Below are 120,941 nucleotides of genomic sequence, written 5' to 3'. Positions count from 1 at the left end.
TCTTTGACCTATAATGGTTTACTTTTACAAATTGTGACTTGGATGGAGAGTTGTCTCATTGGCACTCGTACCACATCTTCTTATCTTTTTACACATGTTATCTGGTATGAAGATGAATTACCATAAGATTTTGTATCGCCTACCATCACCACCTGCATTTGACTTATACCTTTGACCCCAAGGTCAAAATAATAGATTTTTGGGACATATTCTTGGCCGTTCACATTTTTAGCTCACCTGGCCCAAAGGGCCAAGTGAGCTTTTCTCATCACTTGGCGTCCGTCGTCCGTCGTCGTTAACTTTTACAAAAATCTTCTCCTCTGAAACTACTTGGCCAAATTAAACCAAACTTAGCCACAATCATCATTGGGGTATCTAGTTTAAAAAATGTGTCCGGTGACCCGCCCAACCAACCAAGATGGCCGCCATGGCTAAAAATAGAACATAGGGGAAAAATGTAGATTTTGGCTTATATCTCTGAAACCAAAGCATTTAGAGCAAATCTGACAAGGGTAAAATTGTTTATCAGGTCAAGATCTATCTGCCCTGAAATTTTCAGATGAATCTGACAACCCGTTGTTGGGTTGCTGCCCCTGATTTGGTAATTTTAAGGAAATTTTGTCGTTTTTGGTTATTATCTTGAATATTATTATAGATAGAGATAAACTGTAAACAGCAATAATGTTCAGCAAAGTAAGATCTACAATTAAGTCAACTTGACCAAAATGGTCAGTTGACCCCTTAAGGAGTTATTGCCCTTTATAGTCAATTTTTAACCATTTTTCGTAAATTTTTGTAATCTTTTACAAAATTCTTCTCCTCTGAAACTACTAAGACAAATTTAACCAAACTTGTCCACAATCATCATTAGGGTATCTAGTTTAAAAAATGTGTCCGATGACCCCGCCCGCAAACCAAGATGGCCGACATGGCTAAAAAATAGTACATAGGGTAAAATGCAGTTTTTGGCTCATATCTCTGAAACCAAAGCATTTAGAGCAAATCTGACATGAGGTAAAACTGTTTATCAGGTCAAGATCTATCTGCCCTGAAATTTTCAGACCAATCAGGCAACACGTTGTTGGGTGTTGCCCCTGAATTGGTAATTTTAAGAAAATTTTGCAGCTTTTGGTTATTATCTTGAATATTATTATAGATAGAGATAAATTGTAAACAGCAATAATGTACAGCAAAGTAAGATCTACAAATAAGTCAACATGACCAAAATTGTCAATTGACCCCTTAAGGAGTTATTGCCCTTTATAGTCAATTTTTTACAATTTTCATAAATTTGTAAATTTTTGTAAATTTTTACAAAATATTTTCCACTGTAACTACTGGGCCAAGTTCATTATAGATAGAGATAATTGTAAGCAGCAAGAATGTTCAGTAAAGTAAGATCTACAAACACATCACTATCACCAAAACACAATGTTGTCATGAATCCATCTGTGTCCTTTGTTTAATATGCACATATACCAAGGTGAGCGACACAGGCTCTTTAGAGCCTCTAGTTTTTATACTTTGAGAAAGACTGTTGGTAATTGGCACATAAGTTTGTCACCTCAAGGCGATATGTCCCGTACAATTAAAGATGACATGTGACCTTGATCTTTAACCTCAAGTTCATATAGTTGATTTTTCAGTGACATTTTCATGCCCACCAACAAACCATGCATTTTTTAGTTGCCATTTATACCTTTTTTGTGCACCTTAGGTTTTAACCCTCAAACAATATATTGTAAAATATATCAAAACATCTAAAAATTTGTTCAGATCGACACCCTTATAAATATCAGATTTCTCGAAATCTTTTTTTTTTGCTGGTGGTTCTTGATGAAAATCTGCTGGTCCTCACTATTATTTCTATTGCACAGTACCAAAATTGTGTCGGTCCTTTGCAAATTTTGGTGGTCAAAACCTTCGGACCACCGCTCTTCGAGAACTCTGACAATTTGCATGATACGACCCTTCCAGTGATCCAATGATTTGTGACCGGGGTTTATGTCGTGCCCCTCTCATATTACAAATTGCTTAAATATCTCCCGCCCCCTGATAGGAATATAGATTTTGCATCTAACTATCCTGTCCAATATCTAATTTTGATATTATAATTACCATCTTGTAACTTTGCTCGGTAGTAATGAAAATATGCCCCCTAGTCTTATTTTGGAAAACTAAGTAAAATGTATCAACTTTAACTAGAAATGTATGGTAGAAGCCAGAAATCGTTAACAAAGTATAATTCATCAGAAATTAACTACAAACTGAAACTTAGACACACTTGAAATGAAAAAAAATCCAAACATTGCCACGGTCAATATTTATCCAGGCGTAAGCAATTGTCGCTGTTATGAAAGATGGATAAAAAAATGAACAAAAGAGAAGGTGTATATGTAAATGCTCTTTTGTTCCGACGTTGAAAAGTTCCGGGCGGAAAGAACTACCTAGCCGAAAAGTTCCGGAGGAACTTATTAACTAGTAACTTTGTTCTTCCTCTGGTTTAAAAGTTCCACCGGAACAAAGTGACTAGTTGAAAAGTTCCAACGGAACATATCAACTAGTTAGAAAGTTCCTTTTTGCCAAATTAGTCAAAACCGGAACTAACAAACTTGCACAAAAGTTCCAACGGAACTTATCAACCAGGCAGAAAGTTCCATTTGGAGAATTGATGCAAAGTAAAAGCGCAACATATTATATTTGAACCTTTCAAAGGGAAACCAAGATACTGATTACAAAAGTCAAAAGGAACTTATCAACTAGCCACATAGTTCCTCTTTGGCAAATAAGTCAAAACCGGAACTAACAAACTAGCCCGAAAGTTCCTACGGAACTTATCAACCAGTCACAAAGTTCCATTTGGAGAATTGATGCAAAGTAAAAGCGCAACATATTATCTTTGAACCTTTTCAAAGGGGAACAAAGATACTAGCCACAAAAGTCAAACGGAACTTATCAACTATTCACAAAGTTCCTCTTTGTTAGGGTTAGGGTTAGGTTAGGGTTAGGTTAGGGTTAGGGTTAGGGTTAACTATTCAACTAGCTACACTGATCCAGGACTTTTCAACTAGCTACTTTTTTCCGGAACTTTTAGACTGCACTCGGAATAAAACAACTAGTTGGAAAGTTCCATCGGAACGAAATAACTAGTTGAAAAGTTCCGCCGGAACAAAGTAGCTGACGGAACATAGTGGCTGTTACATATATAAGGCAACTTTTGCGGCCCATTGAATTTGAAAATCAAAAAGTATTTTAAATGTATCAAATAACATCCTCCGAATATTCGAAGACAGTTGCCTGAGATATAAGGGGTATGACACGCTTTTGGGATGTGAGATAATGGAGATAAAAAAGTGTAGTTTGGGTAAGGGCACCCCCTCAGATCTCAGTATTTACATTTTTGTGTTGTGTTTTACGTATCTGCTTTAGGACTTGAAACTTCCGATTTCATGCACAACTGTAAAATCTCTAGAAAAAAACTATAAGATTTACGAAGAATACATTGTTAAAGATTAGATATCGAATAGCCAGATAGCGTCTTCTAAATATAATTCCGCGTCTTATATACAATAGGACTTCAATCAAATTATGTCCGAACATTTTTGTACACTAAAATTATTTCATAAAGACAAATTGCGAAGAAATTTCTTCCCACACGTGAACCACATTGTGCTTTAAAGTGGAACATTTTAGAGAAGATGCTCACAGGCGAGTTTGAGGATGACTCCAAGTAGGAATGTTTGATTCAATATTTCTATGAATGAAAATGAAAACTTGGCTATGCTTCCGCTCTCTCAGATTCTTCAGATTTATGAATAAAATGTAATGCATCGGAAATGTCATAGAATACAGATTCTGACGGGAAATTCTCAAAAACTCCAGCTGAGGTCAAAGTATCGAGAAACGCTGATGAGCAGTTTGTTAAAAATATTTCAATTTCAACAGATTTATACTCCTTAATAACTTGAGAAAGCATGCTTATTCCTGAGAGATCAATGTGTGATATCATCTGGCAATCTATTATGATATAATGTATTGCACTTTGGACCAGCTTTTTTGAGTCCATACTGTTTCCAATATCTTTTGGTAATTTGCTGTTTTCTGTAGATTGACCATTTACCATTTCCAATGCAATGGTCTTTTTCTTGGATCTGTTTTTTAATTTTATTGGATCTATGATTTTTCTGTTTATTTGTGTTTTAAATTGCCCTGCATTTGCAAAATATAATGGTGCCTGAAACCGAAATATTTTAATGTTTTCATGGTCTCGTACATTTTTCCTTTTCTCGCAATCTAAAAACACATTTTCATTTCCTGCTTGACCAATCAGAATACCCGATGAAACTTGATGCTGAATGACGACGGAAGTAATAGAAAATGCTATCCCTGCGATAATACCATAGTCCAGATTTACAAGCACAGAGACAAAGCACGAAATTATCCATATAACAAAATCTAATTTGTTTATTCGCCATATCTTTGGCAGATCACCAAACTGTAAAATCAAGTTTTTCATAGCAACAGTTATCATTGCCGCTAATACTGACATTGGTAACGACTGAAATAATTGTCCCATCCATAAAATAACAAGAAACATGAATACAATTGTTGGTATAGAATTCAGAGTTGTTTCAGCACCTAAATCACTGTCTAACATTGTTCTGCTTGGTGTGGCTGACTGTGGGAAACAGGAGAAGAAAGATGATAGAATATTAGTTAATCCGTATGCAACCATTTCCTGATTGTCATTTATGCGTTGATTATGAGTTTTTGCAGTTAATTTAGCCAAGGATATAGTGAGCATCAGAGTAAGAATAGCCATGATAATACAATCGACTAGAATTCTTGGAGCTATATCTAGAGGTGGGATGGCTGGAGGTCGGAATCCGGAAGGTATATCACCGATCACAGAAACACCAAGATTTTTCTCAAACTTTGCCAAATGTGATATTAAAGTAGAAACTACAACTACGATCAGATCGATTGGAATAGGAATCTTCATCCGGTTTTTGAATCTATCATTAACACAAACTTTCACTACAAGTATCACCGTTATACATATCACAGTAATAACAACGTCGGAAATAACAGTCTTTTCTAGGTTCGAGAATAATTCTATGTACATTTTCACAAGCTTTCCAGCCCCAGTGTGTGCGGACACCTCTATACCAAACATCTTCGGTACCTGACTGGAAACAATGTGGATACCAGCAGCCGTGGTAAACCCTCCTATAAAACTTTCTGACATGTATGTCAAAAGAAAGCCGAGACGTAGTAACCCTAGGGTCGTTAGTATTAGCCCTACCAGGAAGGATGCCGCCATAGCAGTAGAAGCTTTGTTAGCAATGATATCATATTCACTTATACCATTTGTAACTAAGTTTAACGAGTTATTGTTAGTATCAGACATGTTTATAAAGACAGTTGTGTTGGTACCTGAATCCAGTAGAGATGATTTGAAAAGAACGACTTCTGACAAGACAATCTTTTGTACGATTAAAGCAATCACTGCATTTGTTGCAAATGCTACATATGGTGAGGTTCCAAATATCGTGTAAAATAATAAGGGGAAGAATGTAGTGTAAAGCCCAAACACGGCCGGTAAACCAGCCAGAACAGAGAAAGCTAATCCTTGTGGTAAATGCATGAAACTGACTGTCAAACCAGCTATTAAATCTCCCACTATGTAATCTTTCTTGTAGCATTTCACTATCTTAATAATCGGAAAGAAAGAAGTTAAACATTTCCACGTTCTTCTTTTTGAACAGTAGCACTGCTTTCTCAATGTCGTGAAAAGAGATTCTTTTCGTGTTTCCTGTACTTCAAACAAGGAGTCAAGTTTTTCTTTAGTATAGATGCGACGGCTTGTGTGTAATTCAGTCATCTTCTGACGTTTCTGGAATAGAATGAAGACAGTACAAAATGATGGCCAGTGTTTGCGTACAATACATTTAGGAAAGAATTAAATAAATCATAAACGTTTCCAGAACGTTAGAAATGAAGTGCACATAATTGCTCAAGTAAGATATCAAATGCCTCAGGTCACCAAGGTCACTTCAAAGCAAATTTAGGTAAGTCTTAAAAGGTCACAGGCCGTTTTAAATGAGATGTCAGGTCGCAAGGTCGCAAGTCGGATTTGACTATGTTGGAGTAATTACAAGATTACATCAACCAACGGTTTCTTGAACATTGTTGAAGATTTGACATGTATTGGAAACAAGGTGTTAGTTGTCGAATTGGTTTATCTATAATTTCCTCAATATTTTTATACATTTGTTATGTGCGATATTCATCATTTCATTCATCGTAAATATATATATATATATATGTGCTAGGGTCACAGTAGCGTTAAGAAACAAACAATCATTACATACATAATGTGTAACAATTAAAAATACTGTGTAATGGCAGACAGAAGGGGGACATAGTAAGAGTGAGATAGGGAGGAGACACCCATGAAATTTAATGTACATAGTTAATTTTGAGAGGTGATATTCAATATACAACCAAAACATAAATATTTATAATTATAAACAACAATAGATTTTGTTTTACAAGATTTGAAAGATATATACTTACTTATTCATGCAGTTTCTAACATGGAAACGGAAATACTCGCCGGTGTGTTTTCTTCCTTTCCTGAATGTCGAATATATAAAAATTCAGCTCGACATTGTTGGTATGTTCGTATTTTATCAAGTATACATCTATCATGGTGATTATGGAATTTTACTAATCCATTCGAAAGAAAATGACCATTTCAATAAGCCGAATGAAATATTATCTCTAAAGATATTGTGATACAAATGAACGAAACTAATTATAGTCCGTGAAGAATGTGGGTTACTATATGACATTGATAATCGATAATGTTATAATCTGCTACTGACCTCATTTATTGCAGGGCATTGACCTTGCGCCAGTATTAGAAAATTTAAATATAGATTCTATAACTGCATCAAGGGTGATACGATATTTTTTCACTCAAGACCTCAGCTCAAGACAGAAAAATTTAAAATTTTACTGTCGAGAGTGCACAAATATTGTATATCACACGATATCCTGTGATCTCTACTGATATTGACAATATGTAGGCAAACTTCATCTTTCTTTTCCAAGGATCTATAAAAAGATTTGTTCTTTCTATGTCAGGTCATCAGGCATGCATGCATGGTCGCCTCAAATAACACGTTGATTATAAAAAAAATATCATACGATCGAGGAAAGTATAAATAAGCTCCATTTAGCAAACGTCCACGTCATTTACTGGTCAATGGCGTTAGCATAGACTGAAAAGTGAGGAAGAACACCTTTTCTATATCTATAGTCTAACAATAAGTTATTCAATGTCCTCTTATTTTCAATATTTTTAGGCAAAAACGTCAAAAAAAAAGGGGGGGGGATTTTCCACCTTAATTTGCTGCTACACGGGATTTTAATATAAGTACACCTAAAAAACTGCAACCAATTACAGCAGGAGTACCACACATAAATCTCGAATATCCTTTAATGTCTTCCAGATCAGTCGGGAAAGGCTTTGCTGAATAGGACTCTCATGTGATATATATCTCAACAACCTAAGCACCATGCCTTTTTAGACACTTGCATGTTAAACATAGCAATACTATGCATAATGGACAAGTCAGCGACACTGCCTAAAGTATACCTATCTGTGAATACTTTATATAACATGTTTTACATTTTAACAAGACGACCAATACCGGTACTGGACCTGCATCGCCGCATGTAAATCATTGAGGTTGCATTGATACTGAAGTATAACTGATCATTCCCTTTCATTGAAGGCAAGAAAACTTTGACGAGTGATGTAAAATTTCTAACTAAGTGCAAACAGGAAATGACAGCACGGCAGATGTAAAAATTGTATGCTTACACGCTACAGAGTCGTCTTTATCAAACTGCAGATCTAATATAAAATCATTTTGACGAAAGTTTTCTACTCAAGGTCACTCGGACGGACGGACGGATGGACGGAGTAATGCAGTCTGAGACACAGTCATCATAGCTCTTAAAGTCGAAGTTCAATAGAAGACTTAACAAAATTCATGAAAGTGTAGATAAGAAATGTTTTAGAAATTGAAGACAAATTGCCACAGATTACATACATAAATTCAATTTACTTTTAATTTTGTGCATTTTTTATAGGTCTAGTTTCAAGGGTAAACGACCGGCTTGGTGGATTTAAATTCAAAGTCATATAAAACGAGTTTCTTGTGATTATAATGTTAAGGAAATTATTAGACCAATGCATGCATATGTAATAAACTTTGTCCTATGTATACATATTTTTATTATTACTACGAATCCGTACGTATAATCGACACAAAATATTTTAATCATTGATTGTCTATCGAAAACTTTGGCTGGTAATTAACTTCCGATTGTGACCTCACAAAACATTTGAGAACGTGATGATAAAGCAATGTTTATTTGTTTTTAATATTGCCCATGCGTTCCAATTAGTCAAGTATAATTCGTCATACAAGTTGTTAAATGCTTTGGTGCATTATTTTTTGCGTGAACCCCCTGACCCCCTGAGGGGTTCACGCTTATATGATTGGTGATTTTTGGAAGTGTCTATGGGCCAAGCGATATCCTCCAAATCAAGATTCTCGGAACGTCTCGAAATTTTTCGATCATTTATACAGGTAGTTATTTATGTCTTTGATACGGTCCCTCTATGGATAGGCTACCACGTGCACGTGACATTGTATATTTCAACAATCAAAGTTCATTTGTAGATTGGCAAGTAAAACAATAAAGACTAGGTTGCAGTCAAAAAATCATTTATACGTTAGAACCTATTTGCCTTTTGACAAAACATATGTGTTTCTAATAATGTGAATGTTTATTAAATATCAAGTAAAACGATAACGCAATTATATAATTCACGCTTTGAGACGGCCCCTGAACGCGTTGTCTGTCTAGTATTTAATACAGCGTGCTGTTGTGCACTGTGACAAACCTGGGAATAGTTTATTGATATATAATGTCCCAGAATTAACTGATTATTTCTGAACGTTTATCATTTGATATTTTGTATTTCAATCATAGCATGGGAAAATATCGGAAAGCATGAAGAAAATTAAGAAAAAAATATTTCTTTTAAAAATATTTATCTTAGGTCGGAAACACAGTGGTCGGAAAGCAGAAAGATAATCAAACAAATGAACTTTTCTGTCAAAAATATCGAATTTCATTTATAGATACTACCAGACTAAGAGAATATGCATTATAAGTTTAAGCTGAGACTGAATTTATTCTTAATAATTAAAATTGTCATATATACGTGCAGTATGTCTCACAGGTTTGAATAGTCATTACATTTATGAAAATTATATGCAACGTATGATCACCATTAAGCAGGGATGCGTACCCAAAGTTAGCTAAATGTCTAAGTTTTAAACGGTCGTGAATGAAAAAATACTTGCATGGTTTCAATTCACCATGACTTTTTAAAAATCCTTGCATGTCACAAAAAACGTAATTAATATTTCACAATAATCATAACAAAATTTAATTACTATCATAATGTTGATTATTTTATACTGTTTTAGAATGGATTTATAAGTCTCTGTTTATATTTTGTATAGCAATATATTCATATAGTGGAATGTTATACTTTATAAAGAGATTGATTTGATAAATAAAATGCCCATCCGTAAATACTTGACGTTTGTGTTTATTGATATTATAAAATAATATTCTAAATTTTTCGGAAAAAAAATCACTAACAGGTTTGTATGTTTACTATTAAATTTCGATTCTTTTTTTTGTTTGTTTGTTTTAATAGTTCAACCTTATAGCATCTAAAAATTTGTACTATGGTACAAATACGTATTCTTATCCAGAGTATCAGTGCGTATTTTTTCTATTTACTATTTCTTGCGCAAAAATACCACGTGCATGCATACATATTAATTTCACTCGTGAATGCAAATTTTCGCTTTTCTTATCTATATTCAGAACACGGCAGTAATAGATTGACATGTGACTTTCAAGCACGGTAATCATTACTTACGGTATTCTGAACTCTAGCTGTTTCTCTTTTTTTTTTGAGTCACTGTCCTACTATAAAGTTTGACATTTTCGAAATACTAAGGATTTTCTATCTAAGGAATAGATTACTTAACTTCGTATTTTATTTGGCCTTTTTAACTTTTTTTATTCGAGCGTCACTGTTGATTCTTTGTAAACTTAACTCGCGTCTGGCGTACAACATTTTAATCCTGGTATCTTTTTATACCTACATATCTTTTGAGAGTATGTTCAGGTATTCATAAAACTTCTGAAAATTAGATATTCTTCAAAACCAAGTTTTTCTGTAGAATACATGGATTGATTTAAGTAAAATCGGGAATTCCTTAAAATTTGAGATGTTTTACGAGACCAAAATAGTCTCTATATAAGAGGTCACAATGAAGCTGGTGTGTTACTCTCAGGAAAAATATACGAAACCTTCTTATATAAGTTGCATGCCACAGGGTTTCACTTCACATGGAAATTGGACTTAAAATTTATCTATACATCTACCATGAGTACAGACAGCTTCAAAATAACGAGTTGAGAATAATTGAAGGCATCCATGCAGGAAACAAAATATCAAGATATGATAGATAAAATAAATGCATCCAGATTCTTAAGCAAACTGAGTGCTTAAATTTATATTGCGATTGGTTTGTGCAATTTGAATTAGACATCCGGTTGTAGAAACTGGGATTTGCAAAAGGGTTATGAAAAAAATGTACATTCCCAAGTAATAAATAAAATAGTCGAGCTTTAAAATGTATATTCAAATAAAAGCTGTATATACATGTATACACTTTTCTATTCACAACTATCCAACATTGCTTTCAACTGACTTGTGCAAGAATCTACACACAATTGCATATTTTTAATAAAGGTGGTTTAACATCATCATTATCTTATTCTATTCACAGTCAATTATTTCATTCAAAAGCAAACAAAAATTCAGCAACAATTTTTTGGTGACCAGTCAGCGGTCTTGGGTTCACGTGTTGCTTTTCTTTTTTAAAGAAAGCAACTTGTTTTATATTTCCTCTACACGTTTTTAACCTTATCTTCCCTAATGCAATTGCGCTGTGTGGTTGTCGAATTTCTAACGAGAGATGTCAGGGTTAAGGTCACTGGACGTTAAACAGCTATCCTATATACAGCATACGGAAAAGCTGTCGTCGAATTAGAGTACGGGAAGACATTTGTTCAAAAGCAGTTCATTTTAGAGTTTTATCGTAAAACATTTTGCCATTCAAATATATAAAACATGTTCAACTTTTTTGTTATAAAATTTGAAAATATCGTATGAATTTATTGGGTGTCTTTGAATGTCCGACGTCTCTTTTTGTTGTACATTAAAAATGTGTTAAAGGGGCATTAGCTACGAGATAAAAAATTGAAATCTCAATCATTAATGGAAGTGAAATAGTGAAATAATAATTCGTTCTTAGCAGCCAGTTTGGTTCAATTTTTTCAAAATAAGCTAAGAAAAATCGCTGAATTATTCACTTGCAAGTGAATAATTCGACCTCATTGAATCCGTAATCATGTGACCTCCAATTTAACCCCTTAGTGGGTTACGCATAAACTAGGCGTGTTCAACTACTAGTATTAAAAGGAAAAGAATGACGACATTGAAAGTGAAACAAGGGTAAACCATTTGGTGTCTGATTCGATCCACAAAAACTCATCCTTATGCAAGTAAAAACGATGATCAACATATTTTTTAACCTATAATATGAAATCAAACAGACCTAGAAAAATTCAATTGCACTGTTCCCTATCTATTTATATCTAATAATTACGGAGGTCACCTCAATGGTTAATAAATGGCGCCTAAGACTAAAATACACACGACATGCTGATACATATTATCAAGTCCATGCATCGTAAATTGTTTATTTTAGACTTTTTATAATTTGGATAGACGTTTTAGTGTTATAAATCAAATATGAGAATTTTAGTCAAATTGGTGAATATGAATTTGACAGCTAATGCTCCTTAAAAGAAAAGAAATTAAGTTTACAAGCAAGAAATGAAGTTTAATTATCTAATCAACATTTAAAATTAAGAGGTAATATACCATTTGTCTTGTTTTTATTTTATTATGTTAAGAAGATAAAACTCGCCAAAGATTACAGGCTTTTCATTTGTTATGCCAGGCGCACGTTTCGGCAACCGAAGACTCACAAGTGGCACTAGAAACAACACAGTTTGAAGGCAAAATCAGATACCATTTATGATTTAGAAGTGCATTGCAAACCAGAAAGTCCGAAAAGTTTGTCAAATACGACTAAGGCCATCTATTCATGGGGTAGAAATGTAAACAGAAAAATTGCAGTAAAATGACCGTAACATTGATATTTCATGGCTACTCAGAAAGTGCCGACTACTGGGCTGGTGATACCCCTATATAACATGACCAGTAGACTCCAACTATCCTCAGTGTAAAAAAGGTGTACCCGACTTATTAGACCCGTACTGTAGTTTGCGTGTCAATAAGTATATAACAGATTTTTTTTTTAAATACGACAGCAATAAACTTTTAATGGGCATAGAACGCAGATGTAAATTATATCCAACCATGTCACTTTCATCGTTGTTTACTTTCTACAACAGAGCGTTCAATTTCTATTGTTTATTTTCAACTGGATATCCATCCACCAAAGATATATTCTTTCATCCTTTCTACAATGGTGCGATCAATTTATATTTTTTTTAATTTTCAATTGGATATCCATCCACCAAAGATAGATTCTTCCATCGTTGTCTACTTTCTACAACAGTGCGTTCTATTTGTGTTGTTTATTTTCAACAGGATATCTATCCACCAAATATAGATTCATTCATCGTTGATTTTTTAATACACTGATGCGTTCAATATCTAGTTCTTTTTTGACTGGATATCCATCCATCAACGATAGTTTCTCATTTTGATACGATTTTTAGGATACACCCCATTTTTTACTTTTATTCACTATTTCTTGTGTGAAGTCCTGCAACCATTGACTTGTTTAATATAAGTACATGTCGAGTATTGTGCATCACTCTTATAAAGCTATGTGCATATGCAATCCATTGGATTAATACAAACATGTTTTATTTGCTAAATTAAAGCAAAATGGATGAGACACAAATAAGTCATACTTATGAATATATACAATAATAATAAAAAGGATATGTGATGGGGTACAGATGTTTGTGGGGCTAAGAAACTACTCATCCTTTACAAAGAAGACGACTCTGGCAGACACACTTCCTATTTAAACAAATGAAATTACTGTGTGTCGTATAACTTACCATCCTTTAATCAAAGTGCTTGTGAGCACTGAAGGGTGAAGATTGCTTTCATTTTGCAATTTGTGAATTTTTAAATAAAACATTGAATTGTATTTTGCTACGTAAATTAAAATTGAGTCGGCGTTATCTTCCTTTGTTCATGATTATACATTTGCAGTTGAACCTATTTTTATAACAGATTCATACACCATGCATTACTTATGTAATTTTTAATAAAAAAAAAATTCTTGACAAGTTTGGTAATTCAAATACACCATATTGTAAATTAAAAATCATAGTATAACATATTATCAATAAATTGCATGACATTGACTGGATATGATCTAAATAATGAACACTTCATTGTACTATTTTGATTGAACTATCAAAGGTAGTGATAAACCATGGAAAATATAGATATCAAGTCAGTGCCATAGGGTTTTTATTGCATTTCATGCAATCTTTACCCAAAAACAAATAATATCACTGCATCAAAGACATTTATCCCCTTTCTTAACCAAGGATATGATACAGAAACTTTCTTCCAAATCTGTATAAGCAAAGGACATGTACTAATCATCCTTAGCAAGACTTTCTTTTGAACCCCTTAAACCATCTAATGTATGTTTATGCTTATTCTGTCAAAACATGTAGTCCTTCCCCATCCTTTACAAACGGGGCACAAGCATAATGCAACAACTTTTGATATAGGAATATATGATGTAGAAGTTTTAAACCATATACATACTTGTGTAATTAAGCAGCTTCAAAACTCTTAAAGCAGAGGACTTGTTATTCAGAAAGTTTCCTTCCTTTATAAAAAGATGAATTTTGTAAAAAGTTCCCATCTTTTATCAATATAGGAAATATGGGTGCACCTTTTATAATAACAGATGACATATGGGGTGCACTTTTTGTTAATAATATTAACAGAGGACACATGGGTGCCCTTAGCTCACATCCTATATCTATACTATTAAATTTGTAGAACAAAATTTTTAATTTGTTTTGTCTCCGAGCCGACGATCATCTGAAGTATTATATATGGATAAAAAGTTAGTGTATGTAACGTACTTTATAACTTCATATAGTAATTGCTTAAATTAGCACAGCTTAATTAAACAAGCATTCTGAGAGTATTGCATGGCAATACATAGTCCCCTACCGGGTAAAATTCATTATACTGGAACAAAAAGCTAACTTGTTCTATAACTTGTCAGGGTGTAAACAAAAAGAAAATATCAAGTCAATATCTTCAAACATGACTAAAAACAGTGTGGAAAACTGATTAAATGAGTGAATTTTTCAAGTCCAAGGACCATAACTCTGCACAAAATTATCAAACCGAAACAAAATTTCGAACTTGATCTGTTTTACTTGTCATGATAAAACTGTATACCAATTATCAAGCATGATGAAAAAAAGTGTGGAAAACACTTTAACATTAGATATGATTCATAGTTCTCTAAAATTAGATATGATGTAATACAGTGTATATCTATTTTCAAATTATAATCAAATATAATTAATACTTCCAAATATTTTTTTCCTTTATTTGTCACAAACTAATATAGATTTGTAACTTATCTATAAAATGTCAACAATTTTTTATCTACACAATGTAATGTAATATATACATTAATAAAAATAGATTATTATCTAATTAAAGGATTTCACTTCATAATATTTTTATATATATATAGCATTCAGAAAATTGGTTTATACAAAATAACAAACCTGCCAAAAAATTCTTCAAATAATTTACCAAAGAATGTCTATTAAAAAATAAGTTATCTCCCTTTGTACAGAAATGTGGTTTAACATAGTACTCTATAAACATTATATGGTCCAGAGTTATGGTCCATAACTCTGGACTAAATCATCAGACCAGAACAATATTCGAACTTGATCTATAACTTGTCATGGCAAAACTATGTACCAAATATCAAATCAATATCTTCAAGAACAAAGAAAAAAAGTGTGCAAAGCTGATTTGCCGGACTGACTGACGGATGGACAGACAGACGGACAGAGTGCAAACCTAAAGTCCCCTTCGACTTCGTCGGTAGGGGACTAATAAACCCCAAATAAAGTACCGTAGCTGGTTCCTTACCGTCTATGTTTTCTAAGCAGGCAGAAACGGAATTAATGACAAAACTGCCCACGGCCAACTCACACCAATCACTCTTGCACCAATTATTACAACTGTCATCAAACTCGCACCACTCGATAATCAATTTGGATTTAGACCTGGGAAGTCAACTGTTGACGCTATTTTTATTTTACTTGGAATAATTTCGCATACACTTCAAAATAAACAAAAAACTTTACTGTTCGTTTGTGTACTTCCGTAAAGTGTTCGACAAAATTAGCAGGAGGATTCTCATTTATAAACTATTATGGAGTGGTGTTAGCTCAGAGTTTGTAACTATGGTTAGATCAGTATATTCATCTGTAAAAATGCGTGTCAAAACTGCCGATTTACTGTCCGACTCATTAGAAAATTTTCTAGGTGTAAAACAAGGGGAACCCTTATCACCTCTACTTTTTTTATTTTTTATAAATGACTTGATTGAAGACATGAATATTAGTCCTTCAGCTGACATAGTTAATATTAATAAAGTTCTAATACACTTAATACTATTTGCAGACGATACCATATTATTTGGGAAATCTCCTGAAATCCTACAGGAACTACTTGATAAACTACTTATTTACTGTAATAAATGGAATATAGAAGTGAATACTAACAAAACGAAAGTTGTTGTATTAAAAAATGGCTGGAAACCGGTAACTGCTAAATTTTTCTACAACAACGAAGAACTGAAAATTGTCGATTCGTATATATATCTTGGTATGCTGATACACTGTAATGGAAATTTTTTACAAACACAGAAGCGATTAGCCTTACAAGGTTCACGATCTTTGGCAGCTCTGAATAATTCTACAAATGGTTTATACTTGACGAAGAAAAAGAAATGTGATTTGTTCGATAGTATGGTTGCGTCTGTGATAAATTATGCTTCGGAAATTTGGGGTTTCCATCGTGGAAATGATGTTGAAATTATCCTTAACCGTTTTTGTCGATCTATTTTGTAACTACTGCTTTGCAAATAAAGAATTCATTCATTCATTCACTCGAAAAAAAAATATTAAAAACTCAAAGAAATGTGTTTAATCATTAGAGAATTCTAGATTGTTTTATTCTTCTCTTAAGTTATTTCCTCCTTTCTCGGAGCACCCGTCACACACAGACAGATCGTTTACCACTAGAAAAAAAAAGAAATACTACAAACTCGCACCACTGAAGAAATGTTTTTGATCATCAGAGAGTTCTAGATCTTCTCTTAGTTATTTCTTCCGTTCTTGGAGCACCCATGTCACACAGAGACAGAACTTGATTTGTACCACTCGAAAAAAAATTACTATAAACTCACACCACTGAAGAAATGTTTTAATCATCAGTGCTCTAGGTTATCGTCTTCTTCTCTATGTTATTTCCACCTATCTCGGGGCACCTGTTTAACACAGAGACAGATGCTACCAATTGGACTTTCAAGCTCCTTGTTGAAGAGGAACTGACAAACTAATAAAAACGATCAACACCATTCATCAGTGCACAAAAAACGTTTGAGAAACATGAATCAAACTGCACGATGTAGGGCTGTGCTGTGTATCACCATTAACATTTCAAGTAGTCTTTATGCCGCGCTTGCACCAGTTTCTTCTAGTAAACAGGATAAATGTTGTGCATTATGTTCCAATCTCTTATCTAAAAGTGTGATGCAGCAACTTTACCAAATCCTGAACCTGATGGTGTGTGATACAGCAACTTCTTCTTTTAAAGTTAATTGTATCAATGCTGGATGGAAAGAATTTTTCCATAAAATTTTATTTTTATTGTATTTTTGTACATATGTATATGATATAAAGAAAATTGATACTTACTTGGTTGTTGACTAAGGAGTAGCAACAAAACACATCCTAAATATCTGGTCTTGTTAAAAAAAATACAGAACTAAAGTATTTAGAAATTTATTTGTAAATTAACATCTAAATACTGGACATAAATATATGCTAATTTCTATGTACAATAAAATCATTAAAATTGACAGATTGTAAACAACAATTCTTTATACTAAACACAACTGTAGTTGTATAGAACATAAAACACAATCACGCCCACAAAGTTTAAAAATTTTCATTCTTAAATGCATGTCTACCAAACACATATACACTTAATGGTATTCTGAATTTAATAGCATTAGACAAAAGATGGACATTTCCTTAACAACAAAAAAAGAGAAGAGCTTCAACATCTTTAGAACAAGTATTTGTTGTCTTTTTTTAAATAAAATTGTTTGAACCATTGACAGATATAAAAACATTGTATACTTGCCATATAAAATAAAACATCAGATTTACAAATGTATGACTTTGTTATTTGCAATTCATGTAAATCCATCTGATTTACGTTATTTTGAAATGTAATACATACTAGAAGTTTGTTTTCAACAGATATTGTTGTCTATAGGCAATTAGTACCCTTTATTTTATTTTTTCAAATACTATTACTTTATAAACATCTCCTTAATAGCACTGCAAGTACATGATAGTATTTACTTCATACAATTTGACAGAACTATTAATGATAAAAAAATATCACATTTACCTCCACAATAAAATTATAACATACAAAAATAAAATGCACAAATAAAACATATTAAGATCATATCTGGCCATTAGCACCCCTGTTTAGAATGCAAAACATTCACAAGAAGAGAGAAATTGTAGATTTCCCTCACAGAACACTATTTACTCTATCATGTTAATTGTCCAATAGAATTCCTGATGAAACTCTTTACATAATTAACATGATTTCTACATTGATTCAATAGATTGAAGAGTAAAGGGAGACTGAGAATCTCTACCATACTGAAAATGCACATTTACTTCATTGGCATCAGATGTATAGAGCTTGGTTCACTGAATGGTCCAGGTCGCCCATGAATATCAACTGGCCTTACAGCAAAATGGTAACGATTTCCTTCTTGGAACTGTGTCAGTGTACAAGCCATAGGTAAAGGTAAAGCTTTGACATCTCCAACCTGTAATCACATTAAATAGATCAGATCAATCAGCCATATATTTATGTATTACAATCTCTCAACTGGAACACCAATCAGAGAAAGAATGTTTTCATGTCAAAGCTTATGGCTAACACACAAACAACTTTGTGTTCATTTCATAACCCAAATTTAACTTGGTAATAGTTGTTCCGTAGTAAATAATACAAACATGTACACTAATACCTGCTGTTGATTAAAATGCAACATGACATTTATCTTTAACCAGATTTATAATTAAATTACAGTTCAATCCCTTCAGTATATTGTTAATGATGTAAATGTATTCAACACTTACCTAAAACGGGCTTGCATCAAACGAACTTACCTTTTTCCACAGACTAGGAGTAGAAGGTACTGCAGTTTCTTGATAAGCAAATAGTTGATATGACTGAATTTCTGCATGATTTTTAGCAATATAGGTCATATTCCATGATAAAACTATGCCTACAAGGAACAGAATATCAGATGAGATGTGTACTAAGTTTAAAATTGATGTGACCACAAGTTCATGGTAAACTTCATTTGTACATTAATCCTAAGCCTTAACCTGATACAGGATGAGCTTACAGATGGAATAATAGTTAAGAAAAATAGGCACCTTTCTTATAGGGACATAAAAACAAATAAAATGCAATATTACTGCAGGCAAAAAAAAAACAACCAACTATCAATGTCAAACATGTGTTTCTTTTTAAAAAGGTCTAATAAAAAGTCCTTACTGCAAGAATACAAGACAAAGGATAATATTCTGTTTGATATTGAAACCAGTACCCCTCTTTTGGAGCATGGGTAAAATAAAAACTGAAAAGATACATACCTTGACTAACCCTAGAAATTTTAAGTGTAGGTTTAGGAGCTAATGGTTTCTCTCCTGGTTTAATGGGTGGAGGATCTTGTACAGGTAATGGAGCAGGATGATTATGTTTCTGAGCTGGTGGTGGGTGGACTAACTGTGATGTTGTTGGAGGTAGCTGTTGCTTCTGAAACAGATGAAAACAAATCTTAGGTGACATAAACTCTGATCCAAGCCATTTCATATCCAAGGTATCTCTCAAAAGAGTTCATGTATAAATTAAACAATTCATGTTTTTTATTCTATAAATCTCTTAAATAGCAAAAATAATAAACATATTCAATAGAAAGGAGAGTGCTAGTTTGAGGCTAATTATGGCCTGTCAATCAGAAAATGAAAATTTGTAAGCAAGTATTTTTTATTATATTTTGAACATGTAGAATAAGAGGCTTTTGGAAAGTAGGTAAATTTCAGCTGAAGCAATTTCATCAAAGACTGGGCATAACATCATGTAATTTTGTGTATATCTTGTATATACACTTCTAAAACTAGCTTCCAAATGCATGTTTAATTTACCAATACTATTTCATGTAACTCATGTGGGTTTTGTTGAAAATCCTTCATTCAAATTCCAAGAAAGGTGAAATTATTGCAGAAAATGCTGGTTAAATAAATCAAGTATATATTTTGCTACATTTCATTTACCTGTTGGTTATTCTGGCTACTTGGTGCTGACTGTAATGGGGGTGGAGGTCTTACTGTTCTCATCATATTATATTGTTGTGCACCAGTTACCATTGTAGTGACTGGTAAACTACCTCTTGGAAGTGAAGCAAGGGGCACCAGTTGTGCTGCTCTTAATTGCGGAGGTCCAACAGTTGGTTGTTGGGATACATTTGGAGGACGAAGACCTGCTGTTGTTGGAGTTGTTACAACAGTAAGCAGACTTCCTGGTCGTATTTGCTGGGCACCAGAATTAAATACCAACTGTAAAGGTTGCTGAGTAGGGCTTAAAAATCGAGTTCCTGCTGCTGGTCCACTAAGCAAAATATTCTGTTGAGGTAACATTGCCTGTTGTGGAGTTAAGTTACGAACATTTCCCTGAGACTGAATACTTGATACAACAGTAGGAATGGATGGAGTTCTAGCAACATGTGACACAATTTGTTTTTCTTCTTCATCTGTCAAATCAATTATCTTGGCTGAAGGCCTTGTAGCATTTGAAATTGTTGTTAGCATATTTGTTTTTGTAGTTGTTGGCATGGACGGAGTAGATGTGACCATTATAAACTGTTGTGGAACCTGTCCAACTTTAGGATTATTTGATGTTGGAAACAACATAGCCTTTGTACTGTTTGACACTATTATCTGTTGTTGTTGTCTAGATGTATCTAGTAAACTTTTGACAGTTTTATTACAAGGATATTGTCCAATTGGAGGTTCTGGAGGTTTTTGTGTAGGTGACAATAAAATCTGTGTCTTCTGTGGAGGTAACTGTAATATTAATTGGAGAAATTTTTATATACATGAATATAAAAAATTAAGATGTGACATAATTGCCAATGAGACAACTCTCCACCAGAGACCAAATAACATAGAAGTTAACAACTATAGGTCACCGTACAGTCTTCAACCATAGTCTTACAGCCCATTATGTGGCTATAACATGGTAAATTCCAACCTGCAATTTGGGGGGTTTGGCGGCATACCTTAATGGGGTACCCTGATGTTTTCCTCTTAAATTTTTTGCCTGCTGATCATATGATCAATCACTAGTTTTTTTAATCAATTTTAATATCTTGTCTTTGAGTAACTTTCCTTAATATGTTCTTGATTGTCTTTATTTGAAGTAGTCTTGACCTCTCAAACACTATCCAACTATTTGCATAGGAAACGAGTGAGTTAAAAATTCTCAAAATTGACACAGAAAGTTGTATACAATTCAAAATTTAATAAGACTGCCTTCAAGATAACTTGAATTAAAGCTACATTATGTATCTGACATCATTATGTTTTATAAGATTCACATAACAACATAATGTGTCCTAGGAGGTGAATTTTAGACATAAATGGTAATTCAAATTCCTGTGCATTTTATAAGAACCTTGAAAGCCATTAGAATAAATAATTCACTACAAAACTAAATTCTCAATATCTATTTTGCAGTTGTCTTTCTTTGAACATGAAATATTACATATTAATACATTCTTGAAAGTTTTCAGTAATTCTAAGGCAGAAACTCCCACAGACAGTTAGTTGATCTTAGATAATTTTGGCTGTTCAGTTAATAGTTGATCTTAGACAATTTTGGCTGTTCAGTTCAAGATCTTATTGGTTTATTCAATAATATGCCTTTTCAAATATTTGTTTCTTTATCATACCTGATGATGACAATTTCTGAATCATGTGAACTTATTACTCCATTTTTAACTCATCATAGTAGACTCACATACTAAAAATCAGCTCAATATGTGAAGGAGTTTAGAAAAAAGAGTCTGTATAATTGCTATTTTCATAAAGACTGTAACTTTGGCAAAAATCAGCAGAGCGGAACCAAACCTAAAATTGATCTGTAACTCATCTTAGTAGACTCACATACTAAAACTCAGCTCAATATATGAAGGTGTTTTGAAAAAAAGTCAGTATAACTGTTCGCTGCAGAATAACGGAATGACGGATAAGGGTAAAACTATATGGCCCCGACTTTCTTGCAGGGCCATAAAAAAGAATTTTGCAACTGATACTGCATCATTATATTTACAGATAATCTTGCTTCTTAATTTATCTCCTATACAATAACTTTCATATTTCCCAAGTTGCAGGTATGGTGAAATTACCAGTAAATCATTTAAAGAAAGATTTTATGTGTTATTAAAAAAATTGCCACACTGTAATACACATCAGTACAGATGTTTTCCATCAGGAATTATAGGATTAAAAAGTTGTTAATAGTACACTAAATTGACTGCAAAAGACCCAGACACTATTTTCCAAGGAAGAGCGGAGTTTTCATCCAGTATAAATTAATTAATTATTTGGCCAGCCTGAGATATGACCCTTCTACAGTTTGACCATATTAATAAGGAATACTTACATTTAAAGCTTGTTTTATCTGTGACTGTGTTGTGACACTGTAAGTGGATCTTGGAAGGTTGGAGGTGATTGGTACTAACTGTCTTGTGACAGCTGGAGGTGACTGAATCATTACAGGCACTGTTGTTCCTTGTGGAGACTGGCAAACAACTGGAGCACTTGATCTTGGTGGTGTTTTGGTACCACTCTTATTTGGTGTTGTCTGACTTTGACTCTGCTGCTGGGCAATTCCTTTACTCTGTAAAGTAAACATCAATTATATTCTATGGGCTAAATATTGTTACTATATTAAAAGATAATTAACATGAGCTAAAACATGTTTTTTTCATATTCAAAATTTACAAATGAATAGCTACAGATACCTACAATGTCCTACAACAAAATGCATACATTATGAATTTACTGCTAAATATGACTGAAAGATCATATATCTATTCCTGATTTAAATTAAAAATAAATATAAGTGTTTAATCTACCTCAGGTATTTTTATCAAGATTTTCTTATAGGTTTTCTCTCTCAATTTTTTCAATTTTAAGTAACATTGGCAGCCATGTTTATAATGATCAATGAAGATGGGATTATCATTATCAGTATAAAATTTTCTAGTTTTATTAACAGTGGAGGTCATGATTGAAAGCAGTTTGGTCAACAAATTCTCCACAAAGGATCTTTACCAAGTCATTTGAGCAAAGATTGGTTGCAATATGTTATTCACATAATTTTTCAGAATGTTTTATTCATAAGTATGTGCAAAGTTTTTTTTATTTAGCGGCAAACATGTCTGAATGAGGTATGGGAAATCAACCATAAATCTGAAAGAGTTTCATGCATGTATCATTTAACCAAAGTTTGGTAGCAATTTTAAGTCTCATGATTTTTTATGATTTTTTTGTCAAAATTTCTTTCTTCAGTAACAGTGTTGGTATTTTTTTTAAAAAGTTTTTTTTAGATTAGCAACTTAAGCTTGTATTAGGGTCATTTATAAATTTCCAACAATTTATTCCCTATATGAGCATTTCAGGAATTTTAAATCTCTGTGTTACTTTTAAGTACTTCTCAAGATATTTAAATAAATTTTTTCATCCCTATGCTATATTTTCAAGCAATAAGGACCTTATTGGTTGATCAGCAGTTAAATCATATAAATTTTTGAATGGATGCCTGCATACATGGGCTACACAAGAAGAATAAAAATAGTTAGCATTTATCTTATTTTAACTTCACTAAATAAATGGTCCTGGTGAGGTACTTAGAAGAAGATAACATCTACAATACTGTTTGCAAAATCTATTTGATCTGGCAATTTGAGAAAGAAAGAGTTGAGTCAACTAATATATTAAGGTTGAATATATTTTTCAAGATGAAGTGCAACAATCTGTTAGACAATAATGTTAGTTTTGTTTGTTTCATGCAGTAACTGTATTAACTCATCAAAGATACCTCAAAATCTCTCATACTTTACAGCATGTCTTATTCTATGTGGACTTCATACAAAAGTAACTTTCTCCTGTGCACAATCACACCAAATTTTCTAGAAATGACCTTTGCCTCTAAAACTGAATGTCATCTCATTTACTTATAATATGTAATGCCAAAAATAAGATCCTGAACATATGTCACTTGATCTCTGACTATGAATTTGAATGCGACTCCTGTTTTCCTGTTAATCAAACATTTAACAAAAGGAAAAGGTAAGAAAAGGCCACATTTTTGTCCCTTGATATCAAAATGCAAGAATTATTGCAAATCTATTAATTGACATCCTTCAGATGTTCACAAGACATTGGTCTGTCAAATTAGTATGTGAAGTTTTTGAAAATTACATTATTTCCTTTAGGGTTCAAACTTCTTGCATATAATGCCAAACTGCCCTGCTGGCTTCATTGTGGGATCTTCTAAATACTTTCACATGCATATTATTAATAAAATATCCACATACATGTAAATATCAGTCAGAAATGAAAACTTTACACACAATCTTCATTTCTAAAAAAAATAATGAGGGGTGAACAAGTGAAATGCTAGATATATTAATTTTATTCGAGAGTATGGCTATAATACTAGCTGCTAAAGGTATATCTAGGTATCTGTTCAACATTTAATACAAGAGTGCACACGCTGAAATGTCTCGTCTTCTTTACTGACCATTGATTTTATGTTGATAGTCCTAACTATAAAGCTTTACTAAAAGTATCACATAAACTTAACATGATCCAAGAAAATGAGGTAAAGGTTAGATAAATCAAACCGGAAATACATGTACACCTTACAATCATTCAATACACCAAATATAGTTGACCTATTGCTTATAGTTTCTAAGAAACAGACTTAAACAGGAAAACTAAACATTGAGCAATGAACCATAAAAAATATGGTCAAGGTCAGATGAACCATGCCAGACAGACATGTACACCTTACGGGTTGCACTTTGTAAATACAGCTGTTTCTCAAACCACGCCTCTTTTGGGGAGATATATAATATTCATAGATATGTTAATTTGCTAACGTACTGGTTCCCATTTATGATCTCTGTGTTTCATCTCATAGAGACATCACTACCAGTATAGAAAAACACAGTAGCGCCTACATTTTAATTCTTAGGAGGTCCAAAAATGGAGGTAAGGGAAGTATAGAATTTTAGTATAAGTTTAAACTCTTTCCGTTCTTGGATATTATTTTCACGAAACTTCATAGTAAAAGAGGCACAGTTTTAGCTGTAAAGGTAGTTCCTATGGGAAATTGCATTGTCTATATTTACAGAATTGCAACCTACAATCAATTTATGCATTAAATATAGTTGACCTATTGCTTAAAGTATCTAAGAAACAAACTTAACCATGAAAACTTAACATTGACCAATGAACCATGAAAATGAGGTCAAGGTCAGATGACACCTGCCAGTTGGACATGTACACCTTACAATCATTCCATACACCAAATATAGAAGACCTATTGCTTATATTATCTGATATATGGACGACCACGAAAACTTAACCTTGTTCACTGATCCATGAAATGAGGTCGAGGTCAGATGAAAACTGTCTGACAGGCATGAGGACCTTGCAAGGTACGAACGTATTAAATATAGTTATCCTATTACTCATAATAAGAGAGAAATTAACTTTACAAAAAATCAACTTTTTTTTCAAGTAGTCACTGAACCATGAAAATGAGGTCAAGGACAATGGACATATAGCAGACAGAAACTTCATAACATTAAGGCATCTATATACAAAGTATGAAGCATCCAGGTCTTCCACCTTGGAAAATATAAAGCTTTTAAGAAGTTAGCTAACGCCGCCGCCGCCGGATCACTATCCCTGTGTCAAGCTTTCTGCGACAAAAGTCACAGGCTTGACAATAATAGATATTAGAGAATATAGAAACTTTTGGACATAACTTGTATGTCACAATTCAAAAGCATATATTTAAATCATATATTAATAGTAGCCTGCAAGGTAAAAGCCTGAGGAAGGTTTTTTTTAATAGACTTAACCATAAAAACCTTGTAATTTTAGTTACAACATGGTCAATTATAAAATTCAAACAAAAAGGGAATGAAAATATGATAACTTCTAGCAGCGGCATCATGGGTAAAAGGCCAAAAAAATTAAAAAAATGTCTGATTCCTGCCACTTTGTGTCAGGTTTTAAGAGATGACAAGATAGGCAGGAAATTATTTTTGTAGAATTTTCATTTAAAAAAGAAACAAGGTAATTTTGCCATCAACGTTTTTTAACCCACAAAATATCTCTTTTTTATGATTGATATATGAATTGAACTGGATGATCTGAAATTCAAACTACGGTAAAATCAGAAACTTTTGCGATATTTTTATTATTGCGAAAATTGCTACAAAAAAAAAGGTGATGCAAAAACATTTCATCACATTTTGATTTTGATACATGCACCATTATTTCTATGCAGCATTTCCTGCTTATGAAATACATGTAATCTCAAATTTTTATCCATTGTTCAACAATCGAATATAAAATACACAAATTTCTGAATTTACCGTAACTATATGTGACTAATATTGAATACCATTTTAATGACCATAAAGTAAATTATCTGGATTACATATATATCAGAACAGACCAATTATGTATTTATTTTTCCAAATATAGAAGAACATTCCACTAGAAAGTCACATTATCAAATATTTTCAAACTTGGCCATGGTATTTTGCCATTAAAATATCATTTACTTTCTTGTAGTTTTGAATGTTTTTACAGCAGAGCTAGCAAAAACTCCTTTATTATCCTATACAGACTAATAGTTTGTACAATTTTATATATTTTTGTTGTTGTAATCCAGATAATCTACCACAGAGTAAACATAAAACCATCCAACAATCAGAACTTATTAATGCAAGCTTACCATGGTGGGTGTAGGTGAAGTAATTGGTTGCTGGAAATCAAATAATCTCTCGTCAATAATCGTTTTTTTTTAATCAAATGGGTGTAAGAACAAATCATTCCAATTAAAAACTTGATTTTAAGTTCCCAATTTTGTTTATAATACATGTAATATATATATGTTGAATAATTGTAATAATGTTTCAAGAAAAAGTTCTTTGGGGGTAATGTAAGGCACTTATAGTTAAATCAGGCAATTCTGAAAAAATATTATTGAAATTAACTGTACAGTAACATATTCAAGTGGAAAGGGTGTCAGGAGATTCCTTCTTATAAAGCACTTTCAGACACTCAACATAAATTTTCAGGAATAACATTGTTTTTAATACAGAACTAAACAATAATAACAATAGATTTGACATTCTTTTTTACCACAATATTAGCCATCAAGTTTATTCATCATATAAATGATCCCAGTACCTATATTATTAATTTGACTCATGTTATACATGTACATATACAAATAACCTATCATCAAGAATAAATAAGAAACCCTAACTAGTTAAAATTTAAGCTCTATATTACAATCATGTAACCAAGCACTGGATATAAATTTTGCTACATATGTGTGAAAAAATAAAACAAAAAGATAAATACCTTTTCCACTTTATTTTCATCCACCTGTACACCAATTGATTTAGTGCTAATTTGCTGAAAGTGAAATTTTCATATTTTTTACAATCAAAGAATTTATTGTAGATTTTTGAAGAAATTGTGGACTTCTTTTTCATATCTTCTTAATAATCAGGCTACAACAATGCCTGCAAACACCCATTATTTGTTTTACCTTAAAACTGGATAGTTACTAATAACTATTGAAAAATACTGCAAACAGTGATTGCATACAAGTTTTTTCTCTAATTGATCTTGACTTATAATTAGAGTCATTTCAAGGATACAAATCTCATTCTTTGTTTATAAATCTTTGATTCAAGTTTGAAGAATGTAACTTGTGTCCATACAATACATGCAATATATTGAAATCTTTGTTACCTTTTTAATTTTTAATACAAAAGATTTTGAACCGTCTTTCTGAATTCTCATTTTTGTAAACTAAACAAATAAAAAAACATGACCCCTTTTTCAATACAAAATTTATTAAATCATCTTTCTAAATTTTAAATGAGCCCATTTTGTACTTCAAAGTGTTTTAGTCATGTAAACAAACATTAACAACAACAGTGCACACACTGACTTATCTTGCTTGCTTTACTGATAATGATTGAAGTCATGTTGAAAGTCTTCAAGATAAGTTTTAATACAATCATATAAACTTAATATTATGAATAATTCATGTAAATTAAGTCAAGGAAAGAAGAACCCTACCCAACAGACATGTGCAGGATTTTCTCGCTGTGTTGAAGACCCTTTGGTGGGCTTGAGCTGTTTTTGGCTCTTTGGTTGAGTTGTTGTATCTTTGACACATTCCCCGTTTCCATTCTCAAATAAAATACTTTGCTGAGCGCAGCTGGATACGACTGCAGAGGTCCAACCCTGAACAGTTGGGGCGAAAATGGACACAATAGTCGCGCTTGATACAGGTCTGAATTTGGATTGCTTTTGTGAAATGCACTAGGCTGTTGTGTATTGACACCCCCCCCCCCCAAAAAAAAATCTGAAATCTGAAATGAAAAAAAAAAAATTGCCCCCTACAATTTCTTTTTACCCCCCCCCCCCCCCCCTTTTTCCAAAAAAAAAAAAAGTCTTCCCCTCAAGATATGGTCATAATCTCAATTCAAATTTCCAATGGAGTTTGCAACCATAATTACCAATTTAAATACATCATAAAAGTCTTAAATAGATAATTTAAAAGCAGTGTAATTAAATTGTCCATTAACCAGGAAACCTTTGTTTTTTCCCCTAATTCCTAAATGTTTTGAGCCATAACCCCTCCAAAGCCAATCCTAACCATCCCTTTGTGGTATGAAAACTTGTGGTATAATTTCAGAGAGATCCATACACTTAAACACAAGTTTTTGTCTGGAAGTTACAGAAATGCTTATTTTTGGCCCCTTTTTGGCCCCTAATTTCTTAACTGCTGGTACCATAACCCACAAAATCAATCCCAACCTTCCTTTTGTGGTATTGAACCTGATGGTAAAATTTCATAGAGATCCATTCACTTAAACTAAAGTTATTGTGCGAAAACCAATGTGTCTTCGGACAACAACGATGACGCCAACGTCATACCAATATACAATTTGCGGTCGTATAAAAAGCAAAACCTACTGATTTCTTACAGTATCTGAGAAATAGACCCAACCACAAAAACTTAACATTGACCAATGGTTAATGAAAATGAGGCCAAGGTCAAATGAACTTTGCCAGATGGACATACTTCTTACAATTATTCAATACATCAAATATATTTGACTTAATGCATATAAAATCTGAGAAAAATGACCAAATCACAATAGCTTTAACATTGACCAATGAACAAAATCATGAAAATGAGGTCATGTCAAATGAAACCTGCTAGACAGACATGTACACCTTACAATCATTCCATACACAAAATAAAGTTGACCTCTTGATCCCATACACCCAATATAGTTATCGTATTACTCTTTATATTACATTAAGTGAGAAATTCTTGAGATAAAAAAAACATAAGTTTGTGTAAGGAGTCGCTGAACCATAAAATTATTTCAAGGGCAATGGACAGAGGGAAACTGCAGAACATAAGGTAACTTTATACCAGGTATGCTGTATCCAGATCTACTACCTTCTGAATATAAAGTTTCCCGTCAGCATTCTGCTATTTTGTCCTATGGCAATGTATGGCAGACAAAACCAACATTGCTACTTAAAATAACCCTTTGAATGCAATATGTTAAATCATCTTACTAAAAATTTCCATTTCTGTACTTTTTACAGTTATTTGGCAACAGAATGGTAACAAAGTGTACGTACAAACACTAACATACTTACCCTCAGTGCTGCAGTTTTTGCTTTTCTCTTCTCATGTTTTTGTTGTAGCACTGTTAGTTCCAACATTTTTCTTTCGAGATCTCTAGCTTTGTTTTTCCACATTTCATTGCTGCTTTGAAGGTCATCAATTTTTCTGTGAAGATCTTTGATAGTTTCATCTCTGTATGTTCTCAAATACAACATGACCTTGGCTTTCACTAGCATTGACAATTCCTATAAAATGGTTATATAGTAACATGTTTATGTCGCATAATTCATTACAAACCTCATGATACATGTACATGTGTGAGTCAACAAATATTCTGTACATAAAAGAACATGTAATGCATGGTTAAACTGGGGAAATTTACTTTAGAATAACAAATCAATGATGTTAAGGGCTCAAATTATTCAACAGGTTTGGCAAGCTATAATCTGAATACCTGCTTCAGGGTTTAAGCTACATGTAGGATTTTGAGGGCTTGTCACTTTTGCGAGATTAGAAAACTAACCGTTGCAGAGATATTTAATCAATCTGATTATTTGAACAGAAAGATAAATCAAATTATTCAGAGCTGAATGTTAGATGGATTTCATAATCATTGACTCTAAACAAAAAATAACAAATATATATTTTTGGTAGCTTGAATATTATTGAATTGAATGGAATTATAAATAATGAAATTATTGGTATTGTTCACCCTTTGGCTTCACTTGCATATTTAGTATTATTATTCTCATTTCTGACTCAACTCTACCACAACCTTTTCATTTAAAAAACTGTCTATATTTCAAAGAAATTCAAAAAGTAAGAATGTTTAAAATAAAAGTCGTAATATCTTTGTAATATCAATTACCTTTCGAGACACTCTCCTGCTTTTCTTTGGAGATTTCACAGGCGTTTTCATTTCAGCAACATCATCATCATCCTCATCATCTACATCTGTATCAGATGAAGTCTCCTCAGACTTTGACTCTGTCACTTCACTGTCAAGATGACTTGCATCAGTGTCTGATAATTCCTCCATGGCTTTCACTTTGTCTAACGGAATACCTATTTGTGTTCCTAGTTTACCTATGACTTCATCTAAACGAGATCTTTTTGGTTCTGATGACGCAGAGTCATCTGACTCTGCAGGTCTCTTCCTGTCAGATCCATCACTTTTAGCGTCATTTTCTTTTTCCTCTTTTTTGCACTTTTCCAACACTTTATTATTTGATTTTAAGTCTGAATCACAGCTTTCTGATTTGATTGAGCATTGTTCATTATCACTTGTGTCTTTTGAATCAGATGAATTTTTTGCTGAAGATAAAGCATCATCTTTTTCTTCATCAGAGTCAATATCCATTTTCTCCTCTTTATCATCAGAAATGGAACTTGCCAGGGACTTTGCATCCTGACTATCTTCTGAACAATCCTCCAAACCATCCATCTCTTTTGTGCCATCTTGACTATCAGTAACTTTTTCACTGCTAACAGACTTTGTGACATCATTATTAATAAGAAGACCATTGTCAACATTTGTTAATTTATCACATTGTGACTCAGGTTCCACAACTTTACAAGTTGATTGGTCATTTGAATCCGATTTAATGCTATGACTGCTAGATTCATTGTGAATACTGAGGTCTAATTTTGTACTAGAATTATTAATTTCTGGCTTTTCATTATGAATGCTAATGTCAGATTTTGCACTACTATGACTGGTATTAGATGGAACACTTATGTCAAGACTATGATTTGTGTTAGATGGTACACTAATTTCCGAGTTATGACTATGATTACTTGAATCACTATGAATTGAAATGTCATCTTGTTTTTTATGATGAACTGAACTTATGCTATGAACACTAGTTTCTGAAATGATGCTATGATTACTTTTTACAGATTTATCACTATTTACTGACTTCACACTATGATTACTTTTTACAGATTTATCGCTATATATTGACTTAACACTTGCTTCTGATTTCACACTATGATTACTTTTCACACTGTGATTACTTTTTATACTGTGATTACTTTTTGTACTGTGATTACTTTTCACACTTTGATTACTTTTTACACTAGTCACACTATGATTAGAATTCTCATTATCTAATTCTAAAAGTTTATTTTCATATTTGAGATCATTGGTGTTGCCTTTACTATCTACGTCCACATCAGCTTCCAGCTGGAGAAGTTTGTCCTCCTCTTTCTTATCCAAATCTTCTTCAGAAGTTTTGGTTTGGGACTGTGAGTCTCCATTAGACTTGAGAAGTTCATCTTCAAAGGAGTCATCAAGTTCTATAACATCTGGATTTGGTTTTGTATCCACTGCAAGGCATATGAAAAAAAGTTTAAAGTAATATTTATTTGTCTTTATATGAACATTGTGTACACCAATACAAAATGCTTCTGTCCTTCATTAATATCATTTCTTTCTATACAATTTAATCATATTTATCTTATTTTCATTATTTATTTTTGTTTGGAGGGGGAGTGGGGTGTTTATGCCAAGCACAAATATCAAAAAGTATTTGTTTTTAAAATATTATCAATTTACTTCAAAAATTTTTAAACACCATGATACTATATTTCTTAACATATTGATAGTCTTTTTCAAAAAAGGAAAACATCATTTTACAATTTTCCATCTACATCTTTGTCTCATTGCATCATTAACACTGATTTATATTCAATTAGTTCATTAGTAGGCCATTTGTTTTTATTTTAACTGTTGAAGTATCTTTGTATAAAAGTTAAAGGAATTGCATTTTTTAACAATGTATTTGTAAGTTTTACTAAATTACCTTTTAGCTTTACAAACCGGTCACTCTGATTGTGTATATGGAGAACTATCTGAACTTTTAAATGTCTTTTTGCAAATTAGGCATATGAAGGTTTTAAAATTCTGTCATAATGATCAGTACAAGAGTTTTGTCAGACTATACGTACCGGTCTTTATGCTTGAATTATTTTGAATTTTGTCTGAGGTTTCTGGTGTACCCTGAATGTCTTTTAAGTTTTCAAATAAATTATTTCCCAAATGTTTCTCTGTCATACCATTTTGGGAAATACTGTTCTTGATAATATTACATTTATTTCGTGATTCCAATCCTATAGATTTTGTTTGAGCTAGAAGATTTCCAAGACTGTTTGCATCATTTGAATTATCTTGGGATTTTACCAGTTTTTCGTTTTTGACACTTGTTATGATATCCTTGAAAGAATTCCTGATACTATCGTTAATTGTAAATTTCTTCGGCCTTGAGAGAAGGTCAAGGTCGTTTCCATTTTTCTGTAGGAGTTTTGGTGTGTCGTCTAGTATGACCAAGTCATCATCTTTCTTTTCCATCTTAAGACTTAGATATTCACTAAAGTCTAAATCGTGACCTGTCTGACTGTTGAGTGCCTTTAATCCAAGTAAACTCTGATTAAAATTTCTGTTGAACTCGTTGTTAGGATCAGCTTCGTCTAATGCCTGCATACAATCTTTTGGTTGTGAAGTTGCATCACATGTAGAATCCGACGCTGGCATGGCCATTAACTAGACATCCTGTAAATAAAGAAGAAATATCAATTGGCACGTTCTTCTCGAGCGTTTCGTTAAAATACGCGTTACGCTTCAGCAATATCACGTGCAAATAAAATAAATCTTGATTGGACGATTCGAACACTCCATTGATCAGCGAATGTTTCCTTATTATTGACATTATGCCAATTACAACCATAACCTGAACACAATAAAATGCTCCGCTGGGGCGCAGCTTGATACGACCGCAGAGGTCGAACCCTGAACAGTTGGGGCAAGTATGGACACAACATTCAAGCTTGATACAGCACTGAATTTGGATTGTAATTAAATATTTGACACAGCATAGGTTTCTGACACAGAATGAAAGTGGTCTAAGAACTTAAAAATTTTCAATTTACCTATTCATACATGTGATGGACTGTGAAACTCAGATCAGGAGATTGGGAAATTTTGGTCAGGAGATTAGGACTCAGATCAGGAGGTTTTTAATCGACATTAATTTTGTTGTAAATGTAACCGTGTGCTGTAAAAATGGTCTTTTAAAGTGTGTTTTCTTTAACTTTCCAACCAATTTATTATGTTTATAGTACCCTTGTACTTATAAAGTTTCTCCATCTTTATATTCTACATGTTCAATCTAACATTGTTTTTTTCCAGTATGTTCTTTAAATTTTTTACTTCATATTCTATAAAATAATCATTGCAACCAGAACATTTGTTTAGCTGTCTGCAAATAGTTTTTATTTTTTTATTTTTTCTCTTGCAAATAGTTTTTATTTGCAAACTCAGAAATTCATTCTATCTGTAAAGTTAGGGTCATAGTTATTATATAAATTTCAATTTAAGCCTTAAAAGGAAGTATAGAATCCTCAAATAATTTTCAAATTATTATTTTTTTATTTGTCCTAAGACATTTAAAATCATTTAATAACCATCCTTTTATGATTATTTGTTCAATTTATATTTTATTTATATTCTTTTAAAAATTTTCATTATTAAAAGGAAAGTAACTTAAAACAGGATAAATCAAGGGAAGTAACCCAATAAATACACAGTTTTTGTTACACAACGGCAGTTAGCCTGAGGTAAAAATCGTTGTTTACCAGTATGTTTGACACCCAAGCTGACAAGTGAAGCCATATAATTATGCATGTAAATTGATTAACAGGTAAGATATAACTTCAGGTAATGTCAGTTACACCAGATGCCTGAGATGTTATGTTGGGCAGAAATTTTTCATTCATGAAAAATTTCATACACGGGATTTTTTCAACGGGAGGTCGGGAGGAGACCCCTGAAAACGGGATTATTGTACTCCCGTCGGGAGGTTCACATGTATGCCTATTCAAACCATATCATTATTATTTGCTTTTATATATAAATCAGAAATAACCAATTTAAAATGGAAAATGTTAAAGAAAAAAAAGGAACAAAAAAATTCCCCCCCCCCCAATTTTTTGAACCCCCTTATGATTCATCGCCCCCAAACTCAATCCCAGCTTTCCCTTTGTGGTATGGTACCTTGCAGTACAATTTCAGAGAGATTCATACACTTGAACACAAGTTATTGTCTGGAAACTAGAAAAATGCTTGTTTTTTGGCCCCTTTTTGGCCCCAAATTCCTAAACGTTTAGGGCAATTACCCCCAAACTCAATTCCAGCTTTCCCTTTGTGATATGGAACCTTGCAGTACAATTTCATAAAGATCCATACACTTACACACAAGTTATTGTCCTGAAACTAGAAAAATGCATGTTTTTTTTGCCCTTTTATGGCCCCTAATTACTAAAATTTTGAGGGAAAACCCCCAAAATCAATCCCAGCCTTCCCTTTGTGATATGGAACCTTGTAGTACAATTTCATAAAGATCCATACACTTACAAACAAGTTATTGTCATGAAACTAGAAAAATGCTTGTTTTTTGCCCCTTTTTGGCCCCTAATTCCTAATATTTGGAGGAAATTACCCCAAAAATCAATCCCAGTATTCCCTTTGTGATATGGAACCTTGTAGTACAATTTCATAAAGATCCATACACTTACAAACAAGTTATTGTCATGAAACTAGAAAAATGCTTGTTTTTTGCCCCTTTTTGGCCCCTAATTCCTAAAATTTGGAGACAATTACCCCCAATATCAATCCCAGCATTCCCTTTGTGATATGGAACCTTGTGGTACAATGTCAGAGAGATCCATACACTTACACACAAGTTATGTCTGGAAGTTACAAAAATGCTTATTTTTGGCCCCTTTTGGCCCCTAATTCCTTAACTGTTAGTACCATAACCATCAAAATCAATCCCCACCTTCCTTTTGTGGTATTGAACCTTATGGTAAAATTTCAATGAGATCCATTCACTTAAACTAAAGTTAGAGTGCGAAAACTAATGTGTATTCGGACGACGACGCCGGACGACGACGACGACGACGACGACGACGCCGGACGACGACGACGACGACGACGACGCCAACGTCATACCAATATACGACCACAAAAATTTTTTTGCGGTCGTATAAAAACCACTCTTTTGAATATTTTATGATTTAAAGAAGCGAAATGACATAATGCAAGAATGAAGGAATATTCAACAGGAAGTAAAAAATCCTATTAAAATATAGATGATATGGATAACTTTGATAAATTGGTAGTATGTCTTTCATGTCCGTCAGTAATGCAGTATGCAGTTCATGATTCATTAAAAATCATGGGTACTGAGGAGAGCGGATTCGAACTTCACGATATGTACACATGTATTTTATGTCTTGTATTTTTATTATTCTTGAGACATATTATGTACTGTGTTAATTTGTAAATTTCAGTGGCGAATTTAAGGGATGTAGTGTGTTAATTTGTAAATGTCAGTGGCGAATTTAAGGGGTGGCCCCCTAAATGGAGTTACATATATGTAAATGCACAAACTTTAATAGTCCCACTCCTAAAGTTTAACGTATTCTTGCCCCATATGTACCCTGCCAGACAGACATGTACACCTTACAAGCATTCCTTACAATAAATGACATATTGCTTATAGTATATGATAAACTAACAAAACCATGAAAAACTTAGCATTGACCAATGGACATTGAAAATGAGGTCAAGGTCAAAGGACACCTGCCAGAAAGACATGTACACCTTACAATCATTCCATAAACTAATGGCTCTATTACTTATAGTATTTGAAAAATAGACAGATCCACAAAAACTAAACATTGTCAAATAAACCATAACAAGAGGCCGTCAGAGTGACAGCACACCGGATTTTCCTACAGAGGTCGAACCCTGAACAGTTGAGCAAGTATGGACACAACATTTAAGCTTAAAACAGCTCTGAATTTGGATTGTGATTGAATATTTGACACAATATAGGTTTGTGACACAAAATGAATGTGGTCAAAGAACTGAAAAATTTGAAATCGGAAATTTACCTATTATGGTCCAATATCCAAAATCTAATAGCATTGTTATCATTAGCATATCAAAGAACCCCAAGAATTCAATTTTTGAATTGTTGATGAAATCAAACAAAAGTTTAATTTAGGACCCTTTGGACCTCAATGGGGTATTTTCTAATTAATAATGAAAATAAATACAGGTTTAGATTCAGCTTTTCAAAGAATCCTATATATATATTCAATTTATGTTGAAATCAAACACAGTATAATTTTGGACCCCGATTTGGACCAACTTGAAAACTGGGCCCAAAATCAGAAATCTAAATATATCTTTATTAATAGACAAACTAAGATTAGTTTCTAAAGGAGTTTGCTTCATCAAAAAATATATTTATATAGCATTCAGAAAATAAGTTTATACAGAATAACAAACAAACAAACCACAAAATTCTTCAAACAATTTACAAAAGAAAAGATGAAAAAAAATCCAAAATGTCATTTATCATTAATACAGTATCTATTAAATATCTATAAAACTTGTCTGTAATTATTTTCACAGTGTCTAATAATGAACAGTAAATTCCAAACGTTATTTGTACTGTCCTACAGATTTTATCATCAACACCTAGGAAACAGAAAATTTTCAAATAAATCTGTCACTCCAATAATAATTGAGTGATAAGATATTTACCAGATGTTTTGTTATCTATTAACAGGTGAACATTATTTAAAAACACTTAGTGTAATCAAACTTTATATATATAATTAATAGTTCCCAATATTTTTTCTTTCATTGTCACAAACTTTTATAGATCTGCAACTTATCTATCAATGATATTTGCAAATCACAATTTCTGTTCAAAGGGAAATAACTCAATCATATAATAAGTATATATTTGGACTTCTAAAAAGTCGAAAACTCAAAAACGAGAAGAGCTAAAATCGTGAAAATTGAACTTGACCTTCATTTAGTCACAGGAAACAACGTATAAAAATTTGATTGTTAATGAACGGACACCGCCCGCCCGCCTTACATCCCCAAATCAATAACCGATTTTTCATGCGAAAATCCGGTTAAAAATGAGGTCAAGGTCAGATAACCCCGCCAGTCGGACATGTACCTCTTACAATCATTCCACAACAAAGATAGTTGACCTATTGCTTACTGTATCTGAGATCAGGACTTGACCACGAAAACAGAACCTTGATCACTCATCCATGAAATGAGGTCGAGGTCAGGTCAAACCTGTCTGACGGACATGTATACCTTGCAAGGTACCCATATACCAAATATATACATGGCAAAAAAACTATACAGACCGCCAAAAGTTAAGCACCACCTAAATATAACTGTCAATATTTTTTCGACTATTGCGAAAAAAATTCTTATGTTCGGTGTTATGAATTGCATATAGCATACACCAAGAAAATTCATTACGACCAAAAAAATTAAACTCCGATATACCCGCCAAGCAACCTTTTATTAAAGGTCATCTGCACTTTTACAAATACACTGTTTCGATTCCTTTAAATCACCTTCCTACTGTCCCGCGTACAGGTGAAATTTGACCTTCACCAAGTCACTGTGAAATATGGCAAGCGGTAAGTTATCTGTGACTGAACGTTGACAAGCAATTGACATGTCAAATGCCGGTTTGAGCACAAGGAGCATTGGTAACCATTTCAATGTTAATCGCACCGTCATTCTCAGATTTTTACAACGTCATATTGACATGTAGGAACTGTAAATGATAGACCAAGGTCCGGAAGACCCTGTTTAACTACCTATCGTGATGACAGACTACTTATTGGTCGTGCTAAAGCCAACCCATTTACTCCTGCCCCCATAGCTTAGACACCACTGGCCTCCAGGTGGTCGTGTTAGAGTTCGAACATTGGTCTGTCGACTTCATAGAGGCTACCTAAGATCACGTTGTGTTGTCAAAAGACGCGCCCTAACAGCCAGGCACCGTATAATCAGGTTTCAAAGGGCTAATGACCATCGACGATGAAACTTGAGAACCTGGCAAAATATTCATTGGTCAGATGAGAGTTGGTTTCTGTTACGACCAATAGACGGCAGAATACGAGTTTGGCGGGGAAATAAAACTGCCTATCACCAAAGCAACAATTGCCCAACGACAGCAATCGTTGAAGATGGTGTTAGAGTATGGGGTTTCTTCTTATACTGTTGTAAGCTGGGTATGCATATTTTGCAGGGTAACATGAACAGACAGACATACAGGGATTTGGTGCTTAGAAACATTGTAGTCCCTCATTTTGAGAATCCCCAACTTGCGTCAAGACCCTCGTACATGGATGACAACGCTAGAACACACAGGACAAGGATTGTAACCGATTACAAAGATCAAGTTGAAGAAGCCATTGACACTATCTTTTGGCCTTCCATGTCTCCAGACCTGAACCCTATCGAACATGTCTGGGATGCCATTGGCAGAAATCTCAATCGCAGAGATCCACCTTTGCAAAATCTTGGCGATTTAAGAGGGGCAATTGTTGATGAATGGAATAAATTTGCTAAACTAAAGTTCAGAAGGCTTGTACAGAGTATGAGACGCCGTGTTATGGAACTGTACCGGAAGAGAGGTGGTTACACATCCTATTGAGTAAAATATCGACAGTAAATTTGCCGAACAAACCAAAGATTTGTTGTAGAGACTTTAATGATTTTGGGTGATTAAGTGTTGTAAAAAAATAAAATCAAAGTAAAACTTAAATTCCGTTTCTGATTTGTGTAATTTTCACTATTTCTATGAACGCAAAATTCAAATGCATAGAACCTGCATCAGTGATCAAACTTAAGTTTATGGTTTGTTTATGGCATATGTTAGCAAAATTGCTACATGAATATCTTCTCTTTTTCGAGGATTAACTGGTTTTTTTAAATGAAAAAAAATTTCGATGCAACAAAGATAGGTGGTGCTTAACTTTTGGCGTACTGTATATAATATTTTTCCAAGCAGTCACTGAACCATGAACATGACGTCAAGGACAATGGAAATGTGACAGATGGAAATTTCATAATATAAGGTATCTGCATACAAGGTATGAAGCATCAAGGTATGATCAGGTATTCTGCCCACCGAAATTCCTATGTATCGCATTCAGAGATTTTCGTCGCAGGAGGGACAAAAAATCCCATCAAGGATAAACACTGACAGGATGGATGTGACCTTGTATGGCTCCACTGGATAAGTGCTTTTTCAGAGATGGTTTTTAAAGAAAATTATACATACAGCATTGCGCGGTGAGCTTACTTTCGTTTTATGCAAAACGACTCAATTCGTGTTGGAAATAACAAATCAACCGTCACTCACACTCATTGAATGCGTACTTTTGACAAGGAGATTTACAAGCTTCTAAATTTATATATATATATGTATGTGATTTCGGTGTACTTAAAATAGATTATGTAATTTAAGTCGTATATTATGTTTTTAGTTATCGAGACCATGAATTTAATTTTCAAAATATTACCTTTTTTTTCGAATGAAACCAGGAATAGTCTCTTTAGACTAATACAAATATCGTATGAAAAAAAAATGGAGATCAGAAATCCAGTTATTATTAAAAGTAAACATGCCTAATTTTTCCAGTGTGGCACCAAAACTGGACATGTTTGAAATGATAAATATGCCTTTAAATGTTCTTGTAATAGGTGACTGTGCTCAGGTAGACTTCTTCTTCGGTAGAATTCTCTCCCAACTACACTGAATTAATATAATTATAAAGATGTGTGATAATTCCGAGAAAGGGCAAGAACTGCAGATAAGACGCAAAAAAATGCCTATTGACATCGTTATTTTAATCCACCATTCCATCTAGAATTTTTGAAAGATAAATATCTCGACTTCGTCATCTTCATTCATGCTTTGGTTTATTTTAAAGGAGTTCATGTTCTTTAGGCTCATTTCTGATTTTTTTTATTTTCAGTGGCTAGGGCCGAAATGTCTATATATCATACTGCTTTTATTTCAAGTCATGTACGAGGGTTAGAGCATCATGCGCTGATGTTTAACAATTGCTAATATTTTAGGGGTAGACACGATACTTTTGCCAAGCTCGGGAGTGTTAAAAGAGTACTCTAACGTGTAACAGAAAATGTATACCCCTCCTTTGTGTTTGGTTATCTAAGCAGTAAAATGCGATAGCTTTTTTTAATTGGGTCGCTATTCTGTTTTTCTTAGACTTGATAGTTGAACTGTTGATTGCGTAAGGTCCAGAGTTAAATATTTTAAGCATGCTCAGTTCACGGAGAAATCTCATAATTTGTATCTTATTTTGTTTAAGCATTTATACCAGTAGTTCTTAGAATTATTGTCTAATCGACCGACAAAGGCTGAAAAAGATTATCAATTATTTGTGAAAGGACAAAGCTAGAAATGTTCATAAATTTTAAAAATAGAAATATCAGAGTGAGCTAAATCGAAGTGATTGTGAACAAAGAAGTAGATTGCTTTCATTTTGCATTGTGAATTTTAAAACCAACATAATGTAATGTATTAAGCAAATATACGCAATCAGGCAATATTTTGTATCGAGGTAAGATTCATTGATTGATTGTTGGTTGCTTAACGAGGTAAAATTCATATGCTCTGTACTATCATTATTAAAAATTTGCATAATATTGTTGTAAGAATGTTAACCTCACTGCACTATGTTGTTTGTACTCACAACCACAGGTAAAAAAGAGACCTGAAATATAGCTTAATATTGCTAATCAGTCAGTGACAATAGGGATTCGATTGCACTTTGTTCGATCTTTGCCACAAACCTACTGTTTTTTTATATTGTGCGTCTTAGATTTATCCAATGTTAATTTCGAGGATGCGTCTTCAAATTCTTTTGCACCAACATAAATCACTGACCATATGTTTCGAATAATGACGTTGTATTCTATCATATTGTAACGTGTGAGCATGAAAATAATAAGATGACCATATAAACTCCTCAACGGCAAAAGTGAATATCGTCAATATCGAACTTAGACATCAATTTTGTTAAGAGTGCAAACACATAAAAAATTTGAAAACAAATGGTTGAGCAATTCATAAGTTATTGGATGGAAACAACAAAAAGTGCAATTTTATCAATCTATCAGGGACCATAACTCATGAACAGTAAAAGCTTAAAGCGTCAATATCAAACTGGACCTCCATTTTGCCAGCATCAACATCGTGTTTTAAACATTTGAGAAGCATTGGTTGAAAGATTCAAAGTTATAGCACGGAAACGACATAGTGCCATTTTTCAATCAACCAAGGCCTATAACTCCTGAATGGCACAAGTAACAATTGTCAAGTATCGAACTTGACTTCGATTTTTTCATTAGTAACATTATATCAAAATTTGAAAAGCATTGATTGAACGGTTCATAAGTTATTGAACGGAATTTGTTGGCAGTCGCCGTCCGCCCGCCCGGTGTGAATTCAACATGAATTTAAATAAAATACTGTTAAAAACGATATATAGAATATTTATAACACTCCTCTTTTGTCCTTTCTCTGTCAAAGAAGATTTGCAAAACCTACTGCCACGGAACATTGATTATGGTTAACAAGAACATGTTGTGGACAAAACAGAAACTACATACAAATAGAATTATTTGTGAACGTATTTGGCATTTTGTCATATGAAATATTATCCTGACAAGTGCAGTACTCGTGATTAAAATAGAACATATACCTTATACACTCTAGATCAATATGAAGTTTGAAATAATGTGGCTTAATACCCCTTATTGGTCACTTCAAAAACATCCATAAAAATATTCAGAAATATATTCCTCGGCACTCATTCAAAAACCCACCATGTCAAATAATTGATAAGGCTCCTTTCCCCTTCAGCGAAAACTTGAGGATTAAGCGCATACTTCAATACTATGAAATCGTTCTAACAACTTATTCTTCTCCTCATTTTGTTTTCGTTCAATGCATTTTAAATCATAAACTTTCATCGACTATCTTCTCTTTTAAATACCTTATCGTTCTAACACTTTTGAATATGCAGTTTTAAATGTTTAATGAATATCTCTAACACTGATATGAAGTTTTAAATATGTATTATGACTGGTTCTGTTAATATGTTATATCAACCATCAAGCCTGTGAGCACCGAGGGGATACAGAATGATATTTTGCATTTTGAACTTAAACCATTAGACGTATCAAAGGAAATAAACATATTAAGAAATTATATTGAAATTGGATTATCTCTCTTTGTCCATAATACTATTTAAGGTGCACCATTTGTATATATTTCCTCATAAAGAAATTTCTTATACTTCTTAAATTGCTAGTTTTATTGACAATGCTCAAATATGCTTATATGTTAGAGAACTCAAAGGAGGGTTTATTATATGATGCATATATTTGTAATAAAAAGCTACATGTAAAAAATATTACTACATGATTTTTTAGTATTGATTTTTACATCGGATGTGACCTTGAGCGGTCATACCGGTGTTATGTTGCCGCAGAAATTTCCTTGCGCTTTGGACTGATAACCGAACGTATTTCGTATAAATACGCGGATATTATCGAGTGGCAAATTAACATTCCTTATCGCTTGTTATAAATTCATTTCTTCAATGAATACTCATGAAAATATTTTTAAGAACATAGATAAATGATATGAAAATATTTTGTCGTGAGAAATATATATATCAGTAACAAATCATCAATACCGAAAATTTGTGTTAACGCATGCGGAAGAATATCTCGAGAGATAATCTGCTATATATATAACTGATTTACAAATATTAATATAATATATAACTGTTAACAACAAACCAGATTATACTGATAACAAATGATTATATCACTAAAATATAATAATTATTACGGTGAGGTTAAATTCCCTGTTATTTATTCATCATCCACACAGGAACTTGTCTCAGAAAAAAATATATCCATGTACCTTAACCTTACTTTCAGGTATAGAGATATGATTTTTTTTCTGAGACCATCCACCAGAACTTGCGGTCATCCGATGTTCAGTTCTTCAGTACTTTGATTTAATGAAAGAACTAGACTTATCAAACTTAAATGTAGGTGTTGGCCGATTATGTGCTATAGCTAAGAATAAATTATGTAAAAGTTTTCTGAATCATTAGAGAGAATTTAGAGAAAATACTGTTGAATCAGGTAAAACTAACTCTTGACTTATTTTTCAATTAAAAATTTTTTTGGTACAGAAAAATATCTGGAACTAAAAGAATTTATAGACAAGCGCTGTGCAAGATCAGAATAAGTGCACACCCCCTAAAAATAGAGACGAACAGAGATTATGTAAAAAAATGCACGTTGGATAAAGTTGAAGACGAAGAACATGTCCCCTTTATTATAATCTCTTGAGAAAAGAGTTTTATGATTAAAAGTTGTAAAATTTCTAAATGTTAAACACAAGTGCCAAGTTTAATTGGCTTTTTATTCAAGAAAACATAGAGATAGTGAAAATTATAGCAATTTATATTAATAAATGTTTTGAACTCAGAAAACTATCAATATAGTACAGATATGTTTTTATGTAACCCATTGAGAATATTTGCCTGTTAATATTAAATATAATTGTTATGCTTTTTTACTATTATGTGTATGGCTCTGGTCTGGCCGTGGTTTAACATCTTAGAATTGAGATGATTATATTCATGTTTATATATGATTATCAACATTTGATTATTGTGTCAATTATCTAAATCATTGTAATAAATATCTTATCTTATCTTATCTAATCTTATCTATACTTTGTCAAAATGAAGATTTGTCCATGCTTTTTTTTTCAACAAAAAAAAAAATATGGATCACTGTGCTATTTTTCAAGCTACAAGTCGTGCAAAATTGCAAAAATTTGCATAGATTGTTCATAAGAAACACTTTTTTTGTGAATAAAAAGAAATATATGCGATAGAATTTTGACATAAAATACGAGAAGATAGGTTTTATAATATGCTTTCATTTTTAAAATATGCTTTTAGAAAATAAAAAGAAATAAATGGAGAATATGTCTATGGGTCACAGATGCCCCCGCTTGTAAATATGCATGAGTCAACTTCCACATACAGATGCAGGATTCACGTAGTTAAGATCGTTTTGTGATTATAAGCATTGTGTACAAGTTTCATAACGTTTGGTTGAGGCAAACTAAAGTTAGAGAAACGGAAACGAAAAATTCGGCATTTTTTATGTTTATAAAGGGGCATAACACGTGAACGGTAAAATGGACGCCACGCAATTTCGAACTTGATCTGTGTTTTGTTGTAATAAGCATTGCGTATCAGTTTTATAACATTTGGTTGAGGCAAACTAAAGTTGAGAACGGAAACGACGGTTAAGCAATTTTTCCATTTATAAAGGGGCATAACTCACGAACGGTAAAAGTGACGCCATCCAATTTTAAACTTCAACTGTGTTTTGTGGTAATTAGCATTGTGTAAAAGTTTTATAACATTTGGTTCAGTCAAAGTAAAGTTACAGAACGGAAACGAAAACTTCAGCAATTTGTATGTTTATAAAGGGGCATAACTCATGAACGGTAAAAGTGACGCCACAAATTTCGAACTTCATCTGTGTTTTGTAGTAATAAGCATTGTGTATAAGTTTTATAACATTTGGTTGAGGCAAACTAATGTTAGTGAAACGGAAACGAAAAATTCGGCATTTTTTATGTTTATAAAGGGGCATAACTCATGAACGGTAAAATAGACGCCACGCAATTTCGAACTTGATCTGTGTTTTGTGGTAATAAGCATTGTGTATCAGTTTTATAACATTTGGTTGAGGCAAACTAAAGTTAAGAGAACGGAAACGAAAAATTCAGCAATGTTAATGCTTATAAAGGTGCATAACTCATGAACGGTAGAAGTGACCCCACCCAATTTCGAACTTGATCTGTGTTTTATGGTAATAAGCATTGTGTATAAGTTTTATAACATTTGGTTGAGGCAAACTAAAGTTCGAGAACGAGAGAACGAAAACCATTTTTTCGGGACGGACGGACAAGGGTTACACTTAATGGTGTTACCAACCTTGTTTTCTTGCTACAAGTAAAAATTGAAAATTTCTCTTATTATAAAAATTTTACTATTTGAGTTATCTCCCCTTAAATGGCCAAGTTGACAATTTGATTCAAACATACACAAATATTTTGTATTTGTTAAATCAGTCAAAATAATGCAACAAATCACATATGTTTCTTTATTACCATAAACAGTCTTACACATAACAGCCAATCTGTCTCAAAATTTGCAGATTTAAGCAAAGAACTAAACCGATTGTGAACTGCTATTTAACAATCCAAGATGGCGGCATACAGTTAATCTATTTAAAAAAAATTATCAACAAGCAATGCAACACTTTCTGCAACTAGTGTAATTTTTCATAAAATGGATTGTTTTCTTGACACGTACACATACTATTGTAAATTATAAATTGAAAATCTGAGTACATACAATGTAGTATCAATAAATTACTTTTAATTAAATGAAAGTGGATACGTTCTAAAGAATGTTCAGTTCATTGCATTCTTTTTGTCCTTGTTTAATTTCCAGTTCAGTGAAGGTATATTTCTATTTTAGGTATATATTCCATCTCTTTGAAATCCATATAAGTTTATTGACCAAACAGGGTCTTTGCATTGGAAATAAACACATTTATTCTAAAACCAGTTGTTGGCATGATACGGGTTATGTTCTTGTCGTATATTTTATGATGGTATGATACTAAACCCCTAACGGGAGGGATTGTACTTGATTTTCATATGATGAAGACATAATCTTTCAATCAGTTTAATTGAGGTCTGGCGCTGGCATGTCAGTAACTGCTAGTAGTTCTTTGTTCATTTATGTATCATTGTCATTTTGCTTAGTTTCTTTTGTTACCTATTCTGACATCGGACTCGGACTTCTTTTAAACTGAGTTTTACTGTGCGTATTGCTATGTGTTTATTTATTCTACATTGGCTAGAGGTATAGAGGGAGGGTTGAGATCTCACAAATCATGTTTAACCCCGCCGCATTGTTGCGCCTGTCCCAAGTCAGGAGCCTCTGGCCTTTGTTAGTCTAGTATGTTTTTTAATTTTAGTTCATTTATATGTTTTGGATTTAGTGTGACGTCCATTTTCACTGAACTAGCACACAATTTTAGTTAGGGGCCAGCTGAGGACCACCTCCGGGTGCGGGATTTTCTCGCTGCATTGAAGACCCATTGGTGGCCTTCGGCTGTTGTCTGCTCTTTGGTCGGGTTGTTGTCTCTCTGACATATTCCCCATTTCCATTCTCAATTTTAGCTAAAAGCTTCATAATTTCACCTTTTCATAATTATGGGTAATTATAATAAAAGAACAGAGTTCCAATGTCCCCCGCGTTGCACATATTTTATCTATCCAAGGTACAAGGATAATAGATAAAAAATACAATTTTTTTTTGTTCTTTAAAATTATTCATAAATTATATATATTGTACACATGAAAGCGCTAATGATGCAATTTTCCATATAATTAATATTTCCAAGGGGCATAACTCTTTTTAAAATAATTGATCGGCACAGATTTTCGAACTCGTTCAAGACGTTAATGATATAAACCTAAAATATAAATTTCATAAAAATCTGGCAAGAATCGTACACATGAGAGCACTCATAAGGCAATTTTCCATATAATTAATAGTTCAAAGGGGCATAACTTTTTTTTAAATAATTGATTGGCACAGATTTTCGAACTCGTCTAAGACATCTCTGATATAAACCTACAATATAAGTTTCATTAAATCCTGGCAAGAATTGTACACATGAGAGCGCTAATGATGCATTTTCCATATAATTAATATTTCCAAGGGGCATAACTCTTTTTAAAATAATTGATCGGCACTGATTTTCTAACTCGTCCGAGACATTTCTGATATACACTATAAGTTTTATAAAAATCTGGCAAGAACTGTACAAATGAGAGCGCTAACGATGCAATTTTTCATATAATTAATGTTTCCAAGGGGCATAACTCGTTTAAAAATAACTGATCGGCACTGATTTGCGAACTCGTCCGAGACATTGCTGATATAAACCTACAATATAAGTTTCATAAAATCTGGCAACAATTGTACATGTGAGAGCGCTAACAAGACCAGACGGGCGGACGGGGGACAAAAATAAGATGTGGTACGATTCCCAAAATCTCTGCCAGAGACCAAATGACGCAGAAGTTCACAACTATAGGTCAACGTACGGCCTTCACAACAATGATCAAAACCCAAGTTTTATTCCATGCAAAAACGGAATAAAGTAATTGAATTTCACGAAAATAGTTCACTTAATTTTGTTTCAACCAATTTCATTTCTTTAAAAAAAATTGTGGTGTGTTGTTTACTTTAATTTTTTGGTTGATTTGATGTCCAATCTTGTTTTATTAAGGTACGTTGTGATATGCTGTTGTCATATATGTTGGGTTTATTCATATTTTGACTGATTTGAATGTTAATTATGCTTTCGTCAAGCAGTATTACGGGTCTAGAAAATCGTAAGTTACAAAAAGGAAAAATAAAATGCTTCGCTGAGCGCAGTCTGATACGACCGCAGAGGTCGAACACTGAACAGTTGGGGCAAATTTGGATATAATATTCAAGCTTGATACTGTCTGAATTTTGATTGTGATCAAATTTTTGACATAATATAGGTTTCTGACACAAAATAAATGTGGTAAAAGATCTTACAAATCTATTGCGCAATACTGTGCAATTGAAGATTACTTCTTGAAACTTTTACAAACTTTGAAATTTGTGAAAATTTTTGAAAAAAATATGAATTCCTTAAAAAAATTGGAACCCCCCCCCCCCCGCGACTTTTGGAATCCCCCCTTGGAGAAATTACCCCAAGACTCGATCATATTCTTTCCTTTGTAGTATGGAACCTTGTAGTACAATTTCAGAGAGATCCATACACATCTAACACAAGTTATTGTTTGGAAACTAGAATAATGCATGTTTTTGGCCCCTAATTCCTACATGTTTGAGGCAATTACCCCCAAACTCAATCCTAGCCTTCCTTTTGTGATATGGAACCTTATGGTACAATATCAGAGAGATCCATACACTTACACACAAGTTATTGTCCGGAAACTACAAAAATTGTTGTTTTTGACCCTTTTAGGCCCTTAATTCCTAAACTGTTTGCCCCATAACCCCTAATATGAATCCCAACCTTCTACTTGTGGTATTAAACATTGTTGTACAATTTCAGAGCAATCGAAATACTTATACAAGTTATTTTCCTGAAACTAGAAAAATGTTTGTTTTGGGCCACTCATCTCCAAAATCAATCCCAACTTTCCTTTTGTGGTATTGAACCTTCTTGAAAAATTTCATAGAGATCCATTAACTTAAACTAAAGTTATTGTCCGGAAACCAATGCGTCTTCGGACGACGACGTAGACGACGACGACATCATACCATTATACGATCCCAAAAAAATTTTTGCGGTCGTATAAAAAAAGTTTCAACTCCAAATACAAATAAAGGCAGTAACAAACAAATGACATACCACATTACTTTCCTTCCATTTAGCAGTTTCAAAGCAATTTCGGCTCATAAAAACCAGTCTCTTAATAACGATTTCATATACTTTTTTTTAATGGTATATACTTATTTGGTTCCTATTTCTTGAAATCATTTAATGTACAAGCTGTTCTAAATACGCAAAGCTGACATGTCACGACTTCTCTAATTGCATTGTGGTTATCAGAAATGTGACAAAGGTGTTGGTCGGTACTAGCAGCAGAAAATCATCTCTGCGTGGACAAAGTCTTAACTAAATCTCCTGTTCCGGTCATCCAAATGTAAACCAAACAACCTCTTAAAACATAACTGTTACACAAGACTGACGGTTACAATACAAATATGTATGAAATCACATCCGTTTCGCAATCGGTTAAGTATGAAATCATTTGAAATGTAGATCACAAATCTCCTAGGTCAAATACGTTCAAATCATCCTTTTTTTACACCATTGATGCAGTCTATACTTGCTTCTCCTTACTGCCGCAAACCATTCTTGTGAAATAAAAGCTTATGTTTCTCATTAAAGTTTCAATATTTGAGAGTTCATGTAGTTTAATAATTTGATAGATAATCTGTTTATTCCACATAAATCCTTCCATCTTAATTCAAATGCACACAAAAATGCAGTATTCGTATTGTTCATGAATACTCTGCTTGCATGGATGGCGAGGTAAATAAAAATAAACACTTTATAAATTTGGAGCGTCCGAAGAGATTCTGGAGATAAATTATTTTAAGAAAATTTGTTAGGGATCAGAATTTCCAATGCGTACTCCTGACTTCATATACTTTATAACCAGTTGGAAAATTTTCTATTGATATTTACATTTTAAAATAGGAGCGTTTAGTCACTGTCTTTTAATGAAAAGGATATGCTCACTAGCTTAACATCGACAAGTCCTTCTATTCAATAACTTAAGGACTGATACTTTGGGCTTTTCGATATGATAAAAGCGTTCCAAGACGGTCTTCCAATGAACAAAACATGACAATTTGTTCGCCCTAAACATGCCATGTTTCCCTTCAAGGGCGCATCCCTCGAAAAAACATAACTTGCATCAGAAGTACAAATCGTGACATTAACAGTCCTGTTTCGTTCACTGCGACAGTACATGATAATAATATATAATAATACGCTTATTATGAATATCCTTTAAGCCTAGAACTATTCCTTACAGTGCGCGTATGTATGATAAATGTGTTACAGTGTGCGTATGTATGATAAGTGTGTTACACTGTGCGTACGTATGATAAATGTGTTACAGTGCGCGTATGTATGATAAATGTGGAAAGCTGAGTGTAGTTACCGTTAAATAAGCAGTATAGAGATGATAATCAAATGTTTGATGTTTGATTTACACTATAGACATATTTAAAACCATTTTCCATTGACGCTAGAAATTTCCTTAGCTAACAAATCCATAAATCTTTCCATTCTGTGTCAATGATGAAGGAAAAAAAATATGCATATTATTATTCGGATAAATAGTCCTCTGGTGTCCTGTTCGTCTGACGACTCTATAAGAAATTGTAGTTGCCACAAATGCAATGAGGAGCATGACTTTGAAATAACAATCAACGTTTCTTAGTATAATTTGTATGCATGTTTTTCTGAGAACCATAGTAAAAGCTAAGTTTCCCATTCCCATTCTGTCTCGGACTCGGAGCTGAAATTTAAGGGACTAAATACTGCAATCGGCCTTCAGATAATCGACCAATGCTATAACTGAATCTTTGATGGTTATCTATATGTTGCTAAAAACTAAATGAGTTACCAGACGCAGTTATTGTCGTGCATAATCTAAACAAGAAATAGTCTGTCAAATTGCCAGGCTTGTTTGACCTGCCACGTTCTGTGCCGATTTTCCAACCTATCAAGGACTTTAACTCCTGAACAGTAAAAATGAAAATCGGCAATATTGAAATTGCCCTCCGTTTTGTAATCACTAACAACAGAATAAAATTCGTAAGGGTTCCGCGGAACCCAGTGTCTCGCCTACTTTTTCTGTTAATCGCAGGCTCAACAAAAATGAGGAAGTAAATCAATAAAAATATTCCTCTTGATACTATCTTTTGATTGTAAGAAGCTTCTGTCCAAGTTTGGTAAAATTCCAGGATAGTTTATGAATCTAATAAATGTTTAAAAACTTAAACTGCAGACTGAATGTAATGTTAACTGGAAGAAAACAAAATTTCCTTCTAGATACTAGCATTTGATCATAAACAAGCTTCTGTCCAAGTTTGGTACAAATCCAAAATAGTATAAGAAAGTTATTAAAATTTTAAAAACTTTAACCACAGAGTGAATATGTTGTTTCCTGGCAGAAAATCTAAGTCCATTTAAAAGTAAAATACGGAAAAAATGGATTTATTTTTTTACAAAATTTCCTTCTAGATACTAGCTTTTGATCATAAACAAGCGTCTGTCCAAGTTTGGTACAAATCCAAAATAGTATAAGAAAGTTATTAAAATTTTAAAAACTTTAACCACAGAGTGAATGTGTTGTTTCCTGGCAGAAAATCTAAGTCCATTTAAAAGTAAAGTAAGGAAAAAATGGATTTATTTTTTTTACCAAATTTACTTCTAGATACTATCTTATGATCATAAACAAGCTTCTGTCCAAGTTTGGTACAAACCCAGGATAGTTTAAGAAAGTTATTAAAATTTTAAAAACTTTAACCACAGAGTGAATGTAATATTTACCGGCAGAAAAACTAAGTCCATTTATAAGTAAAATACGGAAAAAAATGGAATTTTATTTATACAAAATTTACTTCTGGATACTATCTTATGATCATAAACAAGCTTCTGTCCAAGTTTGGTAGAAATCCAGGATAGTTTAAGAAAGTTATGAAAATTTCAAAAACTTTAACCACAGAGTGAATATTTGTGGACGCCGCCGACGACAACGACGACGACGACGACGCCGACGGAATGTAGGATCGCTATGTCTCGCTTTTTCGACTAAAGTCGAAGGCTCGACAAAAATGTGAAAAGCATTGGTTGAACGATTCATAAGTTATTGCACGGAAACGACATCAAGTGCAATTTAAAAACCTATCAAGGAACATAACTCCTGAACGGTAAAAGTGTAAATCGTCAATACCGAACTTGACCTCAACTTAGACATCAGTAACATATTAAAATTTAAAAACCATTGGCTTATCAGTTCAAAGTTATTGCACGAAAACCGCCCGCCGTCGGCCTTCATCAAATAACCGCATTTTTCTTTCGGAAAACCTGGTTAAAAATCTCATGTTTGCCTGCAATTCCAATGAAGGGGATATTTTAATACATATACTCAATAAATGTTTTTATTGATAGATGTTATGTATGCAAGTTGCTTGAGACAACAAACTAATACAGTTTAAAAAGATACAAATAAAAAAAAGAATTTGAATTAAGTGGTTAAAAATTAACAAAATTGTCCCATGATTACATACTATGATACAAGTAACTTACACAAAGTACATATGTAGTACACACGAGATTGTTCTGAAGTTGGAGGACATGTTTTGGGGACAAATCCGTCCAATAGCTTCTTTTTGGGACTCCAACTAGTCCCCAAGGCATGTTATCGGACATCAGAGCAATCTTGGACTATTTACGCACTTGTCATTGAACTTAACACCATAAGGTTATCACTCACTACTTTTAATCATCAGCATTACTATAGAGCACGAAGGAAATATAATTTATAAACAATATAAAGGTCTGATAAACAAGGAAGAAGTAAATAAAAGAAGCATTTTCCTTTCTAACCCGAAAGAAATGTGTACATGTTTTAGCTGTAATAGTTGTCAGTCCATGTAAAAAGGTAAGAAAGCGCAAAATAAACGTAATTCTGAAAAGCATGCATACCTATTGGAAGCATATTTGTGAACAATAAAACATCTTTTCGGTTTGACTATTAACATTATTATGATTTAGTGAACAGACTATGACACACTTTGAAAACGCTCGATTGCATCATGAAATATTTAAATAAATTCATATTTTATTGTTTGTTTCAGAAAATTTCAGACTTTTGTCTTGATATCACACCAGGAGGTAGGAGGGGATCTAATTCCGAATTATCGTGAAAATAATGTGTCAAATCCCGCATCACAATTTACTGCTTGAACAAAGATAAAATTTAGAATGGAAACGGGGAATGCGTCAAAGAGACAACAACTCGACCAAAGAGCAGAAACAGCTCACGGCCACCAATGGGTCTTCAACACAGCGAGAAAATCCCGCACCCGGAGGCGGGCATTAAAGGTATATTTAGAAAATTGGTCTTATAAGTACCTATATCTTTGTAGTCATAATTATTATGGACAGCTGACTTTTTTATAATTGTTAATTTAAAAAAAAATCGGGGTTGCTGCGTCATTTTTAGTGATGAAATGTGGTCGGAGGCCAACATTTTCGCGTTTTCGTCTTTTATTTTCACAGACAAAACGGCGAGGCGAAAATGCAAAATTCGGTGGTTATTTCTCGTTTACGATTTATAAATTATGAATAATAAAATGCTCCGCAGGGCACAGCTTGATACGACCGCAGAGGTCGAACCCTGAACAGTTGGGGCAAGTATGGACACAACATTCAAGCTTGATACAGCTCTGAATTTGGATTGTGATTAAATATTTGACACAGCATAGGTTACTGACACAGAATGAATGTGGTCTAAGAACTTAAATTTTTTTATTAAATTGGACATTCACCTATTATGGTCCAATATCCAAAATCTAAATACATGGTTAGATTCAGCATATCAAAGAACCCCAAGAATTCAATTTTTTATGAAATCAAACAAAGTTTAATTTAGGACCCTTTTGACCTCAATGTGGACAAAGTTGATAACGGGGCCCAAAAATCAAAAATCTAAATACATGGTTAGATTCAGCATATCAAACAATTTCATATATTCAATTTTTGTTGAATCAAACAAAGTTTAATTTTGGACCCCGATTTGGACCAACTTGAAAACTGGGCCCATAATCAAAAATCTAAAAACATGTTTAGATTCAGCATATCAAAGAACCCTCAGAATTCAATTTTTGTTAAAATCAAACTAAGTTTAATTTTGAACCCTTTGGACCTTAATGTAGACCAATTTGAAAATGGAACCTAAAATTAAGAATCTAAATACACAGTTAGATTCGGCATATCAAAGAACCCCAATAATTCAATTTTTGATGAAATCAAACAAAGTTTAATTTTGGACCCTTTGGACCTCAATGTGGACCAATTTAAAATCGGGGCCCAAAATCCAAAAACTTAATACACGGTTAGATTCAGCATATTAAAGAACCCCAAGAATTCAAGAATAAAACCCCATTGAAATTGGTCAAGAAATAAGCAATTAATACTGTGCAATTGAATATTTCTTGCTATTGCGCAATACTGTGCAATTGAAGATTTCTTGCTATTGCGCAATACTGTGCAATGAAAGATTTCTTGCTATTGTGCAATACTGTGCAATTGAAAATTTCTTGCTATTGCACAATACTTATTATATAATAATTTACACATCCTGTTTGGTGTATATCTCCTACCATATCACTATTATTTGCTTTTAAATATTAATCAGAAATAACCAACTTAAAATGGAAAATTTTAAAAGAAAAAAAAGGAAAAAAAGAAAAAAAAGGAAAAAAAAAAAATCCCCCCCCCCCCAATTTTTTGAAACCCCTTATGATTCATCACCCCCAAACTCAATCCCAGCCTTCCCTTTGTGGTATGGTACCTTGCAGTACAATTTCAGAGAGATCCATACACTTGAACACAAGTTATTGTCCTGAAACTAGAAAAATGCTTGTTTTGTTTCCCTTTTTGGCCCCTTATTCCTAAAATTTTGAGGGAATTACCCCCAAAATCAATCCCAGCCTTCCCTTTGTGGTATGGTACCTTGCAGTACAATTTCAGAGAGATCCATACACTTGAACACAAGTAATTGTCTGGAAACTATAAAAATGCTATTTTTGGCCCCTTATTCCTAAATGTTTTGGGCAATTACCCCCAAACTCAATTCCAGCTTTCCCTTTGTGATATGGAACCTTGTAGTTCAATTTCAGAAAGATCCATACACTTACACACAAGTTATTATCATGAAACTAGAAAAATGCTTGTTTTTTGCCCCTTTTTTTGGCCCCTAATTCCTAAAATTTTGAGGCAATTACCCCCAAAACCAATCCCAGCATTCCCTTTGTGATATGGAACCTTGTGGTACAATGTCAGAGAGATCCATACACTAACACACAAGTTATGTCTGGAAGTTACAAAAATGCTTATTTTTGGCCCCTTTTTGGCCCCTAATTCCTTAACTGTTGGTACCATAACCCCCAAAATCAATCCCAACCTTCCTTTTGTGGTATTGAACCTTATGGTAAAATTTCACGGAGATCCATTCACTTAAACTAAAGTTAGAGTGCGAAAACCAATGTGTCTTCGGACGACGCCGGACGACGCCAGACGACGACGACGACGACGACGACGACGACGCCAACGTCATACCAATATACGACCAAAAAAATTTTAATTTTTGCGGTCGTATAAAAACCGCATGAAATATATTTGTAAATTGTTTTGATGGACTTCTCATAAAGAAGATCAAAAACTGCTATGAATATGTACCTTTTTGAATGAAGCAGCGGATAAAAAATATAGACGATTTAATGTATTCTTTTAAGATTGTAGTAATGAATATAAATAAACGTAGGATAAGTGTGTTATGTAATAGAGAGTGAGGTGGCATATGTAAATAAAGCAACAGCAGCTCCACTCAACATGCCGCCAAGAAAGAATATTCTTCTTTTTAATCAGATTCTGTCCATTGAGAGTCAGCGACCCAAAATACGTTGTAACAGACTAAAACTATATCAGTGCTATATTTTTGTTTTAAGCAAAACATTAACAAGCATGGTCTACGTTATCGACCATTTGTGCTAGCGAGTTTTAAGTGCAATTCTAAATTTATCAGTATTTATTGTTTTTAGAAAGCTCTATTTCTGTACTTTTTTTTCGAAATTGGTGCGATTTAGGTTAATTTCGCATGACAAGCTTCAGAAACATACCTTCAACTGAAAGTAATCAATATCCACATGTACTTCTCTAAAACCATGTCCTTTTATAAAATATCTGTAAAAGAAAAAACTACATTATAAAAGAAAATATATTTCCGTTCAGATACGACTATACATGTGACTTAAATTGTTCTTATCACAAAATACCTTTGCTCATAAAATTCTTTATGTTACTCAAAATGTGTAACAAAGAGCAAATAGTAAAAGAAAGGGTCCAAGGGTCTTGTGTCTCTTACATGGCTAAATGTGATATCATTGATTGCTTCAGATTTAATTCTAAAAAAATATAAATCCCTAAAATCTTTCATATCTTGTTTCAATCAAGATTTGCTGTAATTTTGGTTTAAATATTAATTTTATGTACAGCATTTTTATACGGTCTTTCCAATGATCTTTAGAAAAATATAGGTCAAACCTTACCAAAAATAAATGGAGAATGTGTCCCCATGGACACAGATGATGCCCCCGCTTGCATACAACATTATAAAGGGACATAACTCAAGAACAATAAAAGTGACGCTACCCAAATTTGTACTTGATCTGAGTTTTGTGGTAATAAGTATTGTGTAAAGTTTCATAATGTTTGGTTGGGGCAAACTTAAGTTACAGAACGGAAACTAAAAAAATTGCAATTTTTCCATTTATAAAGGGGCATAACTCGATAATGATTAAAGTGACGCCACCAAAATTCAACTTGATCTGTGTTTTGTGGTAAAAAGCATTGTGTATAAGTTTCATAACATTTGGTTGAGGCAACTTAAGTAAGAGAACGGAAACTAAAAATTTTGCATTTTTTTCCATTTATAAAGGGGCATAACTCGAGAATGGTTAAAGTGACCCCACCAAAATTCAAACTTGATCTTTATTTTGCGGTAATAAGCATTGTGTATAAGTTTCATAACATTTGGTTGAAGCAAACTTAAGTTAGAGAACGGAAACAAAATTTTTTGTAATTTTTCCATTGATAAAGGGGCATAACTCTAGAACGGTTAAAGTGACGCTTCCAAAAATTCAAACTTGATCTGTATTTTGTGGTAATTAGCATTGTGTATAAGTTTCATAACATTTGATTGAGGCAAACTTAAGTTAGAGAACGGAAACTAAAATAAAATGCTCCGCAGGGCGCAGCTTGATACGACCGCAGAGGTCGAACCCTGAACAGTTGGGGCAAGTATGGACACAACATTCAAGCTTGATACAGCTCTGAATTTGGATTGTGATTAAATATTTGACACAGCATAGGTTTCTGACACAGAATGAATGTGGTCTAAGAACTTAAAAATTTTAAATTGGACATTCACCTATTATGGTCCAATATCCAAAATCTAAATACATGGTTAGATTCAGCATATCAAAGAACCCCAAGAATTCAATTTTTGATGAAATCAAACAAAGTTTAATTTTGGACCCTTTTGATCTCAATGTGGACAAAGTTGATAACGGGGCCCAAAAATCAAAAATCTAAATACATGGTTAGATTCAGCATATCAAAGAACCCCATATATTCAATTTTTGTTAAAATCAAACTAAGTTTAATTTTGGACCCTTTGGACCTTTATGTAGACCAATTTGAAAATGGAACCAAAAATTAAGAGTCTAAATACACGGTTAGATTCGGCATATCAAAGAACCCCAATAATTCAATTTTTGATGAAATCAAACAAAGTTAAATTTTGGACCCTTTGGACCTCAATGTGGACCAATTTAAAAACGGGGCCCAAAATCCAAAAACTTAATACACGGTTATATTCAGCATATGAAAGAACCCCATATATTCAATTTTTGTTGAAATCAAACAAAGTTAAATTTTGGACCCCGATTTGGACCAACTTGAAAACTGGGCCCATAATCAAAAATCTAAATACATGGTTAGATTCAGCATATCAAAGAACCCCATATATTCAATTTTTGTTGAAATCAAATAAAGTTTAATTTTGGACCCTTTGGACCTTTATGTAGACCAATTTGAAAATGGAACCAAAAATTAAGAGTCTAAATACACGGTTAGATTCGGCATATCAAAGAACCCCAATAATTCAATTTTTGATGAAATCAAACAAAGTTAAATTTTGGACCCTTTGGACCTCAATGTGGACCAATTTAAAAACGGGGCCCAAAATCCAAAAACTTAATACACGGTTATATTCAGCATATGAAAGAACCCCATATATTCAATTTTTGTTGAAATCAAACAAAGTTAAATTTTGGACCCCGATTTGGACCAACTTGAAAACTGGGCCCATAATCAAAAATCTAAATACATGGTTAGATTCAGCATATCAAAGAACCCCATATATTCAATTTTTGTTGAAATCAAATAAAGTTTAATTTTGGACCCCGATTTGGACCAACTTGAAAACTGGGCCCATAATCAAAAATCTAAATACATGGTTAGATTCAGCATATCAAAGAACCCCATATATTCAATTTTTGTTGAAATCAAACTAAGTTTAATTTTGGACCCTTTGGACCTTTATGTAGACCAATTTGAAAACGGAACCAAAAATTAAGAATCTAAATACACGGTTAGATTCGGCATATCACAGAACCCCAATAATTCAATTTTTGATGAAATCAAACAAAGTTAAATTTTGGACCCTTTGGACCTCAATGTGGACCAATTTAAAAACAGGGCCCAAAATCCAAAAACTTAATACATGGTTAGATTCAGCATATTAAAGAACCCCAAGAATTCAAGAATAAAACCCCATTGAAATTGATCAAGAAATAAGCAATTTATACAAAGTATATTCTTTTGCACAATACTGTGCAATTGAATATTTCTTGCTATTGCGCAATACTGTACAATTGACAATTTCTTGCTATTGCGCAATATTGTGCTATTGGATATTTCTTGCTATTGCGCAATACTGTGCAATTGAAGATTTCTTGCTATTGCGCAATACTGTGCAATTGAAGATTTCTTGCTATTGTGCAATACTGTGCAATTGAAAATTTCTTGCTATTGCACAATACTTATTGTATAATAATTTACACATCCTGTTTGGTGTGTATTTCCTACCATATCATTATTATTTGCTTTTAAATATAAATCAGAAATAACCAACTTAAAATGGAAAATTTTAAAAGAAAAAAAAAAGGAAAAAAAGAAGAAAAAAAAGAACCCCCCCCCCCAAATTTTTTGAACCCCCTTATGATTCATCACCCCCAAACTCAATCCCAGCCTTCCCTTTGTGGTATGGTATCTTGCAGTACAATTTCAGAGAGATCCATACAATTGAACACAAGTTATTGTCTGGAAACTAGAAAAATGCTTATTTTTGGCCCCTTTTTGGCCCCCAATTCCTAAACGTTTCGGGCAATTACCCCAAAACTCAATTCCAGCTTTCCCTTTGTGATATGGAACCTTGTAGTACAATTTAAGAAATATCCAAACACTTACACACAAGTTATTGTCATGAAACTAGAAAAATGCTTGTTTTTTGCCCCTTTTTTGGCCCCTTATCTTAAAATTTTGAGGCAATTACCCCCAAAATCAATTACAGCCTTCCCTATGTGATATGGAACCTTGTGGTACAATGTCAGAGAGATCCATACACTTACACACAAGTTATTGTCTGGTATTACAAAAATGCTTATTTTTGGCCCCTTTTTGGCCCCTAATTCCTTAACTGTTGGTACCATAACCCCCAAAATCAATCCCAACCTTCCTTTCATGGTATTGAACCTTATGGTAAAATTTCATGGAGATCCATTAACTTAAACTAAAGTTAGAGTGCGAAAACTAATGTGTCTTCGGACGACGCTGGACGACGCCAGACGACGACGACGACGACAACGACGACGACGACGACGACGCCAACGTCATACCAATATACGACCAAAAAATTTTCAATTTTTGCGGTCGTATAAAAACGGGACCCAAAATTAAAAATCTAAAAACACGGTTAGATTTGGCATATCAAAGAACCCCAATAATTCAATTTTTGATGAAATCAAACAAAGTTTAACTTTGGACCCTTTTGACCTCAATATGAACCAATTTGATAGCAGGCCCACAAAATAAAAAATCTAAATACATGGTAAGATTCAGCATATCAAAGAACCCCATATATTCAATTTTTGTTGAAATCAAACAAAGTTTAATTTTGGACCCCAATTAGGACCAACTTGAAAACTGGGCCAAAAATCTAAAATCTAAATACATGTTTAGATTCAGCATATCAAAGAACCCCATATATTCAATTTTTGTTGAAATCAAACAAAGTTTAATTTTGGACCCCAACTTGGACCAACTTGAAAACTGGTCCCATAATCAAAAATCTAAACACATGTTTAGATTCAGCATATCAAAGAACCCCAAAAAATCAATTTTTGTTAAAATCAAACTAAGTTTAATTTTGGACCCTTTGGACCTTAATGTAGACCAATTTAAAAAACGGGACCCAAAACTAAAAATCTAAATACACGGTTAGATTTGGCATATCAAAGAACCCCAATAATTCAATTTTTGATGAAATCAAACAAAGTTTAATTTTGGACCCTTTTGACCTCAATATGAACCAATTTGATAGCGGGCCCACAAATAAAAACTCTAAATACATGGTAAGATTCAGCATATCAAAGAACCCCATATATTCAATTTTTGTTGAAATCAAACAAAGTTTAATTTTGGACCCCAATTTGGACCAACTTGAAAACTGGGCCAAAAATCTAAAATCTAAATACATGTTTAGATTCAGCATATCAAAGAACCCCATATATTCAATTTTTGTTGAAATCAAACAAAGTTTAATTTTGGACCCCAACTTGGACCAACTTGAAAACTGGGCCCATAATCAAAAATCTAAACACATGTTTAGATTCAGCATATCAAAGAACCCCAAGAATTCAATTTTTGTTAAAATCAAACTAAGTTTAATTTTGGACCCTTTGGACCTTAATGTAGACCAATTTAAAAACGGGACCCAAAATTAAAAATCTAAATACACGGTTAGATTTGGCATATCAAAGAACCCCAATAATTAAATTTTTGATGAAATCAAACAAAGTTTAATTTTGGACCCTTTTGACCTCAATATGAACCAATTTGATAGCGGGCCCACAAATAAAAAATCTAAATACATGGTAAAATTCAGCATATCAAAGAACCCCATATATTCAATTTTTGTTGAAATCAAACAAAGTTTAATTTTGGACCCCAATTTGGACCAACTTGAAAACTGGGCCAAAAATCTAAAATCTAAATACATGTTTAGATTCAGCATATCAAAGAACCCCATATATTCAATTTTTGTTGAAATCAAACAAAGTTTAATTTTGGACCCCAACTTGGACAAACTTGAAAACTGGGCCCATAATCAAAAATCTAAACACATGTTTAGATTCAGCATATCAAAGAACCCCAAGAATTCAATTTTTGTTAAAATCAAACTAAGTTTAATTTTGGACCCTTTGGACCTTAATGTAGACCAATTTAAAAACGGGACCCAAAATTAAAAATCTAAATACACGGTTAGATTTGGCATATCAAAGAACCCCAATAATTCAATTTTTGATGAAATCAAACAAAGTTTAATTTTGGACCCTTTTGACCTCAATATGAACCAATTTGATATCGGGTCCACAAATAAAAAATCTGAATACATGGTTAGATTCAGCATATCAAAGAACCCCAAGAATTCAATTTTTGATGAAATCGAACAAAGTTTAATTTTGGACCCTTTTGACCTCAATGTGGACAAAGTTGATAACGGGGCCCAAAAATCAAAAATCTAAATACATGGTTAGATTCAGCATATCAAAGAACCCCATATATTCAATTTTTGTTGAAATCAAACAAAGTTTAATTTTGGACCCCGATTTGGACCAACTTGAAAACTGGGCCCATAATCAAAAATCTAAATACATGTTTAGATTCAGCATATCAAAGTACCCTAAAAATTCAATTTTTGTTAAAATCAAACTAAGTTTAATTTTGGACCCTTTTGACCTTAATGTAGACCAATTTGAAAACGGAACCAAAAATTAAGAATCTAAATACACGGTTAGATTCGGCATATCAAAGAAACCCAATAATTCAATTTTTGATGAAATCAAACAAAGTTAAATTTTGGACCCTTTGGACCTCAATGTGGACCAATTTAAAAACGGGGCCCAAAATTCAAAAACTCAATACACGGTTAGATTCAGCATATTAAAGAACCCCAAGAATTCAAGAATAAAACCCCATTGAAATTGATCAAGAAATAAGCAATTTATACGAAGTATCTTCTTTTGCACAATACTGTGCAATTGAATATTTCTTGCTATTGTGCAATACTGTACAATTGACAATTTCTTGCTATTGCGCAATATTGTGCTATTGGATATTTCTTGCTATTGCGCAATACTGTGCAATTGAAGATTTCTTGCTATTGCGCAATACTGTGCAATTGAAGATTTCTTGCAATTGTGCAATACTGTGCAATTGAAAATTTCTTGCTATTGCACAATACTTATTATATAATAATTTACACATCCTGTTTGGTGTGTATCTCCTACCATATCATTATTATTTGCTTTTAAATATTAATCAGAAATAACCAACTTAAAATGGAAAATTTTAAAAGAAAAAAAAAAGGAAAAAAAGAAAAAAAAAGAAAAAAAAAAATCCCCCCCCCCCAAATTTTTTGAACCCCCTTTTGATTCATCACCCCCAAACTCAATCCCAGCCTTCCCTTTGTGGTATGGTACCTTGCAGTACAATTTCAGAGAGATCCATACACTTGAACACAAGTTATTGTCTGGAAACTAGAAAAATGCTTATTTTTGGCACCTTTTTGGCCCCCAATTCCTAAACGTTTCAGGCAATTACCCCCAAACTCAATTCCAGCTTTCCCTTTGTGATATGGAACCTTGTAGTACAATTTCAGAAATATCCAAACACTTACACACAAGTTATTGTCATGAAACTAGAAAAATGCTTGTTTTTTGCCCCTTTTTTGGCCCCTAATTCCTAAAATTTTGAGGCAATTACCCCCAAAATCAATTACAGCCTTCCCTTTGTGATATGGAACCTTGTGGTACAATGTCAGAGAGATCCATACACTTACACACAGGTTATTGTCTGGAAGTTACAAAAATGCTTATTTTTGGCCCCTTTTTGGCCCTTAATTCCTTAACTGTTGGTACCATAACCCCCAAAATCAATCCCCACCTTCCTTTCGTGGTATTGAACCTTATGGTAAAATTTCATGGAGATCCATTCACTTAAACTAAAGTTAGAGTGCGAAAACCAATGTGTCTTCGGACGACGCCAGACGACGACGACGACGACGACGACGACGACGACGACAACGACGACGACGACGACGACGACGACGCCAACGTCATACCAATATACGACCAAAAAATTTTCAATTTTTGCGGTCGTATAAAAATCTAAACACATGTTTAGATTCAGCATATCAAAGAACCCCAAGAATTCAATTTTTGTTAAAATCAAACTAAGTTTAATTTTGGACCCTTTGGACCTTAATGTAGACCAATTTAAAAACGGGACCCAAAATTAAAAATCTAAATACACGGTTAGATTTGGCATATCAAAGAACCCCAATAATTCAATTTTTGATGAAATCAAACAAAGTTTAATTTTGGACCCTTTTGACCTCAATATGAACCAATTTGATATCGGGTCCACAAATAAAAAATCTGAATACATGGTTAGATTCAGCATATCAAAGAACCCCAAGAATTCAATTTTTGATGAAATCGAACAAAGTTTAATTTTGGACCCTTTTGACCTCAATGTGGACAAAGTTGATAACGGGGCCCAAAAATCAAAAATCTAAATACATGGTTAGATTCAGCATATCAAAGAACCCCATATATTCAATTTTTGTTGAAATCAAACAAAGTTTAATTTTGGACCCCGATTTGGACCAACTTGAAAACTGGGCCCATAATCAAAAATCTAAATACATGTTTAGATTCAGCATATCAAAGTACCCTAAAAATTCAATTTTTGTTAAAATCAAACTAAGTTTAATTTTGGACCCTTTTGACCTTAATGTAGACCAATTTGAAAACGGAACCAAAAATTAAGAATCTAAATACACGGTTAGATTCGGCATATCAAAGAAACCCAATAATTCAATTTTTGATGAAATCAAACAAAGTTAAATTTTGGACCCTTTGGACCTCAATGTGGACCAATTTAAAAACGGGGCCCAAAATTCAAAAACTCAATACACGGTTAGATTCAGCATATTAAAGAACCCCAAGAATTCAAGAATAAAACCCCATTGAAATTGATCAAGAAATAAGCAATTTATACGAAGTATCTTCTTTTGCACAATACTGTGCAATTGAATATTTCTTGCTATTGTGCAATACTGTACTATTGACAATTTCTTGCTATTGCGCAATATTGTGCTATTGGATATTTCTTGCTATTGCGCAATACTGTGCAATTGAAGATTTCTTGCTATTGCGCAATACTGTGCAATTGAAGATTTCTTGCAATTGTGCAATACTGTGCAATTGAAAATTTCTTGCTATTGCACAATACTTATTATATAATAATTTACACATCCTGTTTGGTGTGTATCTCCTACCATATCATTATTATTTGCTTTTAAATATTAATCAGAAATAACCAACTTAAAATGGAAAATTTTAAAAGAAAAAAAAAAGGAAAAAAAGAAAAAAAAAGAAAAAAAAAAATCCCCCCCCCCCCAAATTTTTTGAACCCCCTTTTGATTCATCACCCCCAAACTCAATCCCAGCCTTCCCTTTGTGGTATGGTACCTTGCAGTACAATTTCAGAGAGATCCATACACTTGAACACAAGTTATTGTCTGGAAACTAGAAAAATTCTTATTTTTGGCCCCTTTTTGGCCCCCAATTCCTAAACGTTTCAGGCAATTACCCCCAAACTCAATTCCAGCTTTCCCTTTGTGATATGGAACCTTGTAGTACAATTTCAGAAATATCCAAACACTTACACACAAGTTATTGTCATGAAACTAGAAAAATGCTTGTTTTTTGCCCCTTTTTTGGCCCCTAATTCCTAAAATTTTGAGGCAATTACCCCCAAAATCAATTACAGCCTTCCCTTTGTGATATGGAACCTTGTGGTACAATGTCAGAGAGATCCATACACTTACACACAGGTTATTGTCTGGAAGTTACAAAAATGCTTATTTTTGGCCCCTTTTTGGCCCTTAATTCCTTAACTGTTGGTACCATAACCCCCAAAATCAATCCCCACCTTCCTTTCGTGGTATTGAACCTTATGGTAAAATTTCATGGAGATCCATTCACTTAAACTAAAGTTAGAGTGCGAAAACCAATGTGTCTTCGGACGACGCCAGACGACGACGACGACGACGACGACGACGACGACGACGACAACGACGACGACGACGACGACGACGACGCCAACGTCATACCAATATACGACCAAAAAATTTTCAATTTTTGCGGTCGTATAAAAATTGTAATTTTTCCATTGATAAAGGGGCATAACTCTAGAACGGTTAGAGTGACGCTTCCAAAATTCAAACTTGATCTGTATTTTGTGGTAATAAGCATTGTGTATAAGTTTCATAATATTTGGTTGAGACAAACTTAAGTTAAGAACGGAAACTAAAAATTTTGCATTTTTTTTCCATTTATAAAGGGGCATAACTCTAGAACGGTTAAAGTGACGTCACTAAAATTCAAACTTGATCTGTGTTTTGTGGTAATAAGCATTGTGTATGTATAAGTTTCATAACATTTGGTTGAGACAAACTCAAGTTAGAGAACGGAAACCAATTTTGGGACGTACGGACGTACGTACAGACGGACAAGGGTAAAATTTAATGCCCCCTCCGCTACGGCGGGGGCATTAAAACTGTCAGAGGAGATTTGTAATATATTTTTCCTTATTTTTATTTCCCTCTTTTGCATGTTTTTACTTTTTTTTTTTGTAATATTGGCAAACCCCTTGCCAATATATGATTCCTGTTGATTCTGGGAATATTTTTTTCCTTGGAATTTTCAGCTTTCTAATAACAGTGATGCCGGTTTGGGTACTGGTCGAGTATTCCCTTTCCTAGGAATCGTTATCATAAATAGGTTATTTCAGCTATTTTTAATTGGTTCTCGACGTTAACAAAATCTTTTTTCGTGGGCTCAACTATTCTACTGTCATTTATTATACTACTTGTACAAGAAGCGGTAATGATTTAATGATCAACTTATTTCTACTTAAAAGGAATACAAAATTATCAATGAAAAAAACAACATAATAGAACGTTCTAAAAACTATGTAGGTTATAACCTGAATATGAAATATGTATGAATACACATATCTTTAAGGTCAATAAGACACGACTGAGGGAGCGGGCTATTAACCTCCACAGATATGAGATGGGTCAATGTCTAAAACAACTGCTAATCAAATATCATCCACTAATTTATATTGGTTCCCCTTAAACTGCACTAATCACAAACTTCGACATGTAAACTATGCAAAAAAAAAAAGATTAATTTTATTATTGTGTAACATATGTTTGTACATTATATAATATCATATCATAATAAAATTTTATATTTAAACAATCAATATCAATCCATTGACTTGACTTAGGAAACATATTCAGTCATTGGACCATGACTGAGGGGCGGGTCCAACTATAATTATTTCCGTGGAAATGAAATGTTCCAAAGCCAATGCATTTGTATACCATATCCAGAGACTGATGTTATCAATTTTACAATCGTTGATGCTGACGAAAACAGCACGCCTACTATGTCTTACTTCCATGTCGCAGTAAACAGAATAAAATATGATCAGTTTGATAAAATGAAAACATAAGAAGCCCCTAGATTTGCGATATATAATGTCTTTTGGTCATACAAAACTTCTGTTAAAATTTCATGAAGGTTTTACCAAGTTATTGATGACCGAAAACCTTTAACCTTAAGACTGCATGTAAATGTTAACTGTAAATGTATGTTATCCGGATAATACGAAAAACAAAAAAAATTAAAGAACCTTAGTGAGCGCGCTCACATACTCCACGTCCCCACATTGTCATTGGAGAAATAAAATATGTGTAAGAAAAAAAAATTGTATAAGAAAAAAAAATTGAATCATAATTTCCTGTCAATATGCACATCTACATAGTATGTCCTTATTATCTACAAAGTTTCATGAAATTCTGTTGTGTGGTTTCAGAGGAGTTGCGATGACAAAAGGTTGCAGTAGTATATTTGCAAATAAGTTCAAAGGGGCGTAACTCCTGGAAAAAAAATTGAATCGTAATTTCCTGTCGATATGCACATCTACGTAGTATGTCCTTATTATCTGAAAAGGTTTCATGAAATTCTGTTGTGTGGTTTGAGAGGAGTTGCGATGACAAACTGTTGCAGAAGTACATTAAAGTAAATAAGTTCAAAGGAGCGTAACTCCTAGAAAAAGAATTGAATCGTAATTTCCTGTCGATATGCACAACTACATAGTATGTCCTTATTATCTAAAAAGGTTTCGTGAAATTCTGTTGTGTGGTTTGAGAGGAGTTTCGATGACAAGAAATAGGACTGACGGACTGACAGACTGACGGACGGACGGGTCAAAAACATTATACCCTCCGCAACTCGTTGCGTGGGGTATAATAAATAAATGGGGAATGTGTCTATGGGACACAGATGATGCCCCCGCTTGCATTTAACGTTATAAAGGGACAAAACTCAAGAACGGTAAAAATGACGCTACCATATTCGTACTTGATCTGAGTTTTGTGGCAATAAGCATTGTGTATAAGTTTCATAACATTTGGTTGAGGCAAACTTAAGTTAGAGAACGGAAACGAAAAATTCAGCATTTTTTCCATTTGTAAAGGGGCATAACTCTAGAACAGTAAAAGAACGCCACCAAAATTAACACTTGATCTGTGTTTTGTGGTAATAGCATTGTGTATAAGTTTCATAACATTTGATTGAGGCAAACTAAAGTTAAAGAACGGAAACCAATTTCGGGACGTACAGACGGACAAGGGTAAAACTAAATGTCCCCCCTTCCGCTCAGGCGGAGGCATAAAAAATCTCTAGATACCGTCTTTTGGTCATAAAACAGATTCGGTTCAAGTTCAACGTTCGACAAAGTTATTGATGTTAAAAAAAAAACCAATGACCGTTCAAACTTAAATGTTTAAGGAGACGAAATCTAAGATCGCTAACTTTATGTCTCGACAAAAATGTGCGCTTTGAATTATGATTGTAGAGTATACATAAATCAAATGGTTATTTCATTTTTTTTGGCATGACAATCAACATTCAAATAAAAAAGCACGAGTTGTCTCCCTTTCCACAAATGTTAACATACTCAACCGTACTTCGTAGTCACCGCAAAAAACCCGGACAGTAGGACGGAATCGTAAAGAATATTTTTCCGAATTTCAACAATAAAAAAACCTGCCTTCTTATGCTTAGAAATACAGTAAAAAGAACAAAATTATATTAAAAGTAAATATAAATTGATGTCCTACGTTATACTTTTCTTTCTTTCTAAAACAAGTTATTCACATGCAAATTTTACTATGTGATACATTCTCAATTTCTGATTAAAATAAGATGATTTGATCTGTTGTTAACGGTGTAAACTGTTTTCAAAATCTATGAGTATTATTATTTCTTTTTAGTATTCAAATTCCAATAGAACAGGTTTTTAACAACTTTCGGATTTATATCCCTGAATACCTCTTTGATTTAGTTCAACAATGATTAAATTCATATTAGTTTTTCTATTACATATTCGATAAAAAAAAAAATTGCGAAATATGTCGTTTTACACATGTATGTTTTACCCTTATATAACTGAAACACACAACTGCCGTCCAAAATACACAAATATTATACTCTAGTCTGGAATACCGACTTTAAAATAGATATAATTTTACTAAGTTCTAGTTACAACTTGTTTCATGTTTTCTTTTTATCTTTTTCCGTCATTCCTGCGAATTCATACCCACACCAACAGGTTAACTGTTGTGATTTTTCGAAGAGCTGATCATATATAATCTTTATATTTATAAGCGCAGCAGGTATTTCCGTGTTTAAAAATATATAAAACTTCATCTCTCTGTTGTATTATAGTTTACTTATAGCAAAACGTCAAAAAATTTCATGTCAGACGTATACGCATAATACATAATACGTGCGAGAGTGAAATATATGAAAATTTGCATGAATGTTCAACGGTATGATTCCGGGGAGGGGGCCGGATAATTTTGTCCGGATTGGCCATTTATTTGCATGTGTTGCTAGTTGTTCATTTGTATCGTTTATGTGTGTCATTTCATGTATTCAGTAGCAATTCGATTGTTTGGATTTACACTAATAAATATCTTATCTTATCTTTGAAAATCCACCCAACCCCCACCACAGTAATCAAATGGTCGTCCCCGTAAAACGTCCACGATTTCCATCGTCGAATTTCGGCACTTTTTACCAGAAAACTGTCAGTCACCTAGTTAAATAATTATTTAAGTTTTCATTTATATAACATAAATGTTTGTTTTGATCAATTTCTTCACCCCTACACGAATAACATTCTTTTTAATGGTTGACTTCGCTTTGAACAAAATCAAAATTATGTCTTGCACACTAAACTATTTTAGTACGTTGTCATATATCATGAACCGACTCCGCGACACACACAATGTTAGACATTCTTCGAAGGGATGTTCGGTTCATGATTCATCGTCTGCCAAATGGTCATTGTCTTTCTCATGGCGTAGGGGTCGTAACTCTTGAACTAACATCCGATATTGAGTTAATATATTTCATAGGATTATGATATGCAAATGCTTCAACAAACGTGACCAATCAGAAGTGTTCGTACCAATAAAAAATCCTTTATGGGAGCAAAATTAAAAGAAATCTAATTGTCATACATTCAGTAATTGTTCGTCAATCTTGAGAGAGATACGCGTGTCACGTGACTACAGAGCCATATTGATTTCCCGGCTGATATTAGCACACCTACATAAAATACACAAAGAGAAATTAGATTGTTCAATGGGGCTACCAATGGGATAAATGAAAATTAATAATAAAGGGAAAATAACCGCTAAATTATTACAAATATATATTCACAATAGAGACATATGACAACTTGCAACTGCAAAAATAAAATTCAGACTTTATCAACGTGCGCACTAAACCGCGTGAATAAAATTATGATAATTTTGAGAGCTGACCATGTAAATGTTTTACACATCACCGGCTTCAGATAAAAAGCAAATTAATCAAATTGTAAAAAAAAATATATGTTAGCATACATGATGTTATATAAATCTGGTCTATACATCTGATATCCATCGTATTTTACATTTCCTTTTAGTTTGTTTGATCGCATTTTTTTTCAATTTCGGTTTAATTATTTAATCTTACATAATATGAACTGCTTTAAGCGAGTGAGGTTCAAGATATTTGCTTTCATTTCTAAATTTATCAATTTAGGTTTCATCACCAAAAAAGGTACGCGTAACCAAGCTGCGGTATGCGATATTTTAGTAAAGTTGAGTTTTTTGTTTGGCACGTTCTTAATAGACAACGCACCCAAAAAACAGCAACAATCTTATTTTTTTCCTTTCATTAAAAGTATTTTTTTAAATAGTTTTCTTAAAACAAGATTTCTAAGCTAGTTGCTTCAGAAAATCTTATTGGTTATTAGTCTGCGCATGCGGACCGCATTGACATTTAAGACAGTACAAAGAAGGGAAAATCTCAAAAAGGAAGAGTGGCCAAATGGTCAGGGATTTTGGAGAAAGCCTTTTTTTTTAAATATCAAAATAATAAATGACTTTTCAACTGGATATGGTGTTCACGTGAAAATATATAATTATTCACGCATGTAAAATGAAAGTCAGAAACCTCTAATAAAATGTGGAGTGAAATAATTTTAAACTATATATATTTTCATAAGATTATTCAGAAGACTACACTATTCTTTTGAAACCAGTTTCTGATTTTTGCTGTATTCAGCTTTTACGTATAATTTCAATTTCAGGTCATTGAACACCAAAATATGTCGACGAATGACGATATTGTATGCTAAAAATAAACGGTATCGAGGTCATGACCCACTTAGAACATTTTAAATCTGTAAATTTTCTTACGTTTCTCTGATGTTTACTAAATGCTAAGTATATATACGTATAAACTTGTTAATCGTTTATTTGTGAAATATAAATTTTAAAGTTATTTGTGTATTGTGTGTACCAAAAAGATACACCAGACAAATTATTCGCTATTGAAAATTCTCTCGAACGTCATTTACAAACAATCAATTTTTACAATATTTACAATAAATGTCCCATTTTTCTTCCTTTCAAATGAAACCGGGATATTTAATATACTTATTTCAACTCTGTAATAAACGGTTAATCTTTCAATGTCTTATTTTAAATAGTTAAGAAATAAAAAAACTGGTGATCAATATAGTTTATTGAAATAATGGAGTTGGTGGCATACATGATAATATAAGATATTGATTGCCGTACCTATTACTGATCATATAAATCGCATGGAATTTCCAACGCGAAATAGATTGAGAATCAATATTTAAATAAACGATAAGTAGAAGCATTACGTCATACGGTACAAAAATGCACAAATTTTCAGAGATATACCATGTGATTTTCATAACATAAGATTTCGAAGCTGTGTTTGATACGGACTTCCGGGCCGTCCTAACTTTTCCTGCTGTTAGTGGCTTGTGAAACTCGAGATCTATGTCTATTGCTTATTTGTGTCATTGGGAAAATAGGGTTGCTGTCCCATTGACGTGTTTACCGCACATCAAGATTTGTATTTATTTTTGACGTCCTATGCGATCGTTAAATTGGGTTGCACATGTTTTCTTGTCAAACATCATTGCATCCATTTCAAAATTACGGTTACTTACAAAAACTCTTTCATTGTCGGCTTTGCTGGGGTCAAAATATGTGCAAAATTCCATAAAATTTTGAAAATAAATTCAGGGGGGATCCAGGGTTTTCAAAAAGGGAAGGGGGCGTTATGGCCGAAAGCTGAATATGTACACACAAAAAAATGGGTGATTTATATTATTTAATTTTTTCAATTTCTTGTTCCTGTATATTATTGAAAAAATAGTTTGTTTTTAAAGTTGAAAAAAGTTTGTCTGGATAGAAAAAACCATATCCCCTTCCCAAAATAAGAATGGTCAGTGCCTTACTTTCCTATAGCAATGGCTGATGTTAGAAAATGGCAACAAGAAAGAATGAAAATGACCCTTTCAGAACTAGTTTGCCATATAGGCATGTACTAAATCTGTTTGATGTGAACTGATTGATACTTTCTTTTGTCTGGGAGAACATTATTTTTTAGTTGAAATTGGCATTATTTTTAAGTTAGTTGTTTTTAGTGCATTGTACCATTCTATTGAGTTAAGTCTTTTGCAACTGACTTTTACAGTTTGTTCATATGTTGTGCTGTTACACAACTGTACAGGTAAGGGGAGGGTTGAATGCTTACTAACACAACCCTGCCATATTCTTTAGGCATCTGTCCAAGAGTCAGGAGCCTGCAATTCAGTAGTTGTCGTTGGTTGGCCATGTCGGTCATATTGTTTTTTGTACAAATGTATACTGTGGATTCATTATTACCCATTATTTCTGGGATACCAATTTTCGTGGATTTTGTGGCCTGACGGTAAAGGTAATCCACGAATTATATATACTTTGAAGTACAAATAGTCTGTAGTCTTGAAGGGAGACTTTGATAAACCATGAATCCACAATATGTTTTGTTATAAATTAGGCTGTTTGTTTGAATTGTTTCATATTTTTATTGTCTGGGCCTCTTATAGCTGACTATATAGTATGGGTTTTCATAATTGTTGGAGGGGCGTACAATGACCTATAATTCCTTATATCCACGTCATTTGAATCTGATGGATAGTTGTCTCATTGGCAATCACACCAAATCTCCTTATTTTTATATCATTTAGTGGCTGTTGATGGTTGCTGTCTTCGATATTTGTTTTTCTTTTTGTATGTTTCGTAATAGACCAGGCAGGTTTAGTTTTCTAGTGTCTAATTTTAAATCATACCTTCCTTAAATCACCTCTAGGCAAGACAAAGAAATTTTTTTTCATGTAGCAAAAATGTCAATTTTTACATGAAAATTAGTATATATCAAGGAAAGGGATCTCCAATTGTGATTTTTTTATAAGCAGTCATCAAGACTTTTTATTTTCTTTCTTGCTATTGCTTAGATTCATCGTAAAATTTTGATTTTTTTTCATAAGACATACCTGGGTTCTTAAGGCTTTTTTCCAATTGGTCTGTAACCTGACAATTTAAAAAAATAATCTTAGGCCCATAAATATCAAATGGTTCCACTTTTTTTAATTTGCTCGTCTACTTCTTTGCAACCAGTAGTAGCATATAAAAATGGAAGATGAAAATACATCTAATAAATGCTCTGCAAGGCGCAGCTTGATACTACTGCACATGTCAAACCCTGAACAGTTTGGGCAAGTATCAGCACAACATTCAACCTTGATACAGCTCTGAATTTTGATTGGGATTAAATATTTGACATAGCATAGGTTTGTGACACAGAATGAATATGGTCTAAGAACTTAAATTTGAAATTGGAAATTTACTTTTTATGGTCCAATATCCAAAATCTAAATACATGGTAAGATTCAGCATATCAAAGACCCTAAGGATTCAATTTTTGATGAAATCAAACACAGTCTAAATTTGGACCAATTTGATAACAGGGCCCAAAAACCTCAATCACAATACATGATAAGATACAGCATATTAAAGAACCCCATACATTCAATTTTTGTTGAAATCAAACAAAAGTCTAATTTTGGACCAACTTGAAAATTTGGTCCAAAATCAAAAATTTAAATACAGGTTTAGATTCCGCATATAAAAGAACCCTTAAAATCAAACAAAGTTAAATTTTGGACCCTTTGGACCTTAACGTGGACCAATTTAAAAACTGGGCCTATAAAAATCCCAAAATCAAAATACATGGTTAGATTCAGCATATCAAAGAACCGCAAGAATTTAAGACTTTGAATTAAACCCCATTGAAATTGGTCAAGAAATAATGAATTTCTACAAAGTATTAGATAAACTGTTAACACAGAGACTCCTTCAAGGTGAGACAAAAAGAATTGGTTTCAGTCCCTTTTTGGTTCCTAATTCCTAAACAGTTAGGGCCATAACCCCCATATTCTAACCAAACCTTAATTTTTTTGGTATAGAACCTTGTGGTACAATTTCATAGAGATCCATAGACTTATACTCAAGTTATTGTCCAGATACCAGAAAATCTTAGTTTTTTAGCCCCCAATTCCGGAAAAGGTTTGGGCCATAACCCCCAAAATCAATCCCAATCTTCCTTTTGTGGTATGGAACCTTGTGGTACAATTTCATAGAGATCCATACACTTATATTCAAGTTACTGCCTGGAAACCAAATGTCTTCGGACGCGATGCCGATGACGACAAGGTCATACCACTATATGGCGGTCGTATAAAAATGAACTGTTGATGCTGTCAAGGAAATCAAGCTTCTGAAAGAATATATGTAAGTGCTCAATTAGGCATCTAAGCAATCGCATTAAGACAGAAACTACTGCTTTAGTCTGTACAAACATTGATTTTAAAAAGTTTAAGTAGTTGTGGTCCTACAACTACCCAATGCAAAAATTGGACATTGCACAGGCTCATACATTGCTTGGATTGCATGTTTATGAGGTTTACACCAAACTCAATCAGATATTGTAGTATTGATCTATGTCTATCTAGGAAAGCATGATAGGTTTTTTAACTGACAATCTTTCTGTTATCAAAAGTACCTTTGGTTTGGTATCAGGGAATCTTTCCACAAAAAATCTTCAGAGAAAAATTAATTGTTACAAAGTTGTTACTCAGGATAATTTCTGTATTTTTTAAACGTCAGATTTTTTTGGTGAAAAGAGCTGTTGTACTTTTTGTCTGTTGTTTATTGTCCTTTAAACAGATCACAAGTTGAAAATCTATGTTGGTTTAGGAAAAAAATGATATATATTTAGCTGAATAGTGAACAATCTGTTACCAAAAGAATTTCTGATTTGGTATCATAATTCTGGCCTCTTGTTTTCTTTTGATCTTCTTGCCCTAGTGGCTTCATATAAAGTTGATTGCTTTATTTCTGTTAACATTTACTCCATTGAAGATGTGGGAGGGGATTGAATCCTCCGACTGAGTGTCCACATTCACGTTCATGTCGATGTTGATCCCATCAACTTTAAAACATGACTTGACTTCTGCTGAATATGTCTGTCCAAAGCTTAAGAGCCTGTATTATAGTTTATATCAAGTAGTTGTTCTTGTGTCACTGTTGTCTTTTTTTAATTATTATTGACTGAAACAGGTCAGTAGTTGCATTGTTTGTTTGGAATTTTTCACAATTGGTTATCCTGTCTCTTTCTCTTATATGATACAATGTTTACACCTTGCGGAAAGTTGGATGGTGACCTGTTGATATTCTCATCTCTTTTAGCTTTGGTGGACAGTTGACAATCATACCTGGGGTAACCATACCACAACTTCTTAGTATTCTTACATTTTCTGTTTTCTTCACTCAAAGAGCAATGATAATGCAAACATGAAAATTAACCAAATTGTTTCTCCTTAAACTGACCTTATTACAAATTTATAAACTAAGCAAAAGTTTCAGGGTCAATAGAAAAAGACTAAGGCCAGAAACAGGGAGGGGCCAACTTTTGCCATGGAAATGAGATGTGTCAATGCTTATACAACTGCATGTCAAATTTCATTAACCTACCACTAGTGGTTCCCCAAAAACTGACCTAATCACAAGCTAATACATTTTTCATGCCACTTCCACAGCCGCTGGAAACAGCATGCTAAGTCTTGCATTTTTTACTTCGTCACAGCAAGAAAAAAATTGAATGAAGTGTTTATTTGTTATACCCTGTTGCAAGACAGGCAAATGCATGCACTGTTTTCTATCAATATACATGTAAGAACACTGCCCCCTTTCAATTGCTAGAGAATGACACTGACTCTAAATTAACTGAGAACTGATCTGTTAGATTTTGATTTACCAATATATATCTGAACAAGTATTAGCTTTTCAAAAAACTTGCCCAACTTAAGCATTTATTAAATGTTAGGAAGTGCTTAATAAGAAGGTAGGACAAGTTCTTGTCAAGGTTTAAGGAGGGGTTCATATTGTTTTTCAGACTCACTTGGGTGTGTAGTTCTACAAAAATTCAGTATAGAATACAGAATCATGATAAAAATAATATGTGCAACACATTTTTTGTTATTTTTTGTTTGTTTGGACTTTATGTAGACAAACCCCATACCATAACCATTTGAAATATATAAATGCCTTCTGTAATGATCAAACTCCATTGCTTTTCTGACACGAAGATTGCAGAATACGGAAACAGGTTTAAGGGAAAGTGACTTTAATTGTTCAAACTTTTCAAACACAAGCAAACAAACAAAAAGTAAATAAATTATATATATCGGATGAAAAAAATAACATGGAAAAACCAGAACACCTACATATTGGTACCAAATTTTAACCAAAATGAGAAAAGGGTAAAAACGTAAGTGATTTAGAAATTACCTCCATTCCAAAGTTTCTATAAAACATGAAATACAACACCAAAAAAAAAATTTAAAACCTCAAAAATTGTATCAGCTTTTTTCTCGTCCTTGTTTTGTTACCCAACTTTTTATATGCAACAGCGACTATTTTGAATGGATAAAACTACAATGCCAAAATACCCCAAATGTTCTGTATAATCATATTTGAGATGGTAATTTTTCAGTTAAAGCTTTTACTTGGACAAATAACCATGATGTAATGTTACCCACATTTGTCAAGCAGTTGAATCAAAGACTGTAACGGTAATTAAAATGGTTGAGACGGAACTCTTTGGAAATAGAAGAGCTATTACCTATCAAAGTCCAACCTTTTTTTATAAGCTACTAATTTTCTATACTGCAAGCTTTTAAGAAAAGCTTTAAATTGTCTAGCTGATTTTCTAATTGGAAGCTTTTTAGAAAAGCTATTGATTGTCTAATTGCAAGCTTTTCCCAAAAACTATTTCTTTTACAATTATTATCAAATAATCTATAGATTTTTCGATTTTGATTAAATCAGTAATATGAACATCACTATTGGAAAGTATTTTTATAGGGTCTATTTAGCAAACCAAAAACAGTCCACTGTTTGATACTTACCTTACATATTGTTAGGGTATTTGCCTTCCCTAAGTTCACTGTAAAGTAAAATGATGTATAAATTTCTTTTATACTTAAAAACCTGACCAGATATTATTCTTCCTCTCCTGGAGAGAAAAGGGATTTAAATTGACTGTGCCTTTCATTTAATCCATTAAATTTGTTTGAACATTAATTTTGTTGTAATAAATGGGGAATGTGTTGATGCCCCCGCTTGCATATATCGTTATAAAGGGATATAACTCAAGAACGGTAAAAGTGACACTACCCAAATTCGAACTTGATCTGAGTTTTGTAGTAATAAGCATTGTGTAAAAGTTTCATAACATTTGGTTGAGGCAAACTTTAGAGAACGGAAACAAAAAATTCAGCAATTTTTCCATTTGTAAAGGGGCATAACTCTAGAACAGTACAAGTGACGCCACCAAAATTCAAATTGATCTGTGTTTTGTGGTAATAAGCATTGTGTGTAAGATTCATAACATTTGGTTGAGGCAAACAAAAGTTAGAGAACGGAAACGATGTAAAGGGGCATAACTCTAGAACAGTAAAAGTGATGCCACCAAAATTCAAACTTGATCTGTGTTTTGTGGTAATAAGCATTGTGTATAAGTTTCATAACATTTGGTTGAGGCAAACTAAAGTAAGGGATCGGAAACCAATTTTGGGACGTACGGACGTATAGACGGACAAGGGTAAAACTTGAGATGCCCCCTCCCCTACGGCAGGGGCATAATAAAAATATATTGAAATATGTACCAGCCATTTCAAAAAGAGACATCTAAAATTTCAGGAAAAGGACAACAACGGTTTTATTCTTCAATTTTCCAAGTCGATTATAATATTCAAAAATTTTTGAGATCTTGGATATACATGATATATGCATGAAAGAATTATTTTTTGTAATGTATAACCAGAAGTCACATACTCCCAATAGGACTAGGGAGGTGGAACAACGTCGATAGAAATGATAAATAAACGAAGAATCTGTCTGAGGACATGAATGCCCCCGCTCAAGCTTTGCAATTTTCCACGTTAAAAAGGGTCGAAACTCGAGAACGCTAAGTGACTCACTGCCCAAATTCGAATTCTGTGAGTTTTGGTTCTCACCCTTGTGGACGAGTTTCATTAAATTTGCATGAGGAAAACTTAAGTTAGAGTGCAGAAACGAAAATGGGATGGACGGATAGACAGACAAGGGTAATACTTAATGCCTCTGTAGCCTACGGCGGGGGCACAAAAAATGACTTTGCAATTTTGTAACATTGGAGGCGAATTTGATTGGCTAGAATGTCCATCTTCTGACGACAGTAGGAAATTGTGATTGGGCCTTTATTTTGGCAGGAATTCTGGATTTATCCTTATTGGGACTTGGGAATTATTGATTTTAAAAAAAATTTCAGAATCTGGGAAAGAATGCTTTATTTTTTCAGGAATTTGGGATGACACCCCCTCCTACTGCCCATTTACCTGAAATGGCACACCTTCATGATCATTCATGAAAAATGATTTTTTTTTTAATTTAATTTGAATAGTCATGAATCTAACCAAAATTAAGAACTTGACTTAAAACTGAAAAAAGACTATCTATTGCTCCTGACGACAATTTAAAATTCCATTTTTTTATAAATTGGCATAATATGTTTGGCCAGTAAAAATAAAATTATATTTATCTTCAACTGAAAATATCCAACATAATTGTTCAATATATTTCTATTTAATAGAGTTTACAGCAGTCTCAGGGAATATTCTATTACAAATTAATTAATGAAAGTGCAAATAAGTTTAAAAAAGGGGGGTCAGTATTTCTTTGAATATCGTTGCACACTTCTGGAAATGAAAATTAAAGGTTCAACTGTTAAAATTTACAAACTCTCCATATAAAAAGGTCTGTTTCACGGCTGGTATGATATATTCCTTTTTTAAATTCTTATAATATATTCATCATATTTGAACCTGCATGTAGCCCGTGTTAGTTCGTCAACGGTCACGTGGTCTGCTTACGAGGGGTCGACTCACAACGTATAGCTGGTTATCAAAACAACATGGCTGTTCTTTTGTGGAATTGATTGGTTTAATATCATTTATGTTCATGCATTTCCGTGTTATTGTAAGTATTCAGTTGTTTCTTCTGTCAAATTTTAGCGTCGGTGATCGTCGGGATTGTCTGTTATCGACGTCGTTGGTGTAAACAATGCAAGTGACGAAAATGTCAGCAGACGATCGCACGAAGATTGACGCTTTTGAAATGTATATTATTATGGTAATAAAATATTAACTCACCATGTCAAAATTGCTTAATTTCTTTTGTCATTTTGCAGGTTGGTTGATCTGGTCGGATTCAAAGGTCCAAAATGGCTGCAATTTCATATGTATGCGCATGCGCCAAGTTCAATATGCAAATCTGTTGCTCAACCAATGGAATCCAGTGTCGTGCGAGTTCTCAAGGAGTGTCCAACTCTACCTCCTCAGTACTCAGTACTCGGAGGTTGTTAAAGCAGTGTAAATATATTGTGGAAAAAGGGGGGACTGAATCTTCCCTATTCACACGATATTGACATGTCTTGTTCCACAACGTGTTGCGACCATACAACACGGATTAAAAAATTCCATATATGAATGCTATATGAGAAAGGCAAATATAAAATTCTCGGGAGTTAAGAATATTTTTTTTGAAGGACATAGCCATTAACGACCATGGCATTAACAGAGTTCCAGTGAAAGTACGTTTCAAACTTACAATCAATGGAATGTTGATCCCCCTTTTTTTAATAGCCTTAAGTTTCAGGCTTTACATATACTCTCTGGCTAGAGTGATAACATTTTCACTATCTTGGCAAAAAAGGATATGTTCCCCACCCCATCTGAGCACCACACTCAATTTTTCCAACGACCAAAACATCTGTGCATCTCTGGTCCGAGACTTATTAATACACATAGCAGTTTAAAGGTCGAGGTCACTAAATCAAATTCAAACATTGTTTCAATATTTATATCATATTATTAAAGACAACTCTAGCAATACTCAATCCAAGAGTATAAATAACGATAACAATGCATTACAGGTGACAAATTATCTACATAGAATTTATTATGCCAATCAATCAATATATCTCTTATTGCAGCTGTCTTATTGCATGTTTTCATTATTACTGGTAGAGAAACTGACATTAAGTTTTAATCCAAATGTCAAAAGTAAGTCTATCAGACGTGTATACAATCACGATTCATTGAAAACCCGGAATGGAAAGACGTCGATAGTTCGTGCATCCGATTTGTAACAAGTTACAACTCTTCAAAAACAACATTTAATGAGTCATTTAACATTCTGTAGCTCTCTGTAGTCAATCAAAATTATGATTCAATAATAAATCAATCAACTTCAGCTGGTCTCCGTGTATATTAAGATAACGTAAGGTGTATTGGTTTAAGTTGATTTTACAATAGAGACCAAATATACGACTATTAAAAACACGCAGATATTGTCAGAGTTGGAAAAAAAATAATACTGTTAAGTCGGAATACATTTATCTACAGGATGAGTCATCTGTAAGAGGCGACCAAGGGATCATACGTAAACATTTTGCATCAGTTATCGATCTTGTAAACTAAATCACCACATCATATACAAATTGAACCTACTTTAACAATCACACAGGCGATAAACCAAGTAAATGTTATAAAGTTAGATACAACTTGTAACTTGTCGCTGATACATATGTACGTGTGCAAAACGCATACGTGTAATGTGTATGTCATGAAGTAACACGTTTAGAATATATTTAGGTCAGTTGTTATAGTGTATAATCTTGTAAACTGGGGAAGTGATTTAAATGCAAGAATGTATTGATCATTATAATAGATATGTGTCTGTCGTAAGAAAACCCTTTATACAAAATTTACGTGAGGTAATTGAATGAACATTGAACTTTATATCCTATAAATAAAAAGAATATTACGTTCTAAAATCCAACCATGCCCGACACTGAATGTAAGTACTCCTCTGGGTACAACCAGAAGTCCATTACTAGGATTCCCTTAGTAATGGACTTCTGGTACAAATGATTAAAACACAAGAAATTAAAATATGATCAATGAGTGAACAGACTAACCAAAGGCTTGACCAGCCCATACACCCTTTCATGTTGTTTTATAGAATGAAAGAATCTAAACCATTCACTGCGTATAGGAGCAGTTCAGTTCAGTTACATATTTAGTATTCAGTGGCGGATCCAGAACTTTTCTTAAAGAGGGGGGTGGGGGGCGCTGACTGAACTTAAAAGGGGGGGCTCCAGTCATGCTTCAGTGATTCCCTATATAATCAACCAAATTTTTCCCACGAAAGGGGGGGGGGGGGCGGGCCCCCTCCCCCCCCCCCCCCCCCAGGCCCCCCTGGATCCGCCTATGGTATTCTATTAGCTCCGTTACATAATTTTGGGGTTTTTGGTACCTAAAAACTTTCCAATTTTATACGGAAAATTGAATCACTTCGGTTACTCTATTTTTTAAAATATCACTGAATGGATTCTACCATGATTGTACTTGAACACTTGACAGACATTCCATGATAATATCAACAGTAATGACCGGGACATGATTAAACGCAAAGATGATTTGATGTGACCAGCAGGCCTAGCTAATCATGGATCATGTTTCATGAGCATCAATACTTCAAGTAAAAAAAAATGTATTTGAAAAATAGATAATTTCAAAAAAAAAATCATAATTTTATTCTATAGTTGTTTGCTCTCTTAAAGGTTAAAGGTGGCCAGATTATTTATACTCGCACTGGCCAGGACCACAATACTATGATTTATTTCTATTCGCCCAAAGAGTTACACGCAAACTGCCATCCAATTTTTTTAAACGATTTTCGACAAAACAATTTTTTAAGTTAAAAGGGACATAAGCCTCCTAAATCTGCCAGTGACAATAATCCTATTGTATACTATCCCTTTGTAAATCTGACTGGTGGAGCGAATCAGAAATATTTCGAATATTAATTTTAGTGTGTGAAAAGGTGAGAGTATTTATTTCCAACTTAATGGGGGCAAAATATTAATTTCCAAAATCTGCCAGAACCCTCTCGATACCAAATGGTCGTCCCCTAAATCGAAAAATTTGTGTTTTGTCAATTTCAATGTGGCAGTACAAGTAATGAAGTCATGTTAGTACAGCCTTTTTAACATTTATTCACAAGGCTCAAACCAGAGGTATGATAAATGAAATTTATTAAAAATGACCACCTGTAACATAAATTTTCTGATCAATCGCAACACAGTGTTATAAATATAGTAGTCTCAGGTAGATCGGGTGTCTCCGCCATCTTGAATTGTAAAATGGAAGAACACAATCGGTTTAGATCTTTAATTAAAAGTGCAAATTTTGTGAGGAGAATATAATTCATTTGTTATGCTTTTCATTTAAATAAAAAAAATATTTTTTCGACTGTTTTTTGTTTACAAATACTATAGATATTTGTTGTTTGATTCAATTAGTTTCAACTTTGCCATATAAGGGGAGATAACTCCGATAATGTAACTTTTATAAAGGAATGTGTTATGAATTTACCTATTTTGTTCTGAAGCAAGAAAACGAGTCCAGTGACCCTAATCTTTCTTTTTTATTTCTGAATGCACATTATAAGAGCTATCTTCTCATTTTTATACGACCGCAAAAAAATTTGCGGTCGTATATTGGTATCACGTCGTCGTCCTCGTCGTCAGCGTCATCCGAAGACACATTGGTTTCCGGACAATAACTTAATTATAAGTAAATAGAAATCTATGAAATCTAAATACAAGGTTTATAACCACAAAAGGAAGGTTGGGATTGATTTTGGGGTTTATGGTCCTAACAGTTTAGGAATTAGGGGCCAACAAGGGGCACACATAAGCATTTTTCTAGTTTCCAGACAATAACTTGTGAAACGGTGTATGGATCTCTCTGAAATTATACCACAAGTTTCCATACCACATAGGGATGGTTAGGATTGGCTTTGGAGGATAATGGCTCAAACCGTTTAGGAATTAGGGACAAAAAAGGGGGGGGGGGGAAACAAGGGTTTCCTTGTTAATGGACAATTGCTTTTAAGTACAATGTTAAGTTTGGATTACCTCCCTTACACTGCTTTTAAATTATGTATAAAGAAATGTTGTATTGTCTTGAGGTGATTAGCCGTCAATTTATTTTTAGAAGTTACTATTAAAAATACTGATTAAGGAATATTAATTTTAGACATGATAATGTATGTTATTTTCTATTTTAAGACTTTTATGATGTTTAAATGGGTAATTATGGTTGCAAATTCAATTGGAAATTTGAATTGAGATAATGACCATATCTTGAGGGCAAGAATTTTTTGCAAAAAAAAAGAGAGGGTAAAAAATTTTTTTTTTGGGGGGGGGGGGTCAATTCACAACAGCATAGTGTATCGCACAAAAGCAAAAAAAAGGGGGGATTTTTTTTAGGGGGGTGTAAATTCGCAACAGCATAAGTGTATTGCACAAAAGCAAAATATTGAATATAAATTAAAATCATATAACCAATTCTAAGTTCTTTGAATACAGTTATTCTTTGTCAGAAACGTATTATGTGTCAAATATTTAATTACAATCCAAATTCAGACCTGTATCAAGCGCGAATAGTGTGTCCATTTTTGCCCCAACTGTTCAGGGTTGGACCTCTGCGGTCGTATCCAGCCACGCTTGGCGAAGCAATTTATTTATTTTAAAATTCTATTGATTATTTCTTCTTTTAATCACCAAAATATTTGAGTTTTCCATGTTTAATCTATTCAAAATTTGACAATTTTGCAACCTGTAGCTTGATAAAAATCCCCGTGACCATACTTTTTATATTTTTTTTTAATAAAAGACATAATATATACTACATTTTGGCAAATTATTTTAAAAAAATCTATCGATTTTAATAAATAGATCCTACATCTATCTTAATTTATATTTTGTTTTTTTTTATCTATGAAGCGAATTCAAACAGATGTAAGTAGATCAACCATGCACTGTTGCACGTACTTACCTCAGTGTCTATATTTGTAGTTTATGTTTACCTGTCTCTTGCCATGTTATATTTAAGACTTGGATGATTCTTTATGTGATTTCATTGGGGTGTAAAAGCGTTGACCGAAGCACATTTTTAACTCTTTAAAATGACAAAATGAAGCATTCAATTCACATTTGTTTGCTTCCACCACGAAATTACGAGTTATAGCATTTTTTTTTAACCTATGCATCGTTTTGATGTTTTCATGAGGAGCACGTGCTGCCATGAATATTAAATTTTACTATGAAATACAATTTGACATTGGAATGCCTCGCGATTGCTTTGAGCCACTTTGAGTCAATCAAAAGTACGGATTCTTATGAAACACACATGTTTGTTATGTAATTATTTATAATTAAAACGGGTTCACATGCCCGTCGACAGTTTTCCCCTGTATATATTTTATCATAGTTGTTTCCGTGACTCACAAAGTTAAAGGGGCATTAGCTACGAGATATAAAAAAAAAAGATTTTTTTTGTTCAATCATCAAAGAAAGTGAAATAGTGAAATAATAAGGTTTTTAGCAGCCAGTTTTGTTCAATTTTTTCAAAATAAGCTAATAAACATTAATGGGGAATTATTCACTTGCAAGTGAATAATTCGACCTCATTGAATCCGTATTCATGTGACCTTCAGTTTAACCCCTTAGCTAGAGATGTGTAACGCATGAATTAGGCGTGTTCAGTTATTAAAAGGAAAAGAATGTCAACATTGAAAGTGAAACAAGGGTAAACCATTTGATTGACTGATTCGATCCACAAAAACTCATTCTTATACAGGTAAAACGATGATTAACATATATTTTTAAACTATAATTATGAAATCAAACAGACCTAGAAATATCCAATTGCACGAGTTCGCTATCTATTTATATCTATATTTATTTTTATATCGGGATACATGACCGTCGGCAGTCTTCGGAGTTCACCTCGATAGTTAATTAGATGACGTCTAGACTAAAATACACACGAAATGCTGATACATATTATCGAGCCCATGCATTGTATATTGTTTATTTTAGACTTTTTATAATTTAGATATACGTTTTAGTATGTTATAAATCAAATATGCCTGAGAATTTGAGTCAAATCGGTGAACATGAATTTGACAGCTAATGCCCCTTTGGATTCAAAAGTTGTCAATTGAATATTGAAGAGTCTATATAGATACACAACTGCAAATTTTACATTTTTTTGTAAAATGAAATATTGTGTATCCGAAAGAAAATACATATTGCTCAATTTCCAAAAGAATTTTTGATTTTGATTAGAGCTCTTTTCCTAATGCTTGTAGTTCAAGTTAAAGGTTTGGTTGACTTGCTTGCTTTGTTTGTATAAATGTTTGCTCAAGCATTGTAATTAAGATTGACATCTGCAATCAATAGATAGGCGGGGCTTCAGCTTGTATACATTATACTCTGCATTATACATATAACATTTAATAACATTTAAGTACAATGTATATAAGCTGAAGCCCCGCCTATCTATTGATTGCAGATGGCAATCTCAATTACAATGCTTGAGCAAATATTTATACAAACAAAGCAAGCAAGTCAACCAAACTTTTAAACTACAGTGTACAAGTATTAGGAAAAGAGCTCTAACGATGTTTTTCTTGTACATTTTGGGATTAATTCTAAATCTTTCCCAAAATCTGTCAAAATTGCAGTTTTTTGGGCTATCTTCAGGTGTTTATGATTTGGTGATCTGTTACGAAAAAAAGCAATAATATTGTTAGAACCTTAAAGTATACATATTCGTCTGTGATATAGTTAGTTTTAGAAAAGATTAAAATACTTTTTGAAAATGGTCCTGGAGTGAAATAGATTTAGACGAAAATTACCTCACTTATTACTGTATCGAACGTATGTTTGGATCGATACAGTGTTGACATGTTGGGTCGATCCAAAAATACATAAACCGGTGTGGATTGCTTACAATTTATTGAAGACTTAAATTATGATAGTTTTAATGATATTTGCACAAAAACCGAAAAGCTAAAAGCAAGTGAGAATTCTGATAACAGCACATCAGAAGCCCGAAGGGAATGACGTGGTATCTGATTTTAATAAATTAGTAAAGGGAGCAGCAAACCTAGATAACAGATTTGAATCTAAATTGCCTAATACACAAAAAAGGAGGAAAAATAATAAAAAAAAACATGGGTTGACAAAGACTGTGATGCTAAATATAAGCATATAAAAGCTCTCTGTAGAAATTCAAGTAGAAATCCTTGGGATTCTAGTTTAAGAGTAAAAAAATTTACAGAGAGAAAAAACTTCAACATGCTTGTACGTAAAAAACATAGGAACTATAAAACCAAGATACTAAAATATATACTTGACCTATCTGAAAATAATCCTTCAGAATTTTGGAAATCGGTAAATTTATTGAAGGACAAAGCGAAGGGAGACCCCTAGCTCCAATATTATTTCACTTGATGAATGGTTGAAGTACTTGAAAAATTTAATGAATTTTCACCATTGTAAAAATTTTGATGAAAAGATTAGTAGCATTGATTGTAATAATGATTGATTAATTGATAGTTTTACTGCGGTGGAGGTTGTAAAAGACTTAAAGTTAAAAAAAAAACTGCTGGTTGTGATGGTATAATGAACGAAATTATTAGAGTGTCATGTGGTAAATTTGTTAAAACATATGTGTGGATTTTTTAATTTGATATTTAAAAGTGGAATCTTTCCTTCTAAATGAAGAGAAAATATCATGTTAAGCCTATATTTAAAGGAGGATTTTTTAATGACCCTTCCAACAACAGGGGTATAGCTCTTTCTAGTTGTTTAGGTAAATTTTTCTTTAAAATATTATCTTCCTGGTTAAAGAGCTTTCTCTGAAAAGAACAGTATATTACACAAGGAGCAAATAGGATTTAGGAAAAATAGCAGAACAAACAAGTGAAACTGCGAGCTACTGCTCACTGATGATACCTCCGCCCAAATATTAATATTTCGGTAAACAGAAAGTTGTTGAGTGATGAATCTGAAAACGCACCACAAGGTAAAGCTGACTTATATATACCCTGAAACCAAATTTCAGAAATCCTTGTATTGTAGTTCCTGAGAAAGATGCGACGAAAAATATTCATGGGACGGAAGGACGGACTGACGGATGGACAGACAGAGGTAAAACAGTATACCCCCACTTGTTTAAAGCGGGGGTATAATGATCACATTTTCATTAAAAACTCTGATTGACAAGACTTATAAAAAATCTAAACATCTTTACACTTGTTTTGTAGATCTGAGAAAAGTGTTTCACACAATCAATAGAGATGGCCTTTTTCATAAGTTACTAAAATATAATATAAAAGGGTCGTTTCTGTACGACCACCGCGGTCGTATAATGTTATGACATTGTCAGCGTCAGCGTCATCGTCGTCGTCGTCGTCCGAAGACATTTGTTTTCCAGACAATAACTTGAGTATAAGTGTATGGATCTCTATGGAATTGTACCACAAGGTTCCATACCACAAAAGGAAGGTTGGGATTGATTTTGGGGGTTATTGTCGTAACTGTTTAGGAATTTGGGGCCAAAAACAAGTAGGTATTCCTATGGGCACTAACTGCGCCCCTTTAATAGCAGATTTATTCCTGTATTGCTATGAATCTCAGTTTATGACAAAACTCAGTAGAGACACATCATTGTTACATTTGGTTGATACATTCAACAATACCTACCGTTATCTGGATAATATTTTTTCGTTAAATAATCCAGAGTTCTCTAAATATACTACCGAAATTTACCCAAAAGAACTTACTTTAACTAAATCTAACATAAACAGCAGCAGTTGTCCTTTTCTAGATTTAGACATTTCAATTTCTAAAGGGAAACTCCATACTAAAATTTACGACAAAAGAGACGATTTTTCATTCCCTATTGTAAATTTTCCTTTTTTAGACGGCGATGTGCCTTTGGCTCCATCATACGATGTTTATATATCCCAACTCGTTCGGTATGCCCGTGTGTGTAGTGATGTCATAGATTTTAACGAACGTAATCAATGCATCACTGGTAAATTATTAAGTCAGGGATTTCGTTACCATAAATTACTTAAAACTTCTACTAAATTCTTTCATAGATACAAAGATTTGATTAGTAAATTTGGCTGTACCTGTAGAAAACTTATTAAAAATGGTATTTCACATCCTAAATTTTATGGTAATATTGTACTTAAAGCGCGGAAATCATTATGTGATCCGTGTAAACTCATCGAACCTTTAAACAAACTTATTAGTAAGGGTTATCGTACCAATGTTGTAATTAGATCTCTGAATATAGTTTACATTGGCACTAATATCGATTTTGTCATAAGCAAATTAAAACATAACTAAATTTGTATTTTCTTTTCAAACGGGATGTATAGAGACACACACGTTCATTTTTATCTATAAAGAAGTCACTCCTAACTATCCTACTACCTGTCGATACATTTATTTTTGGCATTGCACAAGTCATGTCTTCTTTGACTGTTCAAGACGTTAAAATACTAAATCCCTGGGATGTATTTTGGTTGATTTTAGTCTTTGATGCATGATTTTTTATTATTAATTGTTTTGGCTTTTAACTAGCTGTCAGTAACTGCGAGTACTCTCAAATCGTACTTTCTTTTTAATTTGACCTGTTGATACTATTTGTAATGCTTTTTTGTTATTTAATGTTAACATGGATCTTGTCTATATACCAGCTTTGATTATTTGGTATTTAATTACTACAAATTTTCACTTCTTCGTACTATGAACATCAAAATTATTTTACTTTTCCTTAGATGCTGTTCTTGGACCTGTACAGGAAGTTTTATCTAGCACTAATTGTATATTTTTATTGTTGATATTCACCCCATATGTACCAAGTGTTAGATTAGTTTTATTGATATTAAAGAAATTTCTTGGTATTCCTAAACGGAAGATTTTATACACACAGAAGAAGAAGTATACTTAACAACAAAATTATTTTCATTTACCTGTGTATAATATGACGCAGGTTTCTTCAAAAGTGATGATTTTCTATAAATTGTTTGAAATTTCACAGTGATATCATACTTTGTTTAAACCTGTTTATTTACTTTTGACTTTAATTATTTATCCCTTGTAATTTTTTATTAACTGTGTATTTGCATTCAGGTGTCACAGGTCAAATTTATTCGTTCATTGTGTGTTAATTTACGTTTTTTGATTGAGTTAAGCCTTCCAATTGATATTTTATAGTGTGTTTTTCTATGTTGTGATGTTATACTATTGTTTCAGAAAAGGGAGAAGGTTTGGTACCATTAAAACGTTTAATCCCGCTGCAAATGTTTGCACCTGTCCTAAGTCAGGAATCTGATTACAGTAGTTGTCGTCTGTTTATGTAGTTCATACGTGTTTCTCGTTTCTCGTTTTTATATAGATTAGACCGTTGGTTTTTCCGTTTGAATGGTTTTACACTAGTAATTTTTTGGGGCCCTTTATAGCTTGCTGTTTGGTGTGAGCCAATGCTCCGTGTTGAAGGCCGTACCTTGACCTATAATGGTTTACTTTTATAAATTGTAACTTGGATGGAGAGTTGTGTCATTGGCACTCATACCACATCTTCCTATATCTATATTTCTTCTTTCAGGACAATAACCTGTGTTAAGTGTATGGATCTCTATGAAATTGTAACACAAGGATCAATACCTCAAAAGGTAGGTTAGGATTGATTTTTGGGGTTATGGCCCAAACCGTCTAGGAATTAGGGGCCAAAAAGGGCCCAAAAAACCCTAGGATTTTCTAGTTTTTGGACAATAACTTGAGTGTAAGTCTATGGATCTCTATGAAATTGTACCACAAGGTTTCATACCATAAAAGGAAGTTTGGGCTTGATTTTTGGGTTATGGCCTTAACCGTTTAGGAAAAAGGGACCAAGAAACAATTCTCTTCTAATACTTTGTATAAATTGCTTATATCTTAACCAATTTCAATGGAATTCTTGGTGTTCTTTATATGTTAAATCTAACCGTGTATTAATTTTTTTTATTTTGACTCCGTTTTTAAATTGGTCCACATTGAGGTCCAAAGGGTCAAGAATTAAACTTTGTTTGATTTCAACAAAAATTAAATTCTTGGGGTTCTTTGATATGCTGAATCCAACAGTGTATTTAGATTTTGAATTTTGGGCCTGGTTTTCAAATTGGTCCACATTTTAGTCCAAAGGGTCTAAAATTAAACATAGTTTGATTTTAACAAAAACTGAATTCAAGGGGTTCTTTGATATGCTGAATCTATATGTGTATTTAGATTTTGGATTTTGTGCCCCGTTATCAATTTGGTCCATATTGAGGTCCAAAGGGTCCAAAATTAAACTTTGCTTGATTTCATCTAAATTGAATTCTTGGGGTTCTTTGATATGCTTAATCTAACCACGTATTTAGATTTTGGATATTGGACCATAAAAGGTAAATGTCCAATTTAAATTTTTTGAGTTCTTAGACCACATTCATTCTTTGTCAGAAACCTATGCTATGTCAAATATCTAATCACAATCCAAATTCAAGGCTGTATTGCACAACTAGTAGAAATTGTAAGAAGATTCATAGCCAAAAATAGATATAGCATCACATTCTAATTTTAGAAATTATGTATAAATATAGTTTGAAATTTACTATTCATTATTAGATATTTTGAAAAATAATTCATTAATAAGTAAATAAATTAAATTCTTGGTGTACTTGGAAATGCTGAATCTAACCGTGTATTTAGATTTTGGATATTGGACCATTGTAGGTAAAAGTTCAATTTCAAATTTTTCAGTTCATTGACCACATTCATTCATGTCAGAAACATATGTGTGGTATTAGATATTTGATAACAATCCAAATTCAGAGCTGTATCAAGCTTGAATGTAGTGTCCATACTTGCATCAACTGTTCTCGGTTCGACCTCTGCGGTCGTATCAAGCTGCGCCCCAGCGGAGCATTTTATTTAATATTTTAAAAGATATGTACAAAGATGTCTCTTTCTCTGTAAAATTAAAAGAGGAACTCTCATGTGTAGGATTAAAACAGGGTTGTATTTTAAGCCCCACATTCTTTTCATTGTATATAAATGAACTGGTTGAAACGTTTGACCACAAATGTGACCCAGCAAGCCTAGATGATTAACAAGGGTCTTGTCTTCTTTCATGGAGACAATTTAGTAGTAATATTAGAATCTGCATCTGGCCTGCGAAATGCAGTATATTTTGTGATCAATGAAATCTATCTGTTAATCTTAGTAAAACCAAAATTATAATATTCAATAAAACAGGGAAAATAATTTAAAAACACAAATTCTATTACAATGGAAAACTGCTAGAGCTGACTGATAAATACAAGTATGTATAGGTATAGTTTTAAACCATCTGGATTTTTTACTACAGCAATTGATTAGTTATCTAAAAAGGCTAGCAAAGCTGTATGTTGTATTAGAAATTATTATTTTCTGAAAAGATGAATTTACTACCACATTTAAATCTTTTTGATTCATGTGTGAAACCTACTATATTAGCAGTGAAGTTTGGGCTACTGTTAGTTAATAGTGAAACAAAGTACTACCATCGAGTCAAACTATGCAAACTTGGTGTAAATAAAGGTGCTGTTAATAATGCCGTGCTTTCTGAATTAGGTTTACTCAAACTTTCATTGTCAGACCTTGAAAATACAATTAATTTCTGGCTTCATATTATTAATATGAATAATGACAGTATAGTAAAGAAGTCATACAGTGAAAACTTAAACCTGTCAAATGGTTTTTGTAGTAAAATGAAAGTGTTTTTATGTATACTTGGTTTTCAGCATGATTGGAAAAATCAAAAACCATGTCGAAGACAAAAGTACTTTTTTTCATTTCAAAAGAAATTAGAAGAGGAATTCATAAAATCATGGAAACAAGCTCTTTTTGTAACCCTTATACAGATAGTCATTGTAATAAACTAAGAACGTTTCGCAAAGATAAAAATAATTTCGAATTAGAAAAATATATCCCGTTGGACCTTAACAAAAGTGTTATTTCTAAAATGGTAAAAATTAGAATTAGTAACAGCAAATTACTAATAGAAGTTTGCAGATATACTAGAACGCCTTTAGAACAGATTATTTGTCCATTTTGCAAGGATGAAATTGAAAATGAATTCCATTTCCTCATTAAATGTAAAGCGTTAGAATTTAATAGAAATATACTCTTTTGTAATTTAAGTGATATAGTCCCATCTTTTGTTATGATCTGAACAAGATAAATTTAGTTTCATTTTGAAAAGTAATGATACTGACATATGTACTGTATGTGTAGCTGGAATAAGCGATATGTATGATACGAACATTCATTTAAACATGTTAAAGCAAACATAATGTTGTTAAGAACTGTTGTAGTATTAAAGCTTATCGTAATAGCTTAATAACAACTCCACGCAATGTAGATATCAAATATGTGTCTCTTATAATTAAGAAAATATGTCTCTGTATATTTGTCTTTGTTTATTTTTGTATTTGTAATTTGTAAATGTCAGTTGGTATCATTCCTGTATTGATATTTACACCAATAAAACTATTTGATTTGATTGAAAGTAATTTTGCATGATGCGAAGTTCTTTACCTGAGCACAGACATTTAAATCTATAATATATGGAACGCGGGAACCACATTAATAGACAAAGACAGTTTATCAGGGATAATGATAGTTTATCGGTCGATCATTATAGATAGTCGGCGTCGACAATCATCGATGATCTAATTAATGTGACTCGCGCGCAGATAATGATAGTTATTTTTTTGATAATGCATTGACATTTTAAAACAATGGTAACTTTGTACATGCACAAAAAAATGTTAGCAAACCAGGGTAGAAAGCATTATTTATTTTATGTAGTAAAATATATGACGATTGTTTTGACCATGAAACTATGTTATCTCTTTTTGAAACATATGTATCTAGTATATCAGATTATAGTTGTGAAGTCTGGGGACATCACAAAGCCGAAAATATTGAGAAAGTTCACCTAAGCTTTTTAAAACGTATATTGAAAGTTAAAACATCTACTGTTAATTATATGGTATATAGTGAGTTGGGTAGACACCCTTCGTACATAGAGAGATATTGCCGAATGCTTAAATATTGGTGTAAATTATTAAACACAGATAACTGTATTTTACATTCTTGCTACCAAGAAATATTAGAAAGATCAATTGTAAAACCTCGTGACAAACAAAACTGGGCATGTGAAATAAGAATCATATTATTTCGTTATGATTGTCAAGATGTATGGTTACACCAAAATGTTATTTATATTGATTTGTTTTTGCAAGAAATTGTTAATAGAATAAAAGGTAGTTTTGTGAGTGAAATGAATGCTTTTTTCAATGAGTCACCAAAGTGTCAATTTTATAGATATATACACGATCCAGATACTTTACAATTTTTGCCTACACAAACCTGTAAACTATGTGTATAAGCAATATATTTGTAGATATAGATTGTCTGCACACTGCCTTAACATTGAAACCGGTAGATTTTGTAATATTGAAAGAGAAAACATATTTTGTAATATGTGTGATAAAAATCTGATAGAAGATGAATACCATTATATTTTAGTATGTGACAAATATTTTGATATAAGGAAAAAATATATAAAACTATTTTATTGGAAAAAACCATCTTGTTATAAATAATTTATTGTCTGTTCATAACATTAAAAAGCTTAACAATCTAGCTAAATACCTTTATTTAGCAGATAAGATTCGTTATTCATAATATAATGCTCATATTTCGTTATTTATATTATTTGTTGTCATTCTCCGCCAATGATTCAATGATTCAAACTGTTTGTAATTGTAAAAACACATATGTAATTAATCACTGAGAAAAAAAGATTCTAAAAGAGGGAGGTGGGAGATAGGTGGCGGGAGGTGGGAGAAGGGTACCCCCTGTCCACCCCCTCATTTAAGGACACAGTTACTGTAATTTGTAATACTTATTCTCATTACTCCTAAATATATAGACCTGAATCAAGCGATATTCCTCAAATTCCTTGACAGGTCAACGTCAAAAGACCAAGGTAGCCTGTTACCGTCACCAGGCATTTAGCTTTTGAACTCATGTGCCTATAAATTACGTGTGTGTTATGGGGAAGGGGGATTTGAAATTGAATTATCTGTGCTGGCAATTACCGAAAATAAGTATCCGAACATAGTAACAAGCCCTTGTGACAGGATGAAACAGTTAAAACAAATATATATACATGACAACAAAGGCAGTCTATCCAGACCCAGCCATACTAACGGCAGTGGATAGTAGGGACTGGGTCTAGTCATGCAATGTGGTTTTCAATTTTTAGTTCAAGTGCTTTAATCTTGCTAGTCCAAATAATTATGACATCTTGATACGGCAGAAGTTGTTTCATACACAATTACTGGGCATGTGTAATTGAATCGCAACTATTTGCTAATAATTGTTATAGATAATATACTATACCAGAAAATCTTTAAAATTTAAATTTCGATAATTTGCCATGATAGAGATATATGAGATGTAAAGCAGCATTGAATTTGAATTGATATTTTTTAAATGAAATTAATTAAGTTATAGGCCTGTCACTTCTTTGATAACAATTGATCCAGATATTGACTGAGAACAATTAAATATTTCTGTTTGATTAATTTTGGCCAGATTTTATTTTTTAAAACAGTTTCTGAAAGGAATATTTTTGATGGCGTGATACCACATGAAAGTTAAGATTTCAAATATTTAGCATATATTGGGACAGATAGCATCTGTTATAAATTCTGAGTTGTCCAAAGTAATATCCTGTAATCTATAAGAAAATAAGAAAAGGAATTAGAATAACTGAATAAAAAATCCTTTAGAAAATACTGATGGTGTCCTTTGGTTTCATGACATCTATTAGAAATCATACAGAAAAATGATAAATGATGACAAGTAGACATTTCTTGATATAAAGCAAACATATGTATATGAAAGGCCGTGTATGTAAAAAAAAGAAAATATCATTAACACGATTGATGTAATCTTAATGCGCTAACCAGCAGTTTAACACATTATTTGATTTTTTAACGTGTTAAGCACTAAACTACATCGTTCTGAACATGCATGAAATATTTGCCACTGGACGTTAAGCAACCAACAATCAATCAATCTATCACTAAACTACAAAACATTACCGAAAATAACTATCTGCTTTCGCCTTAATTGCGTTTTTATGCGTCAGAATGAGATTTTACTAGAAACTTACTAAATTAAATGGCAGCATGTGTCATATCTTCGTTAATATTATCACGGCATTTGTTTTACTAAAGTGATAATATTTAATTTAAAGACTTTCTGAACATTTAAATATTATTGTCACTGATTACTTTTTTTGGTGAACACAAATAATTAACCTGTTAAATGAAGATTTCACATGTTAAAAGAACCTTTAACGTGTAAAAAGTTAGGGAAGCCTTGAAAAATACGTTGAAATAGATTTTTCATGTTAAAAGTAGTGTAAAGGCATTTAAAATATATTTATTGTTTTAAAAGCAACTTCAGCACGATAAAAGCAACTTTAACGTGATGAAAGTTTTAACATTTTAAAAGTAGTCAATGGGATAATATGTAGATTGAACGCCTTAAAAGTTAAAAATGATAAATAGAAGTTTTATCGTGTTGAGCAAAGTTTTAACACATTAAATAAAGATAAAGTCAAGACAAGAGGCTGTCAGAGAGACAGCAAACCGGATTTTCCTGCAGAGGTCGAACCCTGAACAGTTGAGCAAGTATGGACACTACATTTAAACTTAAATCAGCTCTGAATTTGGATTGTGATTGAATATTTGACACATCATAGGTTTGTGACACAAAATGAATGTAGTCAAAGAACTGATATATTTGAAATTGGACATTTAAATACCTATTATGGTCCAATATCCAAAATCTAAGTACATATTAGAATCATCATATCAAAGAACCCCAAGAATTCAATTTTTGATGAAATCAGACAAAAGTTTAATCTAGGACCCTTTGGACCTCAATGTGGACCAATTTGTTACAGGAGCCCACAATCCAAAATCTAATATTTAAATAGAGTTTAGATTCAGCATTTGAAAGAACCCTATATATATATTTAATTTATGTTGAAATGAAACACAGGTCAATTTTATCCATAATATTTTCTGTGGTTTAGGGGTGGGGATCTCGAGCGTTTACAAGTTATCAAAAAGAAGGGGGGTGGGGGTTACCCCCATGGACTTTCCCTATATTTCATTTGATTTGTTTTATTGTCCCATACAAGAATATATATAGATGAGGGGTGGGGATCTCGACCGTTTACAAGTTCTCAAACAGGAGGGGTTGGGGTGAACCCAGGGGACTCGCCTTTTATTTCATTTGATTTATTTTATTGTCCCATACAAGAATATATATATGGTTTCGGGGTGGGGATCTTGACTGTTTACAAGTTTTCAAAAAAAGGGGGTTGGGGGTGACCCTCCTGGACTTCCCCTATATTTCATTTGATTTGTTTTATTGTCCCATACAAGAATATATATGGTTTAGGGGTAAGGGTCTCGACCGTTTACAAGTTCTCAAACAGGAGGGGGGGGGGGGGGGGGTGGGGGTGACCCAAGGGGACTCGCCTTATATTTCATTTGATTTGTTTTATTGTTCCATACAAGAAAATATATGGTTTCGGGGTGGGGATCTTGACCGTTTACAAGTTTTCAAAAAAAAGGGGGTGGGGATTTCCCCAGGGGACTTTCCCTCAATTTCATTTGATTTGTTTTATTATCCCATTCAAGAATATATATGGTTTAGGGGTGGGGATCTCAACCGTTTACAAGTTCTCAAACAGGAGGGGGGTGGGGGTGACCCAAGGGGACTCGCCTTACATTTCATTTGATTTGTTTTATTGTCCCATACAAGAAAATATATGGTTTCGGGGTGGGGATCTTGACCGTTAACAAGTTTTCAAAAAAAAAGGGGATGGGGGTTTCCCCAGGGGACTTCCCCTCAATTTCATTTGATTTGTTTTATTGTCCCATTCAAGAATATATATGGTTTGGTAGTGGGGATCTCGACCGTTTACAAGTTATCAAAAAGAAGGAGGGGTGGGGGTTACCCCCATGGACTTCTTCTATATTTCATTTGATTTGATTTATTGTCCCATACAAGAATATATATGGTTTCGGGGACGGGATCTTGACCGTTTACAAGTTCTCAAAAAGTAGGGGATGGGGGTGACCCCCATGGACTTCCCCTATATTTTCATTTGATTTGTGTTATTGTCCCATACAAGAATATATATGGTTTAAGGGTGGGGATCTCGACCGTTTACAAGTACTCAAACAGGAGGGGGTTGGGGTGACCCCAGGGGACTCGCCTTTTACTTCATTTGATTAGTTTTATTGTCCCATACAAGAATATATATGGTTTCAGGGTGGGGATCTTGACCATTTACAAGTTTTCAAAAAGAAGGGGGGTAGGGGTTACCCCAGGGGACTTCCCCTCAATTTAATTTGATTTGTTTTAATGTCCCATTCAAGAATATATATGGTTCAGGGGTGGGGATCTCGACCGTTTATACAAGTTTTCAAAAAGAAGGGGGTGGGGGTTACCCCCATGGACTTCCCCAATATTTCATTTGATTTGTTTTATTGACCCATACAAAAATATATATGGTTTAGGGGTGGGGATCTTAGTCGTTTACAAGTTTTCAAAAAGAAGGGGGGTTGGGGTGACCCCCCTGGACTTCCCCTATATTTCATTTGATTAGTGTTATTGTCCCATACAAGAATATATTATGGTATAGGGGTGGGGGTCTCGACTGTTTACAAGTTCTCAAACAGGATGGGGTGGGGGTGACCCAAGGGGACTCGCCTTATATTTCATTTGATTTGTTTTATTGTCCCATACAAGAATATATATGGTTTAGGGGTGGGGATCTCGACCGTTTACAAGTTATCAAAAAGAAGGAGGGGTGGGGGTTACCCCCATGGACTTCTTCTATATTTCATTTGATTTGATTTATTGTCCCATACAAGAATATATATGGTTTCGGGGACGGGATCTTGACCGTTTACAAGTTCTCAAAAAGTAGGGGATGGGGGTGACCCCCATGGACTTCCCCTATATTTTCATTTGATTTGTGTTATTGTCCCATACAAGAATATATATGGTTTAAGGGTGGGGATCTCGACCGTTTACAAGTACTCAAACAGGAGGGGGTTGGGGTGACCCCAGGGGACTCGCCTTTTACTTCATTTGATTAGTTTTATTGTCCCATACAAGAATATATATGGTTTCAGGGTGGGGATCTTGACCATTTACAAGTTTTCAAAAAGAAGGGGGGTAGGGGTTACCCCAGGGGACTTCCCCTCAATTCAATTTGATTTGTTTTAATGTCCCATTCAAGAATATATATGGTTCAGGGGTGGGGATCTCGACCGTTTATACAAGTTTTCAAAAAGAAGGGGGTGGGGGTTACCCCCATGGACTTCCCCAATATTTCATTTGATTTGTTTTATTGACCCATACAAAAATATATATGGTTTAGGGGTGGGGATCTTAGTCGTTTACAAGTTTTCAAAAAGAAGGGGGGTTGGGGTGACCCCCCTGGACTTCCCCTATATTTCATTTGATTAGTGTTATTGTCCCATACAAGAATATATTATGGTATAGGGGTGGGGATCTCGACTGTTTACAAGTTCTCAAACAGGATGGGGTGGGGGTGACCCAAGGGGACTCGCCTTATATTTCATTTGATTTGTTTTATTGTTCCATACAAGAAAATATATGGTTTCGGGGTGGGGATCTTGACCGTTTACAAGTTTTCAAAAAAAAGGGGGTGGGGATTTCCCCAGGGGACTTTCCCTCAATTTCATTTGATTTGTTTTATTATCCCATTCAAGAATATATATGGTTTAGGGGTGGGGATCTCAACCGTTTACAAGTTCTCAAACAGGAGGGGGGTGGGGGTGACCCAAGGGGACTCGCCTTACATTTCATTTGATTTGTTTTATTGTCCCATACAAGAAAATATATGGTTTCGGGGTGGGGATCTTGACCGTTAACAAGTTTTCAAAAAAAAAGGGGATGGGGGTTTCCCCAGGGGACTTCCCCTCAATTTCATTTGATTTGTTTTATTGTCCCATTCAAGAATATATATGGTTTGGTAGTGGGGATCTCGACCGTTTACAAGTTATCAAAAAGAAGGAGGGGTGGGGGTTACCCCCATGGACTTCTTCTATATTTCATTTGATTTGATTTATTGTCCCATACAAGAATATATATGGTTTCGGGGACGGGATCTTGACCGTTTACAAGTTCTCAAAAAGTAGGGGATGGGGGTGACCCCCATGGACTTCCCCTATATTTTCATTTGATTTGTGTTATTGTCCCATACAAGAATATATATGGTTTAAGGGTGGGGATCTCGACCGTTTACAAGTACTCAAACAGGAGGGGGTTGGGGTGACCCCAGGGGACTCGCCTTTTACTTCATTTGATTAGTTTTATTGTCCCATACAAGAATATATATGGTTTCAGGGTGGGGATCTTGACCATTTACAAGTTTTCAAAAAGAAGGGGGGTAGGGGTTACCCCAGGGGACTTCCCCTCAATTTAATTTGATTTGTTTTAATGTCCCATTCAAGAATATATATGGTTCAGGGGTGGGGATCTCGACCGTTTATACAAGTTTTCAAAAAGAAGGGGGTGGGGGTTACCCCCATGGACTTCCCCAATATTTCATTTGATTTGTTTTATTGACCCATACAAAAATATATATGGTTTAGGGGTGGGGATCTTAGTCGTTTACAAGTTTTCAAAAAGAAGGGGGGTTGGGGTGACCCCCCTGGACTTCCCCTATATTTCATTTGATTAGTGTTATTGTCCCATACAAGAATATATTATGGTATAGGGGTGGGGGTCTCGACTGTTTACAAGTTCTCAAACAGGATGGGGTGGGGGTGACCCAAGGGGACTCGCCTTATATTTCATTTGATTTGTTTTATTGTCCCATACAAGAATATATATGGTTTAGGGGTGGGGATCTCGACCGTTTACAAGTTATCAAAAAGAAGGAGGGGTGGGGGTTACCCCCATGGACTTCTTCTATATTTCATTTGATTTGATTTATTGTCCCATACAAGAATATATATGGTTTCGGGGACGGGATCTTGACCGTTTACAAGTTCTCAAAAAGTAGGGGATGGGGGTGACCCCCATGGACTTCCCCTATATTTTCATTTGATTTGTGTTATTGTCCCATACAAGAATATATATGGTTTAAGGGTGGGGATCTCGACCGTTTACAAGTACTCAAACAGGAGGGGGTTGGGGTGACCCCAGGGGACTCGCCTTTTACTTCATTTGATTAGTTTTATTGTCCCATACAAGAATATATATGGTTTCAGGGTGGGGATCTTGACCATTTACAAGTTTTCAAAAAGAAGGGGGGTAGGGGTTACCCCAGGGGACTTCCCCTCAATTTAATTTGATTTGTTTTAATGTCCCATTCAAGAATATATATGGTTCAGGGGTGGGGATCTCGACCGTTTATACAAGTTTTCAAAAAGAAGGGGGTGGGGGTTACCCCCATGGACTTCCCCAATATTTCATTTGATTTGTTTTATTGACCCATACAAAAATATATATGGTTTAGGGGTGGGGATCTTAGTCGTTTACAAGTTTTCAAAAAGAAGGGGGGTTGGGGTGACCCCCCTGGACTTCCCCTATATTTCATTTGATTAGTGTTATTGTCCCATACAAGAATATATTATGGTATAGGGGTGGGGATCTCGACTGTTTACAAGTTCTCAAACAGGATGGGGTGGGGGTGACCCAAGGGGACTCGCCTTATATTTCATTTGATTTGTTTTATTGTCCCATACAAGAATATATATGGTTTAGGGGTGGGGATCTCGACCGTTTACAAGATAAAAGCACATTCTCAAATTGAAGGGGGGTGGGGTTAGAATATATATTGATTAGGGAGACTTAATTATCTACAAAATGTCTAATAATGAACAGTAAATTTCAAACTTCATTTATACAGTCCTACTAGTAAATTTCAAACTTTATATATACAGTCCTACAGATCTTATCAGGAAACAGAATTTTTTTCAAATAAATCTGTGACTCCAATGATTATCATATGCTAAGATATAACCCAGATCTAATTAATAATTAATAATGTAATAATCTTCAAAATGTCTAATAATATAGCTTATAATCATCACCACTTAGGAAATAGATAATTTTCAAATAAATCTGTCTCTCCAATATTTATTGTGAGATAAGACAAGTCATAAAATAATAACAAGAGATAAATATTTTAAAATTCCACTTTTGGATATTAAAAATGGATTTGATTTGTTTTATTGTAACATACTAGAACATAGGTATATTGTTTCAGGGTGGGGATCTTGACCGTTTACAAGTTATCAAAAAGAAGGGGGGGTGGTAGTTACCCCAATGGACTTCCCCTATATTTCATTTGATTTGTTTTATTGTCCCATAGAGAACGAAAACCAATTTTGGGACATACGGCATACGTACTTACAGACAGACAAGCGTAAAACTTAATGCCTCCTCAACTACAGGCATAAAAGTATGGCAAACTGATTTGCCAAACTGAAGGACAAACAGACAGAAAGACAGACAGACAGACACACAGCCTACCAAAAAAGTTTCAAACAATTTACCAATGATATTTCGCCAATAATTCAAATTTATTTCCATGAACCAGTAACAAAACACCAAAATAATTCTCTAAAATTAGATATCACTTAACCACTCATAAATCTCTAAAATTAGATATGATTTTATATCTATCAATTAAACACATCACTTTTCAAAACAAATAACTCAAACTTATTTCCATAAACCAGTAAAAAACCAGCAAAATACTTCTCTAAATTCAGATATGATGTTATATCTATTTCCATATTATAATCAAATCTAATTAATAGTTGCTAATATTGTTTCTTTCATGTGTCAAAAAATAATACAGATCTGCAACTTATCTATCAATGTCAAAAACTTTATCTTATAATAAAAAAAGATTATTATCTAATTAAAAACAAGTTCAGATTCAGCACTTGAAAGAACCCTATATATATTTAATTTATGTTCAAATATAACACTCACAAACTGATTAATTTTCCCAGGGGACCTGCCCTTTATTTCATATGATTTGTTTTTTTGTCCCATACAAGGATATATGGTTTAGGGGCGGGGATCTCGACCATTTACAAGTTCTTAAACAGGAAGAAGGTGGGAATGACCCCAAGGAACTCACCTTTTATTTCATTTCATTTGTTTTATTGTAACATACAAGAATATATATGGTTTCGCGGTGGGGATCTTGACCGTTTACAAGTTTTCAAAAAAAAAGGAGAGTAGGGGTTACCCCAGGGGACTTCCCCTAAATTTAATTTGCTTTATTTTATTGTCCCATACAAGAATATATATGGTTTAGGGGTGGGGATCTCAACCGTTTACAATTTCTCAAACAGAAAGGGGTGGGGGGTTACCACAATGGACTTCCCCTATATTTCATTTTGATATCTTTTATTGTCCCATACAAAAATATATATGGTTTAGGGGTGGGGATCTCGACCGTTTACAAGTTCTTAAACAGACACGCTGGGGGTGACCCCAGGGGACTCACCTTTTATTTCATTTGATTTGTAACATACAAGAATATATATGGTTTCAGGGTGGGGGAGCTTGCACATTTACAAGTTTTCAAAAAAAGGAGGGTAGCTGTGAACCCGAGGACTATCCCAATATTTCATTTGATTTGTTTTATTGTCCCATACAAGAATATATATGGTTTAGGAGTAGGGATCTCAACCGTTTACAAGATAAAAGCACATTATCAAATTGAAGGGCGGTAGGGGTAAGAATATATATGATTAACGGACACTTAATTATCTACAAAATGTCTAATAATGAACAGTAAATTCCAAACTTCATTTATACAGTAATACTAGTAAGTTTCAAACTGTATATATACAGTCCTACAGATCTTATCAGAAAACAGAAAATTTTCAAATAAATCTGTCACTCCAATGATTATCATATGCTAAAATATTTCCAAGATCTAATTAATAATGAAAATAAATCATTATCATATGCTAAAATATTTATAATATCTAATTGAACAGAACTATGGTTGTTTAACATAGTACTCTAACATAATTAATAATGTAATAATCTTCAAAATGTCTAATGATATAGCTTATAATCATTACCACTTAGGAAATGATAATTTTCAAATAAATCTGTCACTCCAATTTTTATTCTGAGATCAGACAAATCATAACATGATAACAACAGTAAAATATTTAAAAATTCTACTTTTGGATATTAAAAATGGCGATAACTCACACAGGAGATATACTAAAATCTTGAAAATTAATAGAGACCTTTATTAAGTCCCAGGAAACAACATATTTAAATTTGAAAAAAAAATGTTAAAGCGTTTTCATGTTATTGTGCTGACACTGTTTGGCAGCCGCCAGTACCGCCCAACCGCCCGCCGTATATCACCATTTTAATAACCGATATTTCCTTCGAAAATCCGGTTAATAATGTGAATAAAAAACTTTAAAACACTTATCAATTTGGAAACTGAGTTCAGAACTTAATAATGCAATTGCTTGTAACTTGAGATTATTTTTTATAGGGTAACCCTAAACACATTATGAAGACTTTAAAGGAAAGATCATGCCTATTCAGCTAGACCTAGACTAAGACGACTTCAAAGACAATATTCGCAGCATTTTTAATAGACTAGCCAACAAAGAGTTTCAGATATTCACAGTCAGTCAGCAAAGGGAGTTTATACCAGCTCTTTTAAACCAACAGTTTTTTAAAGAACAGAAGTACCAAGTTATTGTTAAGATTCAGATTTGATTTTCTCAACATTAATTATTATTCCAAAGTTAAAAATACTTAGTCCTGAAATACATGCATGTTTAGTAGTAAAATAATAGCTAACTAATGCATATGTGTATGGAAACACTAAAGTACTTTTGTAAATAAATGATTCAACGCTATAACTATTGATGTAGATGCTGTATTTTTGAAGTAATTCCTGGCTGTATCATTTTTTTTATATATAACCAAGTTTCATTTTATATTACATTTAAAATGTTAGCTGATATAAATGTTAAACTCAGATCGATGTCTGGTCTGTATACAATGACTGTTCCTTTAATTGACTGACAGACAGGGGTAAATTAATATGCCCCTCGATATTTTGTCGCGGGGGCATAAAAAATAACTTGAAGTATTTTTTTATTTAAATCATAAGCAGTTTATTTATTAACAAGCGCTGCGCACTGAGCAGGGAATTATTATCCTTCTTTGGAAACTGAATTCACATCCAATTTTTTGCTACATTTTTTGGATCTATAACATGTATAAAGGGGGCCCGGACCAAAATTTGCCCCGAAATCCCTATATATATATATTTTTTTTTTTTATTAATTCTGAAAGCTCTTTTTCTGTGCTGGAAGCATCTAAAGTCCCACATTCAGCTTTTTTTTTGTGTCTGATGTAGAACTGTTGAGACGCGCTCTAAAACACTATTGATGGTTGCTGAGATTTAGCAAGACGATCCAATTGTAGTTTAGTTCGTAAATGGCGGCTTGAATGTGGTGTCATTTAAATCGATGTATATGATTGGACGAAATTATTTAGCATGGTCGATAATCCATTGTGATTGGGTATATATGCATTTACGAATCGCGCGTTAAACTGTTATTATCTAATAATGTGGTTCCCGCGTTCCATTATTATAGATTGTCGACCGTTAATGCATTTATGATCGATAATAATAGATTGTCTACGATAATTTCGTAAATGAATTTACGACCGATAATTATAGTTAAGGTAAATCTATAATGATCGACCGATAATCTATCATTATCCCCGATGAACTGTGATTATCTCATTTATGTGGTTCCCGCGTGCCATATTTTATAAAATAAATATTTCTCCAGTAGGAACTAATATTATAAAGAACTTTTATTCCAGAATAAATTTACTAGCATGGAATTCGTGCTATTATTTATCTTTTGGTTCCTTTATTCGTGCACGCTTATATAAATAACATCACTGTGTCTAAACGGTACCCCGGCAAAAAATGTTTCGTCTCAATAGTATCTAATATCCGATACGCTGACGGACTACCGACAGACATAAAAAAAAGTAGGATTTCTGGTTTTTTTATTTGTTATTTTTATGAAAGTGAAGAATATGATTACACATATACCTATTTTCGATTGTGAGATGTAATATTTTTTACAACCGTTCTAGATTAATGTAGAAATAAGAAAAACTGCACGTCAAAATGGTCACTGAAATTGAGTGAACGAACCTTACCTCGAATTTGTTCAATATCTCATTAAATTGTTCAAATTGTACGGAAATATAGATATAAACATGCATGGAGATTGCAAGACTAGTCACTTTTAGCACTTCAGTATTTGTATTTCTATGCATGGAACGACAGAAATGGGTCATGTCAAAATGGAAGGACCCGGTTTTGTCAAAATGTACGACCCGGTTTCGTCCTTAAATTTCACAAAGCAGGACCCGGTTGTCATAGTAAATAATGCATAAACACATAATATAAATTAAAATCCGGCGTTCAACAGGTGTTTACTGGCTCGTTGCAAAACGATTTCACTCAGAGAAAGAAGTTATAATTTATTTGAATCCGTAAACACTTGGATTCGTGCTTTATTGGAACAAAACAATATTAAATTTTGCCTTTTATAAAAACGATTATTTTTATGGACGCATGCAATTTATAAATCAGTGTTTTCATTTTTTACTTCACTGGGTCGATACCGCTGTATGTGGACTATCAGTCCCCGAGGGTACTCATTAGCTCAATAGTCAGTACTTCGGTATTGACATGATTTTAAACAAACTTTTTTGAATTGTCCGTTTATAAATTTAGAAATTATTAAAGTCATATGAAACTTCAAATTTACAAAAAAAGTTGAAAATGTTTTATATACTTGAATGGCTAAATTTTACTATAAAACAAGTGTAAGTAAACTTTCTTGTAAAAGAAAATACTTGTATATTATCAAAATCTTTATAAATGTACTGCTATTGAATTATTGTCTTCCCGTACACCAATTCGCCGATATTTTCCCGTATGCAGTGACCTTAACTACGAAATCTCTCGTTAGAACTTCGACCACAGCAAGTGCGAGGGGGGAAACCGTGATGACAGAATGTAAACAAACATGCACTGGAAAGTAAAAAGTAATATTATTGTCTGTTCGCCGTCTGTCCGTCCGTCCGTCCGCCCGGTCTTGTTATCGCTCTCACGTGTACAATTCTTGACGGATTTTTTATAAAAATGATATCATAGATTTATATCAGCAATGTCTCGGACGTGTTTGAAAATCAGTGCCGATGAACTATTTTAAAAAGAATTGTGCCCCTAGGAAACATTATCTATATGGAAAATTACATCGTTAGCGCTCTCATGTGTACAATTCTTGCCATATTTTTATATAACTAATATCATATAAAAATAAGGAGATGTGGTATGATTGTCAATGAGACAACTATCCACCAAAGTTCAAAATAAGTGGATGTAAGCAATTATAGCCAACCATACGGCCTTCAATAATGAGAAAAACCCATACCGTATGGTCGGCTATAAAAGGCTCCGACATGAAAAATATGAAACAATTCAATTGAGAAAACTAACGGCCCAGCTTATAACAAAACAATTTACGAAAAACGTTATGACAGACATGAACCAACGACAACCACTGAACTACAGGCTCCTGACTTGGGACAGGCACATAAAGAATGTGGCGGGGTTAAACATGTTTGTGAGCGCTCAACCCTCCCCCTAACCTGGGACAGTGGTGTAACAGTACAACACAAGAACAAACTATAAAAATCAGTTGAAAAAGGCTTACCTCATCAGATGGATACAGGTAGAAATACATCTAACAAAAACACAGAGTGGCCGTGGACGGGTACTTATACATCCCCACGATAAAAAGACACTAAGTACAGATCTGAGAGTACTCGCAGTTACTGACAGCTAGTTCAAAGCCAATAACAACTGATAAAAAAAATCATGTATCTAAGACTAAAATATCAATCATTACACATCCAACATCCAATGGATTTAGTGTAAAGACGTCATTAACAGTCAGAGAAAAACATTACCTTGTGCAAAGCCAAACTATAGGTATCGACAGATTGTAGTACCGTGAAAGTAAATATGTGTAATATTTAGTATGGTTTTCATTTACTGATAACAAAATCAATATTTATACCAATAAAACAATATTCAAAGATTTAATTACAGTGATGAATAGGTAACCTTTTACAATAAATTTATTCAAAGGATTGATAAGTTTACCCGGATCGTATCTAAATTTCCGGGGGGGGGGGGATATGTTTATATCAACAATGTCTCGGACGAGGTGGAAAATCAGTGCCGATCAATAATTTTTAAAAGAGTTATTCCCCTTGGAAACATCAATTATATGGAAAATTGCATCGTTAGCGCTCTCATGTGTACAATTCATGCCAGATGTTTAAGAAACTTATTTCATAGGTTTATATAAGCAATGTCTCGGACAATTCCGATCAAATATTTTTATCGAGTTATGCCCCTTGGAAATATTATATCAGGAATGGCATTGCACTTACTCTCAAGCTTTCATTTCTCAAAGATATGTATAAAAGTTTCAGTTAAAAAAATGTTTTTTTCAGTAATTGTCCTTGGATCAGAGGCCCTTGGACCTTGGGCAGATAAAATATGTGCCACGCGGGGGACATTGGAACTCTGTTTTTTATTGATACTTTGTCTTCTCAATTATACCACAAGGCAAACACATTTTTTACCGATGTCCGTGGCCCATTCTCATTCATTTCTATGCAAGTTAACAAGGACGATTCTGATTGGTCGGTATAAATTATTTAGAAGGTCAGCTGTTACGTCACAAAAGGTCACAAAAGTGAAACTTTTTATACATCCGTCTCAGATCTTATATATACGAGTTGTTATAGATTTGAATTTTAATCAGATTGACATGACCTCTTTTGTGAGATACTCGAGACGTGAAATGGCTTGGGTATGGTGTTGTGTCATGTCAACATTGTTCTTTAAATAAAATAGATGATGAAGATAATTTCTTATTTAAATGCACACAAAATGAAAACTTGAGCCTTGAATTCTTAAAAAAAAAATCTATTCAAATATAGATGATATTGATAACTCGGATAAATTGGTTTTATGTCTTTCATGTCCGTCAGTTATGCGGTATGTTGCTCCATTTATGAAAAAGTCATGGTCACTGAGGAGAGTGGATTCAACAACTACATGATATGTACATATATAAATTCATGTCTTGTATTTCATTATTTTTGTGATGCATTATATTTTGTTAATTTTTCATTTATGCCATCAACCCCATTGGGGTATAATAGTGCATTATTTCAATAAAAAAGATATAAACACATTAAATCTGTTTTCAACTGTTTCGGAAGCCACTTCTAGGTCCAACAAAATAACTAGTAGACCTTTAAACAGCAGCTCAGTTTAGAAACATAGATGTAACTGTCCAGTACAACATTTCATTATGAAATAGTGTCCTTGTCCATGAAATTTTGTCTCCTCCTTCTAGACAATATTTCACTATAAAATACTGTCCATGACAATATTTCACTGTGAAATACTGTCCATTATAATATTTCTTAATCTAATTATGTCTTCTCTGATGATTCCTCTGACAAGAAATTGTGAGCGTTTCTGGATTTTTTAAAAATATTTTTCATGAAAAGTATATGTAAAACCATAAATTGCTGCACAACTTAATTAAGCAGGTTTGTTTGTTATTACCAATCAAATAAAACACGTTAATGATATCATTATCCAAAATATAACATAAACATAACAATCCTGATCCATTACCTGTACAAGATTCTCCGCCCTTTAAACTAGATTGTAACATGAATCTTCTTTTTTCCTTTGATCTTTTTATGGAATGAAATAGAGTCGACAAGCATTTACCATAATGTATGCTCTTAATTGAAGCAACCAAATGATATTGCATGAAAGATCACATGGGCCTATATAACTCAATGAGAAAACAGCCATGCAAGAACCAACAACACTAAAACCAATATTGCATGGGTAAGCTCCACCTCCTTAGGAAAAGATTACGCCTACAAAAAAGCAAATGCAGGTTTTCTCCGTCAGACAAGAGAACAAAATATGTAATGTCCACTCCTACATATCAAGAAATGACCGAAAAAAATAAATATTATATAAATATATTGTTTCAATCTATAACTTAATGGGCAGGTCATTCATGTCGCAAATCATTTATAGCAACGCCTTCCTCGTTAGCCAAATAAATTTCTCACGCTTCGCGTTCGAAAGTTTATTTGTCTAACTCGACATACTAAGCTATAAATATAAAAGAGAAACTATAAGCCCTAAACCTACTTTTAAAAGTTCTAGGTTTAAAAGAGGGGGTATACTGGTTTACCTCTCTGTCCTCTAGCTCATTTCTGTCGCATTTTTGTCAGTAACAAGAAGTCATAAAGCTTATGGTTATATAGTAACAAGCTACATTTTAGTTTCTTGTGTACAATTTGGAGTTTAGTATGGCGTTCATTATCACTGAACTAGTATATATATTTGTTTAGGGGCCAGCTGAAGGACGCCTCCGGGTGCGGGAATTTCTCGCTGCATTGAAGACCTGTTGGTGACCTTCTGCTGTTGTCTGTTCTATGGTCGGGTTGTTGTCTCTTTGACACATTCCCCATTTCCATTCTCAATTTTAATTTTACATCTGATTATACCATACTGTGTGACACATTTCCAGCACAGCGAGAAAATTCCGCACCCGGAGTTGGCTTCAGCTTGCCCCTAAACAAAAATGTGTACTAGTTCAATGAAAATGGACGTCACACTAAACTCCAAAACATATAAATGAACTAAAATTAAAAAACAAACAAGATTAACAAAGGCCAGAGGCTCCTGACTTGGGACAGGCGCATAAATGCGGCGGGGTTAAACATTTTTGTGAGATATCAACCCTCCCCCTATACATCTAGCCAATGTAGAATAGACAAACACACAGTAAAACTAGTTTAAAAGAAGTCCGAGTCCGATGTCAGAATAGGTAACAAAAAAACTAAGCAAAATGACAATGATACATAAATTAACAAGGGACTACTAGCAGTTACTGACATGCCAGCTCCAGACCTCAATTAAACTGATTGAAAAATTATGTCTTCATCATATGAAAATCAAGCACAATCCCTCCCGTTAGGGGTTTAGTATCATACCGTCATAAAATATATGAGAAGAACATAACCCGTATCATGCCAACAACTGGTTTTAGAATAAATGTGTTTATTTCCGATGCAAAGACCTTATGAGTGAATCAATATTAATACCAAAATATGCCATCTTTAATGACCTGGCAACAGTATCGTAACTATATCCCTTCTGAATAAGTCTGTTTAAAGGTTTGGTTAGCTTTTGAGGTGAATGTCGACATTTTTGTGATTTGTATAGAATACTACCATAAAAGATTGGATGTGAAATACCATAACGTATAAGATGTCTGCATGTTGATTCATATTTACGAATGATGTCCTTGTACCGATGATAAAATTTAGTAAATGTTTTGACTAGTTTGTGATATCGAAAACCCTGGTGTAATAATTTTTCAGTAATACAGAGGTTTCTTTCGTTAAAATCAAATACGTTGTTACATAAACGAGCGAATCGAACAAGTTGAGATATATAAACACCATAAGATGGTGACAAGGGAACGTCACCATCTAAAAATGGATAATTAACAATAGGAAATGAAAAATCATCTCTTTTATCATACATTTTGGTATTAAGCTTCCCGTTAAAGATATAGATATCAAGATCCAGGAAAGGGCAGTGTTCATTGTTAGTACTAGCTTTATTTAAAGTCTGTTCAGCAGGATAAATCTCTTAAGTGTACATACTGAAGTCGTCATTATTGAGAGCCAATATATCATCCAAATATCTAAAAGTGTTATTAAATTTTTGTATCAGATGTTGTTTCGATGGGTCTTTGCTGATTCTAGTCATACATTGTAACTCATAACAATACAGAAACAGGTCCACAATAAGTGGTGCACAGGTAGTCCCCATTGGAATTTCGATAACTTGACGATATACGGAATCTCCGTAGCGAACAAAAATGTTATCTAGTAAAAATTCCAGGGCAGTTATCGTATCAAAGCAGGTCCAATTGACAAACTTCTTTTGTCTGTTGTTACTAAAAAATGACCTAAAAGAGTTAGAACATATATATTCGCATTCTGACTTTTTAAATGCCCATCTAATTAGGTGTGTGATTTTTTTTCTTAATAAGATTATGAGGCAAAGTGGTATATAGGGTAGAAAAATTAAATCTTTGAACAGATTCGAAATCACCAATATAAGCATGCAATTTATCAAGTACTTCCAACGAACTTTTGACACCCCAAAAGTAATTAATTCCACTATTTTCAAAGGCCTTATTTGAACAATTTATTACCAGGTTTTTGATTGTACCAAGTGTACTAGTAAGTAGAATAGACAGTTTAGTAGTGGAACAATGGCTTGAAGACGAAATAAATCTATATTTGTAAGGTGTTTTGTGCAGCTTCGGAAGCCAGTACATAGTTGGAAATTTCATTGTATTTGGTTCTGCTTGTAAAGAGGTAGCTAAAAGTTTATGTTTGTTACAGATGTCATTTTCCGAAAATGGAGTCAGTTGGAATGTTGGTGAATTCGTGATTTCCTTCTGCAGAACCTCAATGTAAAAAATTACGTCAAACAATAATGATATTATTAGCAGCCTTATCAGCCGGGACAAAAACAAATTCCATGGCGAGTTCTTGATACGAGAAATAGGGCTATTATGGTTGTTGTTAGGAGTAAAACGTTCTTTAAAATGTTTAATACGAATATCAACTATGTTCATTGCTGAATTAAAAAAAGAATCTAAGGATTTTTTGTCAGCTTTTTCTCGTTTTATCCATTTCGAGCAGTAAGTACGGAGTGAGTCGTGGCTGATGTTACGACACTCATTCCAATTAATAATTGACGGGGGACGATATTTAGGTCCTTTACTGAGGAATGATTTCAACTCTCGGTCATGAACGATGTTAAGGTCTCCTGTTATAACATGGGAACTGGGGCCATAAATGTATTAGGAATTACTGCAATTTCATAAAGTATGTGTATTGTCACTGATATTAACAGCTTTACACACTTCGCTATAATTAAACACATATTTCCGGGTAGATTTTTTGTAAACATAACAAATAAGAGGGAGTTCAGTATTATCAAAATAGCCAGGAATTTGTTCTTTAACAGAATGATCATTAAAAAGACCGACAATGTTTACAAAATCAACACCTTTATTGAAATATTTGTTTTTTTCAAGGCGATCAATTTTGGGAAACAGTTTAGAATATCATTATGCAATCATAATTTGGACGATTTCATACTTAGGACTGCAATATGGAATTGTGTTGCAATCCTCTATAATTTGATGTAATTTATTAACAGGTAAAGAACAGAGCTTGGTTAATAGATTATGTCTGCCGCTGTTTTTCGAAATAGTAATTAGGTCCGAAATATTTGTATTGTTGGTACGAAATTTTCTCTGATTGCGATTTATTCTACGCCCATGAGAACGGTTTTTACGAACAGTTTTAGAATATATTCATGAGAGCAAGTTAAAAATAAATAAAATGAAAATTTGAACTGGCATCGCAAAAAGATATATTGGATAGGCTCAAAAACGTTTTGCCTTGCATCAAGCTACTTACGGACCCGTAAAAGAATATATATATACACCATGAGGGCTAGGGTTCTATAATGTACAAAATTTGAAACAAGGCAACATATTAATGTCCGCATTCCAATTTGATGGTTTTACAAATGTATACTTCCTGCACAACCAGACACTCATTACTCGTGTGTTTCCTTGTATGCGTTTAATTATGAGGCGCCGTTTTACTATTTATTACCTATTTTCTGATATCAAAAAATTATTTTCTGATATCAAAAATTCTATTTTTTTATATCAAAAAATCGATTTCTTGATATCAAGTATGAGGCGCCGTTTTACTATTTATTCCTTATTTTCTGATATCAAAAAATGATTTTTTTAAATCAGGAAATATTTCTTGATATCAAAAAATATTTCTTGATATCAGGAATTCAATTTTTTGATTTAAAAAATTGCCTTTTTTGATATCAAGAATTCGATTTCTTGATATCAGAAAATAATCTTTATTTCTTGATATCAGAAATTCGATTTTTTGATATAAAAAAAATCATTTTTTGATATCAAGAAATCCATTTTCTGATATCAAAAAAATAGATTTTCTGATATCAAATATTACTGACGATATTTTGATATCAAGAAATACATGCTTTTTTGATATCAGAAAATAAGAAAAATATCAACGATTGCTCCCTGTGTGTCAATAAAAGCATCAACGTTCACCAATGAGCCCTTACATTATGTCTGGTGTTTCGGTCGTGTAATATATCAGAGTTCGGCTTCATCAGTCTTAATATAAGAAGTTTTGTGTTTTTTTTGTTTCACATATTTATTATTTTAAGGTTTATAGTCAACAATTGTAAGTTCTCGCTTCTTTTATAAGCAATTATTGGTTTCCTCTGAAACAGATTTGTGCAGTCAGGTTTTTGCAAATATCAAGCCCCAGTGTTTTGTTCATCTTGTTTTTATATTTTTTTCCCGTTGTTTATGTTGAGGATTTAGTAAGTAAGTTAGTTCTGTTAAGTTTAAAAATAAGGAGATGTGGTATGATAGCACATGAGACAACTAGCCACCAAAGTTCAAATGAAGTTGATGTAAGCAATTATAAGCAACTGTACGGCCTTCAACAATGAGAAAACCCCATACCACATAGTCGCCTATAATAGGCCCAAATATGAAAAAGAAATAAACAACTCAATTTAGAAAGCTAAAGGCCTATATGATTTATAACAAAACAATTTACGTAAAACAAATATGGCAGACATCATTCGTAAATATAAATAAACCTGCAGACTTCTTATACGTTCAGGTATTTCACATCCAATATTTTATGGAAATATTCTTTACAAAGCACAAAAATGTCGGCATTCACCTCAAAATCTAACCAAACCTTTAAACAGACTTATTCGGAAATGATACACAGGTAGTTACGATACTGTTGTCAATTAGTCATTAATGATTGCATATTTTGATATTAATATTGATTCACTCATAGGGTCTTTGCATCGGAAATAAACACATTTATTCTAAAACCAGTTGTTGGCATGATACGGGTTATGTTCTTCTCATATATTTTATGATGGTATGATACTAAACTCCTAACGGGAGGGATTGTACTTGATTTTCTTAATGATGAAGACATTATCTTTCAATCAGTTTAATTGAGGTCTGGAGCTGGCATGTCAGTAACTACTAGTAGTCCTTTGTTCATTTATGTATCATTGTCATTTTGCTTAGTTTATTTTGTTACCTATTCTGACATCGGACTCGGACTTCTTTTAAACTGAGTTTTACTGTACGTATTGCTATGTTTTTCTTTATTCTACATTGGCTAGAGGTATAGGGGTAGGGTTGAGATCTCACAAAACATGTCTAACCCGGCCGCATTTTTCAGCCTGTCCCAAGTCAGGAGCCTCTGGCCTTTGTTAGTCTTGTATGTTTTTTAATTTTAGTTCATTGATATGTTTTGGAGTTTAGTGTGACGTCCATTTTCACTGAACTAGTACACAATTTTATTTAGGGTCCAGCTGAGGACCACCTCCGGGTGCGGGATTTTCTCGCTGCGTTGAAGACCCATTGGTGGCCTTCGGCTGTTGTCTGCTCTTTGATCGGGTTGTTTTCTCTTTGACATATCCCCCCCCCCCCCCCCCCCCCCATTTCCATTCTCAATTCTATGAACCAAGACAATGCACTTAACTGCAGGCTCCGGACTTGGAACAGACACATAAAGAATGTGGCGGGATTAAACATGTTTGAGCGCTCAACTCTCCCCCTAACCTGGGACACTGGTGTTACATTACAACATAGTGTAAGAACAAACGTGGCAGGGTAACAACAACAAAAAGACACAAATTACAGATGTGATAGTGACAACTAGTTCAAAGCCAACAACAACATAAAAAAATATGCATGTCTTGTATTTTCAAAAGATTTGCCTATATCGTCTTTTTACGAGACTGCTAGTATTTCTTATGGACCGCGTTTTCCATATACCTTTTAAATACATATGAGCTTTTTCTGTGAAGTAATGAAACGGTTCAGTAGGTTGGATGTACGTTTTCATCTCTAAATTACCTTCATTTTGGAAAAGTTTGTCTTTATATTGAAAGGATTGTCAAGAAATTTTCACTTCATTTTGAGAAAAGTGGTAAGTACAATTTAGTAGGGTATATATATTTCGACTCTTCAAAATTCAAGAGTCTGTCCTAAATTGAGGTAAATTATATGGTCTTCCAAATACCATTTCGATTCCTAACATCACTGAAGAGACATTAATTGTCGAAATCCGGATATGGAATACAAATTTTTGCACCTCATGTTTGCGGTATACCATCTTTTTCGCAAGTTTATTGTTTTCTGTTTGGTATTAAATTAATAATATAGATCAATTTTGTTACATCTTGTGATTCGTTTATTTGGCAATCGCCAATGGCAGTCAGCAGGGTTTAAGAACATCCGTTGTTCGACCTGTTAGTCAAATGCGTTTTGTTAAAATATACTTTTTCACTTTTTTGATCTTTTGGAAAATGTTGTTTGTGCTGTATTTAGACCCATCTACCAAGAAATTTGTTTTGCATGCACACGTATAAAAATTGCGGTTTTTATCCAACGCAATCATAGGTTTGAACGTTGTTTTCAATTTAGACTTGTTTATGCATTGTATTAGATATATAAGGCGAAAAGATCGTGTATATCGCCAGTTGAACCTGAATATATTATCGAGCCATCGTATCTAAATCTTGAAAACATTTTCCAGTATGAGGTAAATTCTTAGGTCGACATATCCCGCCAATTCGGATTGTACGACACAAGAGTAAATATGTTTTATTTTGGAATAATTTAAAAAAATCTTCCATATATTGTCTTTTAGTGCATGGGTCTTGAATTTCGTAATAAGTTTGATCAAACTGAAGATTAGTGTAAATATTTTTTTTGCTTCAAATATTGTAAATAAATAGCAGTTTTCCGGAGACTTTGAAGTCTCATTCATGTTTATAAAACTTGAAGTGTATAAGCATTTTGTTTTTGTAACAAGGGACACAATGTCATCAATACAATGACCAATACTGGGTATAGTGGTACTCCACACTATAAAACAATTGGTCTACCGGGAACATTATTTCAGATATTTCCTGATGTTTGGCCTCATTGGTGAGCCTGAATGTTTTAAATGACACACAGGGAGCCATCATTCATTTATTTCTTATTTTCTGATATCAAAAAATCATTTTTTGATATCAGGAATTCGAATTCTTGATATCACAAAATCATTTTTTGATATCACAAAATCTATTTCTTGATATAAAAAAATCAAAAATATTTTCTGATATCAAAAATTCGAATTTCCAAAAATCATTTTTTGATATCAGGAATTCAATTTTTTGATATCAAGAAATATTTTTTGATATCAGAAAATAGGGAATAAATAGTAAAACGGCGCCTCATATTTAATAGCACAAAATTGTATTAAAATGATTATCCTATTCTCTTTAGTCCATAACTTATTTTCCTGTGATTCTAACAAACTGAAAAAGTACCCTTTATCATGGTTTAATCCCTAAAGGGTAGTCCCGGCTAAAGTAACATTTTCCTAGATGTGCGAGACAGCATGGTTTCACCGCAATATAGTCAACTACATTGAGCAGAGGTAATAAGTGACCAATAGCTCTAAGTACCCATGGGATATTCAGGGAGCGTAGAGGACGAAATCCCTTTATTGGAAAATATATGATTTTTGACCATAAAATCATCCCCAAAATACTCCGCCTCGCTACGCTCTCCAGTTTGCTCCAGTTTTATGGAATTACGCCCCCTTTCAAAAATCCTCGATCCGCCGTACATAGCTTTTTACCAAGTCATAAGGCCTTGCTCGATATCTGATCAATTAGGTTATTAATATATATTCATGAGAGCAAATTAAAAATGTGCGTGTATGTATGTCTGTTCACAAGTTTTACTTCTGTTTTGTTGTCGACAACACCTACTGAAGTTTTCTGATCGAGTCGATTTCGTGATAAGTAGCTGTACATTTATATACGCCTGTCATAGACAGCATACTGTCCGTCCGTTCACATCATAGTTTTGTTTTGTAAAAGTAAAGAATGCTTTGATCAAACCCCGTGAAACTTGTATGATATATTGACATGAGTTGAAGAAAGCTCCTTTTTATTTTTTGACTCTCGTGCAAGAGTGACATGCAGACTTTAACAGTCAGATTTAATGTAATTTTTCACAAATTACGTATAATGATTGGATTGATTCCATAAAACTTTCTACGCACTATTGTTGGGATTGATTAACTGAAGCTCCCTCTCGATTTTGAAAGCATTCTGGTTTGCCGTTCCATCAATGTCAGATTTCAGTAAATATGCTTGGATCAATTTACTGAAAACTTTGCATAAAGGATGGAATTGGTGAAAGGAAGATAAGGTTTGATTTTGAAAATTTTCCAAATCATCTCTCCATTAAGGTATTTTTACATGTTATGCACTAGCTTTAGTAAGTTTGTAAAATTACAACAAACCTAACACTGTAGTCACAGGCACTCGTCTGAAAAAAACCCCAGTCTAATTAAAATATAGAACTCTGATTTCGTTATACTCCATTAAAATATAGAACTCTGACCTATATACTTAAGTATGTGTTATATTAAAGTCTATATGTATTTTTTTTTAGAGACGAGTGTGACGTGTCTGTGACTATAGTTGGGATTGATGAAGTAGACGGCATTTGAATTTCTATTTTTTCAGGTTTGTCTTTCAGAGTTATGTGACTTCTAACAGTAATAACGGTGCGCATACGGATATCCCCATGCATTTTTTTCTTTATAGAGCCATTTTACTAACTGCTGATTAGGTGCCTTCTAAATATTCAACATTTTTCTCTCGTAACAATTTCAATAAGCACAATTGAGTGAATAATGCGCTCTAGGAGCTCTTTTCACAAAAAATCTTAAAGAGTAAAAATACTCGTAAGTCATGAACATTTCAGTATAACTTACGATCAATTTTAATCGTAAGATTTTTTGTGAGAAGAGTCGCTGGCTTAACTGTTTATTTAAAAAGATTAATAGTCTAACCGCAACCAAACTTGAGCTACATCGTCACTAAAATTAGAACAACTGACAGGACAAATAAATTTATTGGCCTAGATATCATTTTAACAAATTCAAAAGCTGTTTGTCTATAAAATAATAAATAATTAAAGGAGAAAAGATCGAGTCGCCGAAAATGTTAATACCAGACACCAAAATGGCAATACAATTTTTTTTACCACAATAGCGATTCAGGGCCAGTATGCACAAACACAATCTTATGTGTTCCTCAAACTGAGATTTCACTAAGAACTTCCTTAGTTACTAGGAATTGAAATTCATAAGTCGTTTGCATACAATTACTCATGTCTCCACTTTGCTAAGACAAGAGTGCACACGCTGAAATATCTCGCCTGCTTTACTGGCCATTGATTTTATGTTGATAGTCCTAAATATAAAGTTTTAATACAAGTAAGTATCACATTAACATAAACATGATTCAAGAGATGAGGTCATGGCCAGATAAACCAAGCCGGAAATACATGTACACCTTACAATCATTCCATACACCGAATATAGTTGACCTATTGCTTATAGTATACGAAAAATAGACCAATCCATGAAAATTTTATATTGATCAATGAACCATGAAAATGAGATCAAGGTCAGATGAACCTGCCAGACCGACATGTATACCTTAAAATCATTTCGTGCATCAAATATAATTGACATATTGCTTATAGTATCTAAGAAACAAACTTAACCAGGAAAACTTAATATTGACCAATGAGCCATGAAAATGAGGTCAAGGTCAGATGATACCAGCCAGACAGACATGTGGGTCATTATGAAAAAACATGCATATTTCGATGAGGGAAATTTCGGGAAACTGATGTCATTGTTTTAAAAATTAAATTTTTTTTTACCCCTCTTCTTTTTCAAAATTTTTTTTTTTACCCCCCCCCCCCCTTTTTTTCTGAAATCTTGAGATAAAATTGTCCCCACCCCCCCCCCCCCCACCACCAATTATGTTTACCCCCCCCCCCCCACCCTAATTTTTTTTAACCCCCCCCCCCCCCTTTAAAAAAAAAAAAATTCTTTCCCTCAAGATATGGCCATAACACCCCAAAGCCAATCCTAACCATCCCTTTATGGTATGGAAACTTGTACAATTTCAGAGAGATCCATACAACGTTCCACAAGTTATTGTCTGAAAACTAGAAAAATGCTTATTTGGGCCCCTTTTTTGGCCCCTAATTCCTATCCTGTTGGGACCATAACCCCCAAAATCAATCCCAACCTTACTTTTGTGGTTATAAACCTTGTGTTTAAAGTTATAGATTTCTATTAACTAATACTAAAGTTATTGTCCGGAAACCAAGTGTCTTCCGATGACGACGACGTGATACCAATATACGACCGCAAAAATTTTTTGCAGTCGTATAAAAACTTAAGAATGTCCTTGAGGCAGTGACGATGAAGATACCCATATCTTTACTTCATAACCAAACACCAATAACTGAGAGGGGAATTCGTTTTGCTGTGCAGCAGGTTTAAATTTGCATTCTTTCTGAATGGGGACATTTAATATGATGCCTTGTGTATGAAAAGTGCCATGCTATCTGAACTCTTCCTCAAAGGTTGCCTGTTGGAAGGTAATATCTGTTCCTATCCAACATACATTCTTTTCAAGCGGCAGTCAAAATTCTTGTCCTTTATCCGTTCAATGCATTGCAGAACTTTTATTTTATTTATTATCAATTTGTTCTCGCCCTCAATAAGCATAAAATATATGCCACTGAATGCAAACAAACAACAATCAGTCAATCAAACAACATCCAGTTTTTTTCTCTGCTTCATATATATTTCACACTTTTGTTTTGAATCTAGATTTTCTAAAAAAATGTTTTAATGTAAGAACAATTTGTCCTTTTGTCACTATGACAAGAAAGTCATAAAATTACTATCTGAAATACAAAGTAAGTACAAACGTAAAGTAGTTTCACTTAAAAAACCTATGACATAAATACAAACTTTCCCAGTTGGTATTCACTTTATTTGA

The 120,941-nt window shown here is 33.4% G+C and overlaps 2 protein-coding genes and 1 long non-coding RNA gene across 6 annotated transcripts; 1 reads left to right on the top strand and 2 right to left on the bottom strand.

The window, feature by feature from the left end:
* Positions 1–3,519: 3,519 nt before the first annotated feature.
* Positions 3,520–6,826, bottom strand: LOC127707708 (sulfate transporter-like). Its single transcript, XM_052212395.1, has 2 exons — positions 6,580–6,826; positions 3,520–5,896 (listed from the first exon to the last, which is right to left on the bottom strand). Exon 2 carries the CDS (start codon positions 5,882–5,884, stop codon positions 3,779–3,781), a length of 2,106 nt encoding a protein of 701 aa, XP_052068355.1. The 5' UTR covers positions 5,885–5,896; positions 6,580–6,826; the 3' UTR covers positions 3,520–3,778.
* A 10,512-nt stretch (positions 6,827–17,338) lies between these two features.
* Positions 17,339–79,826, bottom strand: LOC127707698 (activating transcription factor 7-interacting protein 1-like). 4 transcript variants are annotated; one of them, XM_052212373.1, is made up of 14 exons: positions 79,734–79,823; positions 77,451–77,488; positions 73,476–73,512; positions 56,195–56,258; positions 32,600–33,200; positions 30,519–31,978; positions 29,683–29,895; positions 27,349–27,402; positions 26,714–26,743; positions 22,334–22,570; positions 19,945–20,733; positions 19,264–19,426; positions 18,772–18,890; positions 17,339–18,425 (listed from the first exon to the last, which is right to left on the bottom strand). In XM_052212373.1, the coding sequence occupies exons 5-14, from the start codon at positions 33,186–33,188 to the stop codon at positions 18,267–18,269; spliced, it is 3,813 nt and encodes a 1,270-aa protein (XP_052068333.1). In that variant the 5' UTR covers positions 33,189–33,200; positions 56,195–56,258; positions 73,476–73,512; positions 77,451–77,488; positions 79,734–79,823; the 3' UTR covers positions 17,339–18,266. The 4 variants fall into 4 exon arrangements, with proteins under 4 accessions (XP_052068333.1, XP_052068331.1, XP_052068332.1 ...); XM_052212371.1 differs by lacking the exon at positions 77,451–77,488 and having other exon boundaries at positions 79,734–79,824; XM_052212372.1 differs by lacking the exons at positions 73,476–73,512; positions 77,451–77,488 and having other exon boundaries at positions 79,734–79,826.
* A 42-nt stretch (positions 79,827–79,868) lies between these two features.
* On the top strand, positions 79,869–107,867 carry LOC127707749 (uncharacterized). Its single transcript, XR_007984989.1, has 3 exons — positions 79,869–79,952; positions 90,126–90,192; positions 104,205–107,867. It is a non-coding gene; the product is annotated as an uncharacterized LOC127707749 (long non-coding RNA).
* The last annotated feature ends 13,074 nt before the right edge of the window (positions 107,868–120,941 follow it).

This window comes from Mytilus californianus, unplaced genomic scaffold (genome assembly GCF_021869535.1).
Source record: "Mytilus californianus isolate M0D057914Y unplaced genomic scaffold, xbMytCali1.0.p SCAF_7, whole genome shotgun sequence".
NCBI classification, from domain to species: Eukaryota; Metazoa; Mollusca; class Bivalvia; order Mytilida; family Mytilidae; genus Mytilus; species Mytilus californianus.
The sequence above is the reverse complement of the archived record's forward strand: the minus strand, read 5'-3'. Positions and strand labels throughout refer to the sequence as shown.

Coding starts and splice junctions, on each gene's coding strand:
- LOC127707708 (XM_052212395.1), bottom strand. CDS start 5,884: ATGACTGAATTACACACAAGCCGTCGCATCTATACTAAAGAAAAACTT.
- LOC127707698 (XM_052212372.1), bottom strand. CDS start 33,188: ATGGCCATGCCAGCGTCGGATTCTACATGTGATGCAACTTCACAACCA. Junction 22,571..26,713: donor CTTCACCTACACCCACCATG/GTAAGCTTGCAT, acceptor TTTACTTTACAG/AGTAAAGGAATTGCCCAGCA. Junction 18,426..18,771: donor CTCCTAGTCTGTGGAAAAAG/GTAAGTTCGTTT, acceptor ATGTGATTACAG/GTTGGAGATGTCAAAGCTTT.